Source organism: Spermophilus citellus (genome assembly GCF_964194105.1).
Source record: "Spermophilus citellus genome assembly, chromosome: 13".
Lineage (NCBI taxonomy): Eukaryota > Metazoa > Chordata > Mammalia > Rodentia > Sciuridae > Spermophilus > Spermophilus citellus.
In genome coordinates, this window is record NC_138193.1 from 7,631,046 (window position 1) to 7,775,224 (window position 144,179).

The 144,179-nt window shown below is 43.9% G+C and overlaps 3 protein-coding genes and 1 long non-coding RNA gene across 10 annotated transcripts in view; 2 read left to right on the forward strand and 2 right to left on the reverse strand.

Annotated features, from left to right (window-relative positions):
• Positions 1-1,227: 1,227 nt before the first annotated feature.
• On the reverse strand, positions 1,228-69,731 carry TGFBRAP1 (transforming growth factor beta receptor associated protein 1). 2 transcript variants are annotated; one of them, XM_081264345.1, is made up of 13 exons: positions 69,598-69,693; positions 59,059-59,118; positions 50,618-51,319; positions 42,810-43,004; positions 40,007-40,161; positions 29,142-29,224; positions 24,988-25,329; positions 23,096-23,153; positions 18,672-18,815; positions 12,239-12,385; positions 11,205-11,364; positions 5,932-6,365; positions 1,228-2,890 (listed from the first exon to the last, which is right to left on the reverse strand). In XM_081264345.1, the coding sequence occupies exons 3-13, from the start codon at positions 51,303-51,305 to the stop codon at positions 2,714-2,716; spliced, it is 2,583 nt and encodes an 860-aa protein (XP_081120471.1). In that variant the 5' UTR covers positions 51,306-51,319; positions 59,059-59,118; positions 69,598-69,693; the 3' UTR covers positions 1,228-2,713. The 2 variants fall into 2 exon arrangements, with proteins under 2 accessions (XP_081120471.1, XP_081120472.1); XM_081264346.1 differs by lacking the exon at positions 59,059-59,118 and having other exon boundaries at positions 69,598-69,731.
• A 7,745-nt stretch (positions 69,732-77,476) lies between these two features.
• LOC308632237 (ashwin) lies at positions 77,477-96,600 on the forward strand. Of its 3 annotated transcripts, none has more exons than XM_081264139.1 (5): positions 77,477-77,634; positions 79,541-79,707; positions 82,575-82,950; positions 84,493-84,567; positions 96,293-96,600. In XM_081264139.1, exons 1-4 carry the CDS (start codon positions 77,536-77,538, stop codon positions 84,547-84,549), a joined length of 699 nt encoding a protein of 232 aa, XP_081120265.1. In that variant the 5' UTR covers positions 77,477-77,535; the 3' UTR covers positions 84,550-84,567; positions 96,293-96,600. The 3 variants fall into 3 exon arrangements, with proteins under 3 accessions (XP_081120265.1, XP_081120266.1, XP_081120264.1); XM_081264140.1 differs by lacking the exon at positions 96,293-96,600 and adding an exon at positions 86,500-93,624; XM_081264138.1 differs by lacking the exon at positions 96,293-96,600 and having other exon boundaries at positions 84,493-93,624.
• Positions 96,601-96,743: 143 nt separating this feature from the next.
• FHL2 (four and a half LIM domains 2) overlaps positions 96,744-144,179 on the reverse strand; it is a 70,872-nt gene continuing 23,436 nt past the window's right edge. Inside the window, exons 1-6 of one of the 4 annotated variants that reach the window (XM_081264135.1) lie at positions 134,586-134,705; positions 124,563-124,742; positions 113,806-113,980; positions 104,558-104,727; positions 101,847-102,033; positions 96,744-97,381 (exon numbers count right to left, since the gene is read on the reverse strand). In XM_081264135.1, coding sequence (XP_081120261.1) covers positions 97,230-97,381; positions 101,847-102,033; positions 104,558-104,727; positions 113,806-113,980; positions 124,563-124,718 — 840 coding nt within the window. In that variant the 5' untranslated portion in view covers positions 124,719-124,742; positions 134,586-134,705 and the 3' untranslated portion in view covers positions 96,744-97,229. Of the gene's footprint in view, positions 97,382-101,846; positions 102,034-104,557; positions 104,728-113,805; positions 113,981-124,562; positions 124,743-134,166; positions 134,412-134,585; positions 134,706-144,179 lie in introns of those variants that run through there. The other 3 variants (XM_081264133.1, XM_081264136.1, XM_081264134.1) reach the window with 3 other exon arrangements.
• Positions 97,389-110,456, forward strand: LOC308632238. Its single transcript, XR_014018455.1, has 3 exons — positions 97,389-97,625; positions 108,639-108,776; positions 109,819-110,456. It is a non-coding gene; the product is annotated as an uncharacterized lncRNA (long non-coding RNA).

Sequence of the window (144,179 nt, forward strand, 5' to 3'; positions counted from 1 at the left end):
AGTTACTGGAAATCTCCCCAGTGAGTGCATGATTCCTCAGAGAAGGCTAGAGGTGTCCAGCAGCGCCCTAGGAACATGCAGGAGATAGATTCAAAGGTGGTCCAGGAGGAACAGAACTCCACGGGCAGCTGCTACAAGTCCTTCTGTGAGGGGCAGATGGCGAGGTTCTAGAACTCCTTAGACTAGGGACAGTGTGCGTGGAAACCATCACTTCATCAAGAGAATTTTTAAAAAAAATTACAGAGAGAACAACGAATTAAAAGAATTTTAATAAAATCCACAAGTTTACATTTGTACATCTTGTGTATCTGGGACCCAATCAGGGGAGAAGGATAAAGTTGCAAGGACAAACGGTTCTATGGAACAACAGGCAAAAAAGACTACCCCAGCTGCTTAACAGACATCTGGGTGACAATGGACCCCATAGCCACCCCCCTGCACCCTAGAGTGAGCAAGCGCAGTTTACCAAACTTCCCAGCTCTGAGCTCAGGCCCAGGCCCCTCAGCCGACGTGACGCTCCTACGTTAATACTTGATAGGCCATGGCAGATAAACAGTCCATAAAATTAAACAGTACTGCCCATAGAATATTAATGTAAATTGAGTTCTGTTCATGCTGTTTTAACTAGAATGGCTACGCTGAACCTGATGAGAGGGAAAAGGTCTGAGTGACAGTTCTGATCGCTCTATTCAACGGCAGTCATAAAACAGCAGGCCTGGTAGAAACAATCATGTATTTGTCTTAAAAATAGGATTTAAGAAAAGGACCTCGTGAGAGAGCGAGAGGGGTTAGAGAAGACAGTTTTTAACATGCGAGACAATCCTGCACGTTGCCATATTGTTCCGCTCGTGTTAAATGATTCAGTAGAGATGGGAAACTGCCCAACTACAGCTTTCATTCTTGGAGACAATGGCAGGCGTTTCAAAATATCCATCCAGGTTCAGAGGGGGGAGGAAAAAAGAGACTAGTATCCCCGGGCCAGGAGTGAGCCATCCCAAGCCTTTTCCAAGACGGCACCCATCTTGTGGACAGAGAAAGCAGTGTTTTTAAAAGTATGATGCTGCGTAGGCAGGTAACGTGCTCTTTGGGGAATACAAACCTCAACTCACAGGTTGCAGTGATAACCCACGCAACAAGATGAGTTCCAGTCATCCAGGAGCCGATGCTCATGACCCGGCTTGGAATTCAGACCAGTTTACACAGCACAGCATACACCTGAGCCACAAAGAGAATTTCTCCATTGTTTATTCTTTAGATAATTGAAACATGGTTAGGAAAAAAAGGTGCCAATTCCCAACAACACAAGGATGCTTTTGCTTCTTGGCTCACTCAGAATCCCAAAAGAAAAAAAAACACAGTGATCATTATTAGTATAACAAACGTTCTTTAAAGAACAGACAGTGAGTTCTTTATTCCCCTCAGGAGGGCCCAGGATGATGAAGAAGGGTGTGTTTCGCCGCCCTCCTGTTATAGGTACCAGCAGATCCCTGTTTCCCAAACATCGTGGTTGGGGGGGGGGTATATTGTCTTTATGGAAATTCTTCCCAGCACAGGTCATCCCAAGGATGAAATTCCAAAGAGACAGTGAAATGGTAAGCGTTGCAGCTTGTCTGACATGATGCAGAAGCACAAAGCAAATCCCCCAGGTGGTTATGGAGGAGAGACCTTTCTTCTGCAGATTCCGGAAGTCTCAGAGCAGGCGTAGAAAGTGCTGGCAGGTAAGTCAGCCTGACTGGACCTCCTTGGAAGATCTCTAGAAGCACCTATCAGGAGCAAGGGTGCCTCCATTCAGGGCAAAGGCAGTTTTTCCTAAGGTCTGACTCCTGAAAAGCACACTTGGTTTAGCTTCTCTCGTTTTCCCTTTTCATTTCTCAAGTCTTCAGTAGGAGGTACGTTTTCACAAGAAAAAATAGCCCTAATGAACATGACAGATGAATTTTTCAATGAGAGAGAAACTACAAAGATGCTGTGAATTCAAATGAAACGGGTTAGTGGAACCTGTTCATCAGGGAGCTTCCAATCAGCAGATGATGTCACTGCAAAGGAACCTGCCTTTGGGTCCCCAACACCTTGGTCTCCCTGTGCCCACTTCAGAACGGGCAAACTAGCTTCTCTCTTGGACCTTTATCGGTTTCCAAAAAGATCTCCATTTGCTAGGCAGTCCGAAGCACAGGAATTTACCCAAAAGTGATTGTTGGAGTAAACAAAACAGAACCTTTTGGGGAATGAGAGCTGATGGGAAGAAGAAACAAAAAAAGTATGTCCCTAAGGTTGGCCACTTGCAGGGGCAAAGGCAGAGCCAACACAGTTGGAGAATGTGCCCCGGACATGCCTGGGGTGGGAAGGGCTTCGCCTGAAGACCATGCCACACCTTTCCAGAGCCCGTGTGTGTCTCAGGAGGGCTCTCTCACTTGTCCCGACCACACGGGGAAGACTCCCTTTTCTTTCAGAGAAGACCTCTGTTCTGGATGACTGTGTTTCTGGACAGGTGAACTCGGGCCTACTTTCGGGATTCTCAGGGATCTCCATTTACATTCATACAAAGAATGATCAGCAGTGAGGTGTCCTTGTTTCACAGGGACTGCTGTGTCCCTGGCACCCAGGTGTCTTCCCTTTGTCCTGCTGGCATGAAGTGTGGCAGCTGTCTGCTCTTGGTGTCCAGCAGGCTTAGAAAAGACCTCGGAGTCCCCCTTGTGTGCTTGGGCCAAGCTTTTCAAGTCCGGGTGCCAGGACTGGGCGAGCTGGGCGTCGTGTGTCTGTTGGTGGCACAGTGGGTGTGCACAAGCCCTCCATTTGGGTATCTGACAAACACAGGCTCGCCAAAGGGATTCTGGCACAGCTGGCAAAGCTTTTGGTCTGAGAGCCAGATTGCGCTTCCTTTCAACTTCATCTGCAAATAGAAATCAAGAGTAGTCATGCTGCATTTAAACCCCAAGTGACCACCTTCTGTTTTTTAAGAGTTGATGCACTTCCTCCACCCCAACCCTGCAAGGATGGTTCTCCCTGATGCAGACTGTGTTCATATCGACTTCTTTAAACAGTATGCAAGCAGTGGAAATAATCAAACCATCCTTGGTACTCAGACAAGTAAAAAAAAAAAAAAAAAAAAAAGCTGTTCTTTGTTTATAAAAGAAATTGCTGCTTGTTGGCATTTCTATTACAGATTCTCCCTCCAACACTCTCAGGGCTCTGTTTCACCCTAGGCCTGACGTGAATGTGAGAGCCACACAGGACCATGCACCATCTCACTCCCTGGCCCTTGCACTTGCCAAAAAGAAAGGTACAAAAAAGGGACACGGCCGAGGTTCTGTGGCAGATGAGAGGCACATTCCTGATGGGCTGGGCAATACAATCTCTTTTCTTTAGAGGTAAACAATAAAATGGAGCCGTAAAACCATCAGCCCAGGTCTGGTAAACAGACTTCAATTTTGCAAATGGAAAAGTTCTAAAAATCCACTCTCCACTTACTGTTGCCATGAACCCTGAGCTGCTTTCCTTCACCACGCCCTTCAGCCGTGCTGTTCTGCCTCCCCTTGGGCCCAGAGCTATGGAGTCTGCCAGCCATGAACTGAACCTCTGAAACCCACTTGGACTCCTGTGTATGGTCATAAAGAAGAAATGTAAAAGCACAGAAAGTGAAGAGGGAAAAAATGATCTTCCTGGCTTTGGTTTTCAAAAGTCCTTCAAAATATGGAAACTGAGGAAGAGAGATCAATTTTGCACAGAGTCCTATGGCTGGCAGGTGGAGGAGCCAGGATCCTCCTTTAGGAAGCCTGGTTCTGAAACTGGTTCTCTTTTTCACTCTGTGATTCCTCTAACCTGGAGCCAGCTGAATATTTTTGTCTGTTGAATTCAGGAGAGAGAACGACTATTCCAGTCATGACAAACAGAGTTAACAGAGTTAGCTCATCGTGAATGCAAATTCGATTGCTTTGTGGCTGCTGCTTGGAGCATGTGCCAGATTTGCCAAGAGCTGGTTGATTAATGCCACTCAGAACAAAGTAGCAGCAGGTCCAGGGACTATTCCACTGAAATATTTAGGTCCTGAACCCCCTGGCAGGTGGGTCCCCTCCACTAACATTAATCCCTTGCTCCTCTCACCAGCACCCATGTTCACTGCCTTTGCTTCTCCATGCTCACTAAAATGCTGCCCCTCCTCCCACGGCCCAACCATGCTACCTCTACCTCCCATGTGAAATGCCTACACCACCCAACCTCACTCGTCTTCATTTTCATGGAATCTGTGTTGTCATGTGTGATCCAACACTTGTGAATAGGCAAAGACAGATTTCAAGACCACCACCGGACCCTGAAGTTGGGAGCAGGCAGGAGGAGTCCATCTTTGGTCTCTGTCTCTCCCTGGAGCCCAGCTCAGAGCCTGGTGCAATTTGGATGCTTTACAAAGCATTCATAAAATAAATAAAGAAAGAATGAATGGGTGGATTCTTTAGACGTTTCCCATTTGTATACCTTGACAGCTCTTTGAGGGTAGGGATGTGTTATCGAATTCTTTTGGGCTCTCCATCATACCACTGTGATGCATAGTAATTACTTCAAATCTGTGAGGACAGAGACTGAGCCAACAAAACCTCCTTCTCGGAGGAGTTATTGAGCAATCTGAATGAGAGGGAGAATAATAAATATTTGACTTACAAATAATAATGATGAAAGTCATGGCACTTGTTGGCTCAACTGTCTTGGCTGTCCAGATCTACTATTTTCTACATGCATTAGTCAATGCTTCTTTTTTACTCCCCGGTAACAAATAAGTCAGATCAGTTAGCTTTGGCTGCGCAATAAGCAACCCAGAACTTGGTGGCTTAAAACAATAATGGCCTATATACTTCAAATGGGTGATCTTTAATTGATAAAATAAAGTTGTCAAAAAACCCCAAAAGTCCTACACAATTCAGTTCGGTCAACCCAGGCAGGTGAGTCTATTGACAGGATCGAGTAGCAAGTTGGTAAATTGATCTTGTACTCATTAGTTGCATTTATCATTCAACAAAACAACTTATTTAACACCTTCAGCATGCCAGGCTTGGCCCTGGGGAAACTGAGATAAATAAATGAAGTTTCCTGCCCTCAAAGAATCCAATCTAATAGTAACAAGAGAGAATCATGAATATATGACAAAGCGTGCAGATGAGCAGGGGGGAAGGCGGTTCATCTGCTGTGGGTATGAGATGGTTTCAATATGGACAAGTGGTAGGCTGAGTTCTGACCTGGTGTTCACCAGACAGAAAGGAAGAGGCAGGAGTATTTCAGATGGTGGGAACAGAACATGCAAAGGCCAGGAAGTGTGGAGCAGCATGTCACCCCTGGGTGGTGCCTGGCTGAGACCAGGATCCATGCCAGGAAGCAGCAAGAGGATGCAGGACGGCATCTCCCAGGCCATGGGGAGTCCACACAGGCTTTATGTGTGAGAAGAATGTGGATTCCCGCTCTGCCACCACCTGGAGTATCCAGAGAGGGAGGACAGCTTGGTGACAAGAACTCGCCCAGGAGGCACTTCTGGGCTCTTCCTCTGACTGACTGTGACCTCCTTGGGCTTGAGTTTCCTCTGCTGTGCAGTGGAGAGGACACTAGTAGACACGACATAAAGCTGTTGTGGTGATGAAGTGGTATGATGGAAAGTGCCAGAATGGTGCCCGGCCGTTGCTACCTGGTCAGCGAGCAGCACCTTTCTGACTCTTCTCCTTCCTCCCTTCCCCCACCCCACCTGCTCACTGATCATCAGTGTTCAAAAGGGGAGAGGAGCTACCCTGATGTCCTGCTCCCCACCAGCCCCTGCCTCTCCCCACAATCTGGTACTGGATATGTTGAAGTCACATATCGAGCTGACCAAGACCATCTGCACAGGTAAACCTGCCTTGCACAACTCACAGGCAGGTGGCAGAAGTCCACCCAACCAGTAGGCCAGGCACTCACCTTATTGTATGTGTAGATCAAGTTTTCCGACCTGGCCAAGCCGACAGCCACCTGCGTGGTCCTCCTGGCATGGATGCTGTCCCTCATGGCCCCAGTTAGGAATGGGCAGAGCAGCTGCACCGACCAGGAGCCAGGCAGCAGCTGCAACACCTGCGTGGCATCAAACTCTGTGGCGTGGCGATTCAGCAGGTCCACGGCAGCCACGGTCAGCTCATGGGCAGCCGGGCCGGCGTGCAGGTACATGGCGAGCAGCGTGTGAAAGAGGTGCCGGCGGCAGGGTGCGTCCTGGCCCTCGGAGCTCCACAGGCAGTAGTCCTCGGCCGCCGAGAAGTCCCCCAGCTCATGCACGAGGATGTGCAGGGCTTTCCCGTGCTCGCCCAGCTTCCCGTGGAGGATGGCGCTCTCCATGGGCAGGCCAGCGCCCTGGATCCTCTCTGTGGGACAAAACTGCCACTCTGAAACAGGCAGGCCTCTGCCAGGGGAACCACTGCATCCTGCTGCTCCAAGTCTTAGAAAGGGCAGCCCCCCTAGCTACTTAGACAGTGCTAAATACCGCCACCCAGGCGACCCCGGGAGGGAAGCTTTTCTTGTATTGGCACCGTGCCGATTTGGATCTTAGTAAAACAGAAGATGGATTCTACTTTTTTTTGGGTACTGGGGACTGAATTCAGGGGCACTGGACCACTGAGCTACATCCCCAGCCCGATTTTGTATTTGATTTAGAGACAGGGTCTCACTGAGGTGCTTAGCGCCTCGCTTTTGCTCAGGCTGGCTTTGAACTGGTGATCCTCCTGCCCCAGCCTCCTGAGCTGCTGGGATGACAGGCGTGCACCTCCACATGGCTGGACTCTACTTAATATGTTTAGAGAATGAACAAAACAAATGATCCAGGATCCCAGAAGGCCCCAGTGAATCACTGCGCACTCCGGGTCTCCAGGTCTTCAGCTTCCCAGTGTAGTATATTTTCTTTGACTAAGGCAGAAGGGCACAAGAGCTGTCACTCTGTGTCCTTGGGGGATTGTTCCAGGACCCAGCCTCTATGGTACCAAGAAACCCGATGCTCAAGTTCCTACATCCATCCCCATGTATTCTGACACCATCTCTGGATTACTCACAACACAGTGCAGCACGAAGGCTGCGCCCATGTTTGTCATACTGTATTGTTTAGGGAGCAGTGACAAGACAAAGGCTGGTACACGGTTAGTACAGACACAGTTTGGGGGGAACATTTTCCATCCCAGTTGGTTGAATCTAGAGAGGCAGAGCCCATAGATAAGGAGGGCTGACTGTGTATCCCCTTAAATCCAAACACCCCCCCCCTAAAGGTGTGTTTATACCAACTTATTCTAATTCCACTGGGATTACAGTGGCGCATGCCTGTAATAGCAGCACCTCAGGAGGCTGAGGCAGGAGGATCGCAAGTTCAAAGCCAGCTTCAGCAACTTAGTGAAAGGCCTTAAGCAACTCAGTGAGACCCTCTCTCTAAATAAAAAATAAAGAGGGCTGGGGATGTGGCTCAGTGGTAAAGCATCCCTGGGTTCAATCCCCAGCACCCCCCTCCCAATTTAAAGTACACTTCACTGAAAGGAATATGATGAGCTTATAGTGCTAAAAACCACCACTACACCACCCAAGAAAAGGTTGAAAGCAAAACATAAGGCTTTTTTCCCCCCCAAATTTTCCCCGCAATTAAGGGTCCAGGTAACAAGGAAATGACAGACCCAAAGGCAGTGTCACTCTGAAGGCCCGACCTTGTATGGATGGAGTCTCACTGGCAAAGTCGCATCCCTCCCCCACCCCCTCTGTGGAATAGGAAGATGCAAGACCTATACCTATTATCTTCCTACTGCTCAGGGTTATTTTGAGGATAACACTTGGTCTGAGGTCATGCTTAATACTCAAGTGACGGGCACTTGGCCTCTGAAGCCTGGTCACACAGGGGTCCCCTCAGGCTAATGCCTAAGACAGACATGACCAGGATGCAGCCAAGGGCTGGGTGTGTAGCCTGTGTCCACTGCAGCACCAGACACCACCCTCCTCCTGGTGAAGGGTCAACACACAATTGCTCAGAGGCTTCCACACTTGAGTCACAGGGAGACGTGCAAAGGTGCAAAGGGCACTGGGGTGATGCACACTGTTTACACCCATCACCGCACTGATACCGGATTCCCGGTACCCTGAGGGGACTGGTTTGGCAGGGATGGTTACTACAGCTTCCCTAGCCTGGTGTATCTTCAAGTCACCCAACTACCAACCAGGGGTTACTGCCATGCTGCGGTGACAGCTCGAGTGTGTCCCCCACAGCTCGTGTGCTAGAAGCTTAGTCCTCTAAGTGGCGATGTGAGAGGAGGTGGAGCCCAGTGGGAGATAACTAGGTCCCTGAGGGGTCAACTTCAGAAGAGACAGAAGTAGTTCTCCTGGGATCCTGGTTGGTTCTCATGAGAAGGTTGTCATAAGAGATCAAGACTGGCCCCTCCTTCATCTCTCTCTGGCTTCCTGTCTTTCCCTGTGATCTTTCTCTCTCTCTCAAGTGCTCACCAAACAGCCCTGATCAGAAGCCAAATCAATAGGGGCAAGCCCCTCTTGGACTTTTGACCTACAAAACTGTATGCTAAATAAAACTTTTTTATATAAATTACCTAATCTCAAGTATTTTGTTATAGCATCAGAAAGTAGACTAATCCAGACACAAGGTTAATCTCTGATTTTCTAATGTTATTTCCATAGTGTGTTGGGGGACCCTCACTGCCTGCAAGACCCCCAGTTCTTGCACAAGGATACACTGTATGTGCTCAAAAGCTGGATGAATGAAAGCCATGGTCAGCAAATTTATGTAAGGCAAAAAAGTATGTCAAAGGTGTTAGTAAAAGCCAGGTGCAGTGGCACTTGACTGTAATCCCAGCAACTCAGGAGGTTGAGGCAGAAGGATTGCAAGTTCAAAGCCAGCCTCAGCAAAGTAAGGCACTAAGCAACACTGTCTTTAAATAAAACAATATAAAATAGGGCTAGGGATGTGGTTCAGTGGTCAAGTGCCCCTGAGTACAATCCCCAGTACCTATCCCCACCACAAAAAAAGCGTTAATAAAGATATTTAACAGCCTTTATAGTATGAGCACCAACCAATAAAAACACACAGTGGCTGTAGGCAATCTGCATGGCTGCAAGCACCACAGGCGAAGGGGAGCCCTGGGTAAGTGCGAGCTAGAACCAGCATTTGCTGTTCATGCCAAACATCAGTACACATCCATGCTCTGGCTCTGCTGCTCATGAGCTGTGTGACATGGGGCAAGTTGGGTAAATCTTTGAGCTTCAATTTATGTGCTCTCCTGTAACAACGGGAAGAGTGCTAGGACTTACTTCATATAAACTGCAGAAATTAAGCATTGTAACACGTTTTTGGCCTCTTGACTTATGCCTGGTGGATACAGCTAATCCTTACTATGCATGCATTTCAAGTGGTAAATTCATCTACTTGCTAAAATCTATTTGTTACCTCAAAACGAACACTCACAGCAATTTCAAGGTCATTCCTGGCCACACACAAAGCAAAAAATATGTTAGCTGCCCAACATACACAGCTGAGGTTGAACAAGGTGACCCTCTCTCTGCCTTCTTGCTTCAATTCTCAAGCTACATACGAATGTCCTTTACATGGTCTATTTAGTGATACTTTTTTTTTTTTTTTTGCATTTTGCTCTTTGTTAGTAATTTTACTGAAGGCTGTGCTGAGCCTTATGGAGAAAATTTGTGCATCACATAGGCTTTATTTGGGCATGAGTTATAGTGTTGTTGACTGTGAATTTAATGGTAATGAATGAACAATGTATGAAGGTGTCATTAAACAGAAACATGCATGGTTGAGAGACTTTACGGGGGAGCACAAGAGGCCTCCCCCTCCTCCAGGCAGGCTGACTGTCCATGTACCGACAGGGTTATGAAATGCTGGGCAGGTTTGCAGAAATCTCACCCTCTATTTCCCCTACTGACCACAGTTCAATGCTTCCTGATTCCATGTTTGTGGAGACTTCCAAGAACACAGCTACCAGGAACAATGAGAAGGGATGTAATGGTTGGAAGATGGCACTAATGCTGTTAAAGAAAAATACGTTCAAATCCAGGTGCAGTGGCACTTGACTGTGATCCCAGCACTCTTACTGTACTGGTGTCCAGTACAGTAAGAAAGTGGTCAATGCTACCAGTGCAGGACCACACTGCTATGTGGCACTCTCCAAATATGGACACTGTGGTCTTTGCCCTCTTGAGAAACTGGAAACTCAAGTTCCCTCTAAGACACCTGCAGTGCTTCCATGGCTTAGGGCTCAAGGGACTTCAAGCCGTGACCAAGGTTTGAAGACCAAGAAAGGGCCACTGGAACAGGGCCAGTTGGCAAAGTGTTGACCAAATGCAGCTGGTCCTGAGTACTCACAGGTTTCACATCTGAGAATTGAACCCATCACAGATCAAAAAAAAAAAAAATTTTAACAAAAAACAAAAAATCAAACAGTAACAACAATTAAAAAAGAAAACCAAAAACTGGTCAGGTGCAGAGTGGCACATGCCCGTGATCCCAGCTCTTCGGCAGGCCAAGGCAGGAGAATCACAAGTTTGAGGCCAGTCTGGGCAATTTAATGAGATCCTTTTCCCAAATAAAATAAAAAGTGCTGGGGTGTAGGCTCAGTGGTAGAGTTCACTGGCTTCCTTCCCCAGTACAGCAAAAAAAAAAAAAAAAAAAAAAAAAAAAAAATCGCATCTGTGACAGACTTAAATGATGAAATATAACAATTATTTACCCAGTTTTTACATTGTGTGAGGTGTTATAAGCAATCTCAATGGGAGAAAGTGTAAAGGTCCCATACAAACACCCGCCATTTTCTCTAAGGGACTTGAGCATCTGCAGACTTATATCCTGGGGGGTCTGGAACCAATCCCCCAAAGATACCTAGGCACTACTGTAGTGGAGTCATCCAAAGAAACCAGGACTGGGTGTTCCAAGCTGAATCGAGAGGTTTAAATGAAGGTCTGATCAACAGCCATGCACACGGCCAGGACCTGTCAGGGCAACTCTGATGTCACCAGCTTAGGCCTCGGTCCAACTTGAGAGACTTTACAGGGAGCACAAGAGGCCTCCCCCTCCTCCAGGCAGGCTGACTGTCCAAATGGGCCCAACGAATCATCCCACAGGATCAAAAGGGAGCTCTGCCCACGCTGGTCTCTCCGTTCCCCACCCCCGTGACAGAAGCGTCTAACTGGGGGGACACTGCGCTCATTCTCACCTATCAGAAAGTGGACTCGATACAAGTCAGATTTCTGGAGCAGGCGCCGAAGCTTGGTCTGTGTCTCGCTGGGCTCCGAGCCCTGGCTGCCGGCAGCCGCCCTCTGCTGCAGCACCTCCTCCAGGTAGAGGACCGCCAAGTGGGTGTGGTACTCTTCTTTCTGCAGGAGAGGGGGTCCGACAGACAGAGTCTGCTGAGTGGGAAGCCTGCAGATCCCCACCATCAGCCACTGTGCCCCGACCCGGCCTGCTCTGAGGGGACCTGGGGCAGATTCTCAGAGACAGTGGATGTGACGCTCTTGGCGGGTGGGAAATCTCTCAGAGACCTCAATGCACAGAGGAGGAGCTCTCAGCTCGTGGTGCTTCAGTTTGAATGTTGCATGTTCCCCAAAGGCCCACGTGCTCCAGGCTTGGTCCCCAGGGAGGTGAAACTGGGAGGTGGGGCCTAATGAGAGGAAGTTGGGACAATGTGGTTATGTCCTAGAAAGGGATTACGGGACTGCAGTCTCTTCCTCTTTCTCTCTTTCACACACTGGCCATGAGGTGAGCAGCTTGGTCCACATCTGCTCCCAGCCATGACAGTCTGCCTCATCACAGGTCCCAAAGCAACAGGCCCAACTGACCACAGACTGGAACCCCGAAAACCAGAAATCAAAATCAACCTTTCTCTTCATAAGTTAATTACCTCAGGTATTCTGTCGGAGTGGTGGAAAGCTAATGCGTGACTGTGGAGAACAAAAGGGTTACTGGTCATTTTGTGAAGTAAGGGCCACAGGATTTAGGTATTCTGAAGAAAGGCCCAAATTCTCTCATTTCTTTTGGAGATGATAACAGAGGGAAAACAGAACAATATCAATATAGAGGACAGGAGGTGGCAGTGAAAGGGCTACCTATTCCAGTGGGTGTCTTTCACTGAGCCTCAAGTTCCCTCAGACATCCACAAGTACAGACGGAGCAGCCAGGGAACGGGAACGTGACATCAGAACCATCTGCTAAAAAAGCTGATAGTCAGGCTCCGCCTCCTGTCGTGCTCACCTGCAGCCTCCTGTCAATAACGAGATGTTCCAGATATTTAACAAGAGCTTTAGGGTATTTTTTAAGGCAACTGATAATATCATCTGGATTAAAACTATTCTTCTGCTGTTCGTCCCAAGGTCTCTTGGTGAAAACTTGAACGCCAACCTAAAGGAAGAGCAGAATAGTTATTAGACTTTTTGAAGTCACTTTTTCTTCATCTTTATTTTGGTCACTATGCATTCATGATTTGGATAAAACCATCATAAAAATATGATGATGAAATACATTAAGTAGGTACGACTTTTTGGGTGTCAATCATATCCCAATAGAGTGGCTAACAAATATGGTTACGGAGAAACATGGTCCAGAAGGAAGCAGAGAACATGAAGCAAAGACAGAAAAGCGCCCTCCACTCAGAAACCTCCCCTCAGACATCCAGCTGGAATTTCTTTAACAATGATTAGAAACTAAAGACGAAGCATTTATCAGTAATGAATTTTGACAACTCATGCAGTCCCTATCTTGGACTATTAAGATCATCCTCAAACAGGGATGTTTCTTTGCCTAAGAATAAACGAAAATAGCCAAAAGCACTGAAAACTCAATATACTAAACTCAGATCTCTGAACCAAGATTAGCTATTTGGTAGACTATTTATGATAGATGGTTAATCTGGGATCTGACACTGGTTCCTGAACAGAACTGCCTCCTTTCACATTAAAATACTCTGGTCTAATTCCATCTTCAATCAACACACATAAATCAAAGGCATTTCTGTATATCAGCGACAAAACTTCTGAAACAGAAATGAGGAAAAACACTCCATTCACAATATCCTCAAAAAAAATAAAATACTTGGGAATCAACCTAACAAAAGAGGTGAAAGATTTATACAATGAAAACTACAGAACCCTAAAGAGAGAAGTAGAAGAAGATCTTAGAAGATGGAAAAATATACCCTGTTCATGGATAGGCAGAACTAACATCATCAAAATGGCGATATTACCAAAAGTTCTCTATAGGTTTAATGCAATGCCAATCAAAATCCCAACGGCATTTCTTGTAGAAATAGATAAAGCAATCATGAAATTCATATGGAAAAATAAAAGACCCAGAATAGCAAAAGCAATTCTAAGCAGGAAGTGTGAATCAGGCGGTATAGCGATACCAGATTTCAAACTATATTACAGAGCAATAGTAACAAAGACAGCATGGTACTGGTACCAGAACAGGCGGGTGGACCAATGGTACAGAATAGAGGACACAGAGACTAATCCACAAAGCTACAACTATCTTATATTTGATAAAGGGGCTAAAAGCATGCAATGGAGGAAGGATAGCATCTTCAACAAATGGTGCTGGGAAAACTGGAAATCCATATGCAACAAAATGAAACTGAATCCCTTTCTCTCGCCATGCACAAAAGTTAACTCAAAATGGATCAAGGAGCTTATATCAAATCAGAGACTCTGCGTCTGATAGAAGAAAAAGTTGGCTCCGATCTACATATTGTGGGGTCGGGCTCCAAATTCCTTAATAGGACACCCATAGCACAAGAGTTAATAACAAGAATCAACAAATGGGACTTACTTAAACTAAAAAGTTTTTTCTCAGCAAGAGAAACAATAAGAGAGGTAAATAGGGAGCCTACATCCTGGGAACTAATTTTTACTCCTCACACCTCAGATAGAGCCCTAATATCCAGAGTATACAAAGAACTCAAAAAATTAGACAATAAAATAACAAATAACCCAATCAACAAATGGGCCAAGGACCTGAACAGACACTTCTCAGAGGAGGACATACAATCAATCAACAAGTACATGAAAAAATGCTCACCATCTCTAGCAGTCAGAGAAATGCAAATCAAAACCACCCTAAGATACCATCTCACTCCAGTAAGATTGGCAGCCACTATGAAGTCAAACAACAACAAGTGCTGGTGAGGATGTGGAGAAAAGGGTACACTTGTACATTGCTGGTGGGACTGCAAATTGGTGCGGCCAATTTGGAAAGCAGTTTGGAGATTCCTGGGAAAGCTGGGAATGGAACCACCATTTGACCTGCTATTGCCCTTCTTGGACTATTCCCTGAAGACCTTAAAAGAGCATGCTACAGGGATACTGCCACATTGATGTTCATAGCAGCACAATTCACAATAGCTAGACTGTGGAACCAACCCAGATGCCCTTCAATAGATGAATGGATAAAAAAAATGTGGCATTTATACACCATGGAATATTACGCAGCACTAAAAAAATGACAAAATCATGGAATTTGCAGGGAAATGGATGGCACTAGAGCAGACTATGCTTAGTGAAGGTAGCCAATCCCTAAAAAACAAATACCAAATGTCTTCTTTGATATAATGAGAGCAACTATGAACAAGTAGGGAGGAAGAGCAGGAAGAAAAGATTAACATTAAACAGAAACATGAGATGGGAGGGAAAGGGAGAGAAAAGGGAAATTGCATGGAAATGGAGGGAGACCCTCATTGTTATACAAAATTACATATAAGAGGTTGTGAGAGGAATGGGAAAATAAACAAGGAGAGAAATGAATTACAGTAGATGGGGTAGAGAGAGAAGATGGGAGGGGAGGGGAGGGGGGATAGTAGGGGATAGGAAAGGTAGCAGAATACAACAGTTACTAATAGGGCATTATGTAAAAATGTGGATGTGTAATTGATGTGATTCTGCAATCTGTATTTGGGGTAAAATTGGGAGTTCATAACCCACTTGAATCTAATGTATGAAATATGATATGTCAAGAGCTTTGTAATGCTGTGAACAACCAATAAAAATAAATTTAAAAAAATTAAAAAAAGAAGAGTCTTCGGTGGTCACAAACATTTCGCTGCACAAAATCTCTTGTGCCCTTGGGCTGGGGATGTGGCTCAAGTGGTAGCGCGCTCGCCTGGCATGCGTGCGGCCCGGGTTCGATCCTCAGCACCACATACAAACAAAGATGTTGTGTCCGCCGAGAACTAAAAAATAAATATTAAAATTCTCTCTCTCTCTCTCTCTCTCTCTCTCTCTCTCTCTCTCTCTCTCTCCTCCCTCCCTCCCTCCCTCCCTCTCACTCTAAAAAAAAAAAAATCTCTGGTGCCCAACCTTTTCTTCCGAGGCCAATGGTGATTACTGCCCTTATTGATCAAGCCAGTTCCACTGGACCCTCCCACTGTGCCATTATTGTCCCATTTCACAGAGAGAGTCTGAGCCTCACCGAGGTTAGATAACTTGCCTTCCGTCGCACAGCTCGTAAGTGGTAGTGCCCATCAGAGGCCACGTGTTACCTCTCCTGAGCAGAAAACAGGCCCAGCAAGCACTCGACAGCCATTAGCTACTACTTCCCAGTGGGAAACACATCTGTCCCGTGGTCAGGAGCCGTCATTCAGAACCACTACCCTGGACCATAAAAGACAGCGGCATCCGCCAGTCTTTCCACACCACGGCCAGGAAGGACACAGACACCCGGGGTGTCTATAAAGCTGAACTGTGTTTCTTTTCCAAAGTACGAAACAGGAGCTGCCGAAACGTGCGTGAGCTAACTGTCAACACAAGGCGATGATTTTTACTCAGGCTGACAAAAGAGACTGGAGGGCTGGCAGGAACCCTAAAATAATCACGGTCCCACGTGCTGCGTGGTGGTGTCATGGTGCGTTTGCCACCAAGCCCCTTGAGGTTAGGACTTGATCCATGGTCATGAGACCTCGGGAATGTGCCGCATTTGTGGAGTGGGTGAACGCATTTTTCCAACCCAACACTGATGCCAAATTAAGTTCCATCTTCTCAGCCACTGTGGATGGTGAGCACTTTGCGACCCTCTTTTTTATGGGAAGAGACAGAAACGAAGGGAGTTGAAATGACTGGTCCAAGGTCACCTCCTAGTTATCCGTGAGGCCAGGCTCCTACTTCAAACCCCAGATCCCAGGCTTTTCCACCAAGGGCTGCCCCGGGGGAAAGTGGGCTGGGAATCTCAGGTGGAGACTTGACCTTGATGTCTGCCATCTCTACACTGTTTTCATGTCCAGCAGAATGAAATGTGGACGAATTGCCTTTGCTAAGCCTTCCACCTGCACGGACTGAGTCCCGTGTGCTGGGGAAGAGCACCCAGAATGTCATGAGGGCAGGCAGCTCCCATTGGAGGCCGGGGAGCGTGTCCCCCCAGGGTGAGGAACTGGGGAGGCTGATTCCTCCCGTCTCAGGAATCCCTGGTCTCTTTGCATGTGTGGTCCTTTGCTGCCCTGAACAGAAGTCCATTATTTAGAAATACTTTTAAATGCTTAAAGGTTGGGCTTTCTCTGATAATTTTAACCCTAAAACCAAGGAAACAGCTTCATAATATTCTCAACCAAAGAAGAATATGGGACAGCGGACGGGGTAGGGCCGACGGCATTGAGAGATGGGCTGAGGATGAGGGCTGCGGTTTGCTTCCTGAGGGATTCCGAGAGTAATCTGGAGTATGCGACCATCACCAAACACACAAAAAAAAAAAAAAAAAAAAGAAAGAAAAGAAAAAAAAAGAATTCCATCTTCAAGGAAATGCTAATGAGAAAAGTATATCCATGCCAGGTTCCCCTGGGCCTTTATGTGTGCATGGTCTGTTACCTGCAAACACACGAGTCTCCATGATCCCAAAACACGAGAAATGAAGTGGAACTGTTAAGAGTGTCAACTTGGGTTGTAAGTGTGGATTTGTGTGTTGGCTTTCTCACCAATTGGCAAAGATTCTGAATCCCGAGTCTCAGTTTGCCATAGTCTGAAAAACAGGCCCACTTCAGGCTAGGGAAGGCTCAGTGGTAAGATACTTGCCTAGCATGCACAAGGTCCTGGGTTCCATCCTCAATACTGCATAAACAACAACTACAACAATATCAGAATAATAACAATGTGCACTTCGTGGAGGTGCAGTGCCATTCAAAGGAGAGACAGGTCAAGTGACAGGCCTATCAGGTGGCACACAGGATTCCAGTATGTTCTGCTGTTATTTGGGAGCACTGAGAATGGTCTACCCCTCTCAATGGCACTAGATCCATGCTCTAAGTGTGCGCATGTGGAGTGGACACTGTGGGCATGCCTCAGCAGCACAGGAGGGATGGAGTAAAAGGTGAGTGCACAAGGGTGCGGACCTTCCAGGCAGCACGTGCGTCCCTCCCAGGGGAGCCAAGGAAATAGTCTGCCTTTAATGGTGAGAACCAAGAGGCTTAATATCTTTGTTCCAGTCATCTGTGGGAGTCACGAAGGACTCTGTCCCTCTGTCCTGAGCATGCTCTCCTCTAGACAGCCCACAGCCAACAGGTGCTTTACCACTCTTGTCATTTCTTGATGTCAAAGACGGGTTGACATAAAGGAGAATGAAATTATGGCATTTGCCAGTAAATGGATGGAACAAGACACTATCATTGCTAAGTGAAATAAACCAACCCCAGAAAACCAAAGCTGAATGTTCTCTCTGATATGTGGATGCTGACTCACATAGGGGGTGGGGGAGGGCACCAGATTGGACGAGGGGGCATGGGAGGGAGGGAGGGGACACGGGAATGGGAAAGACAGTAGAAGGATTCTGACATCACTTTCCTATGTTCACATATGAATACACGACCAGTGTGACTCTACGTCATGTACAACCACAAGAACAGGAAGGTAGACTCCATGTATGTACGATATGTCAAAATATATTCTACTGTCATGTGTAACTAAAAAGAACAAATTAAAAAAATGTGTTCAAAAGAAAAAAAAAAAAGATGGGCTAAATCCTGCTCCCCACACGGGCCTCCACACCCACAATTTCCTTGTAGGGTGGTGGGAGCAGGCAAGGGAACGATGGTCTCTCTGGCGTGGCCCAGGCCTGGGGCTGTCTCCTGACAAGGCCCAAAGCCTTCAGGGCAGCAGCCTGCTACTGCTTCGTGACAACAATGCCAGATGTCACTAGGGAGACAGGGAGACACCACAAGACTGACGGGGCTAGGCTTTTTGCTTTTCTAGAAAAGAGGGCTTCCCAGGTAGAGGATTCTAACCACGTGTCTAAGAAGCACCAAAATTCATAACTTCTGCCGGGCACAGTGGCACACACCTGTAATCCCAGGGGCTCAGGAGGCTGCGGCAGGAGGATCACTAGTTCAAAGCCAGCCTCAGCAAGAGAGAGGCGCTAAGCAACTCAGTGAGACCTTGTCTCTAAATATTATACAAAACAGAGCTGGGGATGTGTCTCCATGGTCGAGTGCCCCTGAGTTCAATCTCCGGTACCCATCTGGCCCCCCCAAAAAAGAAAAAATGCAGAATTTCTTGCAGAGCTGGAGTTCAGATGACTTAAAAGAAGGTATTAAAAGGGGAACAAAGAAAACAGAGGGGTTTGAAATGTAGCTTTTTTCCCCCACTTAAAATCAAGAGCTCTTCTGGTTAGTTTTTACCAGCCACCCTGAAGAAGAAGGCAATTCTCAAGCACAAACCTCCTCACTTCTCTGCAAGACCCAGTCGGCGTAGGTCCACACCAGCTCCTGGTCTAAGCAGTAGGTGAGAAAATCAACAATGTACTCGTACAGGTCTGAGCGCGTGGAGTCCTCGATGTCCCCGTTCACGATGTTCACCCACAACTGGAAAGGAATCAAACATAAACATAAACAAAACCCAGAACATTACGTATCTTGCAGAATTAGCTTAGAAAGCCTGTGTGTTTACTTACTTGACCTTTTAAGACTTTTGGAAGTGTAGGCTGAGAATCCCTCCCTGATCTGAAAACCCCCAATCCAAAACTTTGAACCCAGGAGAGCTTTACCACTGAGCACATCTCTATACCTTTTCATTTTTTATTTCGAGACAGGGTCACACGAAGTTGCTGAGTGCCTCGCTAAGTTGTTGAGGCTGACCTCAAACTTGTAATCCACCTGCCTCAGATTCCCATGTTGCTGGGCCAAAAATTTTTAAGCATGTTGATAATGCATTTGATTTAATTTTTATTTTTGGTACTGGGGATTGAACTCAGGGGCATTCAACCATTGAGCCATATCCCCAGCTCTATTTTGTATTTTTTTATTTAGAGACAGGGTCATACTGAGTTGCTTAGTGCCTGGCTTTTGCTGAAACTGGCTTTGAACTCACAATCCTCCTCCCTCAGCCTCCCGAGCCACTGGGATTACTAGCATGTGCCACCAAGCCTGGCTTGATAATGCGTTTTAGATTTCAAATTTCAAACTGGGGTTGGTTCACCCCTAAAATCTATGCAAATCTTCCAAAATCTGAAAAACTCCAAAATTTGAAATACTTGTGATCCCAAGCAATTTGAATAAGGAGTATTCAACCTGTAGTAGGACAAGTCATAAATGTCTAAATCCAATTTTTAATTTCCTTCCTTCCTTCCCAATGTAAACAGCCAACAGATTCCATGGGGATAGATGAGTGCTTTTCAAATCTTTCTTCATAAAATAAATAAAATGGTGACCTCTACAGACACAAAAGAATCCACCTAGAAGCACCAGAGAGCATCTATTTCTATCTTCCCCATCACCTGAGCTCTGGATTCTCAGACTCTCCTTGGACAGTGATAGGAAGATGCCTTTTTCCAAAATGTCTTGGTGATTCTGACCCCAAATGCTCCTGTTGCCTTTTGCCCAGCAGCTCAAGACAAACCCCACTGATAAAAATCTCTCGCTATTTCCATCAGAAACTTCCCGACCCTACTAACTGAAGCTTACTGTCTGGACCCCAGAAAGAGGGAGCATGATGTGGGGCAGGAAGGGATGGAGGCCGCACCTCCCCCACCATGAGCTTCATCCAGCTGGCCACCTGGCTGGGCTCCTGAGCCGGCAAAAGAGTACATCTAGGAAACAGGGCTGGTGATGCCAATCTGTGGTTCTGACATCCGAGTCCCCACATCTTTTATGTTATAGGTTGAGCATACCTTATCCCAAATGCAGGGGCTATAGGCATTTTGGATTTTACATTGTTTCAGATTGGGGGATTTTTGCATATAGATAGTGATGTATCTTGGAGGTGGGACTCAAGTCTAAACAAGAAATTCATTTGTATCAAGTACACTTTATACACTTTGCCCAGAGGTAAATTTATGCAATATTTTTAATAATTCTGTGCATGAAACAAGGTTTTGTTTTGGGAGGGCGTACCAGGGAATGAACTCAGGGGCACTCAACCACTGAGCCACATCCCCAGCCCTATTTTGTATTTTATTTCGAGACAGGGTCTCACTGAGTTGCTTAGGGCCTTACTTTTGCTGAGGCTGGCTTTGATCCTCCTGCCTCAGCCTCCTGAGCCTCTGGAATTACAGGCATGTGCCACCACACCTGGCTGAAACAAGGTTTTATGTTGTGGAATTTTCCACTTTTGACCTCACATCAGCACTCAAATAGTTTTGGGCTTTGAAGCCAGATTTTTCTGATTAGGAATGCTTAACCTATAATCATTTCTTCAACACTGACTTCCCCAAACCAAATAACATAATCACATATATATTGAAATTTTATCTGTGATACCCAAATATGTTTTGGCTTTGGGAAAGAGGCGCTTAATCACTAAGTCACATCTGAGCCCCATTTTATATTTTATTTAGGGTCAGGGTCTTGCCGAGTTGCTATGGCCTCACTAAGCTGCTGACTTTGGCTTTGAATTTGTGACCCTCCTGCCTCAGCCTCCTGAGCCACTGGGATTACAGGCATGTGTCTGGCCTCCTTTAAAAAAAATTTAAAAAACCTTCCTTCTTCCCTCTCCCCTCTCCTTCCTCTACTCTACTGGACTTCCTTTCACTCGTCTATTAATTTGTATTTGGTTGGTTCTTTATGCAAGCTTATCCTTCTCTCCTTGCTTTCCTCCGTTTTATTCTAGCTTCTGAAGATGGGAGAATACATTCAACCTTTGAGTCTCTGGGTCTGGCTGATTTCACTTAGCATGATGTTCTGCATCTCTACCCATTTACTGGCAAATACCATCATCTCATCCTTTTTAATGGCTGAGTAGAACTCTGTTGTGTATATACACCACAATTTCTTCATGCACTCATCTATTGATGGGCATCTGGGTTGATTTCAGAATTTAACTATTGTGAATTGTGCTGCTCTAAACATTGCTGTGGCTGTGTTGCTATAGTAGGCTGATTTAAAATCTTTGGGGAAAATACTCAGAAATGGGATAGCTGGGTCACCCCTAGTTTTCTGAGGAATCTCCAAACTGCTTTCCAGAGATTTAGTCTGCAGTCCCACCGATAATGTACCAGTACTCCTTTCTCCCCACAACCTTGTGATAGTTTCCCAAAGCAACACTAAAGACTAAATAGACACTTGGCTTTGCCAAAGTCATGGAGTTGATGTTATTTTGGTGAATATGGTTGATGTTCTTTGCTTCACACAATGAAACAAAAAAGAAATGTGGCATATATACACAATGGAATATTACTAAGCAATAAAAGAGAATAAAATCATGGCATTTGGAGGTAAATGGATGGAGTTAGAGAAGATAATGCTTAAGTGAAGTTAGCCAATCCCAAAAAACCAAATGCCAAATGTTTTCTTTGATATAAGGAGGCTGATTCATAGTGGGATAGGGAGGGGGAGCATGGGAGAAATAGACAAACTCTGGGGAAGGGAGGGGGCATGGGGTAATTAATGATGGTGGAATGTGATGATCATTATTATCCAAAGTACAGATATGAAGACATGAATTGGTGTGAATGTACTGTGTATACACCAGAGATATGAAAAATTGTGCTCTATATGTGTAATAAGAATTGTAATGCATTCTGCGTCATATGTAAATATACATATATATTTACATATATATATATATATATATATATATATATATATATATATATACACACACACACACACACACACACACATATCAGAAAACCAGTCCAACATGCAAAAGAGTGGATAACAAAGAACAGAGGGGAGAAAGTGCTCTGAGAGTGTGAGATGAAGCTGTCAGGCTCAAAAGCAAGCTGTAAGATGCAACAATGCAAGGTGAGAGACAGGCTGACAAATCCATGCTATTTCTCTCCAGGTGCAGTACCCTGCCCAGCCACCTGGAGCGCTGGTTCAAATCCCAGCTCCACCTGGGATCCCAGGCATGGCCTTGATCAGCTTCAGTTTTGTCACAGTGACATAGGGATAGTAATTTACCCAGCTCATTGGTAATGGTTATTGTCAGGAACAGTGGAAATGATAAATTCAATAGCTATTTTCTGCCCTAATTTTCTTATAAGACAGTGATGTCACATACCCTGTGGTTCAATAAGAAGTCTTATTCAAATAAGTAGAAAAAATAGTGGACTAAAGGTTAGGAAGTAGGGAGAAGAAGGATAGATGGAGGTTGGATAATAGGAAACAAAATACAGTTAGAAGAAGTAAGTCCTACTGTTCTACAGCTCAGAACTGCAGTTTACAACAATTTATTACAGATTTTAAAACAGAGGAGTTCAAAGATTCCCAACACAAAGAAGTGATAAATATGTTTAAGGAGTCGGCAATGCTAATTACCCTGATTTGACCATTTTGTGTCCTGTACATGTATCATCGAGTTATCACACTGTACCCTATAAGTGTGTACAATTATTTCACGTCTACTTAAAAAAATTAAAAATAAATTATCAGTACTTTTTCATTTGAAAATTTTTCAAGTTTCAAAATCTCAATCTGGATAGTGCTCTTCAAAGAAATACAAAGACAAAGAAATGAAAACTCTTGGCCATCATTTCTCAAGGAATTCACTTTCTAAAACAATATTATTTTTGTTCCGGATAAAAGGAGTTATAGACCAGGCAAAAGTGGTTTCTATCAATTTGTGGATTTAGCTTTGTTTGCTAAGTAACACTGAGTTAAAGGACACCGATTTCAACATAATGCTAAAATGCTTTTGGACCGACCTGCAGTGCAGCGGCATCTTGGTTATTGTAATGATAGAGCAGTCCAAGTGCAAAATACCTGGAAGAGAACAAAATAGTCAGGACAATGGGTCCCCATGACTCGCTGCAGGCAAAACCAACACAGTGACCTCCCCTGGCATGCTCCCCTGGATCGCTCCCCTGGATCCTATTCAACTCAGAAGACAGCTAACTTCAAACAAAAGGATCCTCACTTCTATCTATTTTGCTTATGGCACTAAAAACAGGTGCTCTATCAATCTCCAAAAAAGTATGATTCCAATCTCGGGAGAGCTGAGAAAAGAAAATACCATGATACTATGTGAAAATAGCATTTGGAATTGCTTTCTATTTTGCTTCAAATACTAATACAATTTCATATATCTTCAGTTACCACAGTAGCCCCTGACGCAGTGGTAAGAGCATGTGAAGGTCCACTGTCTGAGCATTTCTTGAGAAAAGGGGAAAGAAGCTTCAACCTGAACAACAGCAGAGAACACTGATGGTGTCCGGGAACCACAGACAACAGAAAGTCAAGGCATTCAGGAAGAGGGTCCCAGAGGTCAGAGACCTCAGTTTCTACTAAGGCTTCGTGACTGATGAACTGAATTGCACTGAGCAAGAAGACTAACTGACCCAGTCTTCTATGTCCTCATTTACAAATGGGAAGGACTGGCACGATGCTCACAAACTGTTTCAGAATTTGGAGCACTTCAGATTTTGGATTTTCCAATTAGGGATGTTTCACTGCAGAAATCTATGCAAACATCCAAAACTCTGAAACTCTGAAACCTGCAATGCTTCTGTTGCAAGCACCTTAGGTCAGGAATACTCAGCCTATAACACCACTCCATAGCATGTTCTGGTAACCTGGGAAACTGAGGACAGAGCCAAAACCCTCGTGGAAGCCCCGGTCATCTCAGGCACTGAACAGGGTCTAGCATGGTGACCCCCAGGATCTCTGTGGGATTTCATCAGTCCTTCTGCCCCTTCAAATTCTTAACAAAAATCATAGGCAAAAAAAAATATTTTTAAAAAACTTACTGCTTATATGAAATTAAGAGATCAACCAATGCCCTTCATTTTTAAAGATAAGAAAACTGGGGCCTAGAATGGTCAGTTCTGTGACTTCCTACCTTGGATGAAGAAACTGCCAGCCCTAATCAAGCCAGTCACTATGCACCAAGTGGCCCTGGACAAGAGGCTGCTACTAACTCATGGACGTAATGAAGGCAGTTTTCAACCATGACTTTGTGGGACCAAGGTCAAAAACCACACCACTTCATCATTTATCCAGGTGTCTATTTAAGCAGTTTGGTTATCAAAGACTCAATGCACCTTTTTTTTTTTTTTTTTTTTTGGTACTAGAGATTGAACTCAGGGGCATTTAACCACTGAGCCGCATCCCCAGCCCTTTTTTGTATTTTATTCAGAGACAGGGTCTCACTGAGTTGCTTAGTGCCTCGCTAAGTTGCTCAGGATGGCTTTGAACTTGTGATCCTCCTGCCTCAGCCTTGAGCTGCTGGGATTACAGGTGCATACCACCACACCTGGCCAATGCAGTCTTTAATTAAAAATCACATGGCATTTGCACAAGTGAATCCTCGGTTGACAACAGAAGAAACTTAAAAATGGCTCCATTTATTAACAAAGCCCATGACTAGTTCTAAATTGTAGTCTTACTATTAAAGAATGAGGAGAGAGTGAATGGCCCTCGACACCCCTTGGATAGTGATAAGAGCAACAGCATCTGGAGAGCACTCAGCTCCTGAGGTCACTACAATTTCAAGGTAGCCACTGAGTGGACCTGCCAGGAACCAAATGTCACACTGGCTACATCAGCTTCGCGGCAGAGCCCGAGCAGGAAGCCCGTCCCGCTGGAGGAGAACACTCACTTTTTGTGCTTCTCTAGCCAGACAGCACTGTCCGTCAGAAGACAGAAGTTCTCGGTGACCAGGAGGTCCAGCAGGCTGTCGTGGTCAGCCTCTGCATACAGCTTGAGCAAAGCTGTGTCAATGTCCTCTTTGTAGCCATTAGCGACCTCTGTGCTGCGGACTTCGTTCAGGTAGCTCATGAGGAAGCGTTTGCACTTGGCCATCTTCTCCTGGTCCCCCTGGGTCAGCTGGTTCAGGTCTGCGTACTCGTGAAGAGGAGGGTGGGACCGAGTGAATGAAGAGGAGGTGGGCAACAGGAAGGGGTAGAGAGAGATCAGCTCCCGGACGTCAAGCTGGCCGCTTCTGCAATTACAGTGTCAAACTAAATGAAGCAAAAAGAGAGAAAGAGTACACATAGGCACACAAACGACACTGGAGGGCAGTGCCTGTGGGCACACGTGAACAGGGGTGGACACGGGGTGGCACATCGGAGCGATCCTCCGAATCTGCAAGTACAAGGCAGCACTACCTATCCTGTGACACCACCTGGTTCCACAAGAGAACCGGGAATGACAGTCACAGACACATAGGCCCACAGTGTGCAAGTGGAACATCGAGATGCTTACGCTGCCAGGAAAACCCAGGGTAGCCCTGGCACCTCAGAACCACGGCAGACCAAGCCCAACCAAGGATGTCACACATCAGCATCCAGGCAGACAGCGTCACAGTTCTTCCGAAAACCACTGTTTTCCTGACATTCAACTATAAATAGATTGGGGACAGTTCTTGAAGGAGAATTTATAAGAACTTGACACAAGCCAGGCATGTTGGTGCACACCTGTAATCCCAGTGGCTCGGGAGGGTAAGGCAGGAGGGTCACAAGTTTGAGGCCAGACCCAGCAACTTAGCAAGACCCCGTCTCATAATAAAAAACAAAAAGGACTGGGGATGTGGTTAAGTGCCCTGGGTTCAATTCCCAGAACCAAATAAAAGACCCTAACACTGGCAAAGGTCTGACTATGTAAGAGACAGAACTATTCATGCTGCCATTTCTGCTGTGACTCTTGAGAGAATTCAGAGCAGAACATTAGGATGCAGCTTTCAAATGGCCAGCAGAACATCCTGAGACCACATTTGTTGATGTCCCCTGTCTAACTCATTGCTGGGCCCTTTCCCTCCAGCCTGCTGGTCCCCTGGGCAATAACAACACCAATGGAGGTATCACAGAGCTATAGGTCTCCACCTGGGCCCAATGTCAGAGCCACCTGTGGGATAGTTCTGGAGGAAAAAGCAGTGGGGACTGTCCCAACCCTGGGGCTGTCCCTGCCTGCAATGTTCACTACATCCCCTCAGCGGTCTCTGAGCTCCCATCCCCCACTCCACTGGCTTCTGCCTCCGTCTCCCTTCCTCCCACTCCCCCTCCCGCACCCTCACCCCCCTCAACCTGTAATGGCCTGTACAGCCTACGGCCTTGGTTAGGCACGGCCCTTCCCACCAGATCCCAAACCGCCTTATCACTTCAGCCCTAACACCCAATGGCAACACCTGGCCCATGGCAACACCATGCCTCTCAGCCTTGGCCCTCGCTGTACCCTTTGCCTAAAGCAGCGGTTCTCAATAGGAAGCCATGTGGCTCCCTGGGGGACACGAGGCATGTCTGGAGACAGTTTTGCCATGACTTGGAGTGTGTTACTAACACCTAGTAGGTAGGAGCCAGCTGCTGCTGAACATCCTATGATGCACCAGATAGCACCCCCCGCCCAAGAACTATTTGTCCCACAATGTCAACAGTGCCACAGTTGAGAAACCCTGGCCTAAAGTCTGACTCTTGATTTGGGAAACTTCTGCTCACTGTTTGAGATCCAGGACGAATCCAGTGAAGGAAGATTCTTCTACTGTCCAACCTAAGCCCATGCCCTGCTCTCAAGACAGAACAGCACCCACACAGGCAATGGGCGCAAAGTCCCTTCTCCAAACTAGCATGGGCACCCCGAGAAGCAGAGGCACCGTCGTGTCTTTACAACTCTCTCTGCTTAGGTCGAGTTTGCTAAGTGAAAAAAGAGCCGCTGGATACACAGAGACAGGCTGCAGAGTATCTGGAGAACAAATGCACAGTACCTGTCCCCACAGCAGGAATGAGGTGGGGTTTCTTACAGGAACCCACCATGACGAGCTGACAGTTACGGCACAGGAAGGGACAGGGGAGTCATCCTTGTCATAGGAGCACCTTAAACACCTATCGATTCTCTCAGACTTTTTCTTTCTTTTTTTAGTACCAGGAATGCTTAACTACTAAGCCACACTCTCAACCCTTTTTTATATTTTATTAGAGATAGGGTTTCGCTGAGTTGCTTATCGTTAATTTGCTGAGGCTCGGTTTGAACTGGTGATTCTCCGGCCTCAGCCTCCCAAGTCGCTGGGATTACAGACTTGCACCACCGTGCCTGGCTCTCAGTCACACTTTTGACAAAAACTGAGCAGCAGTCAACCTGAAGTGGAGCTACTGAGAGGCTAATGTATGGAAGAACCTTGTCCTAATGACAGACAGGCCCAACTTCTATTCTCTTTGTAAGGTCAGGCAGCGGGGGCAACCAAAAGGAGGCAGATTTTAAAAGGCTGCTGAAAGAGGCTTTATTGAGATCCCACTCCTGGGCAGAACCCTCAGACCAACAGAGCAAGAGGAGGGTCTGAGGAGAAACTGCATGGGGGCTCGACCAGACTAGAATCTTATGGGGCTTAGGGCAGGAAGGGAGGGCTTGGGACAGGTAAAGGGGTTCTTAGAGTCTCTTGTCCCACTGGATTTGGACGGGGAGCTGGCTAAGATCCAGGATTGGCCAGGAGACCCCACTGATTGACAGGCAGTTCCATCAGTGCCCGATCGGTGTTTCTTTCGTGCGTGGGGGGCTGCTTGGTGCTTTGTTCCTAAGTCACTTCATCGACCTAACACTCTTATCAAAACAGGAGACCATGCATCCATGGCCATTCGCCCACTGTCTCAGATTGACCCACAAGGAAAAGAAGATGTTTGGAGATAAACACACCATGACACCAATGAGGAGGTATTTGACATTGCAGGAAAAAACAAGGAATGGCAGAAGAGTTGAGGTCCAAAGTCACAAAGAATCTATTTAAATCCCAAAGCCACTGATCTCTCTAGGAACAGATGGTAGCAGCACATAGGATTTGTAGGAGTAAAAGTGGTATCAGTCATCATTACTCACAGAATGAGTCTTGACACAGAAATCCATTCTCTACACCCAATTTTGTGACAGCAAGATGTCAGTACATGTGCGGGTTATACGCGATCATCTCCAAGAATGGGCAACAGATGGTATGACACAGACAGGGTTCCTCTCAAGTCGTCACCGAGCTACAAATGATCTACATCTTGTTTGCTAGGTAGCTATAAACTGCAGACTCTGTTTGAGTGAGGTGCTGGGAAAAGTCACTGGGAAGGCGGGGCTTCAGGGGGCGGGGCTTCAGGAGGTGTTCAAGGGTGTGTAACTTCACCTCTCAAGCAGTGCTGAACAACCTTCCTGAGAGGCTGCCTCACCAGGCACCCCACCCCGCCAGAGCAAGGGCAGCTGGAAGAGCAGGTGCGAGGGCAAGGGGTGTGCCTGTAGATGGGCACAAGTGACGAATGGCAAAAGTGGCTCAGGGGAGCTCCCTGCAGATACAGCATTAATCACAATGCCCAGGGACTCCTGACGTCAAAACTCAGCTTCCAACTTGCTAACAGAACTGACCAGGAATACCACACTTCAAAAGCTCTTAGAAGACAATGAAAAGTTTTCATAGATTTTTCCAGAAAGCCCTTGCTTTTTCTAAATTCAGAATCTAATAAAATCTATGGAGAGAAGGAAGCACAAACAGCTGGTTCCTCAGAATCCTCACATTAGCACCCTTCAGACTCCTCCTCGGGCAGCCCCCAGTCCCGAGACCTCCTCCACAGAACTCTCCTCGCAGACTGCCTTAGGCTGCTCCTCAGCCCCACCCTCCCTAGAACTAGGCCCTTTCACCTAAGGCTGGGACCCAGCCCAGCCGGGGAGGTGTGAGCCCCCCAGCCCATCTGCAGCTCCAGCTAACCACTGTGGCATTTCCCACCAGGATGTCACAGGAGCACGAGGTCTGAGCACAGGGGCACTGTCAAGGCAGCTACTGACACCTCAGATTACCTGAACAGCTCTTTAGCTTCCAGGAACTGAAGTTGTGCAAACTGGATGAAGCCCGCCTGCTGCAGAATCCTTCGGTACATGACCTGGAAGGAAACAGAGATTTCATTTCTTAGAGACACCTGATGGCCCACCCAGAGAGCGGGAGGTATCACTTCATGGTAGAGCACTTGCCTAGCCCAGCATTGTACAAAGAAAAAACAGAAAGAAAGAAAGGGGAACCTAAATTTCAAATCCACAACTCAACTTAAATGATTATCGTTATAGAGAAATAGGAAGTTATAAGTTAGAGAAAAAGGTATATATGAAATTTTATACACGGTCACCCTTCAGTACCCAAGAGGGATTAGTCAGAGGGACCCCTACATACACCAACATCCAAGGATGCCTTATATAAAATGGCACAGTATTTCCACAGAACCTATACACCCTCCTGTATACTAAATTATCTCTAAATTATTTATAATACCAAATGTAATGCAAATGCTATGTAAATAGCTATTATGCCATATTGCTTATGAAATAATGTACAAAAAAAGGTCTGCATTTGGTCAGTGCACATGCAACTTTTTTTTTCTTTTTAGTACTGGGGATAGTACCCAGGGCCTCATGCATACTAGCAAGCATTCTACCACTAGGCTGCACCCTCAGACCCCTGATTTATTTCTCTGAATAGTTTTGATTAACAGGTGTTTTCAAGGATTTGTGTCCATAAATCCCCAATCCTTGGGGCTGGGGATGTGGCTCAAGCGGTAGCGCGCTCCCCTGGCATGTGTGCAACCCGGGTTCGATCTTCAGCACCACATACAAACAAAGATGTTGTGTCCGCCGAAAACTAAAAAAATAAATAAATATTAAAAAATTCTCTCTCTTTCTCTCTCTCTCTTACTCTCTATAAAAAAAAAAAATCCCCAATCCTTCCTCACTGTACGGCTTTATCTTCTCCTCGTTATTAACCAGCAGGACCTCAATAACTGCTTCTGCCTCTGGCTGCTCAGGTGGACAGAACAACTCAGGGTTTCTGGCAGTCTAGGAGCTAGCTGCCCACCCTCCCGCTCTTCCAAAATCCACATTTTCCAGAGTATCCCTGGGATACTCACAAGGTTTAATGACCACACAGATGCCTGGGCCCTCTCAGCCAGAGCTAGGGAAGTGCTGGGCTCTCTCTCCTGGGGACACCCCGCCCACAGCACACGGCAGTCTGAGTTCCTGCAGCCAAGGTGCAGTTACCCATTTGATTCACTGTGACACTGCTTTCCTTTACCACAGGATCCTTTGCTCCTGTAACATGCAGCAACAGCAATACATGCTTCTAGAATCTTCCTGGGGCATCAATCCCACCCACTCTCTGTCATTGCCCAACTTCTCATTTTTGTGTGCTCACAGTTTGAAATGACTTCTAGACACTCTCTTCTCACATCGGTCATCCATAGTCCAGCCCTTGTCCTCCCAGCTAAAGACCTGGCTGTGTCTTTTCTTTTTAGAGGAGGGAGAGGGAGAGGGAGAGGGAGAGGGAGAGGGAGAGGGAGAGGGAGAGAGAGAGAGAGAGAGAGAATTTTTAATATTTATTTTTTAGTTTTCGGCGGACACAACATCTTTGTTTGTATGTGGTGCTGAGGATCGAACCCGGGCCGCACGCATGCCAGGTGAGCGCGCTACCGCTTGAGCCACATCCCCAGCCCCCTGGCTGCGTCTTAACTGTTCTCTCTGACCTTAATCCTTCCTCCTTCTAATCCACCACTCTCTTCCACAAGCCATCAATTCCCCAACCCAAGGCACACACTTCAGCATCCCCATAGTACTGGCTGAATCTGCCATTTAGAGCTTATGGACCTGGAGGACTATGTGGTCCATTTCCACAAAACTCTACTCACTGTCATTCACCATCCCCAATTTGAAGACAAGAAAATTCTGCTCAGAGATGTTAAGATTTTAGGCCAAAGTAACTCAAGCAATAAATGGTTGAGCTATGATTCAAGGCCAGATCTTTCAGGTTCTATAGGCCAATGCTTTCTGTTATTGCTTTTTTAGAACAATGCTGTTCTCTCAAATTAGCTTTAAAAGGACTTTCACTACAGTTTTATTTTATTTTATTTTCCTTTAGTGCTGGGGATGGAACCCAGAGCCTCACACATGCAAAGTGAGTAAGTGTTCTACCTCTGAGCTACATCCCAGCTCACTAGTATCACAGAGCTCTCAAAAGTATGACGACAGTTCCTCCCGGGCCCTCAGTAGACATTCTCTTCTCTCCATCAGCTTTTATTTTTCTTCCCCTAACCAGCTATTTCTGACCTAAAGACAGACCTAATTATACCACCCAACACTCAGCCAAGATAGCAGGCCAAGGTTCTGTTGCCTGGGAAAGCCAGGTCCATCTCTGAAAGTAGAAATGAGGGAGGCCATTCCTGCAGCAGGAAGGATTCTCAATCACACCTGAGCTTGTCAATGAGACATCGGCTGAGTGGCCATCCATTCCCTATGGCTGTAGGACTCAGATGTCATCTACTCTCCCACCACCTGAAGGAAAATAGAGATTACTTTTACTAATACTCCTAATCTCCACAAATAAGGAGTGCTATGGTTTAAATGTGCCCTGAAAGGTCCTGTATTGAAAAACTTAACTTCCAAGTACACGTGTGGAGGGAACTTAGAGTTGAGGTCTTGGGTATTAATTAGAATTAGGTGAGGTCATGAGGGTGAGGCCCACATTTGGCATTAGAAGAGGAAGAGACCTGAGGTAGCACTTGCTCTGCCCACCAGGTGATGCCCTCTGCCATGTTATGATGTAGCAAGGAAGGCCTACCACATGCCAAGCAAATGCTAGTGCCATGCTCTTCCAAGCCTCTAGAACCATAAGCCAAATAAAATTCTAGTCTTATAAATTACCATGTCTCAGGTATTTTGTTAGAGCAAGAAAACCAACTAAGACAGAGTGCTATTTTCTATATCCTAGTCTGAGAATGATACATGTAGACTTGGAAGGAGCATGCAAAAATATTCTTTCATCTTGGATTTAGGCCCCATGGACACTGAAATGAAGGACAATATAAAGAACAATATCAAATTTTACCTACAAATGCCTGATTAGAAACTTTACCAAGTACAACCAATTCTTGGTTCTCTGAAGGTGCGTAATTTCCAGGTGTCTGACACCTCTTCTTGCTTTCTGCTCGGGTGATACCAACTACAAAACCTGTTGTAAAACATATGACCATGGGAAAACGACAGGAAGGGTGAGTACATGGGAATGACGGGGAAAGTTTTAGGTAGAATGTGATGTTGTTCTTTGTATCATCCTTTGTTTCAATGTCCCTGCTGCTTATATCTAGGGTGAAGGCATCCCTTGAACGTCTGTTTATCTCCTAAAACCACAGCTAACTCAAAGACTTTCTTCTTCTTCTTTTGTTATTAGTTCATCCTTTAGTTAGGAACTTATCAAAATCCCCAGGTAGAGCATAATTCAGACAAACAGACATCTGGGGAGTCACTTAGTATTTACTCTGCCCCAAGGTTGGGGCCCAACAAAGTCAGGATAAAGAGGTCATGTGTCTTCTGGGAGTATAAATTAAAGTTAAGATCCATGTTAGTTCTGAGTGATACGTGCATGTGTGTGTGTGTGTATATATACACACACACACACACACATATATATACACCCACATACATACATACATACAATGACTCTGTGTCTGTCTCTATATATGCACGCATGCACACACACACACACGCACACACACACATATATATACATACAGACAATGACTCTGTGTCTGTCTCTATATATGCACACATGCACACACACACACACACACACACACACACACATATATATACACCCACATACATACATACATACAATGACTCTGTGTCTGTCTCTATATATGCACGCATGCACACACACACACACGCACACACACACATATATATACACCCACATACATACATACATACAATGACTCTGTGTCTGTCTCTATATATGCACGCATGCACACACACACACGCACACACGCACATATATATATACACCCACATACATACATACATACAATGACTCTGTGTCTGTCTCTATATATGCACGCATGCACACACACACACACGCACGCACACACGCACATATATATATACACCCACATACATACATACAATGACTCTGTGTCTGTCTCTATATATGCACGCATGCACACACACACACACGCACACACACACATATATATATACACCCACATACATACATACATACAATGACTCTGTGTCTGTCTCTATATATGCACGCATGCACACACACACACACACGCACGCACACACGCACATATATATATACACCCACATACATACATACATACAATGACTCTGTGTCTGTCTCTATATATGCACACATGCACACATGCACACACACGCACACACACACAAGAATGGAGATTTCTAACTTTTGTGATTCGGGGAATTGGAAATTTTGTGAAGCCAGAAGAGTCTAATGTAAAGTTTTCTAAGCCTGTTCAAGACTGCACTGGCTAAGGTGGATATCACACAAAAGCTTCTGAAGTGAACAGTTCTTGGAGCACTAAATTCAAAGTGTAGTTTGTTCTTTGGCTCTTCATGAATATGCATTGCCTGGGGTGTAGCTTAGTGGTAGAGCACATGCTTAGCAAGCCTGAGGCTCTGGATCAATCCCTAGCACCACAAAGAAAAAAAGAAAAAAGAAACTTCTCGAACTAATGGAATGTTACTCAGTCTTAAAAAGGAAGGGCATTCGGATGCAGGCTACTCAAAGAGACAGATACCGTATGATTCCTCTCGTATGAGGCATGTAGAGTAGGCAAACACATAGAGAGAGAAGGGAGAGGGTGGCTGCTAGGGCTGGGCATGTGTGTGCTGGGATGAAGTGGGGAGTCGGTGCCTAATGAGGATAGAGTTGCAGCATGGGAAGATGAAATGTCCTGCAGAGGGACAGTGGTGATGGCCACACAACACTGAATGCACTTAATGCCACTGAAATGCACACTTCAAAACAGTTGCCATGGTCTATTTTATGTTATGTATATTTTACCTCCACCATCCCCAGAAAAAAAGAAAGAGCTTCTCCAAGCAGAGGTTTTTGTTTTTTTTCTTTAGTGAACTTGATAGCAGCCAAAGGTTTCTGATTTCTGTGGTGACCTGCTGGTCAGACTGGAGCCCCCTGGGGTGTGAGTCCTTGTGTGAGTCCTGGCTCTGCCCTCTGTTGGCTCTGTGCTCTGGGCAAGCCCCTCCATCCCTCACACCACACCTGCATCTTACCAGGGTCCACCTCACAATTGTGGTGAGGAAGACTCCCACTGTGTCCAGCGTGCACAACAAGGCCTGGCATACAGTAAGCACTCAATAAATGTTCTCTCTCTCTTGAGGCTGGGCCTGCAGTTTGCTTTCCTAACTAATGCCAGGATCTAAATTTTTCCATCATCCTTTCAAGACCACTTGCTTGATTCTACTGTATCTATGAGTATTGGAGGGAAGTGGGGTGCACAAACCCTTTTCCCATGAAAGAGAAAGAGGTGAAGAAAATCAGGATGTTTTAATAGGAATCTTTCTACAAGCAGCAGAAAAAATCCCACCCTGGCAGCACAGACCTCTTCACTGTGACAAGTGCTAGTTCCCAAGACATGGCATCTTCGGCGGCTGCGCCTGCTCGTGGGGCCAAATGTAACAGAAATGAGTGGCGAGGCGAGGACAGGGCCCCACAGGGGTCACTTACTGCAGGCAGGAAGATGTTTCCTTGTAAGTCTGCAGGAAGCCAGCAGACCAAGGGAGGACTCAGACTGGACTGTTTCTCGAGCTACAACAGGGGCTTTCCAAGAAGGACAACCACAACCCAATGACCCTGTGAGCACCGTGGCAGCAGCTCCTGAAAACCCAGGAGCTGGGGGACGAGCAGACACACAGGGACCATGATGGCTCTAGCAAGCCCCGTCTCCTTCCATGGCCCTTTTTCTCCCAGCTACCACTGGTTCCTTAACCCTGGGATGGGTTGGGGATGGGAGGTTGTAAGTCACCTGAACTAGACCTGAGGGATTTCACGACGAAGACAACCTCAGACCTATTCCAGGAGTTTTCAACTGAAAAATGGATTCTTTTGAGGGCAGAAAAGCCTACTTATAGGATCAGATTTGGATCCCACTCCCACTCAAGGGAGCACAGCCAGCCTTCCATATCTGAGGATTCTGTATCTATGAATTTAACCAACTGTGGATCAAACACGTTTCAGAAAAAAAAAATGCATCTGTACTGAACATGTACATTTTTTCTTGTTGATTATAATTTACATTGCCTTTATACTGTATTAGGTATTACAAGGAACCCTACAAACGATTTGAAGTATACAGGAGGATGTGTATAGATTCTGTGCAAACAACAGCCATTTTACCAAAAAACTTGAATATTCGTAGATTTGGTATCTGAACTGGGGCCCTGGCACCAATCCCTGGTGGACACTGAGGGATTATCAAGAGATAATTATTATTCAGTCTGCAGGGCTGATGGACATGGCCTTCCCCACCAACGCTGACTGTAGCCCCAAAAAGGCAAACCACCAAACATAGTCATTACAAACCGGCTCACGGCTCCTAGAGGACAGCCCACACCTGGTGTGGAACCGACCACTGAGATGCATATCAAAACTGGTTGATACACATGTGCACGCGCGCGCGCGCGCACACACATACACACACACACACACACACATACACACATACACACAGACCTACCTAAACCCCTATATATTTTAAGATTTTCAGAAAGATAAAAATGTAATAAAATAGGATCACAGGATGGGTATACTGAAAGGCTCTGAGCAAACCTTGAGTTATCAAGTCCAGTTAATTAGCCTGCCAAAACAGAGCCTCTTCGCAGTCTGCACCTGTTTCCATCCCTGCTTAAGTATCTGGTGAAACACAATCTGAGAAGTCCTGACCTGGAAGGAAGCCAGGAACTCACAGACCCAAAAGCAAGACAAGTGGCCGGTTCCCAAGGTGAGGAGGTTGAGCACCTGGTGGGCACAGGAAAAGAGGGAGTACACACATTAAAAGCTACTATGAAAAGGAAACCCAAGGTCTTCCAGGCAAGCTCAGGCTGCTTTCCAATGACTTGGGGTAGTCCCTGGGCAGTTCTGCCATCAACTTTGATGTGCACAGCTAGGTTCATTTCCTTCACCTGCCTTTTCTTTTGTAGGAATTGCTTTTTAAATTTTAATTTGTTTTGTAATTCTATGAACTATTAATGTAGCTCAGTATCAAAACGACAAAATAAAGCATATTCAAAGAAGTCTCTCTTTTTCTACTTTCCCCTATTCACTACCTGCCCTGCTTTTTTACAGATTCTGTTTTATTTGCACTTCTTCTCCCCTCCCCAGCTCTTACTCTTTCCTTCTCTTTCTTCTTCATTCATTTTCTGTCTTCTTTTGATGTGTTTGTGTTCTTTACTCTAATGGTCACCTTAATGGTATCAATTTTACCAAACTCCTTTGGTTTTCTCTTTTTTGACAGAGTTCCCATTGGGTATTTGTTCTATACAGTCTAGTGGATTTTCCCTAAGGATAAAAAGAAATGCAAGTCGAAAATATTCATAGGACAACTAGGGTAGGGTGATGTGGCTCTGAGCAGGTCCCACCACTAGAAGTGCACAGTGCTGACCCAGGGTAGCCTGGAGGATGGTACAGGGGTGACAGTTAAACAGGACACCCTGGCTTTTGGAGACACATATGAAATCCTTTTAGAGGAGATGAAAAGAAAACTCTACAGAGCTCAAGCTTAACTGTAAACACCATCCCTATCACGTGGCGCAAATCAGGAAATGTTGTGTCTTACATAAAGACCAATGTCTCTTTACTGTCTCTTTCGAGATTGCATCCTCATGCTTAATACAATCGAAGCCCTGCTTTCCTACAGCTCTAAGTAGCTCTCTGACCCTTTTGACTCTCGAGAAGAAACATTCCTATAATCTGAGTCCCACAGTTAAACTTTCTGACGACCCTCTCACTAGGTCAGAGTTCCGCCTCTCTGCCAGGCCTTTCCCTGGCTTCTCCAAGCCTAGGAGCCAGCACTAGGTCACCAGCATTCAAAAATCACAAAAACAATGCACCTAGCTATGAGTTGCATCTAATCATTAAAATGCATACATTCAAGAAAAACCTTATCTAGATCTTTTTGGGGTTAATATTGTCTTACTGTCTTTTCTGGTTTGTATTTCATACAAAAACTCTGCTCCATTATATCACAGCTCTGTTGGGAGATCAGCTCAAAGCTCTGAGTTGTGAACTCACTGACTCCTTCCTAGGGAAGACTCTACCTAGGTTCATGGGGAAGGAAAGGTGCGTGGCTGAGGAGCACACTGATAAATAATGACAGGCAGTGTGATACACACCAATGCAGGTAAGTATCCCTTACCCAAAATGCCCGGGACCAGAAGTGTTTCAGATTTTGAACTGTTCCAGATTTCAGAATATTTGCATATGCATAATGAACTATTCTGGGGATGGCAATTCCAAGCCTAAACATAAAATTCATTCATGTTTCACATATGCCTTATACACATAGCCTGAAGGCGATTTTCTACAATATTTTTAGTATACCAACATTTTAAATGGGGCCAACACATGAGGTTGAGTACAGAATTTTCCACTTGTGGCGTTACACTGGCATTAAAAATAGTTTGGATTTTGGATTTGGGAGTTAGGGATGCTTAGACCATATCTGTCATGTGGAAGTGAGGAGGGAAGAGCTCTCAGCTCTGCCTGGAGGGAAGGGCAGGCTTAGTGACAAAGCCAGATTAGTGCAAGGTGTTGAAACAGGATTTTATCAAGTAGAAAAGTACACACTGGTCATGGAAAACAGCACAGACACTGAGAAATAAGAAGCAGGAGACGGGGAAGTGAAGAAGTGCATGGCACATTCTGGAACTGGGGAGGTATAGGCCAGCCAGGCAAGAAGGCTGCAGAGAGGCTGGCCCAGACTTCACAGCCGAGTTTCCACAGGCCAGACTGATCTGGCTGCCAGGCACGTGGGGCTTCTCTATCAAACAAACACTGGTTATTGCTGAATACTTCTGAGGGTAAAATACACAACATTTTAAAATGCTGTCTAGTTGTTCTCTTTGTCTTCCTCCTTTTGAGGTGGCCAAATAGGGGTTCGACATGTGTTTCATAGGGGTGAGGGGAACCACAGAAGATGAAGTCATAGAGCACTTCAAGGGTTTGGACTTTACCAATGACTTGTCCATTGATTATATTAAGCAAAGGATTCGGTCACATGGAGCAAGATCACTCCTATGGTGGTGGCAGGGTGGACCACAGACACACAAGCAAGAGGCTGTTGACATGATTCAGGGGAAATATGAGAAAGTTCTGGACACCCACAGTAACAACAGGAACTGAGAATAAAGGCTGTATTCACTATAATGCTGAAGATGTATCTCTAGGGCTGCATGTATGACTTAGAGACATCCAGGGAGAAGACAGGGAACAGGGGAGAAAGGAAAAACCACCCTGAGATACCAGACTCAAGAGCAAGACACTGATTATTTTACGAGGCATTGTCTGTGTATCTCTCGACTCATGGTAAAAAGAGTAGAGAAAACCAAACAAGCAAAAATCAGATATATAACACTGAACACTGAAAAGTTCGGTAAGAAAACGTTACCCATTTAAAAGTACGTCCGTAGATACCTCCCCCCAAGCCACTGAAGACCTCGGTGCACCCTGGTCCCCAACACTGCCCAGACAGCAGCACACATGGCCTCTCTCCACGGGAAGACAGAAGGAGCCAACAGGCAGCAGCAGCCTGGGGATCTGCCTCCGCCACCCTGCATCCTGCCCTCCTGGCACCAGTACTGGCACAGCACCAAGTGGAGGCGAAATCACCTAAGTGTCCAGCACAGTAACAGCCCGTGAACACACAGCAGCTTCTTCTTCTTGCTTTTGCTGCCCCCTGCTGAATGCTAACAGATGAGTCTCAAACAAAAGTTGGGAACAAAGACGGAAAAACTCATGGGTGCTTACACAGAGAAAAGGTATCCCCATTTTCAAATCCCATAGCTGGAAAGGACACATCTGTTCTGTGTTCACTTTGAAAAGCTTCCTCTGCCTGCATGGAGCAGCTGCAGCCCCAGCATACCATGTTGTTCCACAGCTGTAACATGATCATGTATGAAATCTGACCAACACTACTAATTAGTGAGAACTTTTAATAATCTACTTGAATAACTGTATGAAGTGCATGCACACCATTATTTTATCACTCTCAAATATGTAGGCCTGAACACCCTACATCTAATCGAGTAATAATTCCCAGGGAACTTGACATCTATCAATTACATTTATCAAACTCATTACATTTAATGTTTCTTAAATGCATTAAAAGTTATTTCCAAAGGAAATCAACTAAGTTGGTTCCTTCAAATAAGTACTTTAACAATAAGGCTAACAAAGCACTGCTATAGATGACAGAAATCTCAACTTTAATTCAACCTGCTCCACAAAGTCTAAAATCAGAGCCCAGTTAGACCGACCTCACTCTTCTGGCTGACAGGAACTATGGTCTTGATTCTTCTGGGAAGCTCCACTGGACACTAGATCGGTTAAGAATACAACTTAGTGCATCAAGAAGGAGGAGTTAAGTCAGAAGTTCAAAACCTGATTATCTGAGTGCTGCACAGCCCTAGTGGAGCTGTTCCACTGATCTGTACGCTGAATAGGTGCAAAATGTGGAGAAAATTAAATAGCAGATACGAAAGCAAAGTGTACGGTCTGGTGTACAGTAAGGCCGATGGCGAGGAGTTGAATCCAAATGCTCCCTCACTCGTGGCTGACAGGCATGCTTTCTTGTGACCAGTTAATTACAAACCTGAAATTTTTCTTTCGGAATGTTCCTCCGGGCTCCTTTTGCTAAAACCAAAGCCTCCTCCACTCTTCGGTTTGCTAGTAGATCCTGTATTTGTTTTTCCAGAGGTAATGGAACCAAGATGTAAACTCCTTTACTTGTGGCAACAATCACTCTTCCTGGGAAGAAAATGAACATTGTTGGGAAGGGAAAAAACACCACCTGCGAGAAAATGTATTGCTTTCCCTCAGATGGATCATTATCTGATTTGTTAATCAATTTCACCGGTTTTTCCAATAGAATTCTTACAGAAATTATAAATTATAATGATTCCCTTTTCTCCTGCCCACACTAATGATTGTGTAAAAGGGGTCAACTCTTAATACTCTATTTCCAAAGAATAACATCTGCTGTTTAGCCTTTTTCTATCAAAAAATGCTGGTGAATTTAAAATCAGTGTAGGAAAAACATCATATGGGGTCAAATTAAGCTATAGAACTCTTTCATGAAACATTATCAATAATAATTATGATATATTTCATGTAAGATTTATTAAAAATTTCCTTCCAAGTCAGTTAATATAGAACTAAGATGTTAATACAACATTTTGAACCATGAGTTCATATTTTATGCTCACCTTCCATCCAAATACCTCCAATTTTTGCCATTAACATCATCGTTTCCCCACCTTCCTGCCAGTTCACTTGACCCAAGGCCAACACTGTTGTCCTTTGTGGACTGTGAGACCCTTCACAGGTGGCCCACAGAAGAGTCAGGACTGCAGTCCAAGACTAGCTCCTACTATTGCGCTTCCAAATTAAATTTGATTCCCTGCCCAAGAAACTCTCATCCAAGCATTACCTGTGTACTAGAAGTAGTTAATGGGTCTTTTTGTTTTGTCTTCTGTTTTCTTTCTTTCTTTATTTTTATGTGGTGCTGAGATTCGAACCCTGTACCTCAAGCATGCAAGGCAAGTGATCTACCACTGAGCTACAACCCCAGTCCCATTGCCTTCTGTATTCTGACTAAAGTAGTTTCTTTCAAGCTCTTAGCAGGTTCTGTCCCTTCCCTGCTTGGTGTCATTTTTTTTCCAGGAAGCCTTCCTTTGTCCCCACACCAGATGGATTACAGCAGTCTCTTGTATGTCCATAGTTCCCTGTACCCACCTCTACCAGTCAATGCACAAGGCCTCACGACACTGCTACACAAATGGTACCTGTATCCACAGGTCACGCATCCATGGATAAACCAGCCAGGGAGGGAAATAATGGGGGACGGATGCACCTTTACTAAATATGTACAGACTTTTTTGTCTTCATCCCTCAAATATAAAAAGAACAACTATTTACATGGCATTTACAGTGTATCAGAAGTTGTAAGTAATCTAGAGATTATTTAAATCATGTCGGAGGATGAGTATAGGTTCTATGCAAACACTAGACCATTTTATATAAGGGACCTGAGCATTTCTGGATTCTGGATTCAAGAGGAGTCCTAGAACCAGTCCCCAAGGATACCAAGGGATGCCTTATATTCTACTCCAGGTCACATTTCAGTCCTCCACCTAGAATGTGAGCGGCTTTGCACTGGGGACTCTTTCATATTGTTTATGTCCCCTGCAGCTAAGATACAGGGAGGGCATCATTTGGTGAACTAAGATTCTTAACTGGCAAACACAATGCAAAATCTAGAATAGTTCCTGTGTTTGAAGAAAATATAATAAAGAAAGTTCTTAGGACGAGTAGGGAAATCTGAATATAGGGGGGATGTTAGACGGTACCACATAGTCAATGCTCATGTTCTTGGCTATGAACATGGCAGTGTGGCATTGGAGGAAGATGCCCTTGCTCTCAGGAGATGCCTACTGACCTACTTCAGCGTTAAATGTCGTGACGTCCTCCTCTTACTTTCAAGCAATTAACCAAACATTAACAAGTACTGAATCTAGGTGAAGGGTTTATGGGAGTTCACCTTGTTTCTCTTTCAACTTTCCTGTATGTTTGGAAGTGTTTAAAATAAAAATTGAGAAAAGGTGAAACAAATCTCTTAATTGGTGCACAAGATGAGGTGGCTCCCTGATCGCCCGGCCTGCTGCGGCCTCAGCTCACTCATGCCTCCACCTACACGATGCAGTGCTGCTACAGTGCAGAGCTTGACGGGCCTGGGTCCCTGGTCCCTCCCCATTCCCTCTTGCACAGATTTGCACAGGTCTTTTTGTCTCCTGGAAGGGTCTTCACACCACATCTGCTTGGCCAGCTCCTTCCCATCCTTAAAGGTCTGGCTCACATCCCTTCCCTTCATGAAGCTCTCCCTGAGATCTCCAGGCAGGGCCTCCTCTTTTGCTCACCCAGTGAGCCTTATTCCAAGTCTGTCAAACTCTTAAACCACTCTAGCTGTTGACTGAAACCTCAACCCTGCACTACCTGAAGTGAGAACTCTAGCTGTTGACTGAAACCTCAACCCTGCACTACCTGAAGTGAGAACACTGTATTACAGTCCTTTGTGTTTCTTCTATGCTCAGATTGAGGCCCATTTCCCCAGGGCCCTTGACACATCTACCAAAAAAAAAAAAAAAAAAACATCAAAAAGGTGTTTTTTGTTTGTTTTTGCAAAGTCATTTTTATTTATATAACCAGGAACGAAGCAAAAATCACCAGAAATTTTTAAGTATACTAAAATAATATTTTAATATCATATAGTTATTCAGTTTTATAAAGAAGATAGACTGTCATATATACTCTACATAGAGTGACAACCGCTTCCCACCAAAAAAATAAAAAATAAAAAAGATTTGATAAATAACTCTATTTAAGATTTCAACAGGTACCTTCAAAGTCCTGTAGGATGTGGCCTTCCTTAAAGGGCAGGGTCTGTTTCTGCTGTTGATCCAGCATGCTGTGGACCGTGATGAACTCATCATCGAGCGCTATGACATATGGGAAGCAAACAGCTGCCCCAATGACATTCTCCGCCCAGTGCACGGGAGCACGCTGGGATATCCCTGCGACGGTGGCAAACATGCCTGTAAAAACAAGGAGAAAGGGGTGGCTGAATTTTCACGTTAACTATGGTATCTTTTCTCCCTATAGCCATGTCTGAACGCAGAATATCCACCCCCTCAGTTTTCCTGCATGCTCTTCTATTTCAAGAAAGACAAAATAATATAATACACTACATGTGCAAAGAACCCTGCAGGACTTAGTTTTTGTGACGAGAATCACCTTATCTACTTTCAATTAAAAATGAGATGAAAAAAAGTTTCCAATGAACCTATAGGCATATTTATAAGGCACATATCCCCAGGCGGGAAAAAGTTACTTTTCAAACAATGTAGGATGCTTTCTAAGCTTTCTCCCACACCCGGTCCACCAGCTGGCTTGTGTGTCTGTCTGAGCTCTTCCTCGTATGTTCTTTCAACACCTACTATGCGCCAGGCACTCTACTAGGTATTCTAGCAGGAAATGGCCATGCTCAGAGTGGAGGCCTAATTTTTAATAATTGGTTCTGTTCCTTTATTTCAGAGTGTAGTCTACTCTATAATAATGTATACAGAGGCAGAACCAGTCTTGCAATTCAAGCCAGACTGCTGTTAAGTGTTTGTCAACAATAACTTCCATATTAAATGAAGTCAATCTAGTTTGCACATAAGGCATTAATATTGGGGTTGACCAACATGAACACCTCCGCTAAGTAGAGTCAATCCATTTCAAGTGCGCTCTTCAGGGTAGTTGCCATAAAATGTCTTTGAAGAGAGCATGCTGTTGCTATACACTGCTGCAGCAGACCAAGGGCTTCTAGTATATGAGAGAGTGAGGCAGCGGAGATGAGGTTCAAAGAAGAAGGGACAGGAAAACCTTCAGAGGTAAATCCAGGCAATGTGGCAACTCATTCTCTGGGAGGCAAGAGAGAAGTGGGAGGGCAGACAAGGCCTCTGAGGGGCCGTGAGCCTCGTGAATGAGCAGCACTGGGCTGGTCTGCAGGGAAACGTGGGAATATGAACAGAGCTGACCAGAAGGCAGTGTTTCGGCCTTGTGGAACTGCCTGCCAGAGACTTCTGGGGAGACCAGAGTTCTAGTGTTTCTCCAAATGGGAACTACTTTTTCCATGAAGCACATGAAAGCCAGAGTAGAACACAAATGACATAAGAGGTAACGTTTCCGTACAGTAGAATCAGGCCTGGCCTCAGGCTGCTAAGAGCACTGCTTGTTATGTGCCAGAGTTAAAAGCTATACTGAGCAGGTAAGAAGTCCACATAAGCTCAAGGGAAACACAGAAAAATCACATCAAGATGACCAACGTCCAAAAGGTAAAGCCTGATAAATAAGGTCATCTGGTTTTGTCCCAGTGGTGGGGTAATACATAGAACTGAAGTCATGGAGCTTGGCATTTCCAAAGTCTTATGGTAACTGAGAGGCGTAATTAAAGTTTGAATTGTCCAACAATAGTATATTAGCCAGCTTTCCAACTACAATGAGGCAATTAACTTCTAAAGAGAAAAGATTTATTTGGCTAAATTTTGGGAATCTAGTCCAAGATGAAGCGGCCCCATTGTCCTGGGCCTCTGGTGAGGCAGCACACTACGAAGAGAGCAAACCACTCCCCTCATGAGCCAGGAAGCAAAGCCAGAGGTCCAGGAAGAGCAGGAACCAGGTCCCACAATCCCCTTTAAGGGCCCGCCCCCAGTGACCTGAGGAGGCTCCATTCCTGAAGGTTCCACCACCTCCCAACAGTCCACTGAGCCTCTAACTCACGGACCCGCTTGAAGCCACGCATTCAGACCAAAGCAAACAGTAACACCAAAATATTCAAAGCAGCACCCACGATTCCTGAAGGAATAAACATGATGCACAAAGCTACAGAACGTCTGAAGAGTCTGAAATAAAGACTGGGCGTGGGAGGAAAAGAGAGGTGAGCGCTATCTCCAATTCTCTGCCTATTTGGAAATAGTCAGCTGAAGAGAAAGAAGCAAAACAGGAAAGAAGAAACTCACGGGCACTGGCACTGTGATGCCATCCTCACCCAAGCCTTTGGCAAAATGCAAAATGCTGAAGGGATGAGCATAGAGCAATTGTGAGGTTTCTGCTAACTTGGGGGGTCACGTAACCAAGCTCTGCTCAGCATAATGCCCGTGGTCACATGGACAACAATACTGTTGTCCAGCCTCAGCCTGAAATTAAAACAGGGTCACTACAGACACTTTGCTAAGGCTGGACAAAGTCTGAACAGGATTATGCAGTGCAGAGGTACAGAGGCCCAGACTAATGTTCTTGACACAAAAAAAGGTAGAAACCAGAGGTCAAGAACACAGGCTACCACACAAAACACAAAGCAAAGATTCCACCAGAACAAAAGAACAGAGCCGTACCAGGCAAGTGGGGAGCCAAACCAAGAGAAAGAAGTGTCTGCTGAGCCATTTGGGAAGAGAGGCCACTGTTACTAACACCCACCAGCCCGTTCTATTCTTGCAAAGTGGGAGATGAAGTATATGTTTCTATAGCGGTGAAGGAGCAGCGGCGCAATCAACAGGCAAACACAGCTAATTTGCAAACAGCACACCTTTTTGGGGGGAGTAGCGGGGATTGAACTCAGGGGCACTCAACCACTGAGTCACATCTTCAGCCTTATTTTGTATTTTATTTACAGACAGGGTCTCACTGAGTTGCTTAGCGCCTCGCTTTCGCTGAGTCCAGCTTTGAACTCGCCATCCTCCCGCCTCAGCCTCCTGAGCCACTGGGCATTACACCTTTTAAAAACATTCTTTTCTGCTATGCACCCCTCTAAGTTTCAGTTCACCCCCTTGTCTAAGCTGAAAGGAGAGCAGCCCACATGGGGTGAGCAGTGGCTGCAATATTTGCCTTTTTTAAGAAGCATCACCAAGTGATACAGTGAAAATTACCATAATCAATTGTATTATGAAAATTCAGCAAAGTATTGCTTTGCAAAAAGTTAAGAGCAATTTCTCACAACATAGGAGTGCTTACAAGTTATAGTCAGGGAGAAAGGCAGCAGATAAAATGAATACAGATGCTTTTATGCTGAAAGGTGCATTTACATTCAGCATTATTAGTCTCTGAAGACATGTAACGATGCTGGTGATGGCTGTGCTGTATATACAACCTACAAATATACAGGGTGTGTGTAAGAGACCTTACAACTGACCTTTCAATTTGCTAATATTAGCAGCAATTGCAAGAAGGATGGTTCATTTAGCATGATGCTAAAGGTAGTCAAGACAGAGTAAAGTTGGGGGTAAATGCAACCTCATTTTCCTTAATTTTAACACTACAACAATCAAAGGGTGCTGGAGTGAAATATTTTCACTGTAAAGCCTTTATAACTAAAGCAGTTAGGTACTGGTCCAGCAACAGTTAAGAGGACAGATGAACAAAACAGAAAACCCAGACACAGACTGAAGGGCAGATGGAAATGTCAAAAGTCACCTAAGCTAGTGAGAAGATGGACCCTTCAGTTGGTTGAGCTAAGTGGATAGCCAAAAGAAAAACACAAAACTGAATCTGTTCTTTATATAGGAAGACATGAGACTATACAAGTACTAGCAGAAAACACAAGTGAATTTGTCTAGAACCTTGAAGATGGGGCAGCATTCCTAACTATGACTCAAAATCAAGAAGCAGTAACTGAAAAGGTTGATGGATTCGATTATATATAAAAAATCTTTGCATATCAAAATATTCGAAACAAATATTTGAAACTTATATAGCAGATTAGTTATTTTAAATACACTAAAAATATATTTTTTCCCAAAAAAAAGAGGCTAGTGGATAATAGAGAATTTGGGGCTGGGAATGTGTGACTCAGTGGTACAGCCTGTGCTTAGCATGTGTGAGGTCCCAGGTTCAATCCCCAGCACTAAGGGAAAAAAAAAAGACATTAAACAAAAAAGAATAGATAAATCCCACCCAATGAAATGAAATTCATTGAAATTTTAAACATGAAAAATGCTTTACCTTACACATATAGGATATGCAAGTTGAAACAAGAGTGATGTGCCATTTCTCAGGTACCACTCTAGCAAAAACACAAAAGTGTGGACAATAGACTGTGGGCAAAGCTGGCAGGTAAACAGTTTACTGTCATACATTTCTGGGGATAATACCAAGCAAAATTCACATGTGGTTGCCCTTTGACTCAGCAATCCCACCTCTAAAGAGCTTTCCCCTAGATGAAAGAGGAGGAGGAGGAGAACAGCCACAACACAAAAAGGTTAAACAGCATAAGACTGGGAAAACCCCAGCCGTCCACCCACAGAACTGGTGGATGAACTATGGTACTGTCCCACAGCAGAGTAATACGCAGCTGTAAGAATGAAGAAGGGCTGGGGTTGGTCGTGCACACCGGCAGTCCTAGCTACCCAGGAGGCTGAGGCAGGAGAATCACCTGGGCCCAGAAATTCAAGGCCAACACAGTGAGATCCCATTAAAAAAAAATTAAAAATGAAAGAGGAATACTTCAGATTATGCTACAAAGCAACAGCCATAACGTAGATCACCATTTAGGAAAAAAAGAAGGAGATGAGATACAAATATTTACATATTTTTTTCATATGTTTTATTTAAAAATGAAAGAATAAGCCCTGAAAATGAAGGTTACCTCTTTGATTATACCCTGCTGCATCACTTGGATTGTAAATATTTATATAATAAAAAATAAACAAAACTAAAGCAATTTCTTAAGATCTGAAAGTAAAATAAAACAAATCAACCTAACTGTATGCCAGTTGGTGGCATAGCCACACACAGGGAACCACTCCAAGGACTTTAAACCCAGTAATTTTTGATTCTTAATATCCTAAGGACAAAAAGAACCACCAACAATCAGACTTTTTCCAGTAATTATGCTGTGGAAACAGCAGTGTTGGTACTGCTGCTCTATTCTGCATACTGTGGGGTAAATCAAAGGAATGATGTTGGGGTGGTTTCAACCTCTCCTTTCAAGTAGATGCCAACATACAGATGGACCGTCCCATCAACATGAGCTCGTGATGGAGGTCCCAGTGCTGTCCAGAAAAGGTCTAGAAATGATGGCCAACCAGCACTTTCAGCCCCCAGACCGTGGTGTGTAACAGCAGGGTTCCTTGGAGGAATGGCTGAAACCAGACCTGGGGCAGCAAATCAGGAGGTGAGCCCAGAACATTCCAGAAGATAAGAAAGCTATTAGATTTCTAGACTCCTGAGCATCAAAGGTGCTCAGGAGTACACCTGAACAAATGCACACCAAGCACCAATGGAACCAAGTGTATCACAAATGCTGAGGCCCGTGAGTTCATAACGATGCTTGTTAAAAAGGCATTTCTAGAAGTCAGAGGGACACCACATGGTCTCATCCTACCTTTTCATGCCAGTGCTTAGGGATAACCAAACAGTAGAGGAGGACAGACTTTGCTTCACAGAAGCATTCCTGAAACACGTGAAGGAGGAACGGATGAATATCTCCTAAGGACCCACTTGCAGAACAGAGGTCAGAGAGGCAAATAAACATCACAGGGATAAAATCACCCAAATCCAGGCACTGAGAAGCTGTGGTTGAAACCATCCAACTTCTTCAACCAAAAATTAAGTAAAAATACAAAGCAGGAGGGAAGAGAAAGAAAGAAAGAAAGAAAGAAAGAAAGAAAGAAAGAAAGAAAGAAAGAAAGAAACAAACAAACAAACAAACAAACTTGAGCTACCAACCAACTGCAATGTATGGGCCTTGGTTGGAACCAGTTCAAACAAACTGAAAAACACACCCATAAATACAAGATGGGTGAGGTGTGCCTGTGGGGACAGAAGCAAGATAGAAAATCTCTATATTTTCCTCTCAATTTTGCTGGGAAACTCAAACAGCTTTTAAAAATAAAGTCTATTTTTCTTTTCTTTTTTGAGGGGGAATACTGGGGAGTGAACTCAGGGGCACTCAGGCACTGAGCCACATTCCCAGCCCTATTTTGTATTTTATTGAGAGACAGGGTCGCACTGAGTTGCTTAGTCCCTCACCCTCACTGGGGCTGACTTTGAACTCGCAACCCTCCTGCCTAAGCTTCCTGTGTTGCTGGGATTACAGGTGTGCACCACCACGCCCGACTTAAGGTCTATTTTCTTAAAAGTAAAACTCAAGAAGAGATTTAACTAGTTCATGACCTAGATTTTAGTTAATATTAGAAAATATTTCAATCACTTTGAAATGACACATCCACACAAAAACTCTCGAAGGTTAAAACATTTGAGTGTAGAATGGATTCTCACCAGCACCCTGCAACATAAACATACACTAACTCTCACAGGAGTCACCCAGGACTAACAGAGCATACCAGAAGATACTACTTATGCTAATAGCTCTGTACTCAACCTTGAAATGCACTGCAGGGAACTGGAAAGGGCCACCTGAGAACAGCTAAAGTCCCTTTCAAAAAGTGACTAAAAACTTTTTGGTGGGATAAATTATAGGAAAAATAGAGAATATAGGAATACTAGAGAAAATTATGGGCATACGCTGGTCTGGGTCTCAGGTGTCCCCGAAGGCCCATATGCCAAGGCTTGGTCCCAAGGGTGGGGCAACTGGCAGAACCTCTGGGAGATGCAGTGGGAGGTCTTCAGGTCATTCCATGCATGCCCTTGAGGAGGACAGCGGGGCCTCGCCCCTTCCTCCTCTCCTTCACTTCCCGGCCGCCCAGGAGGTAACAGTTTGCTCTGCCACCTGCTCCTCACCATTGCCATCTGGAAACCCCACCAGGCGCCCAAAGCAGCAGGTCCACCTGATTGACCATGGGCCACAACCTCTAAAACTGTGAGCCGAAGTGACCCTTCCAAACACCCTCGTGAGCTGCCTCAACCTGTTTTCAGAACGAGGAGTAAAAACAACCACGTTACAGACCTACCCACTTGGGAAAAGCTAGAAGTTGTACAGGGTTTTATTTTTGTGGTTATTCACTTAAAATAATTTTCCCAGCAGAGTCATCTGCAAACTCCACTTGAATACAAAACAAAACCACCTTTGCCTACTTAACCCCACATGCACTTACTGATGGAATACAGGACATGTGTCATGTAGTTTTGCCCTGATCTGGCCAGAGTATTGAGGAACACTGGCAAACACTCTTGATGAGCACAGTCGTGCTGTGCTTACAGACCACTGGGTCCACAAGGGACTGCGTACATGACTCGTCCCATAGCGCATGATATCACCCAGCGGCATCATAGCCATCCTCGTTGATGTAAGCACACCCTGTGGTAACTGCACCATGAAGAAATCACCGAAATGTGCACTTCTTAGAACATATCCCTATCAGCAGAACATGCATGACTGTGTTAATTTTTCACAGTTAACACCTCTCCCCTGCTGGATGTGGTGTTGAATGCCTGTAATCCCAGCAGCTCAGGAGGCTGGGGCAGGAGGATCGCAAGTTCAAAGTCAGCCTCAGCAACTTAGTGAGGCCCTAAGCAACCCAGGGAGACCCTGTCTCTAAATAAAATACAAAAAGGGCTGGAGAGGTGGCTCAGAGGTTAAATGCCCTTGGATTTAATTCCTGGGACCAAAAAAATAAGGAAGTGAAACCTCTCTCCCACTACAGCGGACATTCGACGCCGCGGCAGGACAGAGGTGCTGTGGGTGGCAGCGCCCGAGCGCCCTCCTCACCCAGGCCGCCGGGGCCAGCCAGCAGGAACTCCTGTCTGCCTATCCTCTTCACGATGGGCCGCTTCTCCTCGCTGCAGTAGGGAAACAGGTCCTGGGAGAGGCCAGTGCTGTAGTTCAGGATGATGTACTGCGTGGTCAGAGCCAGGCACAAGAAGTGGCCGTCGACGGCCACGGCCAGAGGCTGCTCGGGCGTGGACACCTCCTTGACGATCTGCACGCGGTCCTCGTACACCAGGAACACCTGGATGGTCCTGCGTTTGACGGAGATGATGCACACTTCCACGCAGAACGGGTCCCCGCTCACGGGGTTCTCGTTCAAAGCCAACGCAGTGGCCCCTTTGATGCGGGCCCCCGAGGGGACGGGCTCCAGGTTCAGCATGTTGACCAGGGTGATGGAGTTGTCACACAGCACCAGCAGCCTGTTGAGGGCCGAGGCCGCCCGCAGCTCGTTCACGGGCTTCTTGAAGCCCAGGTGTCTGTGCAGCTGCTTGGTGGCAGTGAACGCGGCTGTCCCTGCGGGCAAAGCCTTCTCCTCCAGCAGGAAGTGATAGATGAAGCAGTCGTTGGTGCCCACGTAGAGGTTCCGGCCACAGCACTCCACGCATTCTATGTTGATGCGCTCCTTGTCACCCATCAGCAGCTCCCGCTCCACCGCAGAGACCAAGGTGAAGGCCTTGATGTTCATCATGTCTCCTGGTTGAGCTGTCGGAGGAGAAAGAGGAAAGGGTGACTTCAGAGGAACAAGAAGGCAGCAGAAACATTTTGGGTCGCCATCAAGACACACTGATTCCCCACATCATTTCAACCCAAGAAAATAGGTTGATGCTGTTAAAAAATGGAAAGAAAAGATTTTTTGCATGGCCTGTCCCTTCAGGCAACTGGGAGACCCAGCAAGGGGTGTACGCACGGTGCCTGTGATCACAGTGCTGTCCCCCTCATTCCAGCAGGGCTGAGAGTTACGTGGGGCTGCCTCCCCTCATTCCTGGGAGACACAGTCACCCATATGAACAAGAACATGGGCTCACCCACAGACAACATGACAGAGAGTTCTAAAAGAAGTAGAAATGATCCTTGTGGACCTTCCCCGAGCTTCTAGGGTTATTTTAATTTGCATTAAGAGAATGGTGGGACACTACTCCAGGAACCTGCCAGAAACGATGACCCATGCCTCCAATTCCTTGGTGCTCCTCCCAGGCCCTAATGCTGCATACGGCTCCAAACATGTCCGTGTCAGGTAGCGAAGATGTGCCTCCAATCCCCCGTCTAGCTGAGAAGAGAGACCACCCCACATGCTGCACTGGGCTTCCTATTCCTTCCTCTAAAGTGCAAGGCAGCAGAGCTCAGGTGGCCTCCCTTCACTTCTGGGTGGTGGGAGACAGCCTCAAGGGCACAGTCCCTGACACCCATGGGGGCAGCCTCAGCTGCTCTGGAGAGGACTGTGAAGACTGTGGGAGTTACAGGGACGGCTCACATCAGATGTCTGGCTCACATCAGAATGACTTCTCCACTACTTCAAGTTACTCAATTTAATCTTCAATTTAAACTCATGAGAGATTAAATTCCTTAATCCTCTGAGGCATCCCAGCAAAGGTTGGGAGGCCTGAGAAATATTCTGGAAGATGCACACATCGGGCAAGGGGAGGAATCAAATAACCTCTAAAATGCTTTTCAACTCAAAGACTTTACAGCGCCATAATTTCTTACACCTCACTTTCGCCAAGGCAACAACAGCTACCCATGAATGAGACTCCAGTTCCTTTCCCCGAGACAACAGAATCTCCAGAAGGGCCTAGGAATGAGGTTTGTTTGTGGACAAACCTCTTATCCCCTCCTATCACTTGAGCAGATTACTTGGTGCTGTGGTCTGAATGTTGGCACCTGCCCCCAACTCATGAGTTTGGACTTATTCTCTACTGCAGTGGCGGTGGTGGTGGGGGGGGGGCAACTGGGAATTTAGGTCCTGAGGGTGGAGGCCTCAGAAACAGGATCAGTGTCCTCATCAAAGAGGCCTGAGAGAGCTTATTTGTCCTTCCACCGGCTAGAAGTCACCATCTATGAAGAACAGGCCCTAACTAAGCACTGAATCTGCTAGGACCTTGATCTTGGACTTGCCAGTCTTCACAACTATGAACAATAGGTTTTTACTGTTTGCAAATGACCCAGTTTATAGCAGCACCAAGACACTTGACTTTTCCATCCTCAATTTCCTCATCTGTGAAATGAATATAAAAATAACAGCACCCACTTTGTAGGATTATTTGAGGACTGAGTAAAATCAGTTTGAGTAAAATGCTTAATTTCTGGCCCACTGCACCCTAAAATATTCCTGATCTCACCACAATTCCCTCCTGGTCTTGACCAGCTTCTACCCTTTTCTCAACCCCCAAGTCTGCTTCAGATGTTAATTTCCCTAGTTAGGTAACAAGAGAAGAAACAGTGCCGCATTCTGTCCTCAGGTATGGGTAACTTCTCTCCTCCAATGAACAAAAGACTAAGTCATAAACAAGAACACACGGACACGCAGCCCCCCCCCCCCAGCATCTTCACACTCATGGATGAGTGCTCATCTTCAGAGAGATGATGGGAAAGAGGCAGGAACTGTGCACAGAGGCTGTAAAGACACCACCCACAGAGAAGTCACCCTGTCCATCTGTCCCAGGGCTGCAGGATTTCCACAGCCACCCAGGGACAGCTGGGTGAAGAATACCTATAAGCTGCTACAAGTAATTCTGGCACAAACAACTCTTAAACATCACCGTCTATTTGTTACAACCAAATATAGTCACTAAAACCCACCTAGACAATATTTTTTCCATTTAAATGCTAATGAGCAAGACCCACATATTGAAATATAGGCTTGGAGACATATCAGTCAGTGAAAGCCAAATTAATACAGAATACTTCTTCCATCATTGGTTGATCAATCAGGGCTGTCTTTTAAAATGGCAGGATTCTGTCACTTAAAATATGAATTGTATCTCTCCCTTTGCAAAAAGAACAGGAAAACATGCTCCAGGCACCTATTATCAAATTCCTCTTATTTAACTTCCTAAAAGCAGATTGTCTATAATTCTAGCCTCTATCTTCTCTTAGCATGAGGGATCACCAGAACATTTTGCAATGAAGAATATTACGAAAAGAGCCAAACACCTTGCATTTTATCTAAGTACTGAGGCAGGCCATAAGGACAGAGAGGAAGAGGGACTTGTAAGAAAAACATGCGGCTTATTAAAAAGTCATAATTCTATGATATTAAAAAAGAAGTGCAATGTTGTCTCATTATCTGCTAACTACATTTATTCCAGTCTTGCCAAAGGTAAGTCTCCTAGCAGGGCTCTTTAAATAAAGGACCATACCTAGTGAGACCCTGTCTCAAAATAAAATTAACTAATTAATTAAAAGGCCTCAGATGTGGCTCAATGGTTAAACCCTCTGGGTTCAATCCCTAGTACCAAAAATAAAAAATTAAGGACTACTATAGTAATTAAATAGTAAGTTATAAAAATCAAAATTAGGTGGAGGTAAATGAAAGCTGACCACATCACTTAATAATGGTTTATTATTTTAAGCAGCAGGAAAATTCTCTCCATGATCTATTTACATGATCAATTTATGTAACTAAAATATGAATCATAAATAGATCAGGTTGAGACTACACTTCTCTATTGAATCCAACCCAATCAGAAGTTTCCATGTTTTAAAGTTTCCCTGAGGTACACAAATCATCCTTTACTGTGGGTTTCAAACTGATCTAACTTTTTGTTAGAACTGCACATTAAAAGCAAGATTGCAATTTAAAGAATAACATTTTCATGTTTTCTCCAAAATTTTCAAAATTTAGATCCAGTAAGAGAAAGACCCTGAAATGGTTTAGTACATTCACGGTGCATAATTTATGCAAGGGAAATATTACATATGCAATAAGTACCTTTAACTGTATAAGATAAAATAAAAAGTTATAAAATAATGTCTCATCTCCCAAACTTATTAAAGAAATAAGTCTAGAAAAATAATCAAATGATAGAAGAATATGCATTAAAAGCCACATTAATAGTATTAGCAAACATTTTCTATCAAGTTGAGAGTATGTATATTGTCCTTTTAAAGAAACCGCCACTAGTGATAATCTGAATTTAAATAAGTATCTCTGAAAATGCTTTTTCTGCAAATGTACACAGAAATATTTATCTTAGCACCTAGAGTTGTTTTTGTAAGAACCTGTTGCTCTTGGCATGTTCCCTTAGGCCCCTTAGGTCATCTACAACTATACTCCAAATGACAAGTCCATTCTTTCTGGCTATCCATAGGTTAGCCAGAACAAATTTCTTTCTTTCTTTCTTTCCTTCCCTTCCTTCCTTCCTTCCTTCCTTCCTTCCTTCCTTCCTTCCTTCCTTCCTATCTATTTACATAAGCTTCAATAAAAAAAAAACGTGCATGCTTTTCACTTGGAGGACTATTAAAATAGCTATGTATGCTGCTGGAGGCCCTGCCTTGTTTCATAGCACACAGCCAAAGCCAAGAGAGCTGATATGGAGGAGTTTGTGAGCAACGCAGAACACTGGCTATTTTCAGAAGTCATGGTCACGGATTGTCCTATGAAGTAAGCACTAGGTCTAGACGGTTCTCCAGGCTATTTCTTCCAAACACCTGGAATCACATAATTCGAATTCTACACAGTTTTCCTGAACATTAAAAAAAATGTAATATTTTTTAGTTGTAGATGGATACAATACCTTTATTTTATTTTTACATGGTACCAGGGATCGAACTCAGTGCCTCACACATGGAGGCAAGCACTGTACCACTGAGCCACAACCCTGGCCCCTAAAATTTTTTTTAATAAAAAAATAATTTCAAAAAGTGTTTTATGAAGCCAGAAAAAAAAGTGAAAGTTTGATATTCAAACCCAGGAAGGATAATGGGGAAAATACAGATCATTCTGACTCATGATTAAGCATGCCTAAATATTAGCACACTGTATCAACCAGTACATATTAAAAACATATAACATGTCCAAGTTGGATGCAACATTGATTTAAGGAAATAAAAGCCATTGGCTTTAATTTATTTGTATTTACAAATTTTAAAAGAAAGACATCATTATTTCAATAGACACAGAAAAGTATTAAAAAATTCAACATTCATTTACAATTTACAACAAAAATTTGTAGCATATTATCCTACTGTCTAAAGCAAACAAACCAAAAAACCTAACAGCAAAATCTCAGCATTATTCCCTTTAAAACAAGGAACAAGATGAGATGCCCAAGATTCTCCTTCACAGCCCTCAGAAGGAACAACACAACTGACACCCAAGCTCAGATTTCTACTCTCTGGAATTTGAGAGTAAATTTCTGCTACTTAAGGGATCCAGTTTGTGGTACCTCCTTACAGTATCGTGCAAACTAATACACCATCTTTACTCAACATCCTAAGAGCCTCTGCCAATACAATAAAGCATGAAAAAGAACAGTTACAAAGAATTGAATAGACATAGGACTATAATTATTCATGAATGACATTATTGTTCATATGGAAACACAAAAGAACCTATTAGAATTACTGACTTTAGAAATAATTTTCTTTGGGCTGGGGTTATGGCTCAGCAGTAGAGCGCTTGCCTAGCACATGCGAGGCCCTGGGTTCAATCCTCAGCACCACATGTAAATAAATAAAATAAAAGTATTGTGTCCAACTATAACAAAAAAACAATTTTTTTTTAAAAGTAATAATTTTCTTTTAAAAATAATCAACATACCAAAGCAATCTGCATTTCTAGACACAAAACAACAATTAGAAACTTTAATCTTAATAAAAAAGTAAAAACAAGGTATAAGAAAATGATTTAATAAAGATGTACAAGCTATTTATGGAGAAATATAAAATCTTGTTATCTGACATTAAGGAAGATTTAAATTGTAATCTCAGCAAGAATAACTTCTGCAGAAATTGATAAACTGGTTTGAAAAATTTAAAATGAATTTGAAAGGCCTAGAATAGCCAAAAGAATCTTGGAAATGAAGAACAAAACTGAAGGATACACACTAATGGATTTCAGAAATTGCTATAAAATTATAGTACGCAATTAAGACATAAGGCTAGACAACAGGTCAAGCTCCAGCCTGAGAGAAAGACTTGCAATGCACGAACCTGGAAAATGATTCATATCCAGGATATGTAAAACTCCTGCAGGCCAAAATATAAAAAGACAAACTTATTTTTCCAAGTGGGCCAAAGACTCAAACAGACAATTCACAAAAGAAGGTGTAGAAATGACCAAAGGAACATGAAAGAATGCACATCATCATCAGAGGCAGAGAAACTTAAGGAAACACTCCATAGCTCTTAGAATATGGCTACCCTTCAAAAGACTGATGGCAGCAACTGTGTGTGGGGACGAACAACACCTGGAATCTCACACTTGGTTGGAAGGAGTATAAAATAGCATTATCGCTTTGGAGAACTGATTGGCAGTTTTTTACAAAGTTAAATGCATTACCCCACTCGTGATGTTTCCACTTCTTTCAAGTATAGATCTGTGTCCATAAAATGACTTGTACAGATCTATGCACTGTGGGCTTATTCAATGATAGCCCCAAAACAGGAAATAACTCAGTTTTATCCATCTGTACCCATTTAATTGTGGCATAGTCATACAGTGGGATATTATTTAAAAATAAAAAGGAATAAACTAGTGACAAAGACAACAAATGGATGAATCTCAAAAAAAGTGGAAGAAACCACACACATACTGTATATCTTCACTTCTGTGAAGTAGGCGACACTAATATATGCTGACAGAAATCAGAAGTGCTTACTTTGGAAAGTACAGGGCAACTAAATGGAGAGGGACCACAGGAACCTGCTGGGGTGATACAAATAGTCTCTATATTGTTTGAGGTATTGATTATACAAGTGTATGGATTTGTCAAAATTCATTACCTGTGCACTCCTGTGTATTTTACCATATGCAAATTATATTGTATAATTTTAAAAAATTTTCCCCTAACTGATCCAGAGGAAAACTATGCCATTCCAATGCAAATTCTAATAGGACAGACATGTGTACATGTAACTCAACAAGCATATCCTAAAATTCAAAGGGCAGAGGCTTGGGGTGTACACAGAGCACTTGTCTAACATGAGTAAGGTCCTACGTTCGTTCCCCAGCACTGCAGAATCAATAAAATAAAATTCATGTGACAGAAAAGGCCTAAAAACAAAAGATATCTCTGAAAAAGATAAGGTCAGGGGACCTGATTCAATAGGTAGAATATAATATAAAGCTTCAGTAACTAAAATAATACAGTTACAAGGTTTAACCAAGAGAACATTTCTGGGTTCACATATGGAAACTGTACATATATGGAAACTTGAATTGTTTGTTGAATATGGTTATTGTATGCATATTCAATAAACAAAAGATTCAAGAAAAAATTTTTAGAAACTGAATTTATACTTTATAGCATACATCAAAATGATTCCAGATGATTAAGATTCCTAAGTATTTTTTTTTTTTTATTTTCACGTCAGACGGGTAATGTGCCGATGTCGTAACAAGGTTTAGAGGGAGGCACATCTCACACAAGAGCGTGAACACCCAATCATCACGCTTATGAACCGAAGGATCGGAAGATTCCTAAGTATTAAGGCATAATTTTTAAAACTTTGAGAATAAAAATATGTTCATGATCTTAGGGTAGGAGAGAATTTTTTAAATGAAGATTTTTTTGAAAGTACAAACTCTAAGGAGGGAAAAAAGGATAAATTCATCCACGATAAAGTGTTAAAACTTGTGTTATTCAAAAGTCACCACTGGGGCTAGGGATGGAGCTCAGAGGTAAAGCACTCACTCAGCATGTACAAGGCCTTGGGTTGCATTCCCAGCACTACAAAAAAAAAGAAGACTCCATAAAAGAGAAAAGACAAAATGGGAAAAAATTAGACACCAACATCACACGTCTGACCAAAGCCATCTGGATGACACAGGGAACTCCTAATGTAAGAATTATAACAGAGGAATCAGCAAAAGGCACAAGCAGGACTTTCACTGAAGAAGTCAGATGAAGATCTAACTCATCAACACGATAAAATAATTCAACCCGATCAGTCACCTGGAATTTCAAATTAAAACTACATGAGAGTTCATTATGTACCCATTAAATTGACAGCGGTTGAAGGTATTTACAAGAACAAGGAATGAGAAAACCCTGCATGCTGGCAGAAACCATTTTGGCCCATCTAAGAAGCCCTTGACGTGGCTGAGAGAGCGCTGGGTTCTACTTCTAGGTGTAGGTCTGTGGGACTTCTGTTCACCAAGACATGAGCAAGAAAGCTTCCAACAATCTGATTTGAGATAAGGGCACACTGGAAACACCCCAGGCTCCCTCCACAGGTTGGAATGGCGCACAGCAGCAGGAGAATGAACAAGGGCTCCTTACAAGGACGGATCCTACTGGCATCTCACAGGAACCGGGAACACAGATCCAGGGAGGAGGGCCCTGGGAATGGGCAGAGGATAGATTTTTTTAAAAAAAGTTATCAGTAATATTTTGTTTCTTAAACTGATGGCTGCTTTTATTATTATTCTCTATGTCTTATCCAGAATACAAACATCCTTTTATGTGTATTAAATATTAGTGCTTAAATATACATATTTATATATGAAATATTCATTTTCCCAAACTATCCTTCTCTGAAAATAGAAAAATGGATCACAAACTGCCTGTTCCTTGTTGAAAATTCATTTCAGGGAAGCATACTTATTATATGCATAGGTGATTTACTTGTAATTTTTTAGTTCATCTAAATTGAATAGTTTATACTACATCTATATTTAATGGTCATTTCTCAGATTACCAAAGTCCAAACTGGAGAATCTCACTGATCATAAGCATTGATAGAAGAATAGATTATTAGCTCCTGTAATCTCAGCAGCTCAGGAGACTGAGGCAAGAGGATCTTGAGTTCAAAGCCAGCCTCAGTAACGCGGAGGCACTAAGCAACTCGGTGAGACCTTGTCTCTAAATAAAATGCAAAATAGGGCTGGGGATGCGGCTCAGGAACCCAGTGCCCGAGTCCAATTTCTGGTACCCCCCCCCCAAATACGAGTAGATTATTAGAAGATATAGGACAAGACTGGAGATCACTCAGGGCAGCAAATGCCTTGCCTTGGGTGTGCCTGTGCCTTCCCGGGGTGGCAGCTTGTCCAAGGCCAGCTTCCTGCCTCCTACACCTCTCCCCACTTCCCTCCGGCTCTCAGGGCCATCCAAGAATCTACACACTTCCTTTTTCCACTAGTTGAAAGTTTAACAAACTGCCTCAATCCCCTTTTTGTACTAAATCTCACCAAGGTCAGGCCTTGTTAAAAAAAAAAAAAAGTCACAGCAAACATCAGACATGGAATCAGAGCTTTTAAAAAAGCGTATAGGTTACCTAGATGCAGAGGCTTACAGATCCAAAAGTACAAGATTCTAATTTATGTGCACATATGTACCTACACACACACATACACACAAACTTCTGACCTGGGACAGGCATAAATATTTTGCTCTAAGAGTGCTAAGGCAAAGTGGCATTTATTAAGAAATCTTTACCAGTAATTACCCTTGAGTCAGAGAATGGCACTCTATTATCTGCTGTTATTACAGAAGGGGCACATAATAGAAGAATCACTTGTACGATGGCCTGGCATTCTATGGATCTACAAAAAAGCCTCATTCCTAAATGAAACCAGCTCTTCAGAGCCCTAGGCAGCCACATGTACACCAGAACTTCATCGTGTTGGGGAGGGAGGAAGGCCCAACACTCTGTAGCCACAGGCATTTTCTATAACAAGCTAAAAATTAATTCTTCTGCATTTTAAAAAGGACACTCTACCTAAAGTTAGATTTGCTATTTTCTCATTTTACAGCAAGTTTTCCTGACTTGTTTTTAGTTTATGAGAATCTACCATAAGTGAACATCACGTCACTACCTAAAACATCACATCACTGCCCTCTTTAAAATGTTTTTTGGGAAAAACAACCAAAATAATCCTTTGGAAGGGAATCCACTGACTAAAATATAAACTGCAGATTTGGCATAATATGTGAAACCCTTAAAACCCTAACCCTGGTTAACCTTTCTTTACTTAGAAAAGTTATAGACAGCTATAATTCTTATTATATTCTCATTGTTATAATATTCTATGTTATTCTATAATAATTCTTATTATTCCATAACTTGAGGAACTACTTGTGATTTTGAACTGTAGCCATTACCTTCTGTTCAAAGAAACCTCCCAGGATCCCCAATTCACACTGCAAAAGGGATCCTGAGTTAAGACTAGTCTCTGGACACCTTTCCAAGAAATTAAAACTAGCCAGAAAATGGTTACCATCTACTTCAGTGCTAAGGTCCACTGAACGTAATACCCCTAAATGAAACATGGCCTTGTCCAGGTCTCATCTGCCCACAGGGTCACAGGTGTATACGGAGAGTTGTGACATGTGTGAGGTCAAGGCAGAACTCAGAAGTGGCGTGTGGAGGACAGGGGACACCTTCCACTGACTGCCTGCGTGGGGATTCAGGCAACAGGCATGAATACCGTTCATCTTCTGTCAGTCTGAGGTTTTCCTATAAATACAATGACTTTTTAAAAGCTTCTATTTATGTCATCTTAATTAGGGGATTTCTTCTTATAACAAAAACATTTCCTTAAGCAATCTCTCAATTAGCTTGAGTAAAGCAGGTTAGAAACCATAGAAACCAATACCTGTTACAAGAGAGTGTCCTGGAGAAAACAATATGTCATACCTTGGTTCTAAAACTCAGGAGGGAATCAGTGGAGACTGCTGGAGTCCTAACAGCTTGTAAAAGGGCTGAAGGAGAAGTCAGAGCGTGGCCAGCTCCATCAGCGGTTCACAGCCCATGTCGGGAGGTTATAACATTAGGGCCACTTGATCAGGAGAGAAACTGCAAGAGCAGAAGCAGCAGCTAAAAGCAAAACATCCTGAGGAGAAAAGTCCCCAAAGGGGGCAATCTGCAGAGAGGCCTTTGCCCAGCATCCTGGGTTGTTTTAGACCAATCCCAAGATGATGAAGGGAACCAGAAGCATATGCAGGAGCCAAGCTCCTCAGATCTCAGAGTGATGCCTGGATTGGGAGAGCCCAGAAATGCCAAGGGACAGCCTGGCTCAGGTCACCTGGCAAAAGCAGAAATGATGTGGGCAGTTATGAAGGCCGAACAGTCTCGCAGTCAGACTCTGCATTTGCCACCCCATGGGACTCAGCAGAGCCTGACCCTCCAACTGTCCTCCCTGGGCATCCTCCCTCCTGTCCTGGCCATAGCATGGATGGGGACGCTGGTGTGGGTATGACTGCAGATAGTTTTCTCTTTGCTTTTGGCCTGGAAACTTCTACTTCTTCTTTAATTCTAATTTGTTATATATATGGCAGCAGAATGTATTACAATTCATATTACACATATAGAGCATGTCTTTTCATATCTCTGGTTATATACAAAGTACATTCACACCATTCGTGTCTTCATACATGTACTTTGAGTAATGATGTCCATCTCATTCCACCATCTTTTTTACCCCCATACCCCCTCCTGGAAACTTCTATTTCTTATGCTATTAGTGGGACTTGAAAAAAAAGCAATACCCCAAAGTGTGGTGCTTTCGTGTTCTGACAGGGAGACAATGAGGAAGAGCGGGCAGATGCAGGCAAAGGTTTTCTCCTTATCTATCTAAAGAAGGATCTAGAAAAAGAGACTAAAGATCAACACAGAACCTACAGGTTAAGTCCCTCTTATCTGAAATGCTTGAAACTAGAAGTATTTCAGATCTCAGAAGGTATCAGATTTTGGAAGATTTATATATACATAATGAGATGTCTTGGACAGGACCCAGGTCTAAACAGAACTTCATTAATGTTTCATATACATTTCATACACACAGCCTTAAGGCAATTTTATACTACAATTTTGGTGCTAGAGTTCTGACTGTAATTAATAACATAAGATCTTGTATGGAATTTCCCATTTGTGGGACCACATCAATATTTTAAAAGTTCTGGATTTTAGATAAGAGATGTTCAAAATGGTACCACAACTTTTCTGAGGGCTATTACTTTAGAGGTTTATTTACATGAAAAACTTTATTCATCATGTATTTCCCTCCTCACCCTCCTGAAACTTGTGTGGCCCTCACTACTAAGGAATCTCTTGCCCTTATTCTTTTCTGTGGCTCAGGATACCACAGAAGCTTCAATCATCAGTTCCTTCTTTAAAAATCTCATATATTTTTGTGGCTTTTGCACATATGCAAAGTAACAAATTTGTGTGCCTTTTCTCCTGTTACTCTGTCTACTGTCAGTTAATTCCAGAGATGCTCATTATGGAACCTTCAAAGAGCACAGGGAAGGTTTTAACCCTCTCACACTATGCTGCTGACTGAATAAAGAGCCGAATCACAGCCTTGAAATTCTGTTTTGGTGGGGAAGAGGGAAACCTTGCTAACAAAAACCTCCACTGCCAGCTATATTCAGATGCATCTCTGTGCTAACCCAGGAAAATAAAATGTTAATAGAAATCCTCTACTAACAAACCAATACCTACCTCCAGTTCCTTGGGGAATTCTTCACAGTATGTAGAAATAACTCACTTACTCATGTCTTTATGTTTGTTTACAGTGCGGCTGATTGAATCGAACAGGCCCACTACCTCTGACCTACAGCCCCCAGCCCCAATAACACATTTAATACACTTATAAATAACATTTAATACAACCACATAAGCATCTCAAAACTTTTGAGTTGCACCTAAAAGATACATTTCAGTGGCTTTATGGGTTTGTCCCCTCTCTTAGGAGATAAACTGACTTATCAATGATCACTGTAATGGACATCATCTCGAGATTAGGAAAAATGTGAATCATCTCAGTGACTGCTCTCAAGTCAGATGCAGTTTGGTAGGACTTCAAGGCTCAATGGCCACACGGGATTATTTTTTCATGATAGGATGGCATGAAATTGTGTTTTGTTAAGCCACAGTTGGCTTCAGGTTGGGGAAGGGAGGGTCTTGGCTAAGTCCTCCAGATGCTCTCACAGGGTAATGAGGGCACTGGAGCACGTGGCAACTAGAGAGAGGTGGGGGAGGCAAGAGGACAGGATTCCCATGGCTTACCAGGGCAGAGGGAAGGAGAACTGCTCACTGGGTAGTGACCTTGAGGACAGCAGAGCCACCAGGAACCCCAGAACTTTATCTGAGAAGCTCCCACTGCTTGAGGGGGAGACACACGATGCACCCCAGCATGAAATTAAAATGTAATCGCAGCATGTCACCTCTGTGTGTTCTTTCCAAAAATACCCGGCCTCAACCTAATCATGAGAAAACACCAGACACGCCCCAACCCAGGGCCATTCTGCAGAGTCCCTGACACCCTTCAAGAGTGCTGAGGTCATGGAAAAGACAGGAAAGCAGACCAAGGAACACATGCCGCCAGATGCGCTGGGCTAAACTGGGTCAGGAAAAGGATCCTGGAATGCTGGGATGGGAAAAAGCCACTTGAAATCTGACTACAGTGTGCAGTTTGGTTAATAGTGTTGTTCCGATACAAATATATTCATTGGGATCAAAGCAGGGTGGGGCCGCCTGGGAATCTCTTCTCCAGCAGGAAAGGGGCTGATCAGGAGATCTGGGTCTCAGTCACCATGAAGAATGAGATGAAACAGTGTCCACTGGAAGACTCCCTAATGTCCCTGGGGAGCTACTGCAGTGATGGTACGATTTGTTTTATTGAATCATTTCGGGAGGAGACTTGTCTCCAGTGTAGTGTCCTAGCTTAATATTCTACATATGAATGGCAAGCTTGCATTTCAAAGAGGAGAATTTGGAAGCCAGGCATTGGTGGAGCCCTCCTGTAGTCCCAGGTACTTGAGAGGCTGAGGCAGGAGGATCATTTGAGCTCAGGAGTTCAAGACCAGCCTTGGCAATGTAGTGACACCTTGTCTCAAAGATAGATAGATAGATAGTTAGATAGATAGATAGATAGATAGATAGATAGGAGAGTCTGGGACTTTGGCTGATTTGAAATATCCTCTGTGGAGGGGCTCCAAATGGATTGGGGTAAATGGCAGCTGACTCTTGCTGGGGACAGAAGTGGTGAGACCATGAGCTTTGGGAGCAGAAGTCCTGACAGAGAGCACTGGGGCTGGGAAGAGTGAGCCCTCTGTGAGGGTCAAGGTCTCACAGCTCAATGGGGCCACCCCAGTGATAAGCCATAGTAAATCAAAGGCATAGGGCACGGTGACATTCCCAGTATTAACTGGGAATGCTGACTTCTGGTTGTGGCTTGGCCATTTCCTTATGATCTTGGGTCAGTCACTGCCTCCTCTGTGAACAGGAACTTAGACTTGGCTGTAGGCTTCCCCAATCTATTATTTAGCTGCTCTGGGCCAGGAGGGAAGAAATGGCAGTGCAGAAGGGTTGACTAACCATGGCTGGTAGGTGGAGAGATGGGATGCCAATCTAAGCAACTTGACTCCAGGCATGTGCCCTTAACCAGCTGCCACACTGCCTCCCCGGACAAAGTCAGCTCCAAGGCTGGATGGCACCAGCTGCCTATAGCCCTGACATTGCGACTGCTCTTTGTGACAGCCCCTGGGGTCTGGGTTTGGTAGGCTACTGAGCCTTCTTTTCTTCCTTACAACGACTCTGTGAAATAGACACTACTAGGAGAGATGGTGATGTTAAGTAGCCTGCTCAAGGTGCAAGCTGAAAGGTGGTGACACAGGGACTTTCCCCACTCGTTTCTGACTCCAAGGCCATGTCCTTCCTGCTGTATTGATGGAGGGTAGGCAGTATGATCTCAGACCTTCTCTTAGCACTCAGTCCCTCCTGCAACATCTCTATGCAAAAGGCCACCAGGGTCCTTAAAGGTAACTGACTGTCCTGCTGCAGCTCATCCTGAGGGGATCCTGGTAATCAGCAGAGGACTCGCTTCCCGTTGTGGGTCTAGAAGACGATTCCCATGATTCTATCTGCTCAGATACAGAACAACATGTTTACACGTTTCCTACCAAACCAGGAGACTCGTCTATGTCACATAAATTGTTTTTACTGAATGGTACCCCAGGCTGGCCGTGTGCTCTCTAAGTACCCATAGCCGTCTGTTTATGACTCAATCATGAAATTTGCTAGGAGTCAGCAACAAATTCACTGATTTGTACCAAGGGCAAATTTCCCCCGTTTTGAAAATTAAGAAGAAAGCAAAGGATTAGTCACAACAAAATGGGCCTGTTTCAGTGACCTAAAGGAGCTCAAAAGAAAGAAAGAGACACAGCTAAGCTCTGATTTGTCATCTTGATGATGTTGTCCTGCTGTATACCTATATGTAACTATTCACAGTTGATGTCCTTTTGCCTGGGCAATAATAATCAAGCCCTCTTATCTGTGGGTCCACATCTGTGCATTCAACCAACTGCAGATTGAAAATATTTGGAAAAAAAATTTTGTATAGACTTTTTTGGGCTATTATTACCTAAATAATACATAGAACAACTAATTGACAGCATTTATGTTGCATTAGGTATTATAAATAATCCATAGATGATTTAAAGTATAAAGGAGGGTGTGCATAGGTTATATGCAAATACTACATCATTTTGTATAAGGGACTTAGCCTCTGAGGATTTTAGTATCTATACATATATATGCACACCATATACACATACCATATGTGGTATGTACACACCATATGTGTATGGTGTGTGTACATGTATGCATATTATATATGTATATAGATATATATGTACATCATATAGAATAAGAGTATCATTAACAGTTACAACTTGTGCTAGTCAACTGTCCGTTGCTGTGACAATGTACCTGAGAAAATCAACTTAAAAGGAGGAAAAGATTTGTTTTGGCTCATGGTGTCAGAGGTTTCAGTGTGTGGTTGCTTGACTCCCTTGTTCTGGGGCCTGCGGCAAGGCAGGGAGTGTTCTCACGGCAGCCACGGAGCAAGAGAGAGGTAGAGGCTGGGGTCCCAATGCCTCCTTCAAAGCCACATCCCCCATGAGATCATCGGGAAATGACATCATTTCTTTCCACTGGGTTTTACCACCCCCAACAGTGCTACTGGCTGGTGATCAAACCTTTAGCATATGGCCCTTGGGTAGATTTAAGACCCAAACCATAACACAACTGAAAAAGGGAATTGGGGAGGGGAGGGGGGAAATGAGAAAGGAGTAGAATGGGAATAGGGCTTTCTAAGGCATTTACTTGATAACAACTTCTTCAACAGAAAACTTTTCAACAATAATGAAAAATTATCACTTGCCTATGGGATGTAGGCAGTTGTCCTCGTTGACAAACATTACTTTTCTTGAATCTTTAAAGATTCAACAGCAGCTACTTGACTATGAGAAAAATATTTTGATCTCAAATCATCAGTATGGGCTGGGGATGTGGCTCAAGCGGTAGCGCGCTCGCCTGGCATGCGTGCGGCCCGGGTTCGATCCTCAGCACCACATACCAACAAAGATGTTGTGTCCGCCGAGAACTAAAAAAAAATATTAAAAAATTCTCTCTCTCTCTCTCTCTCTCTCTCTCTCTCTCTCTCTCTCCTCTCTCACAATCTAAAAAAAAATTTAAAAAAATCATCAGTATGATTTCTGAATACATTTTGCAGGAAGCATTCAATCTTTTTATTTAGGGTAGCCTCGAATTAAGGTGTTACTTCTACATTTAGTATATATATATAAAACTTTCATATATATATATATATATATATATATATATATATATATATATATATATAAAAAATAACCGGGTCAGGTTTGCCACTGAGACGACAAGTTCTAAAGTATGAGCCAAATTATTCAGCAGAATCCAAACACCTGGCTACCACAAATGATTACTTTAATGTATTTCTAATGAGGACTGGATTCTGACCAAGATGAAGACACTCAACCCATTAAGCAAAATTTCCTCGAGTTTTCTTAAAGGATCACAAATTTTTAATATTAGCATGAAAGAATAAGGCACAATAACTTCCTTCTCTCTCTCTCTCTCTCCTCTCTCTCTCTCTCTCTTTTAGTGAACAGAAATGCTAGTTGTATATCAACCCTAGAAAATACAGCACTTTCAAGACAGTGAGTCTATGCTTTTTAAAACTCCTCACTTGGAGCTGTCTAAAGGAGGAACAGACCCCATTCAAATACCTTTCTCTGAAAGGTTTAGGACAAGGTTGGTTCTGCTTTGGGAGCCTGCAGCGGTGAACAGCTCTGTCCCCAACTCTACGACAGATGTGAGTGAAGGAAGTCAGGACTGTTACCATGCTTCTTATCCAAGTGAATTTGAAATGCATGTCTTGATGTGTACAGCAAATTGGAACTCAGAATTCACAATGGGTCTAACTCCAGAATAAAGCAGTCATTGGGTTAATAACTACTCATAGCATAAAACCATAGATTTTCAGAACTGACAGAGATATGGCCCTACACTCTCATTTATATTTATTAACAGTGATTTATTGTGCATTTATTAAGTGCCAGGCCCTGTGTCAGGTGCTTTTCATGCACACTTTCCTATTGGACTCCATGCACCTTTTGTAATAGTAACCCTATTGAGTTGAGGAAATCAAAATGTGCAGCAAATTGCCCAAGGGCCACAGCTGGGAATTGAACCCACAGCCTACACTCATCACGGCTATGGCCTTCAGACCATGCCATAGATGAAATGGGGCCTGGGAAAGGCTGGCTGTGAACAGGTTCCAGGGGGTTCCATTCGTATCCTAGGCTGTCTTTTGTTACACACCAAAGAGGCTGCTGCTACAACTGTGGAGGTTGCTTGCCTGGCAGAAATAGAAGGAAAAAGAAAAGGAAGCAGCTGGCCAAATGCTCCTTCCTATCTGCCCATGGAGCTGGAGTATGCAGTTATCTACCAGCTCTGCTGACTAAAAAAGAGAAGTATGTCCACCACAACGACAGAGTAGCGGGCACCATGCAGCCAACCAGTTCATGCTGCATCAGGATCCTCCCTGCACACCTTCTCAGTGCCTTAACTTATCACCAACCACAATCACACCCAATTCTGCCTTCCTTCCGGTCGAACCAGGTGGCTACCCAGGGCATCAGTGATTGAACCCCACTAAGACCACAGCGCCCAATGTGGTCTCTTTGCCTGTGGGAAGCCCATTTCCAGCAGGTCTAGGAAGGGTCCCAGAGCGGCCTGGGAGAGAGGCTTCTTGAAGCAGAAACTACAGTGGGAGCAGAAAACTGGACTGGCTCAGTCTTTCAAGTCAACCCATGTAACATACAGAGGCAAGCCACCAACTCCCACCTGTCCCTCTGGAAGGCACTGGAAAGAGAAAATCCCATAGGGTGCACCTTCCAGCCCTCAATCTGATGACAAAGACAGGGATCAGGAACCCCACGAGAGGCCTCTTTCTCTGCTCAACATGCCCCCGCCTAATCTCCCAGTTCAGGACAACAATTCAGGCCCTGTGACCCCAAACTTTAGCTCTCAGATGTAAGGGGGTCAGGGAAACTTCAATCACAGCGTTCAAACCATTCAGATCAGGGGTGGAGGCTCCAGAGGCACAGGGGGACAGTCCTTCCAGATCCCTGTGCCCAGAAACACAAGTCAAGGACGAGGTGCACCGGATCTTTCTCCACCTTCTACACACACACACACACACACACACACACACACGCGCTGACCCCGCACTCTTGCACACCCGTCCCATCCCACAAACACGGGAACATCCACTGGCTCCCCCAGCGAGCACGCCGGACCCCCAAACTGGACACCGGGCTCCAACCCGCACCTGCACACCTGCTCTACCCTGAGACCCTCGCTCCGCGTCCCCAGCGTTCCTGTCCCACTACACCTGCCCGAGCCGAGCGCGCTCGCAGCGCTCACCCTCCAGCGCGCCCCACGGCCCCGGCGGCCCGCGCAGCCCAGCGCCCGCCGCCGCCCTCCGCGCTCACCGAGGCCCGCGCCCGCCGTCCGCGCCGCCCCCGGCCTGGGGCCCGCCGCCCGCTCCGGCCCGCGGCTCCAGGGCTGCTCGGCCCCGCCGCCGCCGCTTCCCGTCACGTGGGCCGGCCGCCCGGCGCCGCGGAGGGCGGGAGCTCGCGGTGCCCGCGCCCGGCCGCCTGCGGGCCCGCCAGGCGCTCCCGGCCCAGGCCGCGGCCCCCGGCCCCAGCCACCACGGCTCCCGCCCGGCGCGGCGACCCGGGCCCGGCGACGCGCAGTCCGCACCGGCCCTGGCTGCGCGGCCGGAGGAGTCGCTTCTCCTCCCCCACCGGCGCGGGCAGCTCGCGGCCAACACCCGCCCGGCCCCGCCGCTCGCCACCGTCCACAGCAGAGCGGCGCCGGGCTGGGCGGACGCGCTCGGGATGTACCTGCGCGCGGGTGGACGGCTGGGTGGCGGGCCCCCGGGAATCGCCTCACCCGCCGCCGCCGAGAGCAGGCCGGGGGCCGACTCGCAGGCGGCCGCCCGCTGGGCTGAAGGGCGCTGCTGGGCTCCGCCACCGGTCCCCAGGCCCTCCCCTGCCCTGGCCCGGGGCCGAGGGAATTGTCTGGGAGGAGTAGGCTGGAGTGATATTCTTACTTATGGGAATTTAAAGAGGGAGTTCTGGGGCAGTTTTGCTGCTGCTTTTGGTCTATTCATTGCTACTTTGGGGGGTTAGGATACAATGAAAAATCTTGGGTTCCCATGAATCCCGGAACTCCTCTTAGAAATCTAATTTCACGATGAAAGAATTCGAAAGCTCCCTCCAGAATTGTCAGTGCTAACTCGTAGAAAGGCAAATTTCCCCTGTGATTTTTCCCCGACTTTTTAGAATCAGTGGGTAACCCGCGGCTTAGACTTCCTTCCAGTCCCTTGGGCTGTGACACAAACATGTCATCCACAAAACAAGCGGGAGGCAGGTACTATATTCCCCTCTGTGGTCTTCTGTTTCAAAGGATGAAAAAAGAATAAAAACCAATAAAAGCCCAAATTAAAGAATCAAGAATTAACCTTCCTCCTGGGACCTACTCTCCACCCCTTTCCCTAGTGTGACTTCACGGGCACACACCAGTCCCATCCACTGACAGTGCTGCAGCTCTGACTCAGTGGAACCAGTGTCCCCGGCTCAGCTTCCAGCTGGAAGAATCTGCACTTTCGACCAGCATTTGGGTTTCAAGGGTGAATGGTGCTGAAAAGATGCCAGCAATGAATGGCGCCTGGGAGCTGGAAGGCACCAGACTGAACCCAGCTGAAGCTCTGCTTTTTACCCAGGCTCACTCAAATGACTTGTCATCCACTGATCACTGGCTCAGGTGGCCTAGAATCTACATTTGTCCTTTTGTATTTTCGTGTTTTCTCATGCCACAAGACACCCCTGCACAAGACTAGTTGCAGAGGTGACACCTACAGATTGCCAGACACTGAATTAAGTACTTTAGAGCAATTTATTTCTTATACCTTTTACTATACCCTTATGAGCAGGAACTTCAATTTCCCCACTTTCACAAAGAGAGGTAAATGACTTGTCTCAAACCCCATGCTAGGTAAGGAACAGCAAAAACAAGAACCTAGAATTCAACTGACAGTAATTTTTTAATGTAAAATTAAGTTTTAGTGATTGAATAGACTATGAAGCGAACTTTGTGTCCCAGTTTGGATGATTTAGGACTGAAAATGTATGCTAACAAGATAATTCAGAAAAAAATTATCTCCTCTATGAAAGGATTTACCACAGGATTCTGAAAATGGCAAGCTCTATGTGGGCACGTTATTCTGTCTAGAAACATCTGTTCTTACTGGAACTTGCTGAGAAGTCCATGTCTCAAATGACTGGCAGTTATATATAAATGCCTGGACCATAAATGTGCAAATTATCTGCATCAGCTAATTCTAAATTCATCCTGTTATTTCTGTTGGTTATATTTAAGAACAAATATCAATCATATCATTTTCAAAGGAGTATTAACTTCAGTTTTTAATATTTATGAATGACCCAGGGCCCATACCAAATACATTCAGTATTTTATAGAAGGTGAAAAAGATATGCTCTAATAGAAGATGAAGATTAAGAGTTGCGTAGATATAACTAGACACTATAATACTTGCTGTCTACTTTCAAAATGTAACATCCTCAATAAACGCACTTTGCAGGCCTTACTTTCTCACTGGGCATAAGCTCAGGAAGGCAAAGAATGTGTCTACCAGATTCTCTGCTGTATCTTTCTGAATATAGCTCTCAACCAAGTTTTTTAAATTATTGATGGTCAATAATGATGAACTAAATTATCTTTAAAAGGACTTTTTTGTTTGTTTTGATACTGGGAATTGAACATAGGGCCTGGCACATGCTAAGCACACCCTCTACACTGAGCTATACAACTAGCCTCAAAGAAGACTTTAATGCAGATTATGTTATTCTCATGTAAAGTACTCCAAAAAGCACATGTCAAGTATGGATAGATATCATTTTAGAAGTTACACTTATGATTTAAAAAAAAAACAAAGCTTATTACATGCCATGTTTTCTTTTTTAGGGGGTGGAGTGTGTTAGGATAGAAGTCAAGGCCTCATGCATGCTAATTAAATGCTCTACGACTCCCCAGACCCTAGCTGTCAGGTTTTAAGAACTTTTACATGTACGGTACTGACTTAATCATACAGACACACATACTTGAAATCTAGCTTCAGTAAAATAAACTTTTTGAACTGTTACTCAAATCAGCTATTTTCTGAGCAGCTCCTACATGTCCCATACTATGCCAGAGGCTGGAGAGCATACTGAATTGAGGAAGAAAGTCTCTGTCCTTAGGTGGCTGAACTTAGTGAGGCAGCTTATAAAGTATAGCTTCTAGCCAACAGTAACATCACCACCTTTGAACTGTCAGAAATGCAAATTCCTGTGCCTCTACTCCAAACTTATGAAATCAAAAACTCTGGAGGTAGAGCCCATAATACTGTTTATACAAGCCCTCCAGGGGATTCTAATGATTGATTTTGAGAACCACTAAATTAAGAGGACATGTGGGAGAACCACCTCCCCTCCCTCTGCCCACCCGCCAGCCAGATCAAAAAGGAAAAAAAAAAAAGTGCACTAGAGGGTTGGTGACCCTGTAGCTCAGTTGGGAAGTACCTGAGGATAGGAAAGTTTCATTCATTCGTGTTCATGCAGCACTTACTGTTCTTGCACAGTGTGGCAGGCACTGTGCTGGAGAACCCAGAGATAAAGAGGTGACCTGTGACACGAGTGCCATAATATGAATGCTTGTGTGTCCCCCAAATGCATGTGGAAACCAACTCCCCAATGTGACAGTATTCAGGGGTGAGAGGTAACTGTTGTGAGGGTAGAGCCCTCATGAATGGGATTTATGTCCTATAGAAAAAGTCTGAGAGAGTCTGTTGGCCCCTTCCACCACATGAGGATGCAGTTACAAGAATGCATTTATGAGGAATGGGCCTTCACCAGATACTGAATCTGCCAGCACCTTGGACTTCCCACCTTCAGAAGTCTGAATAATACATTTCTGTTGCTTATAAGCCACCCAATCTATAGTATTTTATCATAGCAGCCTGTACTGGGTTTGTAAGAAAGCGAGGAGCTGAGTAAGCACATCTTTATTGTACCCTGATTGTAAAAGGAATGAGAAATGACAATAATCAAAAAATATGATTATTGTTTTAAATAGCAAAAAACACAAGTCCAAAATGTGAAGAATCCCTTAAATTGTTCCCTTCACTTTAAAGCCCCTTAAGTTCAGATATATTTCTGAATAATGATGTGTGTGACATAATATCTTACATATTACACTAGCAACAGGCATCAGCCCCCTAAGTTCTTGGTATACATTTTGTTGATGACTTATTCATTCTTATAGGGAACAGACACATGAGTGGTGGGAACATGAAGTTAAGAGAATAATTCTATAAAATGGGTCTACTGCTTTCACTTTTAAAAGGTAATTTACCTGCAGCCTTGCCTGGCTCAAGTGGACAGGACATGTCACATTCCTCAGCAAACTACTTGTTATCTACAGGAGAAATGTAAGCCAAAATAATATTGATAAGGGGAACACAAGTTACCCAGAAGAGGGAGACCTTTATGACTCTTTCATAGACCAAATCTGATAAGGATAAGATAAGGATGATGCCCCCTAGAATAATAAAATCTGTAAGAAGAGGTTCCAGTTAGAACCAGTCAAGTTGGGCCAAAGTGACCTAGAGTTGTGTGGCAGTGGGGACTTGAATGTCTGATGTCATCCTGCTGTCAGTCGAAAGTCAAGAGGTGGAGCTGATCTGAATTCTCTGGAAACTTCCCTAGGATTCCTAATAAACTGTAGGATGGGGGATACACTGTCCCCTCCTTTCTGAGAAGACCCACTCTCACCTTTGAGTGTGTCCCCTTTCCCCTTTCCCATCCCTTCTAATAAACTCAGGCCTATAACTGAGCAAATTGTCTGAAATCTTTGACTTGATTATAAGAATCAGTTGGTGTTTGAAGGGGAGCCTTCATGCTGCCTCAGCTTCCTGGAAGGCCTCAGCACTGTAACAACTCCACAGTTATTTAGTGAGTACTTACTAAGTACAAGCAGGATGATGCTAGTGAGCCAGGTGAAGGATTCAGAGGAAATGCAGGGAACCTCTATTTTCTAGAGGAACTTACCAGCTAGTGAGGCGATGATTCCTTAGTTTTGTTCTTGTCATCTATAGCTACCAAATAAAAATGTTAATAAAACCTGACCATCTTTGAATGAAGTGAAAATTGTCACAATGCTTAGCTTCAAGTGTAGAGTGACTTCTGGTTACTATCTAAAACTGGCAGGTAATATGAATAAACTTCAGTCTACAAACTCAGATGTGTAAGAAACTTTTTTTCCTATAACAGAACCTTCCTTCTCTTTGAAGCCTATTTTCTGCTGCAGAGATATCAATCTTCTCAATATGAGACCCTCCCCTTTACCTTGAAGCTGTGCCTAGGTTGGGAATGATCTTAAGGATCCAGAAGAGAAGTGAGAGACATTAGGTCCTCAAATCACTGGTCCCATAGGAATCTGAGTTGTTCTGCCCACCATGATTTCCATCTTTTGGTTTCAGGCTTGAGGGTTAGGATGTCTGTGGCTTTCTTGCTATGTGGTATGGCTACAATCTCTGTGAGGCAGCCTTTTTACCTGGACATATTTGAGGATGTCTCCAAGGCTTTTTTTAGAAATGCAAATTCTAGGGCCTCCCCACCAATCTCCTGAAACAGAAAACTCTGTCTAACATAGCCATCAGACTACAAAATTCTCCAAGATTCCACTCTCAGAGATTCTGTCCAGGAAAGAGTGAGCAGGCATTACAAACAATCTTTCTTTCCTTTGGAGGTGGGAAACTCATAGTTCCTGCTCTCTTAATATTATTATCATTATTTGCCTCAATTAATGATTTCCTCTGTACCGAGATTTTTGCTTCAGAGTCATCTAGAATAATACTAGTGGATTTGTTCTATGCAAGGAAGTACTTTTAAACTGGGAAATACTGGGATGGGGAAAAAAAACAGACAAGATTTGACCTACCACAAAACATTTTTGCAGATGAAGAAGTTGAGGTGTTAGGTTATGTGACTAGTCCAGAAAACCACAGGGAAAAAGAGTACAGCAAAAACTTATAACCACATTTCCAGACTGTTTGTTTCCCTCTTGTACCATCATCCTGTCCTTCTCTCCCTTCGTGAAAATGTCTAGGTAGAGGCAAAGGAGAGGCATTTGACATACTTCAGCTCCAACTGTTACAACACTGTGAGGTGGTATTACAATTTCATCTCAGAGATAAGGAAGCTACAGCTAAGAAAGATGAAGTATTTGTCTTAATGAGAGTAATGCAAATCTGGAAAGCTGCCCTTTCTCCCCTTCTCTAGACTGCTTCCTATGACCTAAAACTTTCAAAAAACCACTTACTGGTTCTTAATCATTTGTTCTATAAACGAATGTTATACAATTTCTACTCCTTTGACCATTCTTCACAGAAGCAGCACAGCATTTTTCTATTGAAGAGATCAAGGCTGAGACAAACTCACCTAAGGTCTCTATGCAGAAGAACAAAATTTGAACTGAGATCTGCTTTCAAGTCCAGGTTGTCTCCAAGGCTTTTCACTTTTTCCAGTGAAAGAAATGGAAATGGGAATAAAAATACCACTCATGCCAATTTCATTATTGTTGTTGTTACCAGGGCACTTAACCACTGAGTCACAGCTCCAGACCTTTTTATTTCTTTCTTTCTTAATTTTGAGACAGGGTCTCACTAAGTTGTTTAGGGCCTCGATAAATTGCTGAGGCTGGCTTTGAACTTGTGATTCTCCTCTCTCAGCCTTTTGAGCCTCTGGGATTACGATGTCTGCCACCACATCCAGCTCACTATTGTTATAAAACTATCAAACCAGATTTTGGATATGGAATGTCTTGATGTCAATACCATGAAGCTAACACACTTAAGGACATTCAGCACAGTTTTAAGACTCTGGTCAATTTGGTGCAAGTCACTGAAAATCTTTTTTTTTTTTTTTTTTTTTTTTTCCAGAGTAGTTTCCTCTGCACTAAAATGGAAGAACTAGGCTTTTTTTTTTTTTTTTAAGACTGAGTAATTTTTAAATTTAATCTCAGCTCCGAAAATTCAGTTTCTATACATAAAGTACACAGACATAAATGACTCAGAAAACCTGCGAATCATCTTTCAGTTTTATTTTGTTGTTTTGCTTTACTGTCCCACTTTATTTTTCAGTACTCTTTACAGGTTTATCTTTTTGGCATCCTCAGAGTTGTTCACATTTTTGTGCAAGAAAAATTTCCAATAAAATGATACATCAAAGAGGATGCAAGTAAGTACTCAGAACATGTTTGCAAATGTTAAGTCATAAATGTGCATATATTGGGAGAGTTTTTAGTCAATTAATTAGACCATATTTGACATATATAATCCGTTTAAACTAAAAACTGTTACTTCATTATAGTTAAGTGTAGAGGAAATTTACTTTAATCTTAGTCTTGCTGCATGCTCAGTCTGTGATCTTGAGCAAATTATCCTCTAAGAAAAATATATATATATTTGAGTTGTGCGTGGACACAACTTCATTTTTTTTTTTTAAATGTGGTGCTGGAGGATCGAACCCAGTACCTCACACGTGCTAGGCAAGCGCTCTACCACTGAGCCACAACCCAGCCCGCAAATTATCCTTTCTGTGCCTCAGTTTCCTCGCCTGAAATTTTTTAAGAAAAGGCCATTTAGAAATACATGCCTCACAAGACTGTAGAGGATTTGGATAATCCATGTAAAATGCAACAGCAGGCACCTAGTAAACAAACGTTGGGTTGCCACTACCGGCGCTTCTCAGCGGGTTATTATTCTCAGCGCTGGTTAATTCAGATTATCAAACACTTGAGGGCTTATTAAATCCGAGGCGCTGGGGTTACAGGGAATCAATGAACTAGTATCCGGCATTATTGGACTAACATTGTTTAGAGGACTATTAAGAGACAAATGGCAAGAAGTTGAATTTTTAAAAAAAGGAAAAAAACAAAACTTCGGACGTGTTGTATGTGGGGCACGGTATATTTGCCCTCTCGGCCCGATTCCTTGAGAATCCCTTTAGCCTCGGCCACCGGACGTCACGGGAGGCGCAACCAATCGTGTCCGGCTCGGTGAACTTCGCTTCCCCCCAGCTTCCTGCAAGACTCGACGTGCCATTTGTTTCTCTGCCCGGTTTCCCGGGAGCTTCTGCCGGGAGGCGACAGGCCCCACACCCTACCTGTCAGCGTAGGTAGTGGCGGGCTCCCGACGCAGTCAGAGTGACGACCAGCGCAAGTCTCCGCCCCCTACACGTCACTTCCGGGACGCTTCTCTCGCGGAGCCTTGTGGGTAGCCGGCCAGGGGTCTCCTGGCGACGACGATGGCGGGGGATGTGGGCGGCCGCAGCGGCACGGACTCGGAGCTGCTGCTGCACCCGGAGCTATTATCCCAGGAGTTTCTCCTCCTTACCTTGGAGCAGGTCGGCCGCGCGGGGCGGAGGACGGGCGGGTGGGTGGGCCTGCCCGGGAGAGGCTCGCGGCTGAGCTTGCCCCAAGCAGCCCCGGTGACGGCGGGCCTTCCCGCAGCGGTCGCTCCTCCGGTGGGGTTTGGGCCACTCTCAGTGCACACAGACCAGACAGGTCTTCCCTCGCCCCCATCCGGGAAAAAAGACGGCTCTAGAGTATCAGGAGTTCCTAAGAAATAGAACTTATCTGCCAGGAGCCACAAAGGCTCGGAGGGAGGAGTCGCAGGTACCCCGCGGCCTGAGTGAAAGCGAAGAGAAGCGGAGGGTGAAATCTCGGAACTGGAAAGCATCCGAGAAATCGTTCCTTTGCACACCGTCTCATCTCGTTTCAGAAGGCTGAAATAGCCCCCAAGAGATGAAGTGGTTTATTTAAGGTCCCACTCTCTGTAAGCAGTACAGTTGGCAGGAGAATTCAAGACTCCCGGATCTCCCTGCAGTACTTGACTCCTTTTGGGCTGCTGTGGCTTCTGATAGGCGGAAAGAAAAAAATCTTAAAAAGTGACTCGATTTATTTAAAGTGAGGATTACTGAAAGTTTCCTTAGAGATTTATGTGGTTTTTTGTTGTTTTTCCACATGGATTTTCCTTAGTCTCCTAATTTTGTCTAGTTGCCTCAAGTTCTCCTGGTAAACACATTTTGGGGTGAAATGACCTTTTACCTGTGGTTTTCAAACTTCTAAGTACATCAGAATCATCCAAAGGTTTAATACACACATTGCTGAGCTCCATTCAGTCTCACTTTCATTAGGTTTGAGATGTGGCCTGAAATTTTGCATTCTTTCTTCCTTCCGGTCCAAGGACTGCACTTTGAGAATCATTGTCCATAGGCAGTGTTTCCCAAAGCCTATAAAGCCTCTGGACATGTTGTCCAAGAGAATCACCAGACTTTCCCCCACTTCTAAGCGAATGCAGAGTTAAAATTGCAGTAGGTCACTATACAAGGGAAAGAAGTAAAATTGTGCTTTTAATTTTTTTAAAAAAATAAGTTCATTATACCATATTGACTTGTTTTGTCAGGTTTTACAAAACAGATGTTTTCCAGCCTTTCTGAATTGAAGTTGAAGAACTAATTATCTTATTTTCATTCTCATTTTTCCTTCTTAAATCGACATTGTCTTCACAACTATTCCTTTGCTTATGCTGTAAGTTTTCCTTGATGTCAAGGACAAATTGAAAAGTGAGGGAGAATGAGATTATTTAGATAGGGATGGTTGAGCATTGACTGTAAGCTACTTGATATACGGCTACTGTCATCAGTGAAGGGAATGTAGTTTCCTTCTGCACTGCTATATTAAGTCTTCGTAGTTAACCTCAATTAAACAAGTACTATAGGGACTGAGTAACATGTGCTAGGCCCTGAGTTCAATCTTCAGAACAACAACAAAAACACTACAACAGAGAAATGTGAAAAATAACAGGGTGAGGGGCCTCCATCTCACCCATCTGAAGATCATAATAATAACATTCAGGTTAGTTTATTGACAAAAATGTGGAAATCATTAGCTTTCTTTTATCTGTTTCCCCCAGGAAGTTCCTCATTTTCAGTCCCTTTTATAGATTAAGATGATGTTCTGGAAATGATCTTGATGCCTGGAGTTTGGGCTGGAGTTGTGGGCAGCAGTCCATGTCACACTGTGGACATGTGACCATTGTTTTTCAGATAAGGCTGAACCTAATATTTCCAGGGCTTAACCTATCAATAGTATCACCTCTAGAAGAAACTTATGGGACTTTGCAGTTAGTATGTCATTCTGAAAATGGTTTTGTAATTTGTTATTTAAGAAATAATGTTTTGCCATATTAGTAAGTTACTTATTAAAATGAAAGATGTTTTGAAATTACTTTTGTTTCCTTTTCCACAGAAGAACATAACTGTTGAAAATGACATAAGAGTAAACAAAGACAATCTTACTGATCTTTATGTTCAGCATGCCATACCGTTGCCTCAGAGGGAATTGCCAAAGAATAGATGGGGGAAAATGATGGAAAAGAAAAGAGAACAACATGAGATAAAAAATGAGACAAAAAGGTACTTTTTTAGTGGTTCTGGTTTTCGCTTTATCTTATATACCTAAACAATTTTGGTTTTACCTCAGGTAAACTTGAAGTTTTTTAAAAAAATCTATTTCATAGATAAATAAATATTGAATAACAACAATTCATTGAACACCAGGCACTGTGCTTTGTAGCAGTGAGTAAAACATAAAATTCCCTACCCACATATCAATTGGGAGAAACATAATAATAAAAGTTTAGTGTGTGGTATGTTACATAGTGACACATCCTAAGGAGAAAGGTAAAACAGGAAGAGGAATTGTAATTTTTGGCAAAGTGGCCAGGAGCAACCTTACTGAGAAATGACATTTCAGTAGGAAGTATGGAGCAAGCTAGCATTCCAGCAGAATATAAGACCCTGCATTGAAAATGTGTCCAGGAGCAGTAAAGTGTCCATCAGCCTGGAGCAGAGAGAGTAGGAGGCAAGAGATGTATTAGTGACGACGGGGAAGATTGTCAAATCATGGAAAACTTATAAGACTTGACTTTACTCAGAGATGAGAAACCACTATAGGATTTTGAGCCAGTGACAGGGATAACCCTATCAGATGACATTTTAACCAGACCACTCTGGCTGCTATACTGTGAAGTGATTTAAGATGGAGCAGTTATAGGGGTAGAAGTTGCCAAATCAATTAGGAATCTGCACTGTAATTTTAACAATGGCAGTAGCTTTAACTAAGATAGTGATTGGGTAGGCTAGGATCTGAATGTATTTAGGAGGTAGAACCAACAGGATTTCTAAATTTTGAGCAAAAAAGGCCAGTCAAGTAATATCCTAAGGTCTTTGAACAATGTAGAAGCAAAGAGTGCCATCTCATTTCTGGTACATTGTTTAAGGTTTTTAAATTTCAGGAAAAAAAAATTATGAAATTCACAAGCCAATGACTTTCCCCCTTTTAAAGAAAATTACATTTGAGTGACCAACATCAGTGGCTACTTAATGTGAACAAAGTGTTCTAAGATCCCCAAATGATCTTCCCCTGTGACTGTGTTATCACCAGTGGGTGTTATTGTTATATTATTGTCATGGGTGATGCAGTGGGAGATGACAGAGTAGGAGGGCTGGGGTAAGAAGGAATATGTAGCTCTGAGTTGATTAGTGGTTTTAATCTGATTGCCAAGAAAAACTCATGATTGAGATTATTCCCCAAGCATGAGAATACTTGAAGGACACATATGCTCATAGTCATTTTGAAAAATAACTGCATGTAAGGACTTGGGGTGTAGCTCAGTGGCCTGACTCAATGTGCAACTCAATGTGCAAGGCCTTGAGTTCAATCTCCTCTACCTAATTGTAAATAAATACATAAATAAATGTACATACAGTCTCAACTTTGATCAGGAACTAGTTCAGATTAAGCATCATGTTAGCTTGATGATTACATTAAGTACAAGTTGCACTAGTGTTAGCTTCTGCCAGCTATGGGTTACATGGCATATACCTTTTAATTTGCTTTTTTCTTTTTTTACTTGATATTGAGACAGTATTTTCTGCTTCATCAGCTCTTACAGGCACATTGTCCTAGTAAACATTGGTTACACTTCCCTTCAAAGCAACACATGATAATCCTGCAGTGTCATTTTGGAAATGATCTTTGGCTCTATCTTAAAATTTATAGTCATTCTTGACTCAGCAAGCATTGAAATTGGAAAGCTCTAAGAGATCTTGCAATGTCAAGCAGCATACATGTGGCCCTTGACAGAGATACAGAGAAGTACTATGGCATCCTAAGGTCACGCACAGCTAGAACTAGCTCCCTGGTGCCAAGCTTCTCCAACTTCAGTGTGCCCCTTGAATCTTAGATTGAATGCCCCAATGCTGATGAATCCTGCTCTCCCTCTCTTTCTTTTCTATAATGGCATTGAGCAAACACTGAACTTATTTTTTCATCATCTACAAAATGAAACTAAATGGTGACCTAAGGATTGGTGAGTGGCCATTTACCTAGAAATCTCATTAAAATACTGATTTTAAGACCTATTCAGTAGTTCAGTGTGAGTCCCTGGATTCTGTGTTTCTTATAAGCTCCCAAGATGGCACTCATGTTGTTGATCCTTGGATAGCACTTTGGGGAAGTTAAAGAGTTTTGCTGGTAACTCACTGCTCAATTTCGTTTAACATATTTAAGGTTTTTTTGTTTTTTAAATAAATCTGCTATATAATGCGAGTTAAATAAGTGCATTTACCTTTACTATTAAAATGTAAATTAGAGGGCTGGGGTTGTGGCTCAGCAGTAGAGCACTTGCCTAGCATGTGTGAGGCCCTGGGTTTGATTCTCAGCACCACATAAAATAAAATAAAGGTCTAAAATGTTTAATAAAATAAAATATAAATTAGATTTTGAAAAGCAAAACATGAAGACTCTTGCCAAAGCTTATGATTAAAGTTGTACAAATATTACTATGGCCCTACAGGCTTAGTAACAGGAATAAGAATGTTCTTCATTGTTTGTGGGGTGCCATTGTGGTAGTCTTCATATAGCTTTTGAAGTAATAGCATTGCAGTTATGTGGTCAATATAACTTTGTCAGTAATTTGTTTGTAAATTCTGTTTTAAGGGCTAGTGTTAGATGTTTAATTGTTGTTTTAAAAATAGCTGCATCTTTTGTATTTGTTAAATCTAACTGAATTTCTTGAAATTCTTAATGCTTTAAAACAGAGCACTATAAAATTATTTTTTAGAGTGAATACAAAATTTCATTTCCAGTAGTTCCACATACATTTATCTTATCAGTAGTCTTGTTGGTTATTTATTTATTTATTTTTAACTTTGAATTCCAGTGAACTGGTTTGCCATCCCACATAGTATTTTTCAAAAGCGCTTCTCTTTGATTTCAGGAGTAGCACTGTAGATGGGTTAAGGAAAAGGCCTCTCATTGTATTTGATGGAAGCTCAACAAGTACAAGCATAAAAGTAAGAAAGACAGAGAATGGAGACAATGATCGACTCAAGCCTCCGCCTCAGGCAAGCTTTGCCAGTCATGCCTTTCGAAAATTATCAAATTCCTCTTCAAGTGTTTCACCCCTAATTTTGTCTTCCAATTTGCCTATGAACGATAAATCGGAACACAATAATAATGACACTAAACAGAACCATGACTTAATGCATAGAAACAGTCCTTCAGGCACTATGAAGTCACCACCTTTGTCCCCTGTTGGAACTACTCCTGTGAAGTTAAAGCGAGCTGCTCCTAAAGAAGAAACAGAGGCTGCAGTAAGTATGGGGTGGTTTCTGTGTCAGTAAGGGGTGTGACCAAAGCCTGAGCAGTTCCTTTATAGCCTGACTAGCCCACTGATGCTGCTTGATCCTCTTGAACCCTTTATCTCCTGTCGAATTTTCCTATCTCATCACTTATATGTTGGAACCCGGGAGTTTTAAAATCCATTGTTATTTTTTAAAGTTATTATTATATGCCTTATTTTTAAATCTAGTATTTTTAAAGGTTCCTTCAATTTATTTGTTTAAAAGGTATATATGGAGAGCATTAGGCACTTTTTGTAGGTTTTTCTCATCAGTTTTTTCACTGTCTTGGAACTAAAAGGAGAGAGTACTCCTTTATTAGTAAAGCTCAGAATGCTAAGTAATTTATTTGTTAAATAGCATTTGGACCCTGACCTCAGGTCTGTTTGTACTTACCTTGAAATCACACAAGAATCTCTTTATTTCTAATGGTTTTCCCTACCCCTCAAGTGTATCTAACTTTGGACAGTTAGGAAGTGTGGGAGAATCTGTCATGTGTGCTCTCATTGTCTTTCCTTAGACTCCTCAGAAAAGTGATTTTATCTTTAAACACCTAGCAGTTTTATAGCTATTATTCCTGTGGTATACTTTGGCTTTATTATCATCTTCTAATGTCAGAGGGATTGAAACTCAAGAATAGTTTAGACATTCTGAAATATAGACCCTGGAAAAAGAAAGTTACTTAACCAGCATTTACTTATTCATTGAATCTTATCAGCAATCCCGTGAAGTAAGCACTGTTGTTATCCCCTTTTCACAGTCAAGGATACAGAAGTTTAGAGAATTTAAATAAACTTGTCCAGGGTTCCAGAGTTAGAAAGTGGGCAAACTGCAATTTGACCCCAGGTCTGCTTGATCCCAAGGCCCACGCTTAGGACACCAAGCTGCTTCCTTACTTATTTACCCACATTTGTGGGAGAGGAGGAGGGTGTGGGGTGAGAATTGGAAGAGTAAATCCTGCAGTAAGGAGTGAGCCTTGAGGATTTTTTTTTCCCCAGGCTCTTATCCAAAGGAATTTTCTTCTTTCAGAGGTATGAGATAGCTTTAAATGATAAATGTTTTCTTGAATTATTCATGTTTCCCACTGCTTTTGAACTCTGAAGTTGGGGAGGACATTGGCTAGGCAAGGAGGAAGTGGGTCTGGACTAGCTGTCAGTGGTTCTCAGCTCTGCCTTATTGGGATCGCCTAAGGAGCTACCAAAAAAACGAAAGAAGTGAGAGCCTCATCTCTACCTTTATGGATTCATTGGTTTTGTGATAAGGATCATACTTAGGCATATTTTTAAGTGCTCTTGGTTATTCTGATGTGCAAACATTGGAAAACCATAGTCTTGGAGACCTATTTTTTCCTAATGTCTTTTTTTTTTTTTTCCTAATGTCTTGAGCTACATTCCCACCAGATGGCAGCAGCGACTTTCCATTAGTACCTTAATAACCCTTGGTACTTTCGTGTTTCTTTAGCTGTTCTGAGACATTTCTGTAGGTATCAATTGGTTTCTGTTCATGTCTTTTTAGAATAACCTGAAGCCCCCAGAAACGAAGAGGAAGATACAACATGTTACATGGCCGTGAAGGGAAGTTTCCAAAAATGTAAATATAACTGTAATTGTAGTTTTTCAAACAAGTTCACATATATTGACACTATTTACAAAAATCCTGATTATTATGGAATTTTCCTAAGAGGTTCAAAACAGGTTAAAAAAAATAGTCATTCTTTCTCACCTTCTATCCCTTCCTTCCTTTTTAAAATTTGTCTTTCATATCCTGATTATGAAAGAATTTCTTTTTTAAAATAATGGCTTAATATGTGTCATTTATGTTGACCCTGGTCAGATTATTAGCTGCAAATCTGGCACAAAGCATCTAATGACTTTTAAAAATTGTTCTCATTAGTCTCTTTAAGAGTCTTTGGGGACATTTGAGGATTTTTTTTTAATTCATATATTGATTTATCATTTTTATTAATTTCTTTTCCCAAGCTGAAGCATATAACAATTCATTACAGTATTTTAGTAAATATTACCACACTTGTCCTCAAGGATTCACTAAGAAAAGAAACTTGGTAGTACTGTTGGAAACTATTTCATATATACAAATAAAATAGCTGTTCTTCAGTTGTTACATTGCTTCTTCCCATAAAAAACAAAAGGGAAGTCAGTACTTGCTATTGCTTCTTCCCTTGAAGCATAATAGAATTGATTGATTATTAAGCTGACTGGTCGGTCCATCCCTTAGAATGTTCTTGTCATGCAACAGTCCTGCCTACTCTTTTCATAATTAGTCAGTGATCTCTGTGAGTTCAGCCATTACTTCCTCCTGGGAGCTTAATCTTTTTAAAATTAAGTTCATTTAAAAATCTGTAGGCTGAATAATCATGTTAGAGGTGGTACTTGATGGGAAAATGTTTAGAGAATAGGGAGGGGCATAAAATTCTAGAACTTAGGAGAGTCCAGAAAGTATGGCAGTAAGCGGGGGGAAAAAAAATCAGTGTGCTCTGGAGTAGGCAGTGTAGGGGCTATTGACTGCAGAATTCACTGTAGAGTGCAGCCCAGGAAAAATGGGCTCGTAGCTGGATGGGCTGCATGTAGTATAATATGGCTATCCCATGCAGAATCATCTACAAGTTTCTTTTGTTGTTGTTTTTTGTTTTTAATTTTTGTTTGAGTAGTATCACTCCAATTGTGTAATGGAAGTCAGTGAGAAAATAGGTTTATGTCATGTTCATGGATTCAAGTGTCTACTTTTTTGCTATATATTTCTAACCAAGAGCAAAGGTTACTTTGCACTTTTTTTCCTTGTATGATTGATCTTCAAATTGGGGTTTACCTTTTTCAATATGCTTTTAGAGGAGCCTCATTTCTCTTGATTTGTTAAACCAAGCATTTTAGTTCAGCTATTAAATAGCCTTACAAAAAAACTAATTCAGCCTTGCAGGTAAGTACTGTACTAAGACTTTAATTCTATAGTTTTAACCATTCTGCCTTTACTCCAGACTGCAAATCTGTACGTGTAAGACAAAATTGATATGTACTAAGTGTGGCATAAATTGTTGATGTTACAGTAAATTTTTAAATATATTATTATCTGCAGGGCTGATATATACATATACATACATATATATATTATTGGGAACTGTGATCCTATGCGTAAATATATATTAAGGGAGATTTAAAGTACAGATTTTAGGGTAGAATGACAAATTATATTTTCTATTCAGTTGTCCCCTCTGCCTCCACCTGTATTTCTCTCTTAGTTAAGAGAGTTAGCCATTTGACGATTTTAAGTCAGTGGGAACTTTTTTTTTAGTTACTCAGTGAAATTAATTTTTAATTTGTATATTTAACTTACAGAGTAGGTTGGTAATAACAGCTGAACTGTGTAACATTGTTGCTTCAAATTGAAGTTTATATTATGAACATTCAGAATCAGTGCTCATATAGCAGCATATTATTGAGCTATTTTGAGTTTGAAAGGTGAAGTGCTAAACCATGCCCTGTGTATTACATACTCCCACCATCTTAGAGCGCTGTGCCATCTGAAGGTATATGGATAGAGCTTGTCTCAAAATGACTTTCTCCACATAACAAAGCTTGCCGAATGCTGGGAATCAGGAGCCAGCAGCACTGGGAGTCTAATTTTGAAGTGATGTTTTGGTTTGCTTAACAGTTTAGGAGGACTTGATTTGAATGGTGTACAACTTTAGAATAATTTTTACTTGCTATGGTGGGTTGATAGTGTTGCTTTTGATTCTGTATTCCAACAAAGCCAGATTTTATTGTTGGGTTAGGCAAACTAATGGCATTGGAGTCAATGGGTGCCTTGTGAGGTATGGCAAGAGGCACCACTTCTGCCATCAGCAGGTGGCCTTGCTGTTTTTTTCCCCCTCTCTCATTTTGTTCCCTGTTTTCTTCTTCTCTTCTGTCCCAAATGGTTTCTTTCTTCCATTCATGTCCTTTCTGAGATCCTAAGCTTTAGGCTTATTTTGCAAGTCATATTGCTTAGCCCTACCTGTTCACTAAGGGGCAAAGATAGGCTGACCCCAGTCCTTTTGCACAGGGATCATAGACTGCATGTGAATTCTGCAGTCTCGAGACCCTGCAGCTCCAGGGCACTAACTTGCTTCCTAGTGGCTGTAAAGGCACTACAGTTTTCCAAACTAGCCTTATTAATCTAGACAGCTACCAGGCGCCTTGGAAAGTTGGTTTGCTACTACTACTATGAGGCTATATTTGCTAGTGTTAAAATTCTTCAGAATTGAAATTTTTATTTGAAATAATATTTTGATTGACTTAAGTTTTGAGAGACAATTCTAAAACTGATCTAGAGACTCATTCAATAGCAATGACTTTTAAAAAACTTACATTAAGTAAAACTGCCAGTAGAGTAAATCATATATGTATGTAAGAGCTTCCTCTATTTACTACTGTGGAACTTCAGTAATTTTTAGAGGCTACCAAATGGTCAAAATGTTTTTAAGTGTGCTCTTTTATTAAATGCTTGTGCAAGTTTTGTAATTCAGTACAGAAAAGTTTGACCTTGTTATGTACATTTTTGTATGTAAAAAGTCTTTTAAGTAGCCTTATTATTTAAATAAACTGAGTAAAACTATCTTGAGTAGATCTGTCATTCATAAAAAATAAAATGAAAAAATAATGACTCATCTTCATTGAGTAAACTAAATGGAAAGTGTTGTTTTTTTTATTGTATAACCTTCTCTAAGTGGAAGCTTAGAGTAGTCAGGTTTTGGGGGATATCATGGTGCTGTAGAGACTGATGTGTTGATTGCCACTATGCCCTGAAAGAGAAAGACAGAAGTCCCCAAACCTTCCCATGTAATAAGTTTTCCTGTCAAAATGGGGCAAACCAGAGATTCAAGTAAGAGAGATTGTGTTGTGGTGACCTAAAAAATGAAAACCACTGACTATTAAACTGGTATCAGTGTTGTTACATATGAAGACTAAAGCTCTAAAGAAACTTGGAAAAATCTCAGGTAATTTTCTGTTTTGGGTCTTAAAAAGTAGATCTTTCATTCTTTTGTATGGACTGAAGAAACAAAATCCATTTATTATTATTAAGTGCAGTTTACTAACTGAAGTGCTATACTCTTATAATTTTTAATAATTTGATTATCTTTTAGTAGAATAAAAAATAAAAATGTGAATTGCCTACATATTTTAAGTGCCTACTGTTCAAGATATTAGCAGTGAACAAGGCAGATTTAAGTTTCTGCTCTCATGGAGAAAGCAAACAAGTGAACAGTGAAATAATGGATAATTGTAATGATGGAAAGAAAATAATAAAACAGGGCCATGAAATGGCGAGGGTTAAGGAAGGTAGGGTGAGGAGCTGCTGTAAATATTGTGGTTAGAAAAGGTTTCTTGGAGGAGAAGACACATTAAGGGGAGAATGGCTGAGGGACAGCTATGGAAACTTTCAGGAAAAGCATCCTTCACGTGGTCAGTTTTAGATGGTTGCATATCCTGCTTTGTTCCATTCCTCCTTTCAAAGGTGGAGTCTATTTCCTACCACTTGTGTATGGACAGGCCATAACTTTCTTTGGTCAAATGAGTACTCATACTTTCACATTTGGACCCCTGCTGCAACTAGGTGAAAAAGCCCGGGCTTGCCCAACTAGAAATATGTGGCCCAGCCAACAGCCAGCACTAACCACCAGACATGTGAGCACTAGTCACCAGTCTCCAGTCTAGCTGCAAGTTGACTGGCGCCTCACTGTCCAGGTGAGATCAGCCTCTGATGATTCACGGAGTCAGGGGTAAGTCAAACGAAGATCAAGCCAGTTAAGTGTCGAGGGTAATTTGCTGCTCAGTGGGTAGGTGACAGATACCAGACCAGACAAGATGTGGAAGCCCTGAATAGATTTTTCGAAACAAAGACTGGTGTGGCCCAAGTCAGTGAAAACAGGGAAGGATGGTATTAACTGAAGTTGGAGAAGTCAGGTGGAAGCCACGTTATGTAGACACTTACATGGCCATCCATGGTGAGTACTTTGAATTTAAGTCTAAGAGCAATTGGCAGCTGTTAACGGCTCAGATTTAACTAAACTATTCAGTTTCATTTTTAAAAAGTAAGTCTAATGAGCCTAATAAGCAAATAAAAATCTTTTTTTCCTCCTATGAAGTTTTTTTTTTTTTTTTTTGGTCTTTGTGGTAGTTTGAACTAAAATATTGATATTTGTTTGACTCATAGTTAAACCTTTAAGAAACTGAAAAATATCTACCAGTTATAGAAGACAATATTTTTTAAAAATATAAAAACACTACACCTATAACTTCTATTATGTCCATACTGCCTTGCTTTATAATTCTTTAACTTTTTTAATAATAAACTTCCTAGGAGTTTTTCTATATCTCAAACCCAGTTTTTATATTAACATAGTATGGATTATTTGTCAAAAGGAATTAAAATCAACTAAACTCTATACTTTGTTCAAATTTCCTTAGTTTTTACCTAGTATCCAATTTCTGTTCAGGATTCTCCCCATAATACCACTTAGTCATCAAGTACCCTTAGACTCCTCTTGGCTGTGACAATTCCTCAGACTTTTGTTGCTTTTGTTGACCTTGACAGTTTTGAGGAATACTGGTCAGGTAGTTTCTCATGTCCCTCAACTGGGATTTGTCTATGTTCTTCTAATGATTAAATTGGGGCTGTGGGTTTGGGGTGAAGACACGGAGGTGAAGTGCTGTTTTCATCACATTATTTTGAGGCTACATACCAGAAGCATAATGTTTTAAAGTTTAAGTAGTGTTCATCAGGTTTCTCCACTAAGACTTTCCTGTTCTCCTTTTTCTTATTGTGCTCTTTGAGAGGACCTCACTTAAGGAGTAGGGAGTTAAGCTGTACTTTGTTCCAGTATCAAGTATATTTGATTATGTATGGACTCATGGAAACTAACTTTATACATTTGTTTATTTAATGCTTTTTTCCCCCCTCAAATTGTTGTAGCATTTGCCATTAAAAGCTCTTTCAAGTTAGCTCCTGCTCCCTTTGCCTCAATGTTTTCTTTTGAGCACATCCTTACTTTTTGGCACTGTAGAGTGTAGTAGGTTCATTTTGTTTACTTTTTGCCCAAGTCTTAGGATCAGCCACTTCTCTAAGGAGACTTGGTTCATCTTTGGTTAAAAACCAAGTTCTGGGCACTAGATGTTCTCATTGCTATTGGGGTACCATTGCTTCTAGGCTTTCTCAACTGACAGCAACAGTTGGCCCTGTTACTTTGGGGCTTGTGGCAGAGCAGCACATCTTGGCAAGAGTATGTGGTGAAACTGCTTACCTCATAGAGGAAGCAAAGAGACTAGTGTTCCACAGTCCCCTTTGAAGGCATGCCTCCAGTGACCTAGAATCTCCTACTAGGCATCTCTTTAAGGTTCCACCATCTCTTAATAGCGCCTTGCTGGGGGTCAAAACCTTTAATACATGGGCTTTTTGGGAACAGTCCAGATTTAAACTCTAGCCCTGTCTGGCTGTAGTAAGTCAAATATAAGTTCATATTGATGTCTGGGTCTCCCACTCCAACAGTGAGGAAGATGACTCTCACCAACCACCATCCATTGACTTAACTGTTCAATTCCAGTATACATTTTAGCAGCTAAAAAGTTGCTAGCCTAAAATAGTTGAGAAAATTTTATCAGTTAGATCATTAATTATATATAATTCCTTTTGCTTCCAGTCTCAGATATATCTCTCATTTCCAGGGTTAAAAAGTTATATTATTTAAAAGAGAGTTTTGCAGTTTTAACATTTTAATTAAAAAGACAAATCTAAATTAACTTTTCTCCAGTTTCTTAAAAAAATTCCTGGACAAACATCCATTCAACAATAATGTCTTCTCTGTTCAGGCTCTAGATAAGGTGTTTCAGTAAATAAGACAGGGTCCCTGTTCTCAAGGACCATGTTTTTATCAGTTCCAATTGATTTCAGTCCAAACAATCATTTGAGAAGAAATCCAAAGAACATTTAATAATTAAAATCTCAGCAGTCTCTGCAATATGAAATAATGTTTTAGTTATATTTTTAAATATATTTTGTATGTGTTCTTTAATTCCTTAAAGCCTGGAGAAACCAACCAAAAACAAAACTAATGGATTTTTCTTTTAGAAGATTCCTGTAACCTGGGAGATAATTTTATTCATATGTGTCTAGTTGTTTAAATGCTTTTACAGACTATGGCCTATAGATGTCAGGAATGAAGTCACTTTTTTTTTGTTTGTTTATTTTGTAAATTCCATTATTATCTAGTATTTTTTAAACTAAAAGTTTGGTTTCATAGTTTATGCACATTTAGGAATGTACATTATCTGGACATTTCCTTCTCAGTGTTTAAGAAGATTGCATGTGTATTCGGAGATAGAATTTGCATCATAATGATCTTTGTAGAAAATAATTCATGTTTTAGAGCACAGTGACTAGGAATCAAACCTGGTTTCTAACATGTTGGCCTCTCTGCAGCTGAGTAAGCTTTATTCTTTTTGGGGCTTCATTTCCTCCTTTGTCAAGCAGTTGGGTTTCACTCTGTTTCTTATTTCTTTCTTATAGGATTTACCTTATGCTTATCCCTAAGACCCTTAAGTTTGTCATTTAATAGCCAAGCAAACAATGAAAAGTGTCCTCAAGTCTGAATGAGCGTCACTAGAGATAATGGAGGATTACACATTTTGCATATTTTAAATTTGTAAAGCAATGTGATTAATTGATATATCAGTTAATACCATTTTTAAATATTTTTTAGTTGTAATTGGACACAATATCTTTATTTTATTGATTGATTGATTTTTATGTGGTGCTCAGGATTGAACCCAGCGCCTTGCATGTGCTAGGCGAGCACTCCACTGCTGAGCCCACAACCCCAACCCAGTTAATGCCATTTTTATTCTGCTTTGGTATAGTTAATTAAAAAATTTTTTTTTTTTTCCAAGGGAGTTAGGGAATTTTTCTGGGCCTATTTCTCAAGGGCAGCCCTATGCTGACATTTTGAATTGGGTCTAGCTATGGCAAGTCAATGATGTGTTCAGCATATAGCCTGGGCTCCGTCTGTGTGATGACAGGGATTTCGGTGCTATCTTTAAGATTATGCTCTACTAATAACATTGAGTTCTTTTGCAGAGGTGAAGCTTTCACTATGGGACAGTGTTGAGAGATTAGTAACTAGTGTAGTTCCAGGGCACATGACAACACAGCAGACACATGTACTGAGCTTCTTTCCATGGTCACAGTCCATGTGGAGTGATGGTTAAAGTGTTTCTTCAGCTTTTCAATGACTGGATTCTCACAGTTTTGGTTGAAGTTAGACTAGCTCTTAAGAACTTTACAGTATCTAACTTTAAGTATATAACTTATTGTATAATATCGTTTAGATTTAAATTATAGTTTAAGAAGCTGAGATTGAGAAAAATCAATGTAAATCTTAAAATTGTAGAATGTGTAACAGGAAGTAACTAGTACAATGTTTATAGTTAAGTTTTTCATATGTTAAACAGAGTAAAAGCCTTGCTCTGACTTCTTAAATGTAAGGATCAATTATACTAGAAAAAAAATATGTATATATTTAAATCTTAAAAGCACCAAAGATCTTATAGGCAAAACCTAAGAGAAAGCCAGAACACAAGAGTAGGCCATTTTCTTTGATTCTTTGTCCAAACTATAAGGGAGAGAGAAATGAAAGTCCAGCCCTCCAAGACAGAACCTGCTAGGTATGACTTCAAAGGACAGTACCACATAGGATGAGTGAATTAGAACAAAACCTATGAGGGAGGGATGAAAAGAAAGTGGAAGAAGAAAAAACAAGAAAGTAGCAAGAGAATAAAAAAGGAAAGCAGAAAGATGAGGTGGGATGAAAGCAGGCTATCATAGAATCTGAGCCAAAAATTTCCATCACTAAGAATGGTAAGTGTCTCAGGAAGAGTCTTGGGAGTAGTTCCAGTCCCCTCATCAGTCTAAGACGCTAGCACAGGCAATAAAAAATCACCACTACAGGAAGACATCCTCATTCTAAGTCTCAGTAGACACCCATGGAGAATCTTAAGAAGGCAGAGATTAGCTGGCTATGGTGGCATACACCTGTAATCAGCTACACAGGAGGCCGAGGCAGGAGGATTGCAAGTTTGAAGCCAGCCTGGGCAACTTAGCAAGACTGTCTCAAAATAAAATTTAACAGGGGTGGTGATGTAGTTTAGTGGTGGAGCACTTATATAAATAAGGCCCTGGGTTCCATTCTTAGTCCCATGGGATGGGGGAGGTGAGGTGAGGGGGAAGGCAATGATTAACACAATTCAAAATTAAGCATGCAAGGAGGCAATGTACCCAGTGTGACCTGCTGCAGAAACATGCAGTAGAGACATACTCATGAAGTTTTCATATATGGGAGAGTAATCAAGAGAAGATCAAGGAAGATCAAACATGTTTGCTCGCTGTGTATAGAGGAAAAAAAGGTAAGCTTTAAAATGACTGCCCAGTACAGGAAACTATAAAAAAGCACAACATACATATTTTGATTTATTTTATTGGGGTATAAGTTAAAAAATTAACTTATACAGCTTGGTGAAAATACATATGTTTGATGTATTCACACACCCCCAGTACATAAATGAAAAGGCATGGCTGTATGGCAATACAATTTTTTTTTTTTTTTTTAAAGAAAACAGGTAGTGGGCAGGATTTAGCTCATAAAGACCCCTGAAAGGGTCCAAAAGATTGTGCATAAACTGTGCTGCACCTAAGAAGCAACCAGAGTGGGATGCAGAGTGGACTTGAAAGCACCTTTGATTCTCACATGGATCCATCAGCAAAGGCAGAAGTCTTACTGACTCAAAGTGCTTAATAAGTAGAACCTCTCACCAAACACTGGCCAAACATTAACATATGTATTAAAAGAACTAATCCTTTAGTTCTATGTTTAAAGAATTGGAGGTGTGATAATTACCAAACAAAATAACAAAGTACAAAAAAGAATCAAATAGGATTCTGGAATTGAAAAGTACACCAATTGAAATGAAAAATGCACTAGTCGTGCTCAAGAGTAGATATGAATTGGGAGAAGGAAAAAAAAAATGTGAAGTTAGACAACAGATGATGAAATCTAACAGAGAAGAAAGAACAAAGACTAGTGAACAGAACCTCAGAGAAATGTGATACAACATTAAACATACCAACATAGGCATAATGGAACTGCCAGGAGAGAAAAATGGACGAGAAAAAATATTTTTAAGAATTTCATGGCTGAAAACATTCTCAAATTTGATGAAAAATATTAAACTTAAAGGAGCATTAAGTGCAGAGACACTGGGTCACAATTACTTTTAAAATGCTGAAATAAAGAGCAAATTCTGATAGGCTGTAAAGCAATACAGTTTGTAAAGTTTTTTTTTTTTTTTTTTTTTAATTATAGAACATATGCCAGAAAAAGTGCACAAAATGGGCAAAACTGAACTATGGTGACAGAAGTGAGACTAGTAGTTACCTTTTTGGAAGGAACACAAAGGAACCTTCTGAAATGTTAGAAATGTTCTGTTATAGGTTGGCAACCCATAATTAAAGTTTAGGATGGTCTTTCATTTTGCCACATTTCCCACAACTATCAAAGAGTTATCAACCCCTACTTAATTGGGCCAGCAAATCTGTATTGCTTTTGACAATCCCCTTAGGCAGATTTCTCAGAGCTTGGTACCAAATATCAGTCTCCTCAGGCAGAGCTGCTGAGCTAAGCTAGGTGTGGTGGTGCACACCTACAATCCTAGGCTCAGGAGGCTGAGACCAAGGATTGCAAGTTTGAAACCAGCCTCAGCAGAGCCTACCTCTTTATCACACCCCAACCCCCACCCCGTTCCCTTCCACCCTGGGCTTTGCAGTAATGTCCCTTCTCAGTGAGTAGATTGATAGCTTTGGTCTTTCAGATTGCCCCTTCCAATATGGAACCTCTATTATGAACAGAATGGACCAGGGCGTTTCGAATCCCAGGATTCTCAGCCTGTCTCTCCTGGGGCAGAGGGAGCCATTACCTTCTTGGCTGCACTCACACAGAGCTGGTCACATGAGGCTGGGGAGTGGGAATGGGTTAGGGCCAGGTGTGGCCCCAATGCTGTGGACTGTCACTGCTTGCTAAGAGTAGAAGATTTCTCTGAATTCATGTTTCTCTATCAGTTGTATGCCTTTAGGGAAACTTTCAGAGAAGTGATGGGTTTTTATGTCTATCATTTCACAGCAGGAAGAGGGTCACCTGAGCTCTGCACGTCACCAATCCTAAAGTCCCACCCAATAAGTATGTTCGCTTGGCAGGGCTGTTTGGAGTCTGGCCTATAACCAGAAATTTGTAGGAGGTTCAGAGAACTTGGGGCTCTTTTTTTCCCAGGACTTTTCTTTCATACTCCAGGAGCTCTTTATCCCAAACTCTGGCCTCTGATTCCTCAAGCCTGTGAGGCTAAAGATTTGCTAACAGAGTTTTAGCTGTTTCACTGGGACCTGCTATAGCCATAAAAACAGGACCATTCTCTTATTCTAAGATTTCGCTTCCCTTCAATGTCTGCCTGCTTTGGATCAAACTCCAGTGTTCCAAAATATTTAAAAATATTTTTGTTCAAAATGATTATTTGATGATTAGTCCGGTTGAAACTTTTTACTCAAAATGGAACTCCCTTAATTTTGGATCAGGTAAGATGGTGAGGAGTGGGTAAGGTGCTCTGTAATGAAATCTGGAGTGCTTTTACTTTTATATTATGAGGTAGAAAATGACATTACAATTGATGAGGGATGGAGTTATCTATGTGTGTGTGTGTGTGGGGGGAGGCGCTGGGGAGATTGAACCCAGGAATATTCTACCACTAAGCTATGATAGGGCCTGGCTAAGTTGCTAAGGCTGGCCTCAAATTTGCAATTCTCTAGTCTCAGTCTCCCAATTTGTTAGGATTCTGTAATCTCAGCATGGTGTACCACCATGCCCAGCTTAGAGTTATTCTTTTAAAGCAAAAACTTCAAGTCAACTGTAAATCCAGAAGACCCATTTCACAGCTTAGCAAGTATTTCTAACAATACTGCCACCCCCTGGATTTTTCTGTTGCACAGCTTATCATTTTATCACATTGCATTATCTTAGAAAACTAAAGGATGAAAGGTCACTAATGCTACCATTCCAAAGCTAAATGTGCAATGCTGTATGCCATAAAGTGACTCAATGCTTCCCAAATGTGTACTGTGCTATCAAAGTTTATTTTACACATTACCGACGAACAAAGAGCTCAGAGGGTTATTTTTACAACACTGGCTCCGTCTTTGTCTCTGTCTTCTGTCTTTTGTATCTTTTCAGAAATGCTGAAGGTTCCCAGAATGCCCAGGACATTGAGAACATGAAGATGAATAAGATGTTGTCTCCGGCCTCAAGTTGCTTGTGTCCTTTTGTGTTCCTGCACTTTGTGGTGGAGAAGGCAGGTTTAGGACAATGAAACAAAGCAGAGCTCTCCCAGTAGAAGTAACCCTAAAATTGACTTGACTGTCATTAGCCTCCTATTCCACTCGTCCAGAGCATATGTTACTGCATCAAAGGGCAAGCATTATATTCCAAGAAAAAGAGTGCTTGCGACTGTAAGGGAAAATATGGTGCCGATTGAAGGCTTCTTCTAAATAGATGGTATGATGTCATTTCAGATAGCACTGGCCCAGCCCATTAGAAGCTGAGCTTCATACAGTGATCACTGGACCATGGGATAAAGTGTAACTTAGACCCAGAAACTCAGAATTTAATCATTTCACACACTGTCTCTGGCAAAAGATTTTATTCTGATTAACTTTATTGTAAATCACATAATCTTGCTTTTAGGCTTTAGATGACAGGAAGTTACAGAGTTGCAAATACAAACTCTTCTTTACCTTATTTATAGTTTGGAAAACTTTCAAGTTTGTGACATTGTCAATTGCACTTAAAAATTAAATAGCAGTGAAAGAAAGATGCAGTGAAAGAAAGATGCATTTATAAAGATAGCGTTCAAAAGGAATTTTATGCTTGGATTTGTCTCACTTGATTACAAAAATTCCAAACCATCTTCCCACCTAGAGTTTACAGAAGGGTTTTCTCCTTCCCTCCATTGAACTAGCGTAAGGATTAAAGGATTTAAACAAACACGAAGATCACTGAAAGTGAAAGAGGAAAATCTTGAGCTGGCTGTGGGAACCAGAACTATTGCTTGGTGGAGAAAGAAAATACATAAATTTGTGTGAAATCACAAGCTGTAGCCTCCATGGGTCCTTCAGATGTCTTTCCCACAGTCAGGGCACAGGATGTCATCCCTCTCGGTGAGGAAGCCTCGCCCCACCAGGGACAGGGAGCACTTCTTACAATTGAAGCAGTCGTTATGCCACTGCCGTTCTTCAAAGGAGATGTACTTCGTGCCTCCCAGGCCTGTGAACAGAGGAGACAGCACACAGGGTGAAGGAGGGAAGGGAGTGTGAGCTGGTGAGAACCGGCACCCGACACTGGAAAAGGATTCCAGGCTGATGCATTTCAACATGGGCATCGTGTGATGGTGATTTTCTAGCCCAGTGACACTGTGAACTGGGAATTCATATCTAATCAGCTGCTACACACAGCCCCCACAGAGTTCACAAGTATCAGAAGAATCAGGCACAGCAACTGGTTCCGAAAGGTGTGAGCAACATTGTGAAAAAAGTGCCTATTGTCTGTGTTTACTTGTTTATTGCGTGTTTTCCCAGGAATCAGAACTGTGAGAGCAGAGTTTCTCTCCTGCCTTCACTGGGTGCCTCAAGTCTGGTGCTCACTTTATGTTTAATAGATGAGGTTTTAACAGGAATTAGGAGAGGAGAGGGTTGATTCTTCCTGGAATGGCCAAGAAAGGCCTCCCAGAGAAGAGATGGGAGTGAGGGAGGGGATGGTTGTTCTCAAAGATGCTGAGATGAGCCCTGAAAGCACAGGCTAGCAGAACAGGGGGCTTAGTGAGGTGAAGTGCCGTGGTAGGAGAGGGGGCCAACGCAGCTGGAGCAGATTATGAAAAGTGTCAGGGAGCGGACAGTCATTCTATTTTTATTATATTTTTCGTGGTGCTGGGGATTGAACCCAGGACCTCGTGCATGTTAGGCGAGAGCTCTATCACTGAGCTACATCCCCATGTGTGTGTGTGTGTGTATGCATGCATGTTTATATATACATACTATATAATATATAAAAAATGTGTGTGTGAGTGTGTGTTACTGAGAATATATATATATGGTACATATATATGGTACTGAGAATTTAACACAGGGGCACTTTATCTCTGAGCTATATCCCCAGTCCTTTTTATTTTTTATTTTGAGAAAGGGTCGGGCTAAATTGTTGAGGCTGGCCTCAAACTTGCAGTTCTCCTGCCTCAGCCTCCCCATTTGCTGGGATTACAGGAGTGCATCACTGTGCCAGGCCACAGCCCCAACATTTTTAACCAAGAAAAGTAGTAACTTGTTTTCAGTTTGACGACTAATCCCCATCAAATATTTAAGGTACAATGGTCCCTGATTATGGTATCAGGGGCAGGAGGTTTGTACACTGTTGCCCACCCTGAAATAAAACAGAACTTGTGTCACAGTTACAATCTGTTGAGATGTAGATAGGGAATTCCAATTAGAGTTCTTTTCAGAAATAATGGTATGATCAGCCATATTAAAAACAAAGTAACCGCTCCGATGACTCGTTTCTAATGGTCTGAGTCCTCGATGTGCATGAAGAGTCTACACTTTGTCAGGTAGTTTCTATTACAACTTAAGCCTTTAGGCTGACCTTGGACATCCAGTTCACATGGGGGAGACCAGCCTTAGAGCTACTCTTTCCAGCAAGTGACAGGGTTGGGACTTGAATCCAGGCCTGTCATTGCAAATTCTTGTACCCTAATACTACAGTACATCTGCTACTGATGCAATGCAAACCAGAAAAGCCTGCTAACTCTCTTTTCTTAAACATCATAGAGCTTAAAAATAAAAGTTACTGGTGCTGGGGCATGTAGCTCAATAGTAGACCACTTGCCTAGCATGCACTGAGGCCCTGGAATTGGTCATGAGAACCCAAACACCCTGCCTACCCCCAAAACAAACAGTTATGTCAAATAACCAATGTTTGTTTCCACAATATTCCTTGGCTTTCCTTATTCTAGACTCATAAGAACTATAAAAGACCTACAGACCATAGAGCCCATGCACTGGCCCAGGGCAGAACTCAACTGATACTTTAGGCCAGCAGTTCTAACTTTTCTGCATATCAGAACCATCTGGGAAGTTTTTAAAAATTCCAGTGCCAAGGTCACAGCTCATATCAATTCAATCATCAGTTGTTTTGACCCTCCTCAGCAGTTTGCAGTATGCAGCTGAGCTTGAAAACCAGTGGTGTAGGCCACACTTTGATTGATTGATGGGCAAGGCGGCTGAAGGGCTGGAAGGTGGTTCTTTTTCTTTTAGGCATATAAACCACTCTGAGTGAGCTACAAAGCCAAGAAACAACTTCTCAGATGCCCCAGCAACACTGACATCTCACGTTTCTCCTTTCTCTCACTCCTGATAAGCTCAACATCATGGAGCTGGGGGCTAGGAGGAAGATTAGCAGTGGGAGGGGAAGACGAAAAAATATGTGACAGGTGCCATGCAGGGTAGAAAGTGTCGTCCTAGAAACTCCACTGTTCTGAAATGCTGGCAAATAGACATGAGAGCCAACATCAGCCCCATGGGAAAGAGTCCTCCTAAATGGAAGATGTATGTACAATTGATCATGGTTATTCACAGGAGTCATATCCCATAATGTCTTCTGAACACTGAATTATCAAATACTGAACCATTATTCCAAAGAAAACTCTCAGGATTATGTTCCCACTAGCTTCTCTGGTCACAGTATTTTTACCAACTGATTAATAAATGATGTTATTTTATGTGTGTTTCTTATTTATATAGTACAGATTCATCAAAACTGAATTTATGTCCAGTACTATAACTCACACTTGAATGAAGCTTATCTAACATATATTTTCTTTGTGTAAGGCACATCAGACTTTTCATACTTAGGGACACTAAACAGAACTTTGAAACCCGTTTTAGACAGTGGAGATGCCAACAAAAATCACACACACACACACACAAAAGACTGAGAAAAGGACACTTATTTGCAGTATCAGCACTGAATCCAGAGAGAAGGGCATCATCTAAGCTCGGATAGGCATCATTCCTCAGCTGGGAATGTGTGTGTCTGGCAACTCAAATTTGTCACTCCCCTGTGCTGTCTGTGGATGAAAGCATCTAGGTATCGATCTGGGGTTACAAATAAATTTTTAGCAAGTAGGCAAGTTTGTAAGTTTGGATTCTGATAATGATGATCAACTATATTTATATGAGAATTAAGCATCACTGCACATAAAAAAGTTGGAAAATACCAAATTCCAACTTATTTACAAAAATAATTTAAATTTTTTTAAAGAGGAAAAGTAAAAAATAAGGATCTATATGAAACAGTCTAAGCTCTGAGCCTTTGCAGTTCTATGAAAATCTGGCTAAAAGTATATTTTAGCTGCAAAGTTCATCTATATATCCTTGAAAATAAGTCATTACTTTTCAGAGAATTGATTCTTCTGTTTTTAGAGGAAAGTTTTCTGTTTTGTTTTCCCTAGTGTTGTTTCTTTCAATGCTGTAATGATAACTGCAGTTAATATCCATATCTAGTTATCTGATTAAAAAGTGCTTTTCTGTGGATGAAAGTTTCATTTTATAAACATTTACAATGACAGAAGCCACTATGCAAACAGCATTCCCTAATGAGGATGTTAGGGTAGAAGACTGAATTTTCCCCTCTAAATGATTCCAAGAGAAATATCATAAATAAATGACCAGAACTGGATGTCTTAACATAGGAAAATTTAAGTGCTGTGATTTTTTCTTTATATTTTAATTTCAATTGGGAGTATGATGAGCTCTGGATTATATACCAAAGGACTATTTTAGTGACCTAGAAAGGTGAACTTGGTGGTAGGCTCGAGGAAAAGAAAAGTCAAGGAAAAATGCATAGGAACAGGGGTGCATGAATTTGTGTAATTACATTGCAAAGCCACACAAGAAAGTCATGCGGCCAGGCCTCTGTGTACCAGAGGTGTCTACCATCTTCCTGTGGTAGGGATGAAACCATGGACTGAATGAGTAGGGTTGGAAAGTCACAATATGGAACATTTCTTACACCATGAAAGAAAACTCACTTTTTCTCCCCACTGGTCATTGGTGTAGCGATACACGGTAAACATTTAAAGGACTTCAGTCTGAAGCCGTCTGCTCTCCATCCTGTATTTCTTTGGTATGTTTAATTGCTTAGTCCACTGCCTGGTCTACCAGCCAACAAGATTTTAGACTCGTTTTTACCAAACTCTTTGAGAACTATGATAAAAAAAAAAAAGTAAGATCACGCCCTCTGCCGTCCTCTACTTATGGCCTGTTGTGGCAGGAGAGTCACACTAAGAAGCCACTGCATACTTCTAAAAGCCCAGGTCAGCTGCTAAGCCTGAAAATGGCAGTTTTCATGGTGCTCATGTAGTTGCCACAGACTTGCAGACTTCACTTTTAAAGATAATCCGACCCAAAGTAAAGCCATCAACCTGAGAGCAGGCCACATGGTTTCCAGGGACCAAGTGTGTAGGGAGGAAGTCATTAGAACCTGCTGGAGCATTAGCACTGGACCAAGGAGAGGAAAGCTTGGAAGACAGGTCTGCAGGTGTGGAACCTCAGCGAGGCCCGGAGGGTCTCAGGATTTCAACACCATCACATGCTGAAGTGCTTGGCCTAGTTCAACCTCCAGGTGGCTCCGTGAGGCTGATGGCCCATGCCCTGGCAGTGGGTTTTCCTGGGACACTCACCACTGATGGGGTTGGTACACCCTGCGCACTTCTTGGCATACAAGTCGCAGAAACAGGTGATGCAATAGGCAAACTCGTCCCGGGCTGTGAAGCGCTGTCCCGACAGTTGCTTCTTGCAGGCAGTGCACACGAAGCACTCCTTGTGCCAGGGCTGGTCTCGGTAGGTGACCCCTCCTGTGGTGATGGGCTGGGGGAGCAAGGGGGAAAGTTAGTGGCCTCTGTTCCCACCAAACATCCACCTCTGCTGTGGCCACTGGATGATGCAGATCACACCCAGAAAATATCAGGTTTGTTAAGAGCCATGAAAAAGCTGTGAAACTCCACCCCGTTGTTACCCCTCCACGTACTTTCACAGTAGCCCCAGGCGTTCCTCCTAGTGACATGGGTCCTGCTGTGTCTGTCCTCAGCTCTTCAGGGAGTGAGGACCTAAGGCACAGATGTCATAGGGGCACTGCCACCACCCTAACTAGGGAGACAGTGTGGTGGAGAGGTCGTGATCAGAGACCACATCGAGGACACTGGGGTCTGAATCCCAGACCTACTCCTTACCAGCCCTGTGGCTGGGGGCAAGTCATGGCTCAAGAGCTCAGCACCTCAGTTTTCTCATCCATGAAGAGGGGTGCTGAGGACAAAGGAGAGGATCTCTGGGGTGGCCTCAAAACCTGGCCTTGTTCCTCTCTTCCCACAGTGCTCTACAGTTCAGCCCATTCAGCAAGAAGGGCTGTGGAACAAGAAGAGATACAAGTCTCCAGACACCACCTGCAGATGCCACATAAAGGGACCAGCATCCTGGAAGCTTTGGGAAAAATAGGCCCGAAGACTTTGTCCCCAGCCTGTCTCCCAGCCTGAGACCATTTGTGAGAAGAAGCTGCAAACTAGTGAACTGGTCATCAATGCCTCAATTTTATCTAGTATTTTCCTCCAAATGTTGCTTTTCATATTCACATAAACAATGGATGAATAATGGAGTGAGATATCAGAGGTGTCCCCGTGAAGTCTCAGTGCCACAGATCCACGGCAGCAGAAGACAGCGCAGAAAAACTACAATACCCCAGATTTGCCTTTCTGCCCTTTTTATTTTTTGAACAGTGTGACAGAATTGGGAGACTCCTTTGGTCCTTGCGTAAGGCTTTTGAAGGAAGAGATACTTCTTCCTTTTACAGATGAATAAACTGAGACTCAGAGAAATTTATAAGTGACTTGCTCAAGAATTCATTCATAGTTGGTTAATGACAAGGCAGGAATTAGAATTCAGGACTCCCTTCTATCCTCTATTCTTTTCATTCATTCATGAATCATAAATAATCTGCCTATAAGTGACTCCCATCCCCAGAAAGGATTTACGGAAACATGGTTGGTCTGGATATTTCTATGAGGAAGACAGAGGGATGCATGACAGCTCTCCTCCCTTCCCAGCTCTGGATTCTGGGCCCTCCATTGCTTTCCATGCCCATCAGCTAATTCAGATGCATCTCAGCCTCAGTGTTGCTTTCTCAGAGAGTCATTCCCCAAGCACCACCTGGTGCGCTCTCCTCATGTGAGCCAGGGTCCTCTTGTCACCCACTCTGTTAATACTCCATTCCCCTCCACCAGCATGTGTCAGAAAACACCCCCTGGGTTGGACAGTACAGTGTGATCACTGCTGGATGTCAAGTGATTCCTGGTGCCCCAAGCCTTGTTCTTGGCTTGAGGAATGACACCTCTGGGTGGGTGCTCTTTGTGGGTTTAACGAACATGCACACAAAGGCGTATGTATTGTCATGACTGCAACTGAGCAGATCCCACATTGGGCAGGATGACAGCAAGAGCCAGCAAATCAAAACCGCCCTTGGATCTTGAGGAGAAGAATAAAAGGGGTGAACAGAGATGAGGAATCAGCATAAAACCAGCCATGAGAGTTCAATCTAAGGATGAAGAGAAGAACAGTGCTTCCTGTCCACAGCCAGTCACCTATGGAAATGGTTCACTATTTGCTTGATCCAGAAAACCCCCCACAACCACACAAATCAAGAGGTTCAATTCTTCATGTACCTGAAAGATGACACTGTGCAAAATCAGTGGGTGCCCTCCCAACAGCACAATGGCAGAGCTAGCAGGTATGCCCAGGCCAAAGAGAGGGGCTAGACATGGGGCCAGTGCCCCCCCCACAATTTTTTTTCACATGTTTACAAATGTAGAGAGGAGTGTTGAACTTAAGGGTTTCAATGTAGATTCTCCGGTCAGTGAACACATTCAGTTTAATAACCGATCTGTCCCCTGACCATGGGTAGACCTTCTTCTCTCCTTTACTTCTACATCTTCTCTCTCCTTTCTTTCCTTCTGTTCCCTCTTCCCTCCTCATCTCCCATCCCCTCCTCCCCCCCCATCTTGTTCTCTCTCAAATATAGCAGCTGGTTTCTTGTTTATTCCAGATCAGCTTTAAAAAGACAGCTCTCCTTCCCTGTAACATCAAGTACATTTTTGGAATCATTCTGCAAAGCAGAGCTAAAGGATTTTTAATCACAGAAAGCATCAGTGCTCATGTCTTTGAAAGAAGGATCTGAACACAGATCCAGTAGATAAAAGGCACGGGAGCACATGAGAATTCAGCTGTAAGGCAGGACCAACACCAATCTGAAGCCACTTAGGTACTGCGTAAGGGGAGACCTGACAGAAAGCCACAGAGGCAAACCAGCTAGGACATGCAAGGCCCAAGGGGGAACTCAAGATACCTTTTTGCACTGAACACACTGCAGGGCATATTGCTTCTCGTAACAGGGCACGCAGAAATTCTGATTGTCTTTAGGGATGAAACTCTTGGTTCCTATGGGCTGTTGGCAGCGATGGCAGATGAAGCAGGTCTCATGCCAGCTGCTGCCCTTGTACTCCATCTTGCGGGTACCTATTGTCAGAGTCAAAAGAAAACAGCATGGTTATAGCCTGGCCTGGAGTTCTGATCCTCTGCCTTCACAGACCGCTGCCACCTGGTTTGAGATGGGAGCAAGTCACTTCAGCTCTTCGGCTCCCCTCTAACTGGATAATTCCTATTTTGTGGAGAATGAGGACTCTGCCTTTCTTTTGTTTGTTTGCCATACACCCAGATCCTAGAACAATATGTGTACATAGTATGTACTTGACATTTATTTGTTAAATATGGTGGTTGGGAATATTAAATGAAAAAAAAAAGTCTCTCTTGGCATTGTAAACAGAGAAGTCTGGCACAGCACATCCTCCAGTTCTTATGGAGGATGACTTAGAATACTTCACTTTACTTGGAAAGTCACTTCCTTTGGTGTCAGTTACCTATGATAAATCTCAGTCTGAAAATATTAAATGAAAAATTCCAGAAACAAACAATTCAGTTGTTTTAAATTGTACAGCCCTCTGAGTAGTATATTGAAATGTCACATGTCCTGCCAAGGATGTGAATCACCCCTTTGACCAGTGTATCCATGCTGTATATGCTATCCACCCATTAGTCAGTAGCTGTCTCAATTATCAGATGGACGATTAAGGTATTGCAGTGCTTGTGTTCAAGTAACCCTGATTGAATATTGGCCTATTTCATTAGTCTATTAATAATTATTTGATTATTAGCTACTGTTGTGACACACTTACTTTGCCTAATTTACAAATTAGACTTTTCTTTAATATTAAAGCAAGACCACTTCTTTTTTTTTGTATTATTTTTTAGAGGTAGTTGGACACAATACCTTTATTTCTATTTATTTATTTTTATGTGGTGCTGAGGATCAAACCCAGGACCTTGCATGTGCAAGGCAAGTGCTCTACCACTGAGCCACAACCCCAGCCCCCTAGACTTTTGATGATAGCTTTGTATCTATAGTAAAAAAAAGATAGTATATTTGGGGTTGGCTACTATCCATGATTTCAGGCATCCATTGGGGGTTTTGAAACATAACACCGTGAGAATGAGGGGGACTACTGTGCATTCTCCTGTTTCAGACTACGAATTAAAAGCCCCTCTGGTTTTCAAAGAGGTGGAAATGACTGTGTGGTGGCTGAACCTGGAGTCTCAAGCCTGACTCAGCAAGGACCTTCTCCAGCACTCACTTTATGCCTCTGGTTGTGTGAATCGAGATGTGACGTACCTTTGTAGTTTCATGCACTGTGCTATGTGCTATGATTTAAATCTACATCCCATTTAGCAGTCCTCTAATCTGATCTTGTGCCATCCCGTTCTCTTTGGAATAACTATTATCATTTGATAGGGTTCTACCATTCCTCCAAGTCAATCAAGTGAGCAGAAACGTTTTTTGGCTCATTCCACACTCACAACATTTGTTGACTCACGTTTTTATACATTCCCCCAAACAGTGCATACTTATGGAAAGATATAATTCAAGATAGAAGATACATGTAATCGCTGTTCATATAATTTCAGAAGTTAAAAAAAGACGGGAAAAGAAATGTAAAGGATAAAGAGATAGAAAAGTACTTCCCATGTGCGAGACAGCTCAGGGCCCAGTCCACTAATATAACCCACGGGCCCAATCCAGATCGCTGCTGTTTTCTAAATGAGCTCTTATCATTCTTTATTATTATTGATACTAATTTTGCAGTGCTGGGAATCAAACCCAGGGCCTCAAGCATGCTAGGCGAGCACTCTACCATTGAGCTACAGCCGGTCCATACACTGAGGTGGTGAATGGAAGGCAGCTGCACCCATTCTGTGGCTTTCCCCGACTCCACTGGCACAGCAGTTGTGTAGTTGTGTACTGTGGTGTAGTTGTGTAGAGTAGCAGTAATTGAGTAGAGACTGCATAGTCTACAAAACCCAAGACATTTATCTGGCCCTGGATGGAGGAATTTTGCCAACCCCAGGTCAGGTGAAGGATGGGGACCCAGGCTTGATGGGTGCATCAATCCAGACATCGGAAGTGAGGAGGACGAGCCTGGAAGGGAGCTGCCTGTCCCAGACCAGGGGAAGCACTGAGCTAATGCAGGCAGTGGACAGGAGTCTGTGAAAGAGACCCTGACTCCAACTCCAAACATAATAGATATGGTCCCAACAGTAAGCTCAGGCCTGTCTTTCTGCCAGGTGGAAGTCTGGTCAGGAGGCAGCCCCGTCTCAGGTAATTAGGAATGTGCTGAGAATTATTACATGATCATTTCATTGCATGTCATTCCCAGGCCACTTTCTCAGCTTCCCATTCCCCCCCAAACCAGACATCCGGGTTCTGCCTTGCATAGATTATAAAATATGCAGAGATGTGTGTGTGGGAGGGAACTCAGGTGGTAACCCATAATGATCTTCAAAGCTAAGGTATACAATCTATAGAATTTAAACACGGGATGGATCCTGAGACAAAAACCACATTAAGCAACTTAAATCCAGTAAAGATGGTGGGAGGAATTTAACACACACCTTAGAATGGTTTTCCTTGGCCTCTGGGGTTTCTTCACCCATACATACTTTTGTCACTTGCTCTTTTAATGTGGGACCTTCACTCTCATCAAGCACGCCTGAAGCCAAAAGATTTTGTCAGTGAACATGGGGACGGTTGACTGAAGTGAATTCCTGGAATTTTCCAAAACAAGTCTTAAGTGAACACCAGTGCTCTGGGAACTGACCACGCAGGGGGTTCACTGGGCACCTGAAGCCCAGGGAGATGGTGACTGCACATTGACTGCAGTGGGCACAGTGCTGTACAGTTATGCAACATGGCCAGCAGGTGGCAGCAGAGCTCTTCCTGAGAAGGGAATGGGGCTCAGAACAGCCTATGGGCAGGAAAGTGCAGGCTAGAGGAAGGGTATCATTCTGATTCAAGCAAACAAATGAAAAATCAGATACTTGGGTGCAAGATTAGAGTCACTGGTCCCCCTTGAACCTGCTCAGAGCCTTCAATACATCTGCAAGAAAAGTCCTCCAAGGGAGGCTCAGTATTTGGACAATGAGAGCTGGTGAACCCCGGAACTGGGTTTTTCCTCCCTAGTAATCAAGAGATTGGCTTGTGTGGGGCCCTCAGGGAAGATTTTTCACTTGAGACATGCCTCTTGTCCTCTAAATCTAAATTCACTGCAAAAGCTATGCTGATGATCTGTCTGCTCTCCATATTATTATTATAAAATTGTTACTGAGTATTGGGGATGGAACCCAGGGGTGCTTTACCACTGAGCTGCATCCCCAGTCCTTTTAATTTTATTTTATTTTGAGACAAGAACTCATTAATTTACTGAGGTTGGCCTTTAACTTGTAACCCTCCTGCTTCAGCCTCCTGCGTTGCTGAGATTACAGGTGTGTGCCACATGCCCTGCTTAAATTTATACTTTTTAATTGGCATATAATTATCTGTACTTATTTAGAGGGTACAATATTATAACTTGATACATGCAAAAAGTGAAGAACAATCAAATCAGGGTAGTTGGCATTTCTGTCTCCCCAAATATCAGTTCTGTACGCTGGGACTCTGCACACACTTCTTTAGAAAAGATAAACGAATTGCTGTTGTCTATAGTTTTCCTGTTGTGCCATGGAATTAGGACTATTTCCCCTCCAATGGTCTTTTAAAAATCAAGTCACTGGGCATGGTGGTGCATGCCTATAATTCTAGTAACTCAGGAAGCTAAGGCAGGAGGATTGCAAGTTCAAAGCTAGCCTCAGCAACTTAACAAGGCCATAAGCAACTCAGTGAGACCCATCCTAAATAAAATATAAAAAAGGGCTGAAGCTGGGGCTCAGTAGTTAAGTGACCTGGATTCAATCCCTGGTAGCAAAAAACAAACAACAAACCAAGGTAAGCAAGTGCTTTAATCTGGTGTTTGTTTTTTTTTTTTTTTTGCACACCCCAGACTTTCTAGACACCCTGCCTTTGGAGCTCAGCCCACTTCTCCTGGTAGAGGTACCTGCAACACAGGGATCAAGCCGTCCAGCTCAGGAGACTCTGTGAAGATGACATGGGACTCCAGAAGTGATGTGCCTGGCCAAGGGTGGGACTCTGGTTACGCTGTTATTATTGCCATCTGGCATTTTCTACCACTGGTCCTGAAGTTGAGAATTTCGTAGCCTAGCTCCTCTTATTCCTTAACAGAACAGACTGCAGGGCAGTTACTTCCTAAGATATCTGTTTAGTTCACCTCAGAGTTGCTGAAGTGTTCGTTTTTTTAATCTGTGATCAGATCATGATTTTTGCTTTTCCCTCTTCCCAGTAAACCCCATGAGAAATGGAAGGTGCAATGATTGATTTTTATATGTCAGCTTGGCTAAAGTATGAGACCTGGTTGTTTGCTCAAAAGGAGTCTAGCTGGGCACAGTGGTGCACTCCTATAATCCCAGTGGCTTGGGAGGCTGAAGCAGGAAGATTGCAAGTTCAAAGCCAGCCTCAGCAAAAGTGAGGCACTAAGCAACTCAGTGAGACCCTGTCTCTAAATATAATACAAAATGGCTGGGGATGTGCCTCAATGATCAGTGCCCTTGAGTTCAATCCCCTGTACCAATAAATAAATAAATAAATAAATAAAAAGTCTTAGCTGGGCCCAGTGGTATGTACTTGTAGTCCCAGCTACTTGGGAGGTTGAGGCAGAAGGATCACTTGAGCTTAGGAGCTAGTCTGAGTAACATAGTGAAACCTGTCTATTATAAAGCAAAATGAAAAGCAAAAGTCACACTAGCAGTGTTGCTGTGAAGGTGTTTTTTCCATGTGATTAGCATTTACAATCAATAGACAGAGTGAAGCCCATTGTGGGGGGTGGGCCTCATCTAATCAGTTGAAGTCTCACTAGCAAAGACTGCTTCCCCAAGGGAAGAAATTGTTCTCCAGAATCTCCCTGGCTCCAGTTTCCAGCCTGTGGCCTTGAAGACCTATATTTGGAGCAGCAGCATCAATTCTTCCCTAGGCTGCCAGCCATCCAGCCTGCCCTTCCAGACCCCACCCCACTTATTGTGTGAGCCAGTCTTTTGAAAGAAATCGACCTCTCTGCACACACACGTGTGTGAATGTGAATATATCTCCTATTGGTTGTTTCTCCACAGAACCTAACAAAGAAGGCCAAGTCAGGGGGAAAATGCCAAGATCCAGGAGATGTGTCCCTTCTACCTTGTGAGGAGGAAAATGGAGTCTCATCCAAGGTCAGCAACCAGGGAAGTCCCAGCTCCAAAACAAGAGAGCTGAAAACTAACCACCGTCATTTCCACTTTGTCCCTGAGAGCGGAGTCCGGGGAAGAAGAGCTGGTGTGAAGGCCAGGACAACGATCGGGTGGGAACACAAGGCCAAACTAGCTCCAGTCCCCTGTGACCTGCGCGTTGGTCACCAAGGACACAAACACCAGAGGGGCGTCCTGGGGAGCTGGGGAGCAGGCTGAGTCGCCACAGGTGCTGTGCAGTACCATCATGCCTTGCAGTCACATCTGTTGGGCGGTTTTTGAATTTACAGTAATTCAGACTGGCAGGCAGGGCGTCCAGGTATTGAGGAAGGGAGCCGAGGCATGTCTTGGGAGCACGTGTTCCTCCTTCAGGTGCGGAGACCAGGGCCTGAGCAGCTGCCCCTGGCTGAAGTTACTTAGCTCCTGGGGAGTCAAACAAGGGCACTGGGCCTCTGGCTCTCGATCCAATGCACTGGACCCCACTGAGAGGCCCAACTGAAAATGACCCAGCGCTGCTCTTTGTATCTTGGCAGCGCGTGAGCCTTCCACCGACACACTGGGCGGGACCCCCTCCGCCATCCACCGCTACAGGGAAGCACCTTGACTCACGGGAGGGACGCACTTTCTCCTCCTTCCGTCCTAGTGAGGTTCACACCTCTGTGCCTGCAGCAGAGCTTGCGCAGAGACCCACAGGGTTCACACTCCTGGATCCTTCACTGGCAGGATGAGACAGGTAGGTGGACCCTGAGGGGCCTGTGACTTCATTTCAGCTGAAGATGGCACATGCTTTTATGTCCTCATGAAAGGGGCCTCGCGGAGCCCTTCTTAACACATGCACCGTGCGGTCGCCACGGCGAAGGGGGCAGTGAGCCCTTCCCTGGGGGCTGGGGGTGTGACTCGGGGACAGCGTGTGCAAGGCCCTGGGTTCCAACAACACACACACGTGCACACACACACACACACACACACCACCCAAACCCACAACACTTCTGAAGGAGTGTGTCGAGCAAGCCCAGACAAACATCTGGTGACACCAGGCGGCCCCTGCACCTTCACCTGCTCCCGAGAACCAGTCTCCAGCCGCCTGGCTCAGGGCCTCCCTCACCTCTCCAACTCCGGAAGAGCCCTAGCATGACCTGGTCCCCAGGAAGGGGAAGGCAGGACATGGGGATGGGGAGAAGATGGGGGTGGAGGGCAGGCAGGATTTACTAGAAAAAAGGAAGAATACTGAAGGAAAAAAAAAGTAGAACAGAGAGGACAAAGCCAGAAAGCCTTCACCAGCAGGGGCACCTGGACCCTGAGGAGTGCACTAGGGGAGGAGATTCTGGGAGCTGTGGAATGGAGGAGGAACGAGGAGTTCAAGAAGTTTGCTATGAGTCCTCAGTGGACGCCTCATTGGGCTCTTGTCAAGAAAACCAGTAAAGACTTCATTTGTCTTCCAGTGAGTGCTGTGGGTTTTCTTACTACAGGACGGCTGTGTCCTGCTCAGGGCTCCCCGTGGGCTAGGCCACAGCTGGCCAGGCTCCTACAGGCTGCCCTTGTCCTTCCACTTAGCCCTGCCCTTGGGCCCCGAGTGTCTAACATCTGCAGAGCGGGGCCACTCTAAGGGGCCTTCCCACCTTCATCTCCATCTTCCCAGGCTTCCTCGCGGCTCCATCCTCTCCCACAGCAGGCTGGGCGTTTCCGATCCTTGTCATAGCATGTCATCATTATTTTCAAGTTGTATTAGCCAGAGAAATGGAGTAGACCATCGCCTGAAGGCCTAATTATTTCCATTTAAAAAAATTATAACTTCTTATCCAATGTATCTTCCTAAAATACTTCCCATCTGTCAGTCTCTCACTCACAACTCTCCAGTATCTCTTTGCTGCCAAAAAACAAAGCCAACTCAAAATAAAACAGAAACTGTGTAGCTTGGCAGTCAGGGTCTCCACTAAAGGATGGGGGTTCAACTCCAAATTCCCTCAGAATCACAAGGTTAATTTACTCTTTAGACCAAGGTTTCATTAAATTTTACATAAACCCTGTCAACTCACCTAACTCAACATTCTTGCTGTGGGTTAGAGTCTCCTGACACGTCTGCCCTTAATTCCCTTGAGCTCAATTTTCTTCGCAGGTCCATGGAACTCAGCTACTGGATGTCAGGACCATTCGAATGGCTACTCTGGTATTCCAAATCACCATCGGCTGTACTGAAGCTACCAACTCAAGGTCCTCAACTCCAGCTCTTCTTACACATCTTATTATTGCATTCGTTGATGTAATGAATATTTAAAACCCCTGTAAGTCAGGCATGGAGCCTCTAGTCCCAGCTACTAGGCAGGTGGAGGCAGGCAGATTGCTTGAGCCCAAGAATTCAACACCAGCCTGGACAGCATAGCAAGACCCTGTTTCACCAGACAGACAAACAAAACGAAAATCCTTTTAAGGGAACTTTTTGTCTGGTTCCATTTACTGACAGAGTGAACTGAACTTCTTTAAAATTATGTTTCTACCACCGGGCACAGGGCCACACACTGTAATCCCACCAGCTTGGGAGGCTGAGGCATGAGGATCATGAGTTCAAAGCCAGCCTCAGAAACTTAGTGAAGGGCCACACTTCCTAATGACATCCCATTGAAGAGAGGTTCTCTGCTGGCTCTGTGTGGCTCTCCTGTAGGGATCTCAAATAGGTCTCAAGTGGGATCCACATGAAAAAGTTGCCTGGCATTCAGATTTAACGGGTGTTCTGCATTGGTATTGATTAAAATGAGGTGACTCTACCCATAGGTCACCCTTTCGTTGGTCATGCAAAGGATGTCCTGATGGCACATAGCCTCAGTTAACAGCCACAGACTACCTTTCCGTCAGTCTCCAAGGTCAAGATCTTAGGTTCTTCAATGAGCTACTCTCCCTCACCCTCATTTTTCATATGTATCTGATAGGACTTATCTTTGTAATACTTTATTTTAAAAATCCTACATTTTGTTCATTTTTTAAAACAAAAAATTCCTCTTCTCACTATCAAAACAAAACAAAACTAACAATTTCTCCCCTCAGAAAACCAAGGGACATATACGTATCCTCCCCCACCCACAAACAGTACACTTTATCACATCCCTAGCTCTTGACCTGGCTGCAGCTCTGCCCTTTCTGATGTCCGTCAGAACACCCGCTCCACACACCAGCTCCAGGACGGCAGAGGATGGTGGGGCTCCCACCCACAGCTCATGTCCGCCCCGCCCCGGCCCAGGTCCCTGAACACACCAGAACTCAATGAATACTTGCTGCAATAACTGAGTGAGTACAAATTCAGCAAGGAGAAGGGACGAAAAAAAGAAAGCATATCTGCTAATGGAAGGTGAGGCTGAAAGAGGAGGCTTGGGGGGAAGCCCAGCGTTCTCTTGTTGCAGTCAGCCCTGTGTCCATGGCTTCCCGTGGATCAAAAATACTCAGGAAAAAAAAATGGCATCAGTGCCGGACACATATGAACTTCCCTCTCGTGGTCATCCCCTAAATGATGCAGTATAAAACTCTTTGTGTAGCGCCGTTAGGTGTTATGAGTCATCTAGAGATGACTGAAAGTACACAGGGGACGTGGACAGGGGCTGTGCAGTATTACACCATTTCATATATGGGACTGGAGCATCAGGGATGTCGCTGTCTCTGGAGGGTTCCGAAACGCATCCCCTATGAATACTGAGGGATGACTCTACAGATGGGCCACATAAACCATCCCACACGTACCGACAGGAGATTTGTCTCCTCCCAATGACCGGCCTCCATCCCTGCTTCCCAAATCTCTAATCACCTCCCCAAGTCAAGGAACAGCACTGCGGGGTCCACACCAGGGTCTGGGACCCTCACTTTCTTTGTGAGAGAGGAGCGCGTGCTGACCTGGCATGATGGTCTTCTTGCATTCCTGGCACTTGGACGAGTACTCGTTGGAGTAGCAGTCTGTGCAGAGCAGCTGGTCCTCCTTGGCCGCGAAGGGCTTGTCCACCAGTGAGCTCTTGCACTGGAAGCAGTGGAAACAGGCCTCGTGCCAGTGGCGGTCCTTGTAGGACAAGTCCTGCAGAGTCAGACAAACAGGATGGTCAGGGACAGGAGAGGAGAGGCGTGGAGCACAGGGCCGGGTGCAACCTTCAGGGACAGCCAGGAATGAGGTGGGCCGGGCCAGTATGCCTTCCTGCACCACCACCACCTCACAGGGGGCATTGGTAATGCCAGGCCACTTTGTCCTTGCTAGAGCATAGAGCAGCAGGTTAAATGTGTGTTCATGTGTGTGTGTGTGTGTGTGTGTGTGTGTGTGTGTGTGAGAGAGAGAGAGAGAGACAGAGACAGAGACAGAGAGAGAGATGCTTTCAAAAAATAGATTTTCCTTATGTATTTCCTGTAACAAAGATCATCAGAAAATGGATAGGGAATCCCGATGTTGGGACACACAGAGATGGAACCCTCCAAGGGCAGGCCCCTGGGTTAGCTGGTGGGAGGATGTCAGGAGAGGCTTCCCTGTAGGTGCCCCCAGTTGTGTGTGAAAGGTCCTGGATGCAGCAAGCTGGGTGAGGCGGGATGGAGAAGGGATTCCCGGCAGAGAAAGAGCATGCATGACAATGACAAGCCGTGAACGACACGCTGGGCAGGCAGAGCAGTGTCGGGTGGAGAGACCAGCCTGGGCGAGGTGACAGGTTCATCTACAGGGTCACTGGACACATGGCTCCCTCTCTTTTGTCAGTGGAGTGTCCATCTGTCCTGAAGGCTGTGGAGAGGGAAATGTTAAGACTGGCTGTGACAGGCGGCTAAGGGAGGGGGGAAGGAGGGGAGGGGGGGGGGGGGGGGAGCAGGGGCTGCCTCGGGCTGCCTCTGCAGGAGACTCAAGCAGGGTAGAGATGGGAAAGGCACTGAGGAGACACGGCCAAGCACTGTAGTCAAGATGAGGAGAAAGGAGCCCAGGAGGGAAAACTGTGTTGACCCTGCACTGCCCTTGGCCTTGTCTGAGGAATCCTAAGATGTCCTTTGACATTTGCCCTTTTACGATGGCACACGGCAACAATCTTGACACTCAGCTGTACCCGTCCACTGCTGTCTTCATGGGTCTGTCCAGCCGTGCCCCACACCACCATCCATTTATTAACAAGGCAGAAGCCAAATTTCAGGCCATCGCCTGGTTCCCCGGCCAGCTTCCAGGTCTCAAGTATCTCGCCCAGCCCGCAGGAGGGCTGCTCACACAGATGGCCATCAAGAATCATCTTCCCCAGACGGCTCTGTTACCAGTGCAGTCAAGCCTGGAGTGACGCCAAGTGTGGGATGTGAAAACATCTCTTGGATTTGATTAGCAAGTCCTAAGCCACCAACTACACTCAGAACCCAAACTAGAACAAACAGTTCTCTTCTGCTAAAATACCAGTGTGTGCACTTGTGTGTGTGTGTGTGTTTTCCCAGAATTTCAGATCAAACTAAAGCTATTTGATTTGGTGATCTCTTTGCACATTTTTTTTCTTAGTTCAAGAAATGTAGAAAAGTGTGTGTGTGTGTTGATACACTTTGAAGACAGTCATGTCTAAGACCTCACGGTGAGGGGCGAGCTTTGCGTTGGTCCCTCCTGAGCGGCCCCTGTTGGCGGCTTACTTCCTGGGACAGCTACAGGTAGAATCACTGCTGATGCAGGAAGAGGAATGAAGGTGAGACAAGGTCAAATTTTCTCCAAGCAGAACTGGAGGCTTTGTTCTCAGGACAGAATCAATTTGGGGTCTTAGTGGGTTCTCTGAGATAGGTACTGCCTCTCGGAGGACCAGAGGGAGATCTTACTGAAATGCCGCGGCCCTTTCCAGTCTGTGTGAACCTCAGCTGCAGGACATGTGTACAGGGTGGGGTGGGGGCAGCGCAGCTTTTGCATTTTTAGCCTAAAATATTGTCAGAAAGTCTGCAGAAAAAATCATGTGGGCTTTATTGGTTTTCCGATAAATAAAGTACAAACTGCTTTAATTTGTGTTGATGTGTTCATATGTGAAGTCATCATGAATAGCAAAGCTCACAATCTGTAAGTACACATCCTAATCACTCAGGATTAGGAACGGCCTCTGCTCTCTCCAGGCATGTGTCCCATCTTCAAAGAGGAATTTGAGGGGCTGGGGTGAAGCACGTTGATAGAGGAAAGAAAAAACTCCGAAACAAAACCTCAGAAATTTGAGATACTATTGATGGTAATTTGATCATGTTGCACATTTCAGGCACCAATCAGCCCTGCAAGGTGAGTATTATTGCTAAAACTTAGAGAAGTTCATTACGTTTTCTAAAGTCACACAGCTAGTGTGTAGAATATATAGCTGAGCTAGGCTAATGCAAAAGATGTTTTTTCTTTTCTTTTTTTTTTTTTTAGCTAACCATACCAGCTGGAATCCTGTTCAGACTTATGCTGCTCTTTGCTTAAAAAAAATGTACTGTATACACCAGGCACAGTGGCACATGCTTATAATCCCAGCAGTTTGGGAGGTTGAGGTAGGAGGATCGAAAATTCAAAGCCAGCCTCAGCTACTTAGTGAGGCCCTAAGCAACTCAACGAGACCCTGTCTCTAAATAAAATATAAAAAGGGCTGGGAATGTGGCTCAGTGTTTAACCACCCTGCATTCAATCCCTGGTACAAAAAAAAAAAAGTACTGTGTGGATACAGTGGAAAAAATTCAGAGCCCACCAAACCTCATGTCATTTAAGACTGTTTCCAAATGAACCAATTCAGCATTGCTTCTGCTTGGATTTTGAATAAAGAAGTTGAACAAACCATTTAGAGTCCTGTCCACCGAGAACACTAATCAGCCTAATTTGGGTTGAGTTTTGTTTTGTTTTAAAATAATGCTGTCACTATTACAATGCTGATTAATTACACGCATTAAAAACTTCAATTTCATATGGAAAAGGGCATAATGGCTCCCTAAAAAATTACAAACAGAATTACCATTGACCCAGCAATTTTGCTTTTGGTTTTATAATCAAAAGAAGTGAAAGTGGGGTCTCATAGAGATTCATGTATTCAGATCAGGACAGCATAATTCACAAGAGCCAAATGTAGATGCAACCAAACATCCACTGACGGATGAATTGGTGAGCTAAATGTAGGATATCCATGCAATGGAGTTTCATTCCGTTTTAGAAAGGAAGGAATCCTGCCCCCTGCTGCAACATGAACTTTGAGGACATTGTGGTAAGTGGCATAACACAAATACGAATGACCTCCCTTACGGAGATAAGGAGTTGAGTGAATAGACCCAGACGGTAGAATGTTGGTCATCAGAGACAAAGGGGGACTGAGGATTGGTGTGAAGTGGGTACAGACTTCCAATTCTGGAGATAGAAAGTCCTGGAGATGGGTGGTGATGGTGGTTCAGGGTAAGTACCACTCTCCTGAGCCGCACACTCAAACACAGTTCAGATGGCAAACTCTATGCTGTGTGTGTTTCGTCATCACTCAAAAGACTAAGTCTGTTTAGATGATTCCATTCCACGTGTCCAGTGCCTGTATGGGCAAGAAGCCCTCAGCATCTCTCCCCGGTCGTTAACTCAATGGTTCTAGAACCACATTGCCTAAATTCAAATCTTCCATCATGCACCCGCCTGACTGGGAAAGTCATTGAACGCCTCTCAACCTTAATTTCTCACCTGTAAAACAGAAATCACGTAGCAACTATTGGCTGCAACAGTGGAATGAGTCAATACATGTAAAGCATTTATATAGCAATTGCTCAATGAATGTTAGATTAAGCCATCATTCAGATCATAGCTAACAATGAAAACAGTCTCCTCACAATGTCACTTTCTGCAATTACATTTCCTTATAGAGTATTAAGAATTAGAATATCTGCCATCTTAACACCCCATGCTCTTCACTCTACCACTCAACTTTTGTATCGTGCTTTTTGATTTTCCTTGGCTCCTTTGGATGTAAAATTACGTTTCTGAGTTTGCCTTACCTATGGAGCCATACAATAACCCTATGAAATAAAGGCTTCATTCTTTTACATAAGAAAATTTAACATAATGATACGAAAAAAGCTATGTTTTCTGCAACATTCCCAGTGCCCTTCTGCCTTTGTTGACCCAACAGAACTAAACTGTGTTCCTATTTTTCACCTGGCACGTCAGCCCTTTCCAAGTGGGTCTCACCTTGTTCCAGCCTCCTCTATCTCACTGCCATGCCCTCCCCTTCTCCTCGGGCTCTGCTGTCTAACTCAGCCCATCTCTCACCTGACTGTGAAGCTTCCGGCCAGGTCGATATGGCTGCAGGGCAGCCATGAACCGCCCTGGCCCACAGAGCACCGAGAGAACCTGTACATCTCTTTCCAAATCACATTCAAGGCCACACCTCACTCCTTGCGCTATCAACAGTTCCTGCCAGGCCCTTCCAGGGGCTCTCAGTCTGTGCTCTTCAGCCTGGGCTCAGTTAATAAATTCATATCACAGCTTCTTCCTGGACTCTTAGGTGAGCAGGAAGCAGGACGTGAGCAAAGATGTTAAGGCAACAGGAAGGTCACTGAATACTGCCCGTTTTGATGTCTCAAAGCACGAGGAGGCTTTCAGCCAGTGTGGTATTCTCTGAGTCTCAGTGGGGACTCGCTGGACCTTAGAGACCAACTGGAAAATGCCACCCAGTGGTGGAGAAGCTAGATTATAGTGGGCCAGGCTCCTGCCTCAGCTGGTATCATCACCATGGTCCACTCATCACCTGAAAGGACCTGGGGCCAGGTGACCCTCTTCATCTCTCTCACAGCTTCAAATAGATTTTTAGTGTAGTTATTAGCACCATGCTAGTCTGGTCTAGTTATTTTGTCTAATTAATTTTGCTTTTTTTTTTCCACAGAATAATCAGCCCTTGGTATCTCTGGATTCTCAATCCTTGGATTCAACCAACCACAAATTGAAAAGTTTTTTTTTTTTTTTTTTAATAATTGCACCCGACCTTTTTCTTGGCTATTCCCTAAACAACAGAGTACAAAACTCTTTGCATAGCATTTACATTGTACAAAGTAGTCTAAGTAACCTGGAGGTGATTCAAAGCTCATGGGAGGATGTGCACAGGTAAAAGCAGAATACCACACCATTTTATCCAAGAGACCTAAGCACCTGCAAATATCCAAGGGAGGGTCCTGGCGGCAAACCCCGGTGGATTCCAAGGGACACTGTCCTGTATGTGAAGTGCAAAAATGAATTCAAGAGGTAGAACTGAGATGCTGAGACACGAGGTTAAGAAACAAAGACTTGGGTTTGGGGGTGGAGCTCAGCTGTAGAGTGCAAGGATCTGGGTTCAGTCCTCAGCACCATGCGAAGGGAAAGGGAAGGGAAGGAAGATAGAAAAAGAAAGATCTTTTATACTTCCCAGAAAAAATATCAAAGATAATCTTGTACTCACAGAAATGTCATAAATTGCAGTAAAATTCCTTTCAGATTTTATATTTTTCCATGTCAGAAACATTCTTGACATGGGATATGCTTGTTGGTGGCTGCAAAGTTGTCCTGGTGGCTGAGCCCAGGGGTTGAATGAGTGGCCTGGAGGGATCCTTGACCTCCAGCCAGGGGTGGGGATGGGGTTCTGGGCAGCAGGGTCACCCTTGACTGCAGACAGATGCCCCGGCCCCTTGTCCACTCCTCCCCCTAGGCTGGGAGAAATCTGGTTACTGATTCCCCAAAGCAACCATTTCTTGAATCCATACAATTTTGGTTTGTGAATGGATTCTTGTCTCCATGAGGCCCAGCATTTTGAAAGGATGACCTAGGCTTTAGATTGTCAGGTGATTACATTTCCAACCGTATATTCTTTCGATTCCTTACAAAGTCTGGAAGTGTGGGCTGGGATGTAGCTCAGTGGCAAAGCATCTACCTTGCATTCGCTAAGCCCTGGGTTCGACCCCCAGTTCCATAAAAATCACAAACAAACAAACAAACAAACAAACAAACCCACCGCCCAAAAAAATAAGATAAAAAAAAAAAAAAGCCTGGAAGTCTGGACAACAGCAGAAAGGACAGCACTGAGACTGACAGTTTCTGTCCCAAGTGCTCCACAGATGTTAACTCATCCACTTCCCCTGACAGTCCTGTGAGATGGGTGACTCCTTTCACAGACATGCAAACACAACCCTGAGCATCACAGCTTGTTTTAAGGTGGAGCCAGATCTAAACCCAGGCAGGAGTGGTCCAGGTCCTGCCCCAAACAATGCAGTTGCTGTGGACACTGCCCACCAGTATACTTGGCAGTTTCTGGGGACTTGTGCCAATCTGAATATCAATTTGATGTTTCCCATTTAATTGACTTAGTGAAACCTGACTTACTACCTGTTCTTAACTCCTGATAAATGCTCTAGATTTCCCCTGCTCTCCATCACTTGCTTTTAGTTGACAATAGCTAACACTTCTGAGCCTGGGAATGATGGGAACATGCCTAAGACTGGACTAAGTTTGATCCAATCAGTCTTCCCTTTGCCTCAGCCATATAAATACATCCCCAAACCGTCTCCTGGGGCATAGTGATTTAAAACTTGCTCTACCTTCTCTACATGCTTAGCTGCTTTGCAAGTAAAACTTCTCTTTTGCAAAACTGTTCCTTTTAGTGATTGGCAGACTGTGTGGCAGGCAAAATGGCCCTGGTTCTGTAACCCTAGGAAGCAGGACATCAGAGTTGTAGAAACAAACATCCCCTTTCCTGCAACACAAACATCGCCACCTGGAGGAACTCAGGGGAAAGGTAAAGGCCTTTCATTGACTGTCACATGGCAGAGGCCAGCAGGCACCTCCTCTTCACAGGACTAACCACACGTGACCTGAGAGCCATGGCCCGAGGCTGCAGGGGATAGGCAGCTAGCGAGCATCTGTATTCAAGTTCTGTCTCATCTACTTCCAAATCCCATAATCCTGGGTGAGATCCTCAACTCTAAATCTCAGTGACTTCTCCATTAAATGGAGTGAGAAAAGCCCCTACCCCACAGAGGCATTAGGAGGAATTTGATCTTGCAATGAGAGCATCTCCAGATACCTGAATCATGCAACATGTGGGAAGCGAAACCCCAAACGCTAGTTTTAGATCTGCAGATGTCTTTTTGTTCATTATTTTTTCTCTTCCCAGCACCCTCTAAGGCACATGGGGGTAATGGTAGCCTGTCCCATTTCACAGCTTGCAGACATGTTGAAAGTTCAATCTGAGACGGGAGTGTGGCCCAGGTTTTGTTGAAAGTCACCAATTTGTTAAATGCATGGTACTCCAGAGTTATTGGCAAGCCTACCTTTTCTTAGGTTCTAGAATTTCTGAAGCCAGAACTTAAGTAGACCCCAAACCAATCTGTCATCCATCTACAAAAATATTTTGCCAGTACCAGTCTCCGAGAAAAATTTCAGGAAGGGTGTAATGTCAGAGGATCATGAAATTTTATTCGTATTGCTTCCTCTCAACTATTCCCCTGGCCAGTGGAACTGTTCCAAATCAATGATTTTACCCTTTGAGATCACAGCATTTCCTCAGAGTAACGTAACAGAATTAAGGAATGTAGCTGAGTGACTGTGTATAAAAAAATATTCAAGTAAGCTAACTATGGGAGTGGTCCTTGAGTCTTGTCTCTCTCATTGAAAAGTCAGTCGATACCCTCAAAATGATCCAAATTCCCGTACACTTGCAATATTTTAAAGTTGTCTTCAGAGAGAGTTGAGTGAGGCCTGCAGGGGCCATGCCATCTTAGGAAAAGAGGGTGGCTACCAGATCCACCCACTCACTCAGTTGCTCCATCAAGTAAGTACCCCTTCTGCTAGGACATGAGGCCTGACTTCCTGAAATAACAACATTTTTTTTCTATCATTGCTTCCTCCATAAAGTCAACTACATAATTATTTTTGAAAGGCAAGCAAACCACCACAAATATGCAAAAACTCCCCAAATGGCAAGGTCTGACTTCAACTCAACATCTCTTCTTGTTCCAAAACGTAGAAAAATCACACCGTGTGACCCCACATATCTAAAAACATCCATCTGGGTTGAAAAGTTCAGCATGATTAACTCCTGACTTGAGCAGCAGCCCTGCTGACTTTGGCCCCATTCAAAGGACTCTTGTTTATTTGCTCTTATGAGAGAGGTCTCTGGAAGAATGGTTGGTTTTAGAGTCTTTTCAGTGAATGACACCAGAGACATGCTAAGCCATGTCTGCTCTATTTGTACCTCAGCCACTGGTCAAAGACGATTAGTCCCAAATATTCAAACTCTTTCCTTTAAACTGGAGTGTTCCTTTGTCAGAATGACATCAGTACGTCTTTTCGAGGTAAGACTTTCATGAAATGGTTTTGTTTTTCTCTGCCTAGTAATTTATTCTCGAAATGTTACTAATGTTTCCATCATGCAAACTGATAAGAAAGAGGGCGAGAGGCTTCTGAGAGTGTGTGGGAAGGGACAGACCACTAAAAGAATAGGAAAAGAGGGAAAAGTGGAAGTTTGAGGTTTATGATATCACAGGTGCTGTTGGGAATGCTGGGGCTTTGTGTCTACATCAGTGACCTGATGAAGCAGGCATCTGATTCCATTTTATGGATGTGGAGAAGAGCACCCAGGAGTCAAGTAAGTGGATCAAGTTCACACATCTGGTGAGACACTGACCATGGAACGGGACAAGGCAGTCTGACATCTGTACTCTTACCCTTGGCCTACTAAATAAATCAAAAGACACTACTATAGGGTGGTTAGATGTGCCCCAAAGACCTATGCATTAAAGGCTTGGCCCCTAGGCTGGTACTTTGGGGAGGTGTGAATATACTTTGTATACAGCCAGAGATATGAAAAATTGTGCTCTTTATGTGTAATAAGAACTGTAATGCATTCCACTGTCATATATAAATTTTAAAAAATTAACTGAAGGAAAGCAGTCCTTAGGGTCATTGGGCTGTACTCTTGAAGGGGTTGAGGGACCCTGGCCCCTTCCTCTGCCCTGTTCTGCTTCCTGACTCATGATGTGAGTGGTTTTACTTTGCCAAACGTCCTCACCATGTTGTCCTGCTTTGCCACAGGCCTAAAAGCAATGGATCCTCCCAATCACAAACCAAAATAAACCTTATCTTACAAGATATTGTGTCCTCCTGATGGACAGCTGATTAGTTCTTCAGGGACCAAGAACATTCATCAGGTACAGTGAGACACTCACCAGGCAGAAGTTGGGAGAGGGAGATACCCGATTTTTGACCAGCCAGGTCGGCTGTCTTGGCTCCCAGTGGTCACACCTCTGAATGCTGTCAAGTTTATGCTGTGTGACACTCAGCATGCCATTCCTGTTCTGAAGCCAATAGCAATGTGGCCACAGCTTGACTTGGAGCAGCTGATGTCACACATCTTTCATTTCTGCTCAGGGCACAAGTCTTTTTGTATACCAGATGGAAATCATCCCTCAGCTGTCACTAAGTACCTCACAAGAGAATCAGTGGTGCAGCCCTGACTACTGTCTGTCCTAGGAATGATGTGAAAAAAATATACAAGAAGTATGCACTAGATGTGCCAGGATGATCCAACAGCAAACAGCCCAAGCCAATCGGCAGCAGCCAGGTACTGATATTTACAACCACGGAGCAGAGGGGTGAAAACCCCCAAGGAACACAGAGCAATGAGAGCAGAAAAGACAAAATAACATACACCAACCTCCCTGGAGTCAAGCAAACTGGGAATTCCCTGAGAGATCCCCAAATGGTCCCATTTTGTAACCAGTTCTGTGGCTCTCCAGATGGCAGTCCCCTGAATAGCTTGTCAAGGTGTTTTAGCAGTGAATTTTCAGCTCAAAGATGTCAGAGATCTTAGAGACCTGGATGGTCCCTGCGACAGTTTGGATCTGAAATATTCCCCAAAGGCCCATTTGTCCAAGGCTTGGTCCCCAGCTGGTGCTCTTGGGCCTCAGCAAGGACGCAAAAGCAACAGAGTCAGCAAATCAGGGACTGAAACTTCTGAAACCATGAGCCCAAATAAACCTTCTCATAAGTTGTTTATCTCAGCTATTTCATCACAGAAACAGAAAGGTGAGTAACGGACTCGCAGGGTCTCCTTCCGTGTCCTAGTCTGCACTAAGGGGAATCTGTTGAGAAGTACAGGCCAGCACGGATGTCCAGAGATCTCTATTGAACCATGCCATTCATGGGAAGCTGATAATTCCTTATGTGAAAGCCTTTTCCCATTTAAAACAAATAAACAAATCCCGTTCTCCCACTAGAAGAAGAGGAACCCATAATATCCCAGGGACTTTGGAGCTTTTTATGTGTGCATTTTCCTAGGAACGACTCCGGAACGACTCCGGCTCACTCACGTACATACTCATTCATCAAATATTTACTGTGCAGCAACTGCTCCCTGTTAGTCATCAGGAGACAGAAGCAAGAGCAGCCCCGAAGGAAGTTACAGTACCGGCTGGCAGGTGGTGGTTAGATAAGGACACTAAGCACAGGTCCTGCGAAGGCACTAACCCAAAGCAGGTGAGCAGAGACCAAATCACGGAACAAGAGGTACAGAAAAGCGACTTGGGGGGTGGGAGTGTCCATGGCCATCAGAGGGGTCAGAAAGGGTGATGAGGCTCAGGATTTAGGCACAAACTGTGCAGAAAGCTCCTGGATTTTGGGGTGCACAGAGAGCCCAAGAGAGCTACCAGCAGGTGGGTACCTTGCAGTCGCAGCCGATGGGCTTCCCGCACTCTTCACACGTGTTGGCGTAGAGCGCCTCAAAGCAGGCCACACAGTGGGGGTTCTCCTCCCGCAGGATGTACTTCTTCCCAAAGAGAGACTCATTGCAGTGGTGGCAATCAAAGCGCTCTGTCATGTTGACACCCGGCTTCTCAAAAGCCTACAAAACACAGAGAGAACCCAGGCATCAGTAGGCACTCTCCACGGGCCATGCACACAAAGTCGTCACCTGGCCCCTGTCTTCCTCTTTAGCCAACCGGTAGCTCTTTTCTCTGGGTTCACCACCAAATGTCACCTTTCAGTGCTCATGATTTTCAATTATAAGCTTTTTTAATTAGTTGGGGCCAGTTTTGTGTTTGAGCGTATCCCACTTCTTTGACAGTACCGATTATGGTTGACTGCATCAGAATGTTGGATCCGAGTCGGCACCAGAGTCCTCGTCTGGTTCGGCTGCGGGCATGCTTGCAACATGTGACCCCACCATACCTCTTCCTTTCTCTCTGCTCCCAAAATAGAAAGGCAGGCATAGAAACAATATGCCTATTTCTATTAAAAGATTTTCCATGAGCTCCCCTTTATGATTCACCCACGTGAATAGGAAGAAATCTCAGCAGAATAAGGGAGGGATATCTGGGGGAATCTGTGACTGGACTCCAGGAGAGTGCCCAAGGACACAAGAAACTGCCAATGTCCTTCAGGGGGAGCTGTTTCTCCCAGATGCAAAGCCGGTCCTCCTGCAGCTGTCCAGGTACCCAGAGGGCAGGAGAACAAGACTGGCCCAGAGGATATCACAGAGTGGGAAATGCAGTGACTGCGGTCAGCGGCTCTCCTGGAGCCTTGCAAAGAGGAACAAGAAGACACGGAACATGGAAGACATGTTGTTTTATATTTCCAGGATCAGTATACAGTGTGCACGAATAGAAAGAGAGAAAGGTGGGGGCAGTCGGGGCGGGAGGCGGGCAGGTGTTCCTCCTGCCCTCCCCTCCTTGTTCGGCCATTGCTATAAAATGGTGTTAAAATTACACCAGATAGAAAAGGTCTCCTATAGGAACACTTGGTGTGGACATTAAACTACAGTTGATTTTCTATAAGATTTTTTTTTTTTTTTAAGCAGTAATTCTTTTGCTAAGAAGTGAACATTTCTTTCCCCGGTTGTTAAAGAGGCACGCCCCTTGGCCATGCAACTCTGAGCCAACTCAATTCAATTTCCAGTCATTTCCAGCCCTTTGAGGGTGAAATCCCAGAATTAGATTCTCTGACGTAAATGAAATATTGCTGCTTGTGGGTTTGCGATTACAGCAAATTTGATAATGTTTATTAATTTCATCCTCTTGTGTATACAAGGTCCTGACAGCGGTAAGCAGAGATGTGAATATCTTTCAAGCATCCTTACTTGGTTATTTCTGTGTTCATAGTATACTTTCCTTCCAAGAGAATTAAACACACAGCTGGATACATGTGGCAAGATCCACCCCTCTAAATCACTCTTCCTGGGGTTAAAGAAAACATCGTCTGGACACTCTTGTGATAACATCACAAGATGAGGCTCTGGAGCATTTGGATTATTGTTCTGAAACCCAGCATCTGAATAGCCTTTGTGTGAGGCATTCTGAGGTTGCAACAGCTATGCTGGAAGATGGTGTGATGCTTTCCTGTAATTCTCCGGTTATTGGCCCTGAGAGAACGGTCCCTTATTCCATCCCAATCCGGAGCCAACCTTCCAACATATATATTTTTCCAATAAAGGCTACCATTTAGTTGTGGAACGAGAGGATTTTTTTTTGTCTATTCTGTTCACACAAGTAGAAGAATAATGATCTGGGAATTTGTAAGAAGAACAATGAAGAAAGAGAGAACTAATTATAAATCATGGAATTTTAAAACCTGAAAACAACTCCTGACATTATCTTTGGACGACAACTCCCTCATTTTAGGGCTGGGAAAACTGGAGCCCAGGAGTTTTGGTGAAAAAAAGGGAAGCCTCAGGGGTTCTCCCCAGTAGCCATCTAACTTTGAGAAAACAAATGGCTGATCTGAATGGAAAGTGAGTCCATGTGGGTTTGGACAAGCACCAGGACGCCATCTGCAGACTATACAACTGTCTCTATGAGGCACGGTCTTTGTCTGCACCCAGTGAGAAGCACCTGCTTCCTTCCAAGGTCAAGATCGTGCCCCGCATCTAAGGCCAAGTGTGTCTTACACCTCCTATGATTGTGTAGGCCCAGTACAGAAGAGCATCTCAGGGCGCAACCTCTGAGAATAACTCAGGCTCCTCATCTGCTCAAATTATGACTGAGGCTATCCTGTGACAATTGCCATCGCCTCTGACACCGACTTCCATAGGAAGATGCACTTGACTTCCCAAGGTCCTCTGAAGAATTTCCAAATAATCATAAGAAGTACAAACCCCGAGAGTCAGGATAAATAGTCCATAGACAAATTCGAAAAAGCTCAGAGCTTCCCTTCTGTCATGGAGGGTTGAACCCATTCCTCTTTTAATTACCTGAGACCAAATAGAATATTCTTTTTAGTTTTGTTTTTGGTGCTGGGGATTGAACCCAGAACCTCACACATGCTCTACCACTGAGCCACATCCCCAGCCCCATCATGTTTTCTAAAAAATAAAATAAAATGTGTTTTAAAAGTTACACCATCAATCCTGAACCCTCTTTTAATGGGAAAAGTGTCTTACATTAGAAGTTTGCTTTAACTTTGCATTTTTCAGTCCTATGAAACACCCAGCTGTTCATTCACTCACTCAAGAAACACTGGCTGACCTGGGATTATGTGTCAGATGTCACACAAAGTGTTGGAGGACAAAGATGAGCAATGTACTGGCCTCTCCCCTCAGGAACTGGTGGTTTAGATGGGAAAAGTACCATTTTACAAATTGCAAGGTTCAACAGCAGGAGCTCAAGGGAGATGAACAGGTATCGAGGGAACACAGAGGAGTCTTCCCTGGGAGGCCCAACTGGGCCTGGAGGAGGGGCACCTATACTGGCAAAGGGTGGGCCAGGTGATGCTACAGGTCAAGGGGTGGAGTAGGCCAAGCAGTGGAAATGAGAAGTGGTGTAGGGTGAGCACACCGGGAAGACAGGAGATCCAGGTGGCAGGGGTGACAAAAGGCTCAGCGTGAAGACCATCAAAGCCAAGGCAGGGCCTGAGTGCCTTGTTGGTGGACTTGGCTAAGATGTTCCCTGTGGGCAATAGGTGTGCATGTGACCGCCTCCATCCTGCACACAGCTAGGGGCGAGGCAGGCCTCATTAAGTTTCCATTGCCTGGAAGCCTGGCCTTGCTATGTAAGGTGGGGGAGACAAACCCAAGGGAATAACTCTTAAAAAATGATTTCATGTTGTCAGAGTCCAGGTCCGAGTCTTCAAGTCCCTGTAGGACGTCTTGATTTCATAGGGATTATTAAGCCTAACTGCGCGATCCACTTACCCTCTGTGAACTCCGTACACCTCCTGACAGGTTAGAAAGAATTCCTGCCCATTACCTGGTACACAGGAATGCTGATGGGATTAAGCAGGGGCATGCAGGCAGACACCTGAACTTGTGGTGTGACCGCTGACTTGTTATTCTCCTGAATCAGACCCAAATTACAGCGTTCCAGAGTTCCTATCCCTTCCCATTCTCTGATGTCATTCCCCCTTGGGCTCTGAACCACCAGGCTATTTGAAAAAGTTGTATCTTAGAATACTGACTTGAGTTCAGGCCAAGTTACCTGCCCTGGGCGGGGCAGGTACCAGGTGCAGCTCGCAGGTCTGGGGCTGACCTGGAAAGGGAGGGCTTTGATCTCCACATCCCTTGTCAGCCAAACTTCAAGCCAATTACAAGAATAAGGTTGAGAGAGCCACGGAGCAGGGATGCCCGGGCTTAACAACTACTCAACACCGTAAAACCCATGGAACACCACCGGCTTAGGCATGTGCTCTATTTTTAAACTTGCAATTTAAAAGCTGTCAAACAAAATTTGAGTAGGGGAAGTGTTGGAGGTACAAAGAGGGAAAAAAAAAAGCATGAGATCAAAGGGAGAAGGAAAATAAAAGGCGAGTAAAGGTAAGTACAGGGAGGTGGTAGAGAGGGAGGAGGAGAAGAAGAGCTGCCAAGATATTCAGGGCAGGAAGCTCATTTCTTTGGTGGTGGTTGTTCATCTGTTTGAGTTTGCTTTTGTTTTATAAGGTGTGTGGAGCATCAGGAGAGGGACTGGCGTGGTGCACAGCCTCTCCTTGGCTTGCTGGCTGAGGTCTTTGAGTTTCAGGTCCCTCCTTCCCAAACAGCGAAACTGGTGGCCCCCACACAGGCCAGCTTTGCCAGAGTCTCCTTTTCAATGCTCCTTTTATTCAACTACTTCTTTAATCTGATCCCCAAGGGACCATTTTCTCCTCCCCTTCCAAACTCCAAAGGCACTGCTTTATGAAACTCTTCTAATACAGCCATTTCCTGAAGAGCTATCTACGAATGTCTCCAAGCACTTCCCACAAGACCTGCAACAGCATCTCCAGGGAATCTATCCTTGGACCAAGCTGTGTCCATCTTTAAATGCCACCAGGGACCCACGGGAGAAATTCCATTGCTAATTGACCATCAACCAGAATTCATTAGAGAAAATTAGGTCTATTGTCTGTGGGCCCTTCTTAATAATATACCGTAAAAACGCAATGCTTTCGTGATACCACTCCACACTGTGATGCCTGTGTTCCCTACTGGCCCTAGGCACCGATCAGGTGGGCAGTACATGCTGCTGAGACACCTCCCAGCAGCACAGGTCTTTGTAAGTACTGGCAGAATGAGTGAACCAATGGATGGGGGGGGGGGGTGAACACAAGCATCCCAGAGAGCACAAACACATGGGCAAAAATCAAGACTGAAAATGGGGAATGTTTCATGTGTACAATCCCCTCTGTATGGCAAACCCCAAAAAGCAATGTGCTTTGGCATCTGGTGTTAAAATTTCTACTGTCACATTCCGGAGCTTCCCCTTCACTCTTCCAACATCATACCTTCATCCCTCCTTCCAGATAAACTGCTGCTCCCACAGCGAGAATTTTTCTTATTGTGTTTGGACTCTGAACCCACATGAACACACCATTACACTGGCCAGGACGTGGCCCAGCCAGATAAAGAAGCAAAAAGCCAGCCAGGAGACACTCCCAAGCTCTGGGGAAAATGTAGATTCCCTCCTACACACACACACACACACACACACACACACACACACACATTGGACTCCAGGGGTAGGCACCAGGTGTTCCATACAGACCACTGCGTCTGTCATCGAACATTCTCTACCCTCACTCAAGGGCAGGGAGGGACTCCCACACCCAGAAACATGCTCGGAGAATAGCTACCCCAGTTTGTGTCCTCTGGATGGAAGTATTGACACACAAACTCAGCTCACCCCAACACTGTTCTCATTTGCCAAGCCAAACTGCTTCCTTTAATAGAAATTCTGGTGAAAAGGATGTTGCTGTGTCTAAAAAGAGAATCATGTATCTTGAATCTACTCGGAATCAACTTTTAGATTTTAGGACTGCAAACCATTTTGGATTGTGAGATTTAACACTGACTATGTTTACCGCTCTGCATAATGGCTTCTTTTAGTGAACCTTTATTGAGGGTATTTATGGTCAGGGTTGAGGGATGTATTATAATGTGCTACCCACCCTGGTAACTTTCAAGAATCATAAAATTATCTTGTCTGTGATATTTTTAAGACATGCTTTATGTAAGATGGTGCTAGTAGAGATAGATTGCAGTCCTCAGAATTTTCCTTTGAATGCTGAATAAGGAAAGGCATGGGAAAACAGTAAATGTCAATGTCAAATGATCTGAAGTCTACTGAATACAAGAATAGCTACTCTTGTGCTCCCGCTTCCTAATCCAGCCAAGGAGAAGGTATTGAGTAACCACTATTTCCCACGTATAGTATCAGGCACTGGGAACCTGAGATCAAACACAGTCTCCGAAGGAGTTCCAGTCTAGCTCTAGCTCCAACAAATGTAAACCACTCCTAAGGTCCTATCTTGTCACTTGATCTCCAAACCTGCCAGGCCACTTGATGCATGACAACCCCAGTTATCCAGGCTAGAATGACAGGCTGCCTCGAGTTCATAAATCACACCAGCGTGGGACTGGAGGAGTCCCAGCCTACAGCTCCAGCACTGCGTTGCTAAGAAAGCATAAGCAAGTTATTGGTGCTGCTTCTGCACCTTTGGAACAAACATCACCCGCTGTCATTCATCCGTCTCGTTCTATCTCCAAGGGTCAGTTTGCTGCTTACTCTCTTGCTGCCTGGCCTTCCATTTCCTATGACCCCTCCGGACTGCCCTTTTATTTTGGTGTCCCCCAACTTCCATGAACATCTGGCCTCTTCAATCCTTTCAGTTCTGCTCCTTGAACTGAACTGGACTGTCGAGATGACCTTGAACACTTCCTTCCACTTCACTCACTGCCTATTTTTACTGGGTCTAAAAGGTGCATCAACAAACAGAGGTCTATTTTTGACTGACGACCTCAATATTCGTGGGCTCCAAGGACACTTTCTGATATTATTCTATTTACTCATCAAAACAAGAAAGCCACTTCTTTTATTGCCACAGATGTCACATGCCTTGCTGCTTGTGACCATAAGCCTAGAGGGCTTCTTGAAGGCCCAGACAAAATCAGAACAGTAAAGGTACAGCCAAGGATGAGTGTGACGACACGTGTTTGTGTGTGGAGGCTCAGATGAAGCACGAGATCCATTCATGAGAACTGGCTGGGGATGAGGGCCAGATGGGGCCCAGGCCTCTTGGTACATTGCCACGTAGAGAGCCATATTTTGCAGCAAAAGGAAAATCTAGACCACTGTTAACACAGCAGGAAGAATGAGAGCTGATGGGAGAGTTTTTAAGCAGATAAATCTTACAAGGGGCTGTATTAGGATTCTGCTGAGAAGATGAACCAAGAAGAGATACAAGGATATACACCGAGGGTCCTTGGCTCACAATGGTTAGACTTGTGATCTTTTGACCCCCCACAATGGTAGACACTTTTAATAGCTGGGCACTGGCAGCAAACAGAGCTCCCCATAAGCCCTGAAATCATGAGGGGAAAATAATCTACATGTGCTCTGTTGCTGAGCTGGGACGCTTGCAGGGCAGGCAGAGTCACTGCCTTTTTTCAACTTGCAGTATTTTAAACTTGCTATGGGTTTATTAAGATTCATCCCATTGTAAGTCAAGGGATCTATCCAGGGATTTGGCTCACACAATTACGGGAGGCTGAAAAGTCTCAAGATCTGCAGTTGACAGGGTGGAGACCCAGGAACGCCAGCAAGTTTCAGTCTGAAATCCAGCACATGCAAAAAGAGCAGATGCGTCAGTTCCAGTCCATAAGCTAGAAAGGATCAAAGTCCCGTGGGAGAAAGTCCTTCTTACTCAGCCTTTCTATTCTACTGAGGTCTTCTACCATTGGATAAGGGCCACATTCATTAGGGAAAGCAGGTGGTTTTGCTCAGATAGATGTTAATCTTATCCAGAAACTCCCTTAAAGACATGATCCGAATAATGTTTGAAATGTCTGGGCACCTCATAGCCCAGCCAAGTTGACACTAACGTTGAAATCCACAATTCAGGATGACAGAGGAAATTCACTTGCTCACACCAAAGTCAAAATGCAAGCCTAGTGTCCTGAAAGACCAGCATTCTGTCACTAAAGAAAGCACATGAAGTTTGTTTAAGGTGGGATAGTTCTCAGAGTTACCGTTTACAGGCTGGGAAAACTTTGATCTTGCTGTGAACTAGTTTCAGTGTTTTGTTTTTTTTCAGATGGTACTGGGGATTGAACCCAGGGCCTTGTGCATGCGAGGCAAGCACTCTACCAACTGAGCTATATTCCCAGCCCTGAACTAGTTTCTTTCTCTGTAAAATAAATATTCAAAACTTTCATAATAACCCTGCCATAAAAATGACAGTGTGACCCTATTTCCCAGCTGGGGAAAGTGAGGCACCAAGAGATTAGGTGACCTGACCAAGCCATGCAGACTGAGGGATCCAGATGTGAACTGAGAAAGCATAGGTCCAGTCCAGGTGCATCCTGGAGTCTACCACACTTGCTGGTGGTATATAGTGCAACTGAACTGAAATGAGGCTGAATATAAAAACCTAGGTGGAAAGTAAAAAGACACTTGATCTCTTATTTATGTGCTGCTGTATAAACACATCTGAAAGCACCACAGAATGATAAACACTGCGGGAATGCACTTCTACATATGAAAGTCTTACATATTGGAGTCAGCTAAATTTGAAAAGCTTTTGAAATTTTTTATTAATACATAAAAAACTTTTCCTTTGTTGGGTTTTATTGATGTTTAATTCCTGGACTAGGAATTCCTGCACTTCTAATACTTGCTGCAAATTTTTTAAAAATCTAAATTATCTTTGGGATACCACAAAGCCTACTCCTTCATGTATTATTATAGAACACACATAAGCAGAGTTAGCACCAAAAATGTAAAATGTATTTAAAGTAGTGCTCTGAAGACAGTTCTTCCTGATTATAAGCCCATATTGTGATTTATTACTTCCCAAAATATGTGCAAGAGCTACCATGCCATAAAATTGGACCAAAGGAAGGCAGCCGTAACATTTCATCAAATTGGGTTAGACTAGGTCCAACCAACCCAACTGAGATTTGAAAGTCAATAGGACTGATTCCTCCTTTACAATCCAAAAATAACATTTAACATTTTCTTCCCACAATTTCAGGTATGTGAAGATATCACAACTTCAACATGAGAATCTTTTTCATTTAAAAGAAACCCATGTTCTTTAACCTGATGGTTCCGTTTTTAAATTTCTGCCCTAGTCAAGGAGATAAGTCACAAGGCAAACTCCGCCTCTGTCTATAGAAGGGAAATGCCTGGGTCACTTGCGCGCAGACCTGCCTGCCCAGGCAGGCAATCCCCTCCGGCGTCCGGCCTGAGTGCCGAGAGCTTGGACAGTTGCTGCTTTCCCTCCGGGGGTCAGCGGCTGGACCCGCCGCCAGAGTTTGCCCCGGGCTCACCCTTGGGTGATTCTGCCCTTCCGTGCCACCTGGTGGTGACCCACCTAATGAGGACGCGAGCTTTTGAGTGTTTCAGGTATCCAGGTCCGTGAGGTCACCCCCGCCCCATGCCGGGTCCCAGGACTCGGGGTCCCCTCCACGGTTCTGCCCTCTCCCCAAGGCCCCCTTTCCTGAGAGCCTTTCCTCTCCAACGGTTCTGCTCCCCTTTCCCAGGGGTCTCTCCCGCATTGTTCAGGTCCCCCGTCCCGTGTCTCTCCTCCCCAAGATTCAGCTCCCTGGTATCCGGGGTCTCTGCCCTACCGCTCGGGTCCCCTCGCCCAGTAATTTTCACCCTTCGCCCCCACTATTCGTCTCCCCTCTCCCCGGGGTCTTCTTTCACCAGGGTCCCTCCCCCACGTTTCAGGTCCCCACTCGTGGTCTCCCCTCCACAGTTCGCCTCCCTTCTCTCTGGGATCTCTGCCCCTCTCCCCCGGGTCCCTCCCTTAAGGTTCGGATCCTTGTCCCGGGGTGTCCCCTCCACGTTTCCTCTCCCCACCTCCCCCGGGTTCAGCTGGACTCTGCCGGAGCCTCCGCGGGCCAGGCGCTCGGGTCTGGGTCGCGGGCGGCTCCGGGCGGAGGTACTCACGGCGCGGCACCGGCGAGGGGCTCCCGGACGGGGCGGGCGGGCAGGCGATCGAGCGGCGGTCGGTGGCGGCCGCTTTCAGCCTGCAGAGTGGAGCGGAGGCGCTCCGCCCTAGAGAACCCCCGCTGTGTCATTTGACCATATAAGGAGACGCGCGCCTTGGAGCGCGGGCGGCGCGGGCTCGGCGCGCTGGCACCCGGCGCGGGGCGCGGGGGGCGGGCGCCCCTCGGCCTCCCGATCGCGGCGCCGGGATTCAGCGCTCAACGCCCCGATCCTTTGTTTTGCTTAATCCCACCTTCGCTCTCCCGCGTTCTTCGGCGCACGGTGTTTACCGAGCTTTGCCCCACTCCTGGGCTCCAGGGGAGAGTTTAGGGTGAGGGTCCCGCGGCAGGTCACCCACGACTGTCCCAGCTTCTCGGGAACCGGAGGCTGGCTGCGGCCACTTCTTAGTTTTGAGGAAAGCAGTAAGCGCGCGCGCCTGGCACGCATCTGCACGGTGGGCTTTTCTCTGCCCTCTTCTGATGACGCCTGCCTCCGTCCGTCACAAAAGGGACTCGAGATGACGAAGAAGAATGGAGGATGGTTCTTTTGTTCCATTGGGGAAAGTATTAAGGGAAGCTCCTACCCCAACACTCCAAGTCGAAGGCTTTTTAGCTCTTTGCCTCCCCCTCCAAGACCGGGAAACAAAAGTGAAGAGGGAAGGTGCCTTCCACACTAAAAATCCTAGTCCTCTGCAAGAAGCCCATCCTCGGTGGGGGAGAGGTGGCACTGTTCAATAATGCCCCAGAGGCTGCATGGACAGAGTCCCATGCATGGGAAAGGGGACATCGCGATCAGAATGTTTGCTCTTGGGCAGGGGTCCTTCCCCAAGCAGACACGTGAAGATAAACAAGTAGCAGCCAAAGCGTGGTAGTTTGGTGGGCGAGAATGGTATTTTAACCTTGAGGGAAGCTCAGGGTCAGACATTTTTCAGAAAAGCCAGGAAGAGCTATTTGTTGGCTTTCTTTGGGTTGCTACTCCATCCTGTGCTACCTATGAGAGTCAAGGGCGTCCTGGTATAGCTGCCACTTACTGAGCTCTTCCTGGTCTCTGCCAGAGACCTTTTAGGTAAGGATTATTACTCCAGTTTTATGGTGAGGAAGTTTCAGCTTACAAAGATTTGTTCAAGGCAAGGCGGATGGGCACTATTCAGTTTTTATACCTGCTGAGATTTGGAGTCTGTCACATGGCAAGACCTTGCAGGCACTTGACAGGATGAGAAATGCCCCCACCTCCCTTCAGTCACTCAGGTGACTCCCAGAGGGCTGAGGCTTGCCACACAGACAGGAGCCAACCAGCCTTGAATGTGGAAGAGCCTAGCCCTCTCTACAACCCCACCTCCTATTCCCTGAACTAGGAGGTATCTAACCAGAAATCCAAGTAACCAGCACTCCACCTGAATTCTCACTGATAGTCAAAGCAGATCAATATCTTGAAATTCAGAATGAAGTGTGTTGTTGACAACTATTTAGATTTATTTATTGTCTGTTTCTATAGCTGCAAAGACAAAACGATCCTCTAGTTATCAAATGATGAGTCTTAAGGTCCAGTTTGTAAAAACAGGTTTACAAAGTGATGAAACATGATTTCTGCATTTTTCTTCTGCTTTCTTTTGTCTTACTTTTTACATCTTTCTGAGTTGTGTTTATTTATTTTGATCTTATTTTTATCGCATAGTTAATTAGTTCTACAATTTTTCTTCTAGTAACTGCTTTGACTACCAGACAGATTTTTGCTGTGTTATATTCTCTTTACTATTAAGAAATTCTACAATTTAATTTTGTGTTTCTCTGTTGCTCCTAGAAATATTTTAAATGACTCTATAGGGATATAGTCTGCAAAATCTAGTCTCTGGAAACAAACTTACCGAGTTTCTACAACATGCTGCAAAAAGAAAAAGAAAAAGCAATAGAGGGAGAAGCCAATAGATTTGAAAAAAAAAAAAAGGCCTAACCATCTACAATATATGGAACTCATTTGGATTCTGATCAAAAGAACAAACCATTAAAAAAGGAAACTTTTATGAGACAATCTGGGAAAATGTGACATTAACAGGATATTTGAAGGTACTACTAAATTATTAGTTTACTTTAAGTGTCACGAAGAAATTATATACACATCTTTTTTTTAAGGCCTTATTTTTCAGGAACAGTGCCAAAATATTTACCAGTGGAATAACATTATGTCTGGGATTGATTCAAAATAAATTGAGATGGGGGAAATGGATGGGGCCAATATATGCATGTGAAATAGTATCAGCCATGGATTACTGGCAATCATTGAAGCTTGATGAGGGATGGGAGGGTTCATTGTACTATTCTTTCCTTTGTAATGCTTGAAAAATTCCATAATGAAAAAAAAGTTTTTCTGTTACAAATGCACATACTATTTTCAATTCCCAGCATTTCCCCTTACAGGAAATTATCTTGTGGGTATACTTGCTCATGTGTAAAATGATATACATACAAGAGTAGTCACTGTAGAATTGTTTCTAATAGCAAAATATTGGGCCATATGATATGTTCATCAACAAGGGACTAGTTTAAACACAGTATGGTACATTTTAGAATTATTTAAGCATGTAGATGTTAAAAACGAGGAGGTAACTGCATTTAGTGATTTGGCATCATCTCCAAGATGTACCAACTAAGAAAAAGTAGAGAACAATTCATAGATTGTAACTACCATTTGTGTTTGAACAAAGAGAAGAAAGGAAAAACAACATATGAAGTAGTTTCCTCTGGGGCTTGGGGGCTGGGGATGGGGGAAAGAGACTGATATTGATTCTATTACACTTTTGTTTCTTGTGACTTTTGAGTTATGAAAATGCATTATCTGTTCCAAAAATAAAATAAAATAACAGCAACACATTCTTCTTTAATTAAAATAGAAAACATATTTGTTAGACTTAGGTTAAAAAATATCAATGGAAGTTTTCCAGAAACAGGAAGAGGGTATACAATGTCTTGGTTTAGTAACATGTGCTCATGTGAACAATTCAAAGGACAAACCATTAAGAAGATATTTTCATGAGACAATCTGAGAAAATGTGTTTTGAAAAGTTTTATATGTGCACCACACTATTCCCAGGACTTAATTATAATGCACAGCACATCATATGTGCTTAGTAAAATGTGTGTATGAATGGACGGATCATTAGAAGAATTGCTTGTGATAGGTCTTCCATTTTTGGGATTATTTCATATTGTAGCAGAAGGAGTATTCCAGAAAATGTGATACTCTTTAAATGTTGATCCCTTGAAGTCAGGTCTTGAAGTAATACCTATATTACTTCCGACCACCTCTGTAACCTTGGGTACCCCCCAAACTTCCCTAACCCTAGGGGTTGCTCATTTGTAAATTAGCTTCATGACATATACTTTGTAAAATGGCCGTGGTGATCTTTTGAATTCATGTATATAAACCTCTTAGCACCAACAGCTCGATATTTGGCACACAGTAGGTCTCAGTAAATATTTACTCTAGTTCAGGATAAAGGGAAAATGATTCCAGAAAAAGAAGGAAATGGACTTCATTCTCATAGGAAGGAAGGATTACAGCTTAGGTCCTCTTCTAAAGATAAAACTTTGACTTCTTTGGGGGGGGGGGAGGAAATCTGCTCTAGGTTAAAGGTTAGTTCATGGAAGGGGAAAAAACCAAACCAAAACAAACTAGTTTCCTGGCCCCAGCCGTGATTGCAATAGGTTATTCAAATCCCCCTCCCCCATTTAAAAATTGGTGCGTTATAGTTGTACATATTGATGGGATTTATTGTCACATATTCACACATGCACACAATCCAACAATGTTATTTAGGCAATATCACTCCCCCAACATTTATTTCAATTCTCCTCTAATTCTTTCACCAACAAACACGCCTTGGAACTTCTCGCTAGCCTGTCGCTTATGGAGGTTAAGTCACGTAGCTGGGAAAGAGGGAGGGACGACATGTAGCCTGCGGCTCTGAAAGCCGGTTTCCACCCGCAGCCCCAGGATACCCTGGAAGCTTGTCAGAAGTGCGCATTCCCAGGCGCACCTGCCTTCACCTGCCCGCCAGGTGATTCTGATGATTGGGAGGGCTCTGAGGTCAAACACCCTTTGGGGATTCCAACTCAGGGCCCGGTAAGTTACCATAAACCTGGAAGGTGTCAGTTGCAGAAGCAGGGGAAGGAGTCAAGATAAAAAGTTCCTGGAACTCAGGGACTCTGAACTCCAATTCATGGATTACTTATTCTGTCCATTACTTCATAGGAGGGAAACTCAAGGTAGACACCTTACAAAGGAAAACGTTTCGGCGCACGGTCTACGAGATCCAAACGCTGCAATTAAATTGATGGCTAGAACCCAGGGCAAAGGCGGAGCTACCGTCCGTGCTGCTCGCGGCTGCCACCTTGTGGCGGGGTCGCTGCCTGAGGGAGGCTGGCGGCCTGGCCCACCTTCTCCAGAGATTAGGGCCAGGGTGTCCTTGCACAGATGTTGATCACCCCAGGCGGACTGGGACGACCTCGTCATCACTGGGAAGAAATGGTACACATAGAAACAGGACCGGGGGGGGGGCAGACCTCCCTTTGGGGGGCTACCCTCACTGACCATTGCCATGAAGATTTTGGTCTCAGAGGTTTCACCCCAGCGTTTCCTCCCACTCAACCCCCAGGCAGGAAACTGGTGGATGATTCGCCCCTGATTCAGAGCTAATCGTTTTTAATTACCTCACATGGTTGGAAGGTAAGGTCTTAAGATCATAAAAGCTGGGAGGAAGGGACAGTAAGTCGTCAAGGCACACCCCTCCCTGCACCCGGGTCAGGAGGCAGGTCTCTGCGTGCCTTGGTGCAACATGGCACCAGAGGGTGGTGTGCAAGTAGGCTGGACCCACTCTTTCTAAAAGAACAGTTTTTGCTTGAATCAAGCAGGAAAAATGCCACAGGACTCTCTAGGCAGGGTGCCCACTGCCTAGAAGCTCAGGGTCCTAGAAGCCCACAAGCTCAGGGTCCCCAGAGCTTGTGCAAACCAGGAGACCCAAAGTCCTCCTCCCGCAAATGGGAGGAAGCTGACCTCCTTATAGTGAGATCTTATAGAATCCAAGCTTTTCCCCTTGGCCTGCCCGACTTTCAGGAAAAATTCAGCTCTCCGGGAAAAGCAAACTCTTTCCCTTTCCCTTCTGCTGGTCTCTGGTTAGGAGGGGGGAAAAAAAAAAGACTTGGCTCTCTGCTGAGACGCAAAGTTTCCATATCCCATTTGTTTGCTCTCTCTTTTTCAAGAGTTGATTTAATGGATGCAAATAGTCAGTGTTGAAAGCTTCAAAACATGTCTGACTTGGAGCCAAATCCACAAACAACTCTATGATTCTGAGTTTCCCATGGGTGGTTAGAGCCGACTTGGAGCATTGGACACTGAGTTTCCACTGTGGCTTTGATACCTCATTTAGAAAGCCTCCATTGAGTGGCTGAAGGACCAATGAAATGGAGCCAGTTGACACCCACAGTTCATTTCAGTCACTAAATGTGCCCCGGCTCTTTCAGATGAAAACTTTTTCTAACGTAGACCCTGAATCTGCTTCTTGTATCTTGTTTGAGACTTTTTTTTTTTTTAAATTGACCCAAATGATTGTCCATACTGAGATCCCTATGCTGATTTCAGTCCTTTTGTATAATCATCCATTCATTTCTCTGCTTGCCTGACTTGTCAGTTCTACACCCTTTTATCCTTTGTCAACAATTTCAAAATCCACTTAAAAGAAGTGCGACTGTCTCAGGTCACTGCCCACCTGGCTAAATCCTGCTTTTGCTTCTCTAAGATATCTGAAAACCCTTTTTACCTGTTCCTTCTGATGCTTCTTCTGGCATCCCTGAAATAGAGTTTCATGCCTCACTGGTTCCTCAGAATGTTTGTCTGAACCGCCCTGAATTCTGTTCCTCTTAACTATATGAGTCTACGCTGCAGTGTTAAAATCTCCGACTCTTTCTCTACTGCCGAGGTTTTTGGTACTATTTCTGCTTTGATCAAGGTCATTAGCAGAAAACCGAATGTCCAGCTAGGTAAAGGCTTGGGCCAGGCTGGCTGGAGGGGACAGGGGGCTGAGCTGAAGACCAGGAGCTCCTCCAGAGTGGTGTCAGCTTTGTATCACTCTAAAAAATGCCCGAGATGATCCAACAAAAGTTGACTTTGGCTCACTCTTTTGGAGGTTCCAGTCCATGATTGGTGGCCCTATTGTTTGGAGTCTATGGTGAAGCAGCATATTATGGTCAGGGAACAAAAGACACACAGAATGAGAGTAGGGGTCTGAGGACCCACTATCACCCTCAAATGCCTTCTCCCTGTGACCCCAAAGACCTCCCACTAGGGCTCACCTCCTAAAAGTTCCACAATCTCCCCACAGCACCAAGCTGGGGCCCAAATTTGAACACATGGGCTTTAAAGGACATTTAAAATGAAATTTTAATGTGTGTGTAGCCACAGGTAAATCTCGTCACCTTTTTATATCTTCCTACCCTCACCTGTGATATAAAGGTCTTACTACCTCTCTTCCTTCTTTCAAGATTTATTTCAAATTAGCTGGTTTTTCCCAAGCCATTTTTTTAAAAAAATACTTTTTAGTTGTCAATGGACCTTTATTTTATTGATTTATGTGCAGTGCTGACAATCGAACTCAGCGACCTACACAGGCTAGGCAAGCACTCTACCACTGAGTTATAACCCAGCCCTCCCAAACCATTATTATGGCTTATTGGCAATTGCTCATCTTCTAGAACGTGTTCCTCTGCACTGTGATGCAGATTTGTGTGTGATGTAAAGCTATGCTTTAAGTTCTTCCAGAGACCACATTTAAGACTTTTTTTTTTTTTTGCCTATTTCAGAATGTGCTTTAAAATTAGAACTAAGAGTCATGACAGAGATTTCTGGAACCATCAAGCTTCTTTCTACATCACTGCAATAGTAGATGACTATTGAAATACCAGGGTAAGATTTTCTAAAATGTCTAACCTTCAGCAACTCCTGCAAGTATTATTTGCCAATTGTTTTTTTTTAATTAAAAATTCTAGGCCATCCTAACTGCACAAATATTTCTGGAATTTTCTGCATCATTTGAGAATACTGAGCGGTTACTCTAGAATTGTCTCAAATTAGTCACCCACTTCCCTAGAGGGATAGAGGGGGCCCCAGTGCAAAGAACTGTCAGATATCTGAAACATTTGTTTAGTTATCTTTAAACTCAAAAGGATCTTCTATTTTTTTTCCTTTTCTTTTCTCTTTTGCCTTCTTCTTCACAGTGGGAAATTATATTTCCATTTTGCACTTGGCCTCAAGGTAGCCTAGTTCCCTGGCCTTGTGAACAGGGACTCAGATCCTTCTCCCACTCTGTTGGATCTGAATTTCTGTCTCCTTTGATGCTGTATTGCTCTTGGTTCCTTGCATTTCTAGGTCTTGCTAAAGGCAGATGAAGAAAGTACTTGAGATATTTTCTTTTTTATAAGAATATATTTGGAAAGTGACCAAGTCAGAGGAGCACAGCTTGAAATCCTGAGTCCCGCTCCTTTCTGCTCATTCTCTTTGCTCCCACCTGTTCTGCCTGTGGCCAATGACAATGAAGGAAGATGCCTTTCATTGTTGAGCTTTTTTTTTTGCTGGAGATTGAACCCGGGGCTTGGAGCATGCTAAGCATGCATTCTGCCACTGAGCCACAGCCTCAGCCCTTCGTCCTGGAACATTTGGAGTCTTTCCTTTCTCTGTCCTGTCTGGAAAACTCTTTTCCTTTAGACCAGATAAACTACCTCCACCACAGAGGCCATGTGGGGTAGCCATCCATCCTTGTTTTTGGCGATTTTGTGCTCTCTCTCTCCCTAATTTATAACAACCGAGGGATGAATGTGGGCTCTTTATGGGCAAGGATTGAGAGGTTTGTTTCTGTGTTGGCAGCATTTTGCAATTTGGTGACTATTTACCAAATTTAATTTAGATTTCCTGAAAATGGCCAAACCAACCTAAGGCTGCCATACAAGGGCATGCGACCCTACTTGCATCAAATCAATCAGATCCATTTCCCACTCGGGCAGTTCAGCTCTCGGGGCTCTGTAGTGTCAATTACTTTGCAAACAATTTGGATGAAAGCAAAGTTAAAGACTGGGGGTGTTAGCTCAGTGATAGAACACTTGCCTAGCATCCCTGAGTTGGATCTCCGGAACCACAATAATAAATAAATAAAAGGAAAGGTGGAGGGCTTGAGCTTCGAGAAGGCAGCAGATGTGGACTTAGGAATTACTGTTCCTGCAATAAGAGAAGGGACCCCCAGGTTGTAGCACCTGCAGGTGCTGTGAGGAGCAGAGAATGGGATCAAGCATCTGCCTCCCAGAGTCTAGACTCGCCTCATTAGGGCAGGGCTGCTTCTCCTGACTCACTCCTGGCAACCCCAACCTGTGCCTTATCCCACCTCAGACACATTGAGGGTCTTCTTTGATGACCCCCGCCTGCAAATGGACCCTAGTCTTTATTTTGGGGACATGAATTTGTGTCTTTCAATTCTACAGCTCTGCTTTTGCAGAGGAAACTCCACCTTGTAAGGAGGGAGCATCCGATGGAGCCCATTCCTATCTCCCTTCACCACACCTGTGCTAAGTAAGGTGGGCTTACTCGGTTTGGGAAATGAGTGTAGTTCCTTCATTCACTCATCTTGTCGAGGTACAATCATTCCCCAAAGTAGGCCAGGCTAACAGATGTACACTTTGCTTAACTGTCACCATCCACGCCCAAGGAGACGACCGTGGGGATTTCCAAGTCTCTTGATCCCGTGACTTAATCATCTGCAGGCTGTCTTATAGCATTTCCAATCCAGACTGGAACCAGCACTTTGGCATTTGCAGAAACACGGCCTTTGTTTTATGAGAGGCACATTTACCCACCGGTCGAGTTTGCAGAGGGCAGTTGCGTTTATTTTGGTCATTTGCATAGGACATGCACAGGGGAGAAGGCAGCAGGTCCTGGCTGGGGTGGAACTAATCAGGCTGTTAGTCAGTGAATGGAAACTCACCTGCAATGATTTGGATCTGGAATGTCTCCCCAAAACCCTTGTGTTTAAGGCTTGGCCTGTAGCTTGGCACTATTGGGAACTTTAAGAGTGGGAGGCCCTTATGTCATTGTAAACAAGCATAAAAGGGCATTTGGGGAACTCAACCCCCTCCTCTTCCTCTTTCTTTTATCTAGGCCACAGGGTGAGCAACTCTGCTCCACTACATGCTTCCTGCCATGATCAGCTGGCTTGCCATAGGCCCAAAGCCAAAGGGCGAATCAGTCATGGACTGAAACCTCCAAAACTCTGAGCCAAAATAAACCCTCTCTCTTTATAAGTTGATTTGCTCACGTATTTTGTTACAGTCATGGAAAGCTGACTAACACACATCTGTTCCTCATTCTGGTATGTGGAGTTTAGAGGACCAATCTTTCATTATTACCATTCCACATTTTTTTTTCTATTTCTTTTTTATTTTTTGACTGCTGATAGGGTAGCATTTGGGGTATGAGAAAGTGAGACCAGAATGGATTTAGACTCAGGGTCCTGGAAGATTAATTTCCTTCCCTTTCCATCTGATAACTCCGGGAGCAGAAGCAGTGTCGGACATTTTCACATCCAACATGGTGCCATCAGGTGGAGGAGGCAAGACAGAATGAAGGCAGCTACCAGGAGCCCAGGGCTCTCTCTGTGGGGCAAGAAAGCTAGGGGGGTGGGTGGTAGGAAGGGCTGAGGTGTGCAATAGGTTTTCAGACATAGAGAAGGTGCCTCTGTGGCCTGCTGGGTGGAACAGCTCCTACAGGTACAAAGGAAGACTGTTCAGGGGAAAAGCAAAGCGAGAGAAAGAAGGACCCTGGTGAGAGCGTGTCCAAGGAAGCTCGCGTTT

Coding starts and splice junctions, on each gene's coding strand:
- TGFBRAP1 (XM_081264346.1), bottom strand. CDS start 51,305: ATGATGAACATCAAGGCCTTCACCTTGGTCTCTGCGGTGGAGCGGGAG. Junction 43,005..50,617: donor GGCTGGCCCCGGCGGCCTGG/GTGAGGAGGGCG, acceptor TTGTTTTTACAG/GCATGTTTGCCACCGTCGCA. Junction 2,891..5,931: donor TGATCTACACATACAATAAG/GTGAGTGCCTGG, acceptor TTCTATTTGCAG/ATGAAGTTGAAAGGAAGCGC.
- LOC308632237 (XM_081264139.1), top strand. CDS start 77,536: ATGGCGGGGGATGTGGGCGGCCGCAGCGGCACGGACTCGGAGCTGCTG. Junction 77,635..79,540: donor TCCTCCTTACCTTGGAGCAG/GTCGGCCGCGCG, acceptor CCTTTTCCACAG/AAGAACATAACTGTTGAAAA. Junction 79,708..82,574: donor ATAAAAAATGAGACAAAAAG/GTACTTTTTTAG, acceptor CTTTGATTTCAG/GAGTAGCACTGTAGATGGGT.